The 144,179-nt window shown below is 44.0% G+C and overlaps 1 protein-coding gene across 1 annotated transcript; it reads left to right on the forward strand.

Annotated features, from left to right (window-relative positions):
* Window positions 1–289: 289 nt before the first annotated feature.
* LOC115465779 (flocculation protein FLO11-like) lies at window positions 290–69,629 on the forward strand. Its single transcript, XM_030196503.1, has 4 exons — window positions 290–349; window positions 36,607–36,727; window positions 43,606–43,731; window positions 63,812–69,629. Exons 1-4 carry the CDS (start codon window positions 326–328, stop codon window positions 69,235–69,237), a joined length of 5,697 nt encoding a protein of 1,898 aa, XP_030052363.1. The 5' UTR covers window positions 290–325; the 3' UTR covers window positions 69,238–69,629.
* The last annotated feature ends 74,550 nt before the right edge of the window (window positions 69,630–144,179 follow it).

Genomic DNA, 144,179 nt, shown 5'->3' on the forward strand with positions numbered 1-144,179 from the left:
TCCTCCAAGATTTTGGTTGCTGCTTCACACGATCGTCCCTTGTTCGCTACCGCACAGCACATCTTGCTATTGCAGCAGCCGCCTTCGCCTTTCCTCTTTTTACCAGGCTCAGATCAGAGACGGAGTTTTCACCTTCCCATTCTGCTTTTCTCTCCGCTTGCGCGTCGCCTTCCGCTGCTCCCTAGTTCAGCCGACTCCTCCCCCCGTCTGCGCCAGGCTCCGCCCCTCTCCGGGGGGGAGGAGGAAGGGAGAGAGCGCGAGCCCGAGACAAAGGGGCCGAACTCGGCGGCGGCGGCGCTCGCCAGCAGCAGCCCTGTCAGGCAAGATGTCCGCAGAGGGGCTCCCGCAGGTAGGGCACAGTGGTGGGCTCAAAGGAAAAGGGGTGTGCGGGGAGGTGGCTTTGTGGGGGAGACGTGGCCGCCGCTTCCTGGAAAGCCCTGCAGGCTGCCACTCGCTCCTTACCCCGCTTTCTGCTGCCTGCCAATGGGCTCCCTATACTGGTATAGGGAGAGGCCTGCGGCTCCCTCCTCGCTTTATTTCCCCCCTCCCCCACCCTGTGCTTTCTGGGCACCGAGGGGGAAACAATAACAAACTGCTGGGAGGGGGGGTCTCTTGCTGTGCAGCCGCAGGCCCCAGCTCGAGTCCAGTGGGAGAAAGGGTTTGGAGCAGCCCTGCTGGCAAAAGGATGTGCAGCCGCCTAATTGAGAGGGATGGAGGGGAGGCTTGTCATAGCTGAAGGCAGAGGACCCAACTTTTCAAAATGATGGAATCCCTAGACTCCCCTATGGCCGAGGGAAGGGAGGTTGTGGCTTAAAAAAGTTTCTGATGAGTCTTTGTGAAGCTGCCCTGCTTGTTCCTTATCGGGGAGCCCACTGGGATCTCTGAGGTCAGAGGCAGCCTGCCTGACTCGCCCACCACAGGAATAAGAGGATAAAAGGCTTTAAAAAGCGTAGCCAAGCTAACATCCTGTCAACATAGTTTTTGCAAAAACGTGCAAGAGAAAAAAAGGAGGAAACTAGAATTGAAAATTGGGGAAAAGTATTGCTGTCTGCCTCTTTTGTTCCCTTCCCCTTGCTCTGTCAACTCTTGTGTTCCTGACATGTCTGGGGCTCCTTCTTTCTCTGCAGCTCTCATCTCCAGCTATGTCTTTTGTCTCTTGCTATACTCTCTCTCTTCTTCATCTGTCCCTGAGCTTCCTTATTTTACGCTCCTTTCTTTTCAAACACAGAAAATGTCAAATAAAAACCCTAAGGCTCATCCAGTCTGTCCAATTTAGCTCTTGGTGTAAATGACATGTAGAACATCATTCCAGCTCTGTGTCGATGGTTGAGCTGCCTATGCTGGTGACCTTTTCCAATTATCCATCGCTTGGCATGTGCATTTTTGTTTTGGGTCATTTCAGTTTTCTGTTAGTACTTGCTAAAGTGAAATGAACAGGATAGCATCTTGCCTCCTTCTGTGAAGATTTGTTTTCTGATGTTACACATAAGTCTATTTATTTGGGGCATCATTAGGTGACATCTTGTACCAGAACTTCCAGTAGCTACTTTCAGATAAGTACATAGGACATATTTTTGAGACATGGTTAGAGACTTCAGATTTTTCTAGGTGTTCTTCAAAAACTTTGCTTACTGTGCATTATTTATATCTTTGTAACATAGTAGATGACGGCAGAAAAAGACCTGCACGGTCCATCCAGTCTGCCCAACAAGATAAACTCATATGTGCTACTTTTTGTGTATACCTTACCTTGATTTGTACCTGTCCTTTTCAGGGCACAGACCGTATAAGTCTGCCCAGCACTATCCTTTGTGTATTTGTATATAACATACTGTAGTAATATAGTAAACTAGTAAAAAAGGCCCGTTTCTGACACAAATGAAACGGGCGCTAGCAAGGTTTTCCTCGGAGTGTGTATGTTTGGGAGAGTGTATGTGAGAGTGACTGTTTGAGAGTCGGAGTGAAAGTGTGATTGTGTGAGAGAGAGCGTGAGTCTGGGTGTGAGTGTGTTTGTGAGAGAGTGTGTGTGTGAGAATGAGAGTGTGTGCAAGTGTGTATGTGAGACACAGTGTGAGTGAGAGTGTGTGTGTGTGGGCGAGAGAGAGAGAGTGTGTGTGAGACACAGATTCTCTGTTTGAGTGAGTGTATGAGACCAAGCGAGTGTGTGAGTGACTGTGTGGCACATAGAGAGTGAATGTGATACAGTGTGAGACAGAGTGTGTGAGAGTGAGAAAGACATTGTATATGAGAGAGAGAGTGTGAGCCGTGCCCTCCCAATCCATGGCCATCTGTCCCCTGCCCCCTCCATTCATCCTTTTCCAGCAATTCCCCTCTGTCCCTGAGCCCTGACCTCCCAATCCATGGCCATCCATGTTTGTCTGTCACCTGCCCCCTCCATTCATCCCTATCCAGCATTTCCCCTCTCTGCTTGAGGCCTGCCCTGCAATCCATATCCATCCATGCCCATCTGTCCCCTCCATTCATCCCTATGCAGCAATTCCCCTCTCCCTGAGTCCTGCCCTTCCAATCCATGCCCATCCATGCTCCTCTGTCACCTGGCCCCTCCATTTTTCCCTATCCAGCATTTCCCCTCTCTGCCTGAGGCCTGCTCTGCAATCCATATCCATCCATGCCCATCTGTCCCCTCCATTCATCCCTATCCAGCAATTCCCCTCTCCCTGAGTCCTGCCCTTCCAATCCATGCCCATCCATGCTCCTCTGTCACCTGGCCCCTCCATTTTTCCCTATCCAGCATTTCCCCTCTCTGCCTGAGGCCTGCTCTGTAATCCATATCCATCCATGCCCATCTGTCCCCTCCATTCATCCCTATCCAGCAATTCCCCTCTCCCTGAGTCCTGCCCTTCCAATCCATGCCCATCCATGCTCCTCTGTCACCTGGCCCCTCCATGTTCCCTATCCAGCATTTCCCCTCTCTGCCTGAGGCCTGCTCTGTAATCCATATCCATCCATGCCCATCTGTCCCCTCCATTCATCCCTATCCAGCAATTCCCCTCTCCCTGAGTCCTGCCCTTCCAATCCATGCCCATCCATGCTCATCTGTCACCTGGCCCCTCCATTTTTCCCTATCCAGCATTTCCCCTCTCTGCCTGAGGCCTGCTCTGTAATCCATGCTCCTCTGTCCCCTGCCGCCTCCATTCATCCTTTTCCAGCAAGTCCCCTCTCGCCCTTCCATGACCCCCCCCCCCCTCGCATCCATGCTACGCTCTCTCCCATGTCCCAGCCTGGCCCGCCCTCTTCTTCCCCCCCCCCCCTTCGCATCCATGCCTCGCATCCATGCCCCCCCACCCCTTCGCATCCATGCCCCCCCACCCCTTCGCATCCATGCCCCCCCACCCCTTCGCATCCATGCCCCCCCCTTCGCATCCATGCCTCGCATCCATGCCCCCCCACCCCTTCGCATCCATGCCCCCTCCTTCGCATCCATGCCTCCCTTTTTTTTTTTTTTAATTCTTTTTAACTTTACCTCCGTGGCGGTTCGTGCAGCGAAGCGTCAGGGAAGGAGGCGGCGCTCCCGACGTCTAGCTTTCCCTTCGCTGTGTTCCGCCTTGTTTTGAAGGCGGAACACAGCGAAGGGAAGGCTAGACGTCGGGAGCGCCGCCTCCTTCCCTGACGTTTCGCTTCCGGATTTGTTTGTTTTGTCGCGAGGGCGGGGCAGAGACGGCTGGCTGGCTGGCTTGAAGGGAGGCTTCACACCACGAATCCCCGAACCCTTCAGCCTCAGCCTGGGAGTGACGTCAGATGGCTTCAAGGCTTCAGGCTTCAAGGCTTCAGACTTCCGGCTTCACAGAACGTTGTCTTCAGAACGTTCACGGTGCGTTTTATTATATTAGATGATGCATGGGCCATCCAGTTTTTACCCTATTTTCTTCTGATTCCTAACCGCGGCTAAATGTTTTTAGACCCTTCCTTAAAATATAATGCCTTGGGGATTTTTGTGCAGGTTATATACTCTTTGTATTATGTAAAAACTAGTAATAGTATTCCAGATGAGGTCTCACCAATAACTTGTTTAGAAGCATTATTGTGTCTTTTATTAAATTTTTTTATCTTCTCCCGGTTGAACCCTTCATGTGTTTCTCACCGCTTGTTTTTCCTAAATTCTTTGTTTCCATTGCCTCAAAATCCCCTCCATTACATCACCACCTTTCTCTCTTACCCCAATTCCCCCTTCACCAGTCAAAATCCTCACAGGAGCCACATTTTCATGATCTTTATCAGCTTGTTGACTTGGGGATCCAGGGCATGGAGAGAGCTACCTCCATCTTTGAAAGCTGGTAGTTGTATTTTTCATTTTGTGGCCAGCAGGGGTCCATTCCAGGCTCCTCTTGCCTTAGCGGAAAAGAGAACTGAACCTTCATTTGCTCTTGCGGGCTGTTGCAGGTTGGTTTGGGAGACTGTGACAGTCACGTGATATCATGTTTAGCTTTCAAAGGCTAATAGCCAAAGAAAAGAATCACAAGGAGCCTTCGAGAGTGGGGCAGCCTTAACTTCGCTTTATTGATCAAACCCGACACGGTCTGTGTTTCGGTTGGAAATGCCTTCCTCAGGTGTGTTTAGGTAAATGAACATCAGTCAATAAGCATAAATAGAATAAAACAATTCTAAACATAGAGCTATGAACATGGATTCAATCATGTAAAAGCAGAACATAGAAAATTAGGCAATCGCCACATTACTTAAACATAAATGCATATGAATGTGATATCTTACAAAAATAAACATTAAAAAGTGGCTCACTTACATGCTAAACCAAGAATATAGACAAATGGAAGCAGCATATCTCATACCTAATGATGGTATTTGAATCCAAGGTAAAATTATCCGGTAAGGGTAAACAGCCTTGTCTTGAAAAAGACAAATCTGCTAGAGACGAAAGTGACAAACAGATAAACTTAGGTGATAAAACAAATGAATTGAGAAGATCATTTGTTTCAACCGGCAGTATTGGAAACACTTTTCCATGCTTTTGTAATTAGCAATATGGATTATTGTAATGCCTTAAAAGTAGGGACATCAAGGAGGTTTTGCTGACTGGATCAAAGACCCCATCGAGAGGTGGGAATAGTATTGCAGCAAATGAGCCAAAAAAGAGGAAAATTAGTATGCGAGGCCTATGCAGAGAAGGGCGACGAAAATGATAAAGGAGATGAGGCAACTTCCCTATGAGGAAAGGCTAAAGCGCTAGGGCTCTTCAGCTTGGAGAAAAGGCGGCTGAGGGGAGATATGATAGAGGTCTGAACGGGTAGATGTGAAGCATCTGTTTACGCTTTCCAAAAATACTAGGGCTAGGGGACATGCGATGAAGCTACAAAGTAGTAAATTTAAAACGAATCGGAGAAAATCTTTCTTCACTCAACATGTAGTTAAACTCTGGAATTTGTTGCCCGAGAATGTGGTAAAGGCGGTTAGCTTAGCAGAGTTCAAAAAAGGTTTGGACGGCTTCCTAAAGGAAAAGTCCATAGACCATTATTAAATTGGACTTTGGGAAAATCCACTTTTTCTGGGATAAGCAGCAGAAAATGTATTGAGCTTTTTTGGGATCTTGCCAGGTATTTGTGACCTGGATTGGCCACTGTTGGAAACAGGATGCTGGGCTTGATGGACCTTTGGTCTGTCCCATTATGGCAATACTTATGTACTTACTAGTAAAAAAGGCCCGTTTCTGACCCAAATGGAACGGGCGCTAGCAAGGTTTTCCTCATTGAGCAGTTGCCTGTGAGGTGCGATGCCCCCCCTCCCGGCACCATCCCACCCACGGCGATGCATCCGGCCGCAGCCATCCGACCCACCGTTTGGTTGGTCCCACCGCGTTGGTTTGGCGGCGGGAGACCCGGAACCCCGCCACCACAAGTCCTGTGTGCTGAGTACGGCGTCGGCGTTGGTAGCTGTTCAGGGCGGAGTTCTGTGCGTCTGACGTCATGCACGTGCAGGACTTCAGACGCACAGAACTCCGCCCTGCCTCCACAGGCTAGGCACGCCGAAGATGACGCCGTAGTGAGCAGACAGGGCTTGTGCTGGCTGGGTTTCGGGTCCCCCGCCGGCAAAGCACCGCAAAGGTGGGTGTCTCAGGAGGGGGTTGTTGCGGGGGGGTGCTGGAGGTCCTTGTGTTGAGCTGCAGCTTTAGGGGGGGGGGGTCAACCGTTTGTTTAGGTGATTTTTTTTTTCCTGCCCTCGACGTCATGACGTTTGATGCGAGGGCGGGGCACGGGTCTGTGGGGTGGCTTCACCACCATGAATCCACGAACCGTTCTGGGAGACTGACTGACTTCACTGATGTCAGTGTCCTCAGAACGTTGAGGTTGCTTTTTATTATAGTAGATGTAGGCCAGGAGCAAAATTTTATAAGAAATCTGAGACGCAAGTAGCAACCAGTGTGCATCGCGCTACAACGGAGTGATGTGGTCATATTTCCGTGCTTTGAAGAGGGTAAGTATCCTTTGCCCTTAATCCCTGATAAAGGGCATTACAATAAACCAAATTGCTAATTACAAAAGCACAGAGAGTGTTTCCAGTGCTGCTGGGTGAAACAAATTTAAGTGATCTTGTAAGTTTATCTGTTTGTCACTTTAGTCTCTAGCGGATTTGTCTTTTTCAATACAAGGCTGTTTACCCTTACCTGATCATTTTTTTACCCTGGATTCATATACCATCTTTAGGTATGAGCTATATTCAGCTTCCATTTGTCCATTTTCTTGGTTTAGCATGCAAGTGAGACACCTTTTAATGTTCGTTTTTGTAAGGTATCACTTATTCATATTTATTTATATAATAACAAAGTAGATGACGGCAGAAAAGACCTGCACGGTCCATCCAGTCTGCCCAACAAGATAAACTCACATGTGCTACTTTTTGTGTATACCTTACCTTGATTTGTACCTGTCCTTTTCAGGGCACAGACCGTATAAGTCTGCCCAGCACTATCCCTGCCTCCCAACCACCAGTCCCGCCTCTGGCACAGACCGTATAAGTCTGCCCAGCACCATCCCCGCCTCCCGCCACCGGCTCTGCCACCCAATCTCGGCTAAGCTCCTTAGGATCCATTCCTTCTGAACTTTAAGTAATGTGAATATGGATTTTCTGATTTTGTATGTTCTGTTTTTATATGATTGACATATTATGATTTTATTTATGTACATTTTTCAAGACAGCCACATATCTCTTTATGTTTAGAATTGTTTTATTCTTTTAATGCTTATTGATGTTCATTTACCTAGACCCCTGAGGCAGGCGTTTCCCACGGAAACATAGACCGTGTCGGGTCTGATCAATAAAGTGAAGTCGAGACATCCCCACTCTTGAAGGCTCCTTGTGTTTCTTTTCTTTGGCTGTTTGCTAAAACACTTTGAATTCCCTCTCCTCTGTCTTTAGCTTTCAAAGGCTGCCATCCTCAGGTGTTGATCTGTCAAGTTTGTTTGTTTCATAAACATTTATGATCTATAAAAGTCACAGCAAAGAGATTTATGTTTGCTCTGATTTTAGTATGACTAAAATGTTTTTGGGAAATGCTACGTTTTCTGCAAAACCATGTGTTGTCTTTCTGATATAGACACATATTGAATTGAGGGTGTTACTACTGTGTACGTTAGTGCATATTACCTACTGCCGGGCCGTGGCGGTTTATAATGCATGTTAAATGGCATTAGCACATGGGGTTAGTGCATGACCCTCTAAATGGGAAGCGGACTAACACTTCGTTATCCCAAAACCAGAACATTTAATGCTATTGTATAGATCAGGGCGAGGAACAAAACTAGTGAGAGCCGAAACAGATAAGTTTAATGCTTTTCAAGGCTTTTAACTATTAGGAACCAAACTCCAGCTCTGACTCTGAATGAAGAACTGTAAAACATTATTTTCAGGGCGCATTTTAATCGCAGTTAACTGTGCAATTAATGCATTGATCTTTAGTTGCGATTAATTATTTTGTTGTTGTTGCCTGTCTTCTACAAACATTTCTTCTGCTCTATTCCAGTCCTAACCCCTATCCACATCACAATCTAACAACTTTCCCCCCATCTGCAGTTCAACATCATTCTCCCCCCCCCCCACCCCCATACTTGTCTATCTTAAAGGTGGTCTGCTGTTGATCCTTGCCAGCGGAAGCTTTTCCTCAAACCCATCCTGCCCATGCAGAAACAGGAAAAGATGTCGGAAGAATGCGGGACGGGCCAGAGGGAAAGCTTCGGAGTAGGCCACAGGCAGTATATGTCCAACGCCACCATTTCCAGGGACCAACAAAAGACCACCTTTAAGGTAGACTGGTGGAGGAGGGGGAGTTGAGAGGGGGCAGATGCTGAAACCTAAGTGGGGGGGAGGGGAGCACGTTGCAGACCCACAAGCTGAACTGGCGGAGCCAGTGGTTTAAGCTATGGCCGAGGCAGTAAGCTCCAGCAGTCATGAGAAGAGCTTGGTGCTGCCCACCAGCAAGTTGTGTCACTGATCATGGGGGTGGAGGGGAGGGAGAGGTGCTGGAGAATGGGAGTGAGGAAGGGAAGAGAGATAGAGAGAATGAACCTGAGGAAAGAGGAGAAGGATGGAAGTAAGGCACCCATATATTTAGTAAACAGGACCCTAGGTGCGTTTTATATAGAATAGCACTTATGCCTGGAAATCGTGCATTAAATTTGGCTTTTCCTGCAGTTGGCAAAGTTTGAGTCAGGCGTCATTTTGATAGTTCATTTATCAGCCAAATTATGGAATTTACTATCCTTATAACTTCGTGAAATTATGGATTATACATCTTTTAGGAAGGCTCTGAAAACCGAATTATTTGAGACATTTTTATAATGTTTGATACTGTATTAATGATATATTTTTGTCTTTACTTGCTTTGATTCCTGTGGGATAATAGCGGGTTATATGTTCTTTGCTATCAGAATTTATTTATTTTTTATTTTTTGTTACATTTGTACCCCGCGCTTTCCCACTCATGGCAGGCTCAATGCGGCTTACATGGAGCAATGGAGGGTTAAGTTGCCCAGAGTCACAAGGAGCTGCCTGTGCCGGGAATTGAACTCAGTTCCTCAGTTTCCCAGGACCAAAGTCCACCACCCTAACCACTAGGCCACTCCTCCACTCCTTGTCAGTTCTACTTTTGTTATATTGTGAAGCCACATTGAACTGGAAGCCTATTAGAGATAATATGGGATATAAATGTAGGAAATAGAATGCCTGAACGTGGTGTAAATATACGTGCTTAAATTAGGTGCATATCCCCCATATTCTATAGCAAAGCACATAAATCCTAGGAACACCCCCCATTTTGTCCATGACCTCCCAGTTCTGCATCCCCTTTTTATTTTTTTATAACTTGTGTGTATAATTTAAGTGCGGATTCTGTGCCTAAATTTACACACACAAGTTCCAATTAAATCTAATTGGTGCCAATTATTGACACTAATTAGCTCATTCAAATTACATGCTCAAATTTGTGCACACAATTTTTGTCAACTTTTATGGAATTAGGGGTAAGCGGTTTACAAGAAAAACATATATAAATCATTTAAAAACATAACAAGAAAACCCTGTTAAAATACACTAGAGTTCAGGTTAGAAAATCATGTTTGATTGTAATACTTCTGGGTGCTACATTGGATTCTGAGTGATTCCTGTGCTCTTAATGTTCATTTATTCATTCGTTCATTTCAGTATTCATATACCGCTTTAGACCAAAGCGGTTTACAGTTTCATTCTACAGGTACTGGGTCTGTCCCTAGTAGGCTCATAGTCTAAGCAGTACATTGTAGTACTGTTGTACCTGGGCAATGGAGGGTTAAGTGCTTTGCCCAGGGTCACACGGAGCTGCAGAGGAAATTGAACCTGCTTCCCCAGGATCTCAACCCACTGCCGACCATCAGGCAGCAGCAGGATTTGAACCCAGTTTCCCAGGTCTGCAAACCTATCCATTAGGCCATGGCACTCTAATGTTAATGTTAGTTTTTCAAAGGTGGAGGAGTGGCCTAGTGGTTAGGTTGGTGGACTCTGGTCCTGGGGAACTGAGTTCGATTCACACTTCAGGCACGGGCAGCTCCTTGTGACTCTGGGCAAGTCACTTTACCCTCCATTGCCCCAGGTACGAATAAGTACCTGTATATGTAAGCCACATTGAGCCTGCCATGAGTGGGAAAGCGCGGGGTACAAATATAACAAAATAAAGAAAATTATTCATAATTTACTGCCTTATATTTGTCACAATCTAATTTAGTAACAATTAATGTACAATTGGTGTAGATTGTACAATTAATGTACAATTGATGTAGATTAAAAATGAAACAACTGGTATTCTGCACTATATCCAAAGCACAGCAACCCATATACCCACAGTAGCACTTTGTAAGGTGGTGTTTTTCTGGACTCTTTTTACCACCCCTAAACTATTATATACCAGCCACCCACAATTTGGAGTGATAAAAGACCAGCTATATTTAGTCTTTTACTACTTCTCCAAACTACCCAGGTAAATTCTGCAGATACAATTGATTAGTTTCTCATGGGAGAGCAGCCCTGCTTGCACAAAGGTGCTGGCTGTGACTGTCTCCCATTCAATGATCCAATACCATTACTTTTATACATTTACTCTTGATTAACAGTTCATAGGCAGTTCATATGATAAACAGTTGGTTAATACTTTTTGGAAAACCTAGTCACCTTACTCAAGAATTATCTTGTTCTCCTTTTGGCCATCTGTTTTCCCTAAGTTACACCCCTAAGTTGCTAAACCATTTTATTCTGAGTGGAGGAGTGGCCTAGTGGTTAGGGTGGTGGACTTTGGTCCTGGGGAACTGGGTTTGATTCCCACTGCAGGCACAGGCAGCTCCTTGTGACTCTGGGCAAGTCACTTAACCCTCCATTGCCCCAGGTACAAATAAGTACCTGTATATAATATGTAAGCCGCATTGAGCCTGCCATGAGTGGGAAAGCGTGGAGTACGAATGTAATATAAATAAATGCAACTTTTATCACTTCTTTTTTTTTTTTCCAGGCCTGTTTGCACCCTTGTCCTTCTCCTTTTGTCTGCACGCAAGGGTGTCTGCACATATCATGAGCTCTTGAGTCACACACGACTGTCAGCCTTTTGTCCTTTGGGATCTGTTTCAAGTAGTCCTTTTAATTCTGTTTCAAAGTGCCCTCACCTACATCTCTTCAAGGTGCCTTCATATTCTACAGTGGATGCCTTGGTCTCTACGGTGACTAAAAAGACCACTATCCCTGTCTCAAGGACATGCAGGATCGGTACCTGGAGGCGTCTTTCAAGCGATCTTTTGAAGTTTCTACACTAGCCCTCCGGGCCTCCATCTGCAGCTCATATGCTGCCAGGGCCTGTCTTCGCTGGTTTCAGCAGGCCCTAGAGCAGAGCCCGGATTTGGGATCTGGTTTTGGGGGCTCTTTCTCCCAGATGGAAACAGGGTTTGCTTATTTGGTGGACTCTTTATGACTCAGTGCGGGCCTCAGCTAAACAGATGGCGTTTGCAGTTTCTTCCTGCTGTTTGTTGTGGCTTCGTCATTGGGCTGCAAACATGGCGTCCAAGCAACATCTTAGGCATCTGCCTTTTCAAGGTAAGCTTCTCTTTGGGGAAGACCTAGAGAAGATTGTTAAAGAATTGGGCGACTCTAAGACTTGGAGGCTTCCTGAGATAAACCTAAGTCTTCATCAAGAGGTGCGCCTGTTAGACCTCGCCTTCGGGAGGCTGACTGATACCGGCCTGGCAGGGTGACTGGTTCCTTCCAGCATCTTCGCTTTCAACAGCGCTCTTCCTTTTGAGGTGACAAGTGGTCTGCTGGGCGCACAAATCAGTGATGGGGCACTGGTCTGCTCTTCGGTGCCCAGCATAGGCTGACTCGCTTCTACAAAGAGTGGACCAAAATCATGTCTGACCAGTGGGCCTTAGACGTTGTCCGAGAAGGTTACAAGCTGGAATTCTCTCCTGTGCGTGAGGTGTTTCTGGAATCCCGGTGCGCCACAGACTCAAAATGGACAGCGGTCTGGGACATGTTGCAGATGCTGCTGGATCTGGGAGCTGTCTTTCTGTACCCCCTCCAGAGGTTTGCTCAGGGAGATATTCCATTTACTTTGTGATTCCTCAGAAAGGGGGCTCTTTTCGCCCCATTCTCAATTTATGTAAAGTGAATCAGTGTCTACTACTACAACTTATCATTTCTGTAGGGCTACTAGACATATGCAGTGCTGTACACTGGACATGAAGAGACAGTCCCTGCTAGAAAGAGCTTACAACCTGACTCTGTGCGGCTTTTTTGTATGAAGACTCTCAAGTCCGTCGTAGTGGTGGTCCGGCCGAGAGAGTTCATTACGGCCCTGGACTTCAAGGAGGCCTACTTGCATATCCCTATTTGGCCACCTCATCAGTGACCGTCCGCTTTGCCATCCTGGGATGTTATTTCCAGTTTCGGGCTTTGCCTTTTGGCCTAGCTACTGCTCCACACAGTTTTTCCAAGGTGATAGTGGTGGTGGCGGCAGCATTCCTTCTCAAGGAGGGCATCAAATTTCATCCCTATCTCGACAAATGGCTGATATGAGCACATTCAGAGTTTGAGAATAGCCAGGCCACCGACTTAGTGTTAGTTCTGCTATGATCCTTGGGCTGGGTGGTGAATCTTCCGAAGAGTCACCTCATCCCGACCCAGACCTTGGAATACCTGGGAGTTCGATTCAACATGATTCAGGGCTGTGTGTTTCTGCCGGATGGCAGGAGGGTCATACTCCAGGCACAGGTTTGCAACCTCTTGCAGTTGTCAAGCCCGCGAGCTTGGGATTACGTTCAGGCGTTGGGATCGATGGCTGCTACTTTGGAGGTGGTGCTCTGGGCGCAGGTCCACATTCATCCTTTGCAACACTCTGCTGAGCAGGTGGTCGCCGGTGTCCCGGGAATATCGGTGGCGCCTTCCATGGTTACCCCAGGCGCATCAGAGCATGAGCTGGTAACTTTGTGTGCCCATCCTGTAGAAGGGGATGCCTTTGGCATCACCGCAATGGGTGGTGGTGGTAGTTACAGATGCGAACCTATTGGGGTGGAGTGCCCATTGCCTTCATTTTCTGGTTCAGGAGATGGGGAGGCCCATGAACCGCCTGGAGCTACGGGTGGTGGAGAATGCTTTGCAGAAGTTTCTAGATTTCTTGATGGACAAGGCGGTTTGTGTTCCCTCGGACAACATGACAGTAGTCGCATACAACAATGAGGCGTGTCGGCTCATGCAGTGGGGCAAGGGTCGCGTGCTCACTCTGTCTGTGGCTCATATCGCGGGTCATGCAAATGTGTGGGCGGATTTTCTCAGTCAGCATCTCCTGAATCCAGTGGAATGGGAGCTGTTTGTGGAGGTGTTTTGTGTGAACTTCTGGAAATGGGGGACACTAGAGGTGGATATGATGGCATCCCACCTAAACGCCAAGGTTCCCATCTTCAGTCAACGGCAGGAATTCGGGTCCGCAGACCTGTATGTCCTGCTGCAGCCCTGGCCGGAGACCCCTTTGGCCTCTCATCAGCTGGGTGCTTCACAGAATCGAGTGCCACAGGGGCCGAGTCGTGCTGGTTGCCCTGGACTGGCTGAGATGTCCTTGGTATGTGGATCTCGTATGTCTGTTAGTGGAGCAGCCACTTCGTCTCCCGACCTCTTGCGTCAGGGTCCCGTTGAAATGGAGAATCCCTTCCACTTTGGTTTCATGGTGTGGCTCTTGAGAGGTCATATTTGAAAAAGGGTTATTCGGACGGCGTGATGACTACCCTTCTTAGAGCACATAAGCGATCCACGTCGACCACGTATGCTCGAGTTTGGCAAACCTTTGAGAGATGGTTTGCTTCTCACACTTCATTGCCCTTGCAGGTGTCGATTCCTCAGCTGTTGGCTTTTTTTGCAGGGTTTGGCTCCTGAAGGGTTTGGCTTGTAATTCCCTCTGAGTTCAGGTTGCAGCCTTGGCTTGTTTTCGTGGGTGAGTGTCGGGCGTTTCTCTGACTGCACATCTGGATGTGGTGTGATTTTTGAGAGGAGTTTTACATCTTTGCCCATGGGCTTGTCCACCCTGGAACCTTAATTTGGTTCTCGGAGCGTTGCAGAAGGCTCCTTGCGTAGAGCTTCCGACAAGGATCTTACCCGCAAAGCTGTCTTCTTGGTGGCTATTTCGTCAGTGTGTAGGATTTCGGAGCTTCAGGCCTTCTCATGTCGTGCTCCTTTCTTTGTAGTTTTGTGAGTCTGGGTTTATCTTACGTACAGTTTCCTCGTTTTTGGCCAAGGTGCTTTCAGCCTTTCACCTTGATCAGCCTCTCTATCTTCCTTCCTTTTGGGAGGAGGACTATTCCTCAGATTTTGGGATGCTGTACCTCCTGGATATTTCGACAGGTTCTTCTCCATTACTTGCAAATGTCTAATGAGTTCTGTTCAGATCATCTTTTTGTGTTTCTGGCTGGGCCCCGCAGATAGATGCAGCGTCTCAGGCGACGATCTCTAGGTAGATTAAGGAGACAATTGCTTCTGTGTACATGTTAAGCAGTTGTGTTCTGCTGGGAGAGTTGAGGGCTCATTCTATGAGGCTGCAAGCGGCTATGTGGGCCTCATTGCACATTTTTGATTCATTGTAGACTGGACGTGGCTGCTCAGGCGGATGCTTCCTTTGGAGCGGCAGTTCTGCCTTGGGGAGCGATGGCTTCCCACCCTCTTTAGGAGATTACTTGAGTACATCCCACCAGTTCCTGGATTCATCTGCTGCAGAGGTTAAGGAAGGTAAAATTATGCCTTGTCTGCTGATAGTTTTCTTTCCTTTAGTTGCAGCAGATGAATCCAGGATCCCTCCCATTGTTCGCCCTGCGATTTTTGTCTGATTTCTTCTTCTTGTGGTTAAGAAAACAAAGAAAACTTTCTAAGAAGAGGAGGTACTTCGGTATGGATGTAAATAACGCTTTTTTTCATCAGTTAAATTTACATCTGATTTCTTGGTGAGGAAGGCTTCCGTGATTTGTTTCTTTTTTTTATTACTGCTTTGTGAAGAGACATAATGAAGGAGGAGCTGGCCGTCTAGTATTGCTGCCTTCAATTCATTATCTCTATCTTCACCTGCTGGTAGATGGACACAACCCACCAGTTCCTGGATTTATCTACTGCTACTAAAGTAAAGAATATTATCAGCAGATAAGACATAATTTTACTTTCTTCTTTGCCTAAATGCATTTTCCGATTGGGCCTGTTGACTGTCATCCAAATATACTGCTGTGTATTGATAGTGTTTAAATGTAACGCTTATCCATTACTCACTGAATGTGGCAGGAACTCCGTGCAAGCCAAATAGTAAGTTATTCCTTATCTTTGAAAACAACTGACCCATTTTTAACATCCCTTTCCTAGTAAAACTTATAGTTTACATTCAACTCAAATGAGTGGCTAAATGTCAGTGTAGTTTCAGGCCTGCATATGGAACGGAGACAGTTCTTGCATCCCTGTTTGTTGATCTCCATTATAAACCATAAAGCTGTATGTCTCTGTTGATCACCCCACCCCTCACCTATCCACACCCATCCTGTTAGAATATCAATGATATGCTTTGATGTCCCCATGCATACCTCCGACCCACCCCCATCCTCCCACCCTGTTAGACTGTCATAGTAATGCTTGAATGTTTTCACTTATATACACTGTCAGCTAGCACATTTGCTTATTTCCGATCTGACGAAGAAGGGCAACCTTAGAAAGCTAATCAAGAAATGTATTAAGTTATGTCCAATAAAAAAGGTATCATCTTATCCATGTTTTATTTTGTTTGATTTCTATTGATAACCTTGATCTCCACAGAAATCATGGCAGGGGATTTACCTTGGTACTATTGTTGCTTGATTTCTCAGCAGCCTTCAACACTGTAGATCATAATTAATATGATTACACGACCGGCAGAAACAGATATCGGTGGCACTGTATTTGCATGGTTCAAATCCTATTTGTCCAACAGACAATCGTCAGTTCTGTTCATTAGCAGCACATCATTACCTTGGCACTGAACTGTGGGATTCCATAGGGATCCATATTATTGCCTATTTTATTTAATATCTACCTCAAGCCTTTAGCTGAGTTGCCCCAGTTGTTGGACATAAAATTCTATATGATGTGCAGCTACTTGTACCCACTGAACCAGATCTACTCATAGCTTTGAGTAAACTGACTGCCTGTCTAACAGCAACTTGGATACGATCAGAACAAAATACAAGAACCTTTCACTGAACCCCAGTAAAACTGAATCTGTGGGTTCCTAGCACAAGTGGAATTAAATCTCAGGTCCATGGGATACTGCTGGACTTATCAGTTACTTTGATCTCGTAAATTCAAACAACCTTATAATCGCCTTTGGCAACTGTGAAATTTCTCTCTATATATCGAAAAGTTGAGTCTGATGATAGTGGTCCATGTCATGTCAATGTCTTGCCTGGGCTACTATAAACACCCTATGCATTGGTCAAACCAAAAAATGTGCACCAGATCCAAATAATTCACAGTGCTGGAGCATGACTAATAGAGGGCTGCAAACAGTGTGACCACCTCACACGTTTCTGCAAAAACTGTGCTGGCTATCAGTACCTTACAGGGTCAGATTTAAAATTCTATTTTTGATTTTCATGGTCCTCAGAAATATGGGCCAAACTACTGTAAAAACAAGCTGGCTGTCTATGTGCTTTTGAGGTCTTTAAGATCCTCTCCAGTAACATCACTATGTGTACCCTCATCAAAAGAAATTGCACCATGTGATACCCACCAGTGAGCCTTCTCAGAAGTAGCTCCCACACTGTGGAACTGTGTCCCAGAGACGCTATGCCTAACTCAATACTAGAGAATGACATGGGGACAGGTAACGACGGAGACAGCTCCCACGGGGATGGGGACAGAGCCCGTGAGCCATTATTAAGATGGTCTTGGGAAAATCCACTGTGTATTTCTAGAATAAACAGGATAACATCTGTTTTACTGTTCTGGAATCTCGCCAGGTACTTGTGAACTGGATTGGTAACTGCTGGAAACAGGATACTGGGCATTGAAAGACTGTCACAGTGTGCCAACGCTTATGTTCTAGGATGTGCAGGTGGACTTTCTCAACCAATATTTACTGGACCTGCGGGAATGGAAACTTAAGTCCTCTGGCCTTTCATCTTCTGGTGGACCATTGGCACCCTCAATGCATTGGCTTAATAGTGTCTTAGCTGAATGTGAAATGTCCCTGTTTTTTCAGCTGCAAGGAAGGAAGTGTAGTTGGCAGGGATAGAAGCCCTGTTGCAGCTTTGGCCCAGGCAGGAGCCACTTTGTGTTTTCCTGCCATGGCCTCTCATAGGCCAAAACGTTCAGAATGTGGTGGGTACCCAATCCTGATCATCCTGGTGGCTCTGGATAGGCCTTAAGTTGCTTTGTTTGCAGATTCGGTATTCCTGTGGGCAGGTACCCGGATATTTTGAGAGGCCCAAGCCTCTTGTGGTAGGGTCCAGTAGTCATGGCCCTTGAGGTGCTTCGGATGCAAGGGCTACTCAGTCTCAGTGGTAACTTCAGAAAGGGATAAACACAAAGGATTCCTGTATAGAAGTCAAGCTTAGCAGTGATTTTAGATGGCAACACCAGTAACTGGGAAGCAAAGCCAGTGCTGGGTAGACTTGTACTTCTCATTTTCAGGGCATAGATTGTAGAAATCATGATCAAGTATACATATGTAGTTAACTCTTTGCATAAAGTATGATGTGATCTTGTTGGGCAGACTGGATGGACCATACAGGTCTTTATCTGCCATAATCTACTATGTTGCTATGGTTAAGGCCACAGGACATCTATGTCCCTAGCATATCTGTGTCTGGAGAGTGTTTGAGCATTGGTGCTCGGTTCAATCCTTTATCTCTCCGGCATGGGGATTTGTTGGCCATTTTGGTTTTCCTTCAAAGGGGACTTGAGTGGTAGTTCTGCAACTGAATCTCAGTTTAGTTTTGAGAGCATTGTCTAAGGCCCCTTTTGAACCCTTGCGGCAAGCCTCCTTAGATACACCTCCGCACACCACATAAAGTAGCACATATGAGTTTATCTTGTTGGGCAGACTAGATGGACTGTACAGGTCTTTCTCTGTCATCTACTATGTTACTTATTGCCCATCTCATTCTCTCTTATCATCCCAGCAAAACAGATTTGCTTGTTCCCTCGTTTAGAGAGATTATCCATGACCATTCACAATCCAAGGCCCAGAACATTGGAACATGATGGCACAGCACCTTTCGACTCTACTTCCCAACATCAGTTTAAAATAGACCTGAAGAAATGTGCCATAAATGATCAGATGACCACTGGAGGAATAAAGGAATGACCCCCCCCCACCCCCACCCCGCAAGGATGTGAAAGAAACCTTAGAAGTTATAGCCAGTTTGGAGCAGCAAGCAGGCCCCTGGAGTAGCCTTAGTGGTCGGTGTAGTGCACTGTAGAGAAAAGGACCTGGGGCACATATCCCATTCTTGTTACATTTGTGGTGTAAAGTGTGAGCCCTCAAAAACTCACCCTACTCTACCCACATTTAGGTGACACCTGAAGCCATAAGGGCTATTGTAGTGAAGTACAGTTGGGTACAGCAGGTTTTTGGTGGGTTTTGGAGGGCTCGCCGTACAGTATAAGGGAGCAACGGTGAGATGTGTACCTGGGAGCTTTTATGTGAAGCCCACTGCAGTGCCCCCTAGGGTTCCCTACTGCTCTGCTGGAATGTCTGTGCTGCTTGATTTTGTGCGTTTTTCACATGAACACTTTTTTTTAATGGACCAAAAAGAAAAATGTACAGAGCGCACAAACATCAAACAAGTTGCCATTAAAAAAAAAATTAGATAAGATGCTTTGCCGTTTTGAAAATCACTGTATTCGCCACTTGGATTCTGGACATTTTGAGCAAAATGTCCAAAGTCGGATTTAGACATATCAAAAATGCCCCTAGTAGTTAATTCTCTCATGTGTTGACCGCTCCTCTGTCCTATCAAATATTGTAGTTCTTACCCATCTACCCTCCCCACTCTCTGTATTGTTATATCTATCTTATTCTATCCAGTGTTGACTCTGTAAGCTGCTCCAATAATCATGTTTTGATGCACGGGATAGTAAATCCCGAAGAAACTTGAATCAATTCACATTTTCGACAGCTGGAGTGGAAGAGTAGCCTAGTTGTTAATGCAGCAGACTTTGATCCTAGGGAACTGGGTTTAATTCCCACTGCAGGTCCTTGTGACTCTGGTCAATTCACTTAACCATCCATTGCCCCAGATACAAATAAGTACCTGTATATACTATGTAAACCGCATTGAATGTAGTTGCAAAAGCCACGGAAAGGTGGTACATCAAGTCCCATTCCCTTTCCCTTTTGGGTTTATTCAAGGTTTCTCAAACCTTTTTGTTTTTGTACCCTCTCAAAATTGAGGGTTGGGTTTCTTTGCTGCTTTGCCTCAGACTTTCCACAATTACGTGTTTCCAGCTGTAATCTTTTCATTTTGTTTTTCTGAGGGGGGCGGGGGGTTAAAAGATGGTATATATGGTATATGTGAGACACAGGTTGTTAAAGAATGCTGTGCTCCCAGATAAATTAGTGCCAGGATCACTGCTTTCTTTAAATGAGTAGTTGTCAAATGCAGTTTTGATGGGCTTTGGTGATAGGCTGCTTAAAATCATAGATTTTCCTGTCTTTCTTCTCTATAAACCTTGAAGATGTAATGTCGCAATTTGACAAATTAAAGAGTTGCAAATGTCCTGGACCGGATGGTATTCATCCCTGAGTACTGATAGAATTGAAAAATGAACTTGCAGAACTATTGTTAGTAATATGTAATTTATCTTTAAAATCAAGCGTGGTTCCGGAAGATTGGAGGGTGGCCAATGTAACGCCGATTTTTAAAAAAAGGTTCCAGAGGAGATCTGGGAAATTATAGACCGGTGAGTCTGACGTCGGTGCCGGGCAAAATGGTAGAGACTATTATAAAGAACAAAATTAAAGACCATATTCAAAAGCATGGATTAATGAGACAGAGTCAACATGGATTTAGTGAAGGGAAAACTTGCCTAACTAATCTATTACATTTCTTTGAAGGGGTAAACAAACGTGGATAAAGGTGAGCCGGTCAATATTGTGCATCTGGATTTTCAAAAGGTGTTTGACAAAGTACCTCATGAAAAACTCCAGAGGAAATTGGAAAGTCATGGGATAGGAGGTAGTGTCCTATTGTGGATTAAAAACTGGTTAAAAGATAGAAAGAGAATAGGGTTACATGGTCAGTATTCTCAATGGAGAAAAGTAGTTAGTGGGGTTCCGCAGGGGTCTGTGCAGGGACCGCTGCTTTTTAACATATTTATAAATGATCTAGAGCTGGGAGTAACTAGTGAGGTAATTAAATTTGCTGATAACACAAAGTTATTCAAAGTTGTTAAATTGCAAGAGGATTGTGAAACATTACAAGAGGACCTTACGAGACTGGGCATCTAAATGGTAGATGACATTTAATGTGAGCAAATCCAAAGTGATGCATGTGGGAAAGAGGAACCCGAATTATAGTGATGTAATGCAAGGTTCCACATTAGGAGTCACCGACCGGGATGGGGATCTAGGCGTCATCGTTGATGATACGTTGAAACCCTGTGCTTAGTGTGCAGCGGCCGCTAAGAAAGCAAATAGAATGTTAGGTATTATTAGGAATGGAAAACAAAAATGAGGATGTTATAATGCCTTTGTATTGCTCTATGGTGCAACCGCACCTTGAATATTATGTTCAATGTGGTCATCGCATCTCAAAGATACAGTGAAATTAGAAAAGGTACAGAGAAGGGTGACGAAAATGATAAAGGGGATGGGACGACTTCCCTATGAGGAAAGGCTAAAGCGGCTAGGGCTCTTCAGCTTGGAGAAAAGACGACTAAGGGGAGATATGATAGAGGTCTATAAAATAACGAGTGGAGTGGAATGAGTGTACTTGAATCGCTTGTTTACTCTTTCCAAAAATACTAGGACTAGGAGACACGCAATGAAGCTACAAAGTAGTAAATTTAAAACGAATCAGAGAAAATATTTCTTCACTCAACGTGTAATTAAACTCTGGATTTTATTGCCAGAAAATGTAGTAAAAATGGTTAGCTTAGCAGGGTTTAAAAAAGGTTTGGATGGCTTCCTAAAGGAAAAGTCCATAGACCATTATTAAAATGGACTTGGGGAAAATCCACTGCTTATTTCTTGAATAAGCAGCAAAAAATGTATTGTACTCTTGTGGGATCTTGCCAGGTAGTTGTGACCTGGAGTGGCCACTGTTGGAAACAGGATGCTGGGCTTGATGGACCTTCGGTCTGTCCCAGTATCACAATACTTACGTACTTATAATATATCCCACTGTGTTGGAAAGAAGTATACCCATTGACTGGAGAATCGCCATCTGTCTGGGGACAAAGTTAACTTGGAAAATTTTAAAGGAAAAATAGGACTTAAAAAAAACCAAAACAAACCCTTACAAAATAAGCTCTCTTGAAAAATGTCCCATTTCTATAGGAGAATCAATTGCAGCTGCTGCAGTATAGAAACTTTGATACAGTAAAACATAACAACTGAGTTGGGGATCTACATGTTTGCAGAACATGTAAATCTAACTTTCTTTGATAGGTTAAAATCACATCTTGCTGTTACTATATAACAAAGATAATACAATTTAAGGCTGAGAGAGATGTGGGGGAGACTGAGAGAAGGATTCAGGCATTCATTTTCTTAGAAGGTTGATGCTGATCCTGGCCACTAAGTATAGGTTGGAAACCATGGACAGCTGGGCTTCAGTTTGGAAAAAAAGGGTAAGAGACCGAGCTTGTACATTCTTCTGCATTTTCTTGCCTAGTAATTTTGGTCTTATGGTTGTAAATGGAGGGGTTCCTTGAAGGTGGAGGAAAACAAAACTGCAAACCGTGATCTTAACTATAATAGCTGAGAGCCGTAATCAAGAAGAGCTATAATTACTGAATCATGAACCTAGAGAGATTGTAACCCCTGGTGGTGAGCTCCTCCCAGAAGGGAGGGTTCTCTGAGATTCCAAGGTGACAGTGGCTAAGATGGTGGATGGTGATTTCCTGTGCCCCCCCCCCCCCCCCCCAATATGCTGAGCTCTGGAGAGGGGACATTTGGGGAGCAAGCCATGAAAAGATCTGTGACACACTTGCACTTTCCCCACTTGTTAAGCCTTGACATTATGTTGGCTACCCTCCAATCTTCAGGTACCACAGACTGGATTAGCCTTATTTTTATTTTTTACTTTGAGATTTTATATATCAATTTTCAGTGGTACAACCAAAGCGGTTTACATAGTACATACAAGTACTTATAGGTATTTTCCCTGTCCCAAATGGGCTTCATAATCTAAGGTTTGTACTAGAGAATGACGCGGGGATGGGGCGGGGACAGAGCCCGTGGGGTTAGGGACAAACTTTGTCCCCAACCATGTCATTTTCTACTTTGAAGCCTGTTAATGAATTGGACTGTTCATATTTGAGTGATGCAGTCGATTGATAATTTGAAAAAACAAGCAAACATGCTGGTCACAACTCTCAAAATTTGCATGAAGGAACCAGTACATTCCTGCTACCAGCACATCTTCTAAGAAGACATCTTCTATTGCAGGAAGGACTGGAAGACAGGAGAACTAGACTGAATCCTGGGATTATTGATGATTTAGTCATCCACAGATTAAAAAATCATAACAGTGCTTCATAAAGCATATTTCTCTCCCACTAGGGCATACAGAGCGGGTTGTATTTTGTACCCCTGGACATTTTAACAGGGTGGATTAGGATTCCTTGGGGTAGTAGAAGTCAGCTATTGTTGAAGTTGGAAAGGAGAGGGTGGTGGTGGTGGGGTTATTATAGTTGCTGGATGTTATGTTTCTTTTTTTCTATTTGTGATTTATAAACAGTGGCACAGCATATTGTTCCTTTTTATACTTTAATAAAAAGATTTAAATATAAAATCATAAGTGTTCGAGGCATCTGCAGACGAGGACAGAGCCCACAGGGATGGGATAGGGACGGAAACAGAACCTGCATGGATGGGGTGGGGACAAAGAACCCACGGGGATGGGACGGGGACACACTTTGTCCCCGTGCCATTATCTAGTTTGTACCTGGGGCAGTGAAGGGTTAATTGACTTGCCCAAGGTCGCAAGGAGCTGCCATAGGAATCAAACTTGTTTTTCCCTGTTCTCGGCCCACTTTATTAACCATTAGGCTACTTCTCCAAGAAACACAGAACTTTCTAATGCATTCATTTATTACATAAGAAAAGATGATTCAATTAAACAAGGGTATTATGGTAAAAAATATAATATCTATATTTTCCCTCAACAAGCAGGATTGAATTGGGCATAAAAGTGGGCGATAGTCGGGACCAGGATGAAACAGGTCTCTGAGAGCTCAGAAATTTGTCTTCTCAGCTTATAAGGAACATAAATGTTGCCATATTGTGACACACCGAAGGTCCATCAAACCCAGTATCCTGTTTCTAAACAGTGGCCAATCCAGGTCACAAGTACCTGGCAAGATCCCAGAACAGTAAAACAGATTTTATGCTGCTTATCCTAGAAATAAGAAGTGGATTTCCCAAGTCCATCTTAATAATGGCTGATGGACTTTTCTTTTAGAAAATTATCCAAACCTTTTTTTTTTTTTTTAAAGCTTGCTAAGCTAACTGCTTTTATCACATTCTCTGCCAATGAATTCCAGAGTTTAATTACACACTGAATGAAGGAATATTTTCTTTGGCTTGTTTTAAATTTACTACTTAGCAGCTTCATCTCGTGCCCCCCCTGTCATAGTATTTTTGGAAAGAGTAAACAAGCGATTCACATTTACTCGTTCCACTCCACTCATTTTATTGACTTCTATCATATCTCCCCTTAGCCGACTTTTCTCCAAGCTGAAGAGCCCTAGCCGCTTTAGCCTTTCCTCATAGGGAAGTCATCCCATCCCCTGTATCATTTTTTATCACCCTTCTCTGTACCTCTTCTAATTCTGCAATATCTGTTTTGAGATTTGGTGACCAGAATTGCACACCATATTCAAGATGTGGTCGCACCATGGAGCGATACAAAGGCATTATAACATTCTCATTTTTGATTTCCATTCCTTTCCTATTAGTTCCTAACGCTCTACTTGCTTTTTTAACTGCCGCTGCTCACTGAGCAGAGGGTTTCAACATATCAACAATGACACCTAGATTCCTTTTCCTGATTGGTGACTCCTAATGTGGAACCATGCATCACATTGCTATAGTTTGGGTTCCTGTTTCCCACATGCATCACTTTGCACTTACTCACATTAAACGGCATCTGCCATTTGGATGCCCAGTCTCCCTGTCTCGTAAGGTCCTCTTGCGATTTTTCACAATCCTCATCAGCACATTTAATTACCTCACTAGCTATTCCTATCTTTAGATCATTTATAAATATGTTAAAAAGCAGTGGTCTGAGCACAGACCCCTGGGAACCCCACTATCTACCCTTCTCCATTGAGAATACTGACCATTTAATCCCACTCTGTTTTCTACCTTTTAACTAGTTTTTAATCCACAATAGGACATTACCTCGTATCCCATGACTCTCTAATTTCCTTAGGAGTCTTTCATGAGGTACCTTTTGAAAATCCAGGTACACAATATCGACCGCCTTGCCTTTATTCACCCCCTTGTTGGAAGGACTGGTTGAACCATGCAGGTCTTTATCTTCCATCATTTACTGTGTTACTGTGAATCCTGCCCATCTAAACCTGCTCTGACCCTTATACCATAATAAGGAAGTGCAGAATCCATGAAGAGCCAATTTAGTACAGAGCGCGTAGAACTCAATATCTTTAATTATAATCCAGTAGGTTCCCCAGTGCATGCATGCCTCTATCCACTGTCAATCAGTCGGAGAGAGCGACGGTGGAGAGTGGAATGAGAAGCGAGAATGTAATGTGCAAATTGGAAAAAAAAAAACATTCAGAGATAAGTTTGTTTTTGATTTATTATTATGTTACTAGTCGTTGAGCCCGTGAAATCGAGCTACTTTTGGAATGGGGGGGGGGTTTCCGAGCCTCCCCCGGAGTCACCGCCGCCGCCCCTCCACCCAGCCCGAGCAGCACTGTGAACTTACATCACCACGCAGCAGCAGGCACATCAGCAAAGCTGCCGTCAGGGCGGGCTTCCTTCTCTGCCTGTGTCCTGCCCTCGTGTGACGTAACGTCGGCGAGGGCGGGACAAAGGCAGAGATGGAAGCCCGACTGCAGCTTTGCTGATGTGCCTGCTGCTGCGTGGTGATGTAAGTTCACAGTGCTCGGGCCAGATGGAGGGGCGGCGGCGACTCCGGGGGAGGGGGGAGCGGTTCCGACGTCTGCAGCATGCCAGTAGAGACTTCCCTCTCTGTCCCGCCCCCGTCATCACGTATTGACGCGGGGGCGGGGCAGAGAGGGAAGTCTCTACTGCGCATTTGCGAGTGAGTACGGTCACTCGCCATTTATATGTTTGATGTTATAGCACTATTTTGATGGGCAATAGCACATACACAAATAGAGAGGCCTGATGAAAGAAGTGCTATGCCACTTGGCAAAGAAATGTACTTGCCTAAAACAAGTGGTTTTTGCTGAGGGCACTCTTTAATAAGAAAATAGTAAAAAAAACATAAAAAGTTTTTGGCAGTATTGCTGTTAGCCAATTTTTTTATGTGTAGCAGCAATTAGTCTTGGTTCTAGTTTAATATATTTCTATCCGTTACCAAGGACTGTGGGATTCGCTTTTGTGTACAGACAGCAAATAAACATAAGGGCAACTGAAAAAAAAAATGAGGTTGTAGCAATGTCAGAAACAAAATACCTGGAAAAGTTATACCAGATGCAACAGCTAATCACGCCTAAAGCAGGAAATTGCTACTTACTAATTGTAAAATAGTTAAAAATCTGCCAATCACTGGTGTTCTAAACCACACACAGTATTTTCCTGGGGAATTCTGCACAAGAAAATAAAGCATTCTGCTCAGTGTGTTAAAATTCTGCGTTCTTTATTTTTATTATTTGTATATAATTTCCTCATCATTAAATCCCTGTCCACCCCCCACCCCGACCCCAGCAGTCTCATGCCCCAACTTTTCACCTTCTTCCTTTATGCAATTGCCCTCCCTCTCAACCCCTGGGAGCCTCTGCCCTCTCTTGAGAGTGAGTGCCCTTCATAACTTTGTTCTATTAAAACTTGATATACTGGTAAATCTTTACAATACATAGTGGTTTGCAATTAAAATTAATCCATAATAAAATAACAGAAAAAGAACTCCATAAACCAGATAAGATACATCTTGCATCCAAGACGCATCAAACCAAAACCTATCTTAGAGTCTAAATCTTAAAATCATATTTTGCAGATTTTTCTAGTGTACTCCCTCCCCAACAGCCAGATGAACCTCAAATGCCTGTGTAAAAAAACATAGGTTTTTAATATCTTTTTTTATTGGACTAACTTAATACATTTTTTTGATTAGCTTTCGAAAGTAACCCTTCTTCATCAGATTGGAAATAAGCAAATGTTGAGAAATAACAGAATATATATATCTATTTTTTTTGTTACATTTGTACCCCGTGCTTTCCCACTCATGGCAGGCTCAATGCGGCTTACATGGGGCAATGGAGGGTTAAGTGACTTGCCCAGAGTCACAAGGAGCTGCCTGTGCCTGAAGTGGGAATTGAACTCAGTTCCTCAGTTCCCCAGGACCAAAGTCCACCACCCTAACCACTAGGCCACTCCTCCACTCAACATTTGCTTGTTTCTGATCTGATGAAGAAGGGTTACCTTCGAAACCTGGTCAAAAAATGTATTGTTAGTCCAATAAAAAAAAAGATATTATTATTGAGAGGTTCTAGAGGGGCACTGGGGGGGGGGCACTTGGGTCCCCAACCTATTTTTTGTGGGGGAGGGGTAAAGAGAAGGGGGATGAAGGTGCAGAGTGCCATCAGAGAGATTTGTGGGGGCCTAGAGAAGGGGGGGGGGGGAAGAAGTGGTGTTGGAAAGTGCAGGTGGTGGTTGGGGGTGGGGGGTGACCAGGGCCACAGCATCTTTACATCAGCCCTGTGCTGAGGTAAAGATGCAGCGTTAAAGAGTAATTTTCTAGTGCGACTTATATTCCGCCAGTGTTGCTGTGCTTATATTAGCTCTCATCCCACTGCTGCTCCTTGTGATCTTGGGCAAGTCACTTAACCCTCCATTGCCTCAGGTACAAACTTAAGATTGTGAGCCCTCCTGGTACAGAGAAATATCCAGAGTACCTGAATGTAATTCACCTTGAGCTACTACTGAAAAAGGTGTGAGCAAAATCTAAATAAATAAAATAAATCATGTCATTGACTTCCTATCCATTTCTGCTTACAGTTCAAACTCCTATTATTGACTTGCAAGTGCATTCACTCTGCAGCTCCTCAGTTCCTCTCCATCTTTATCTCTCCCTACACACCTCCCTGGGAACTCCTTTCACTGGGTAAATCTCTCTTATCTGCACCCTTCTCCTCCAATGCTAACTCCAGACTCCATTCCTTTTATGTTGCTGCATCATATGCCTGGAATAGACTTCCTGAGCCAGTACGTCAAGCTCCATCTCTGGTCGTCTTCAAATCTAGGCTAAAAGCCCTACTTTTAACTCCTAACCCTCACTCACTTGTTCAGTACCCTTATTTTATCATTCCCACCTTAGTAATTTCCTTATCCCTTATTTGTCCTGTCTCTTCTAATTAGATTGTAAGCTCTGTCGAGCAGGGACTGTCTCTTCATGTCCAGTGTACAGCGTTGCATATGTCTAGTAGTAGTAGCAGTACGGCTTTTACATTGGAAGCAATTTTGTTATTCAAGCACTTTGTATGCTTTTGCATTCCCACTCTATCTAGTGTAGTGCTTTTACTTGTGATTTTCCCACCCTAGAAATCTTTGCATCAGGAGTAAAACTAGCCTGGGAAAATAGTAAATCACTGTGCTAAAACATAGTAGTCTACTTCATTGGTCCCTAAGGTGTTTTCTATTGTTTAGCAAATCAATTGAATTTTTATGGCTCTTATCTGTATCCACTCCCATTCCCTCTAGTTGTGTTACTGTATTTCTAGGGCACCTTTTTTATCATGTTCACAAAATCATCCACGCAAACGCCCCAACATATATGCTAAACCTCGTGGACCTGCCTCCCAGAAATGCCAAAAGATCATCCCGCAAATTTCTGAATCTACACTTCCCCAGCTGTAAAGGACTAAAATACAAGCTGATGCATTCAACTACCTTCTCTTACATGAGCACGCAGTTGTGGAATGCATTACCTACTACCTTGAAAACTATTGACGAACTAACCAACTTTCGTAAATCTCTGAAGACACATCTCTTCAACAAGGCCTACAAAGAAAACCCACAACCTTACTAAATCACCTCGCCAACCTACCCAGCTATGAACGTCTACTTTCTATACCTATCCACCTAAATCTTCTCTTCTTTCCCTTACTTAATATTTTCACATCACTAATTGTATCTGACATCTTGGAATGACAAAGCCATAACAGGACTCTGTAAGCCACATTGAGCCTGCAAATAGGTGGGAAAATGTGGGATACAAATGCAATAAATAAATAGATGTGAGTAAATCGCATTGCTTTAAAGTTTTCTATGTCTAGCTGGAGCCATTGAGTCTACATTTCTAATGTTCTCTCTTAGTGGCCTATGCTCAAAGATCCAGTACTAAGGCCAACAGTGCAGACCAAATAGTGCAAGATCAGTGCAGAAACTTAGCTCTGCAGTGCTGAAAGCAAATGATATTCAAATTATATGCACCGGGTTCACAAGAGTTTCACGGTAAGCACAGCTCTTGTGCGCCTGCCCAGGCAAGACCGGAACTGCAAGCACACACTGCACCGTTCTTCTAAACCTTTTAAATATAAGATTTTCAAAAATGTTGTTTTCACTTAAAAGGGTCATATTTAAACACAGAAAAACGACTGCTCTGATATGTGCCTGCAGCTTCTTACTATGGTCATTTATAGGTTGCATGGGCTTCTTCCACTTCTTTAAAGGAGAAAAAAAGGCAATTTAAAGGGAGAAATTTTGACGAAAACCTTCAACGTGGTGGTAAGTTTCCAGCTCTAAGGGCAGCATTTGTTCTGTGCTATACTCCGAGTATTGGGAGGGAATACCAAATGACCTCATTTAACATCCATCTGTTTAAGTACATTTAAATACAATTTGTGGCCATCTTTGACTCGCATGTTTCCTGCTCTAGAGCTGTTTGAACATTCGCTACTCCAGCACTAATTGTCTCCAACGCCAGCTTTAGGTTTTGAGCATCAGCCCCTCAGAAGCAGTACTCTGACTTGGGTCAGGCCAAGTCAGGTCTTCTGAATTATAATGTGGGCAGACTGAGCCTTGCTGAGCAGAGGTTTGTCGGCCATTCATTTCTCTCTCTCTCTCACTTTCCTTTTGACATATTTCAATAGGTAATTCCTTGGTTCATCTCCATGTTCCTAGTTCAGTGTACATGATAGTTTTAGTTGTACTAGTCATTCATTCGTCTGTAATTCAGTAAGGCAATTTGGACACAACACCGCATAACGTTTGTAAATTAAAGAAACAGCTACCCAACCAGCATCAGATCAAACCCAGCAAATTATCTTTACCATCCATTGATCAGATTTCCTTCCGCCCAAGTCAATACATTCTTGACTTGTTATATTAAACTTATAGACATTGTTCTTGGACAAAAATTCAACCCAAAGTGCTTTGCAACAGAACAGAGTAGTACAAACACATCCTGATGAACATACCAAATTTATAAATAAAATACAATTCTACATCAAATATATATTTTGCTATAAAATTCTTAATGTAATGTTTTCCCTATGAAATAATCACGGTACCATTTTCTCCCAATAGCCTGCCCTGTCAAGCCTTCATTAAAATCTGCTGCATGGCAACTTCCATAGTCCCTTTTCTTAATGAGTGTGTCTTCTTCCCATGACACTGGCTACCCTTTGGTGCCTCCTCTGTTTAATCTCCTTATTAACCCTTAAAAAAAATAATTTTACTAGCTTTACAGTGTGCCAGTCCCTTGATACTCACCTTTGCCTGTCAACTTCAACTACTTGAGTCTCCCACCTCCTGCCACCCAACCACCATCTTCTTTATGCATTTTCCTAATACTTTTTCCCTCCTCCTTGACTTATTGGTGTTGAGAATGCTGTTTCATTTGCATTCATTTCTCTTGTTGTCTCTTGCCTATTGCCCTCCTCCTTCTCTCTCACCCCTCTCCAATTTTTTTTTTTCATTTCATGTGACTTTGCCACTTCATCTCCACTGTTGATTTCTCAGATTCCCCTTCTTTTGTCTTCTAACATCCCCAGCCACCTATGATTAACTTCTTCTCTGAGCCGCTTCCCCCCCCCCCCCCACCTTCCCCATGAAATTCGTCAGGTTCTGAGAAAACATAAACCCCTGGTAAGTTTCTGTGCAATTATTCTAGTCCAGGGGTGGGAAACCTGTGGTTTACCATTGACTTTTATGCAGCCCCCAAGACCATGGGACATGCACACAGAGTACAGCTCACACAGACCTTATTAACCAGAGTTTTGTTGTCAGTAGAACCGTTGACAGTGTTAGTAACTGTTTTGGAAAGACAGAAGGATATGATAACAGATCATTCTAGTAATAATTTATGTTCATTCAGTTACCACATTGAGTTTTATTGGCAGTGAATTGTATGGCGTATTTCTTAAGTTTCTGTGAGCGGCCCACTAGGGTATACTGAGATTCATTTGGTCTTCAGTGTATAAAGCGTTGCCCACCCCTATTCTAGTCCAGTGTTTTCCAAGACCGGTCCTGGAGTATCCCTTGCCAGTGAGGTTTTCAGGATATCCACAATGAGTATGCATGAAAGATTTGCATATAATGGAGGCAGTGTATGCAAATCAAATTAATGTATATTCGTAGTGGATATCCTGAAAACCTGACTGGCAAGGGATACTTTCAGGACCGGCTTGGGAAACACTACTACTTATCATTTCTAAAGCGCTACTAGACTTACGCAGCGCTGTACACTTGAACATGAAGAGACAGTCCCTGCTCGACAGAGCTTACAATCTGATTAGGACAGACAAACAAGAGATAAGGGAATATTAAAGTGAGGATGATAAAATAAGGGTTTCTGAACAAGTGAAAAAGGGTTAGGAGTTAAAAGCAGCATCAAAAAGGTGTGCTTTTAGCTTAGATTTGAAGACGGCCAGAGATGGAGCTTGACGTACCGGCTCAGGAAGTCTATTCCAGGCATATGGTGCAGCAAGATAAAAGGAACGGAGTCTTGAGTTAGCAGTGGAAGAGAAGGGTGCAGACAAGAGATCTACCCAGTGAACGGAGTTCCTGGGGAGGAATGTAGGGAGAGATGAGAGTGGAGAGGTACTGAGGAGCTGCAGAGTGAATGCACTTATAGGTCAATAAGAGGAGTTTGAACTGTATGCGGAAACGGATAGGAAGCCAGTGAAGTGACTTGAGGAGAGGGCTAATATGAGCATAACGACACTGGCGGAATATTAGTCGTGCAGCAGAATTTTGAACAGATTGAAGAGGAGAGAGATGGCTAAGTGGTAGACCTGTGAGAAGCAAGTTGCAATAATCTAAGCGAGAGGTGATAAGAGTGTGGATGAGGGTTCTGGTAGTGTGCTCAGAAAGGAAAGGGCTAATTTTGCTGATATTATAGAGAGAGAAATTACAGGTTTTAGTAGTCTGCTGAATATGGGCAGAGAAGGAGAGGGAGGAGTCGAAGATGACCCCAAGGTTATGAGCTGATGAGACAGGAAGGATGAGAGTGTTATCCACAGAAATAGAGAATGGGGGAGGAAGAGAGGTGGGTTTAGAGGGAAAGATAAGAAGCTCAGTCTTGGTCATGTTTAGTTTCAGATGGCGCTGAGACATCCAGGCAGCAATGTCAGACAGGCAGGCTGATACTTTGGCCTGGATTTCGGCTGAAATTTCTGGTGTAGAGAGGTAGATCTGGGAGTCATCAGCGTAAAGATGATACTGGAAACCATGGGATGAGATCAGAGTACCAAGGAAAGAAGTATGGATGGAGAAAAGAAGAGGTCCCAGGACAGATCCCTGAGGTACACCAACTGACAGTGGGATAGAAGTAGAGGATCCACTAAAGTATACACTAAAGGTACGCTGGGGAAAGATAAGAAGAAAACCAGGAAAGAACAGAGCCCTGAAATCCAAGTGAGGACAGCGCATCAAGGAGTAGGCTGTGATAAGTGTCAATAGCAGGAGATAGATCGAGAAGGATGAGGATGGAATAGAGACCTTTTGATCTGGCCAGGAACAGATCATTGGAGACTTTAGCAAGCACTGTTTCAGTTGAATGAAGGGGGTGAAAGCCAGATTGAAGTGGATCAAGAATAGCTTGAGATGAAAGAAAGTCAAGGCAACGGCAGTGAACAGCATGTTCAAGTATCTTGGATAGGAAAGGGAGGAGGGAGATGGGGGTGATAGTTGGAAGGACAGGTAGGGTCCAATAAAGGTTTTTTAAGGAGTGGTGTGACTACGGCATGTTTGAAGGCATCAGGAACAGTCGCAGTGGACAGTGAAAGATTGAGGATATGACAGATAAAAGGGATGACAGTAGGAGAAATGGTGTTAAGTTAGATGGGTGGGAATAGGATCAGAGGAACAGGTAGTTAGTTTCGAGGAGGAAATAAGATGTGTAGTTTCCTCTTCAGTGATTTCAGAAAAGGAAGAAAAGGAGGCAGGGGTTGGAGGGTAGAGAGAATGGACTAAGGGAAGGAGAGGTGGAGGTGACCTGGTTGAGAATTCAAGTTTAATCTTGTGAACCTTATCATGAAAGAACTCAGCCAGAGTCTGGGGGGAAAGTGAAGGGGGGGTTGGAGGTGAAGGCACTTTGAGGAGAGAGTTCAGTGTGGCAAAGAGACGTCGAGGGTTTGAGCCAAGAGAATTTGTCAACTGGATGTAATAGTCCTGTTTGGCAAGTAAAAGAGCAGACTGGAAGGAGGTCAGCAAGAATTTGAAATGTATGAAGTCGGCACGGGATTTCAGCCAAAGGCGTTCATCAGAGCGGGCACAGGAATGTAGGTAGCAGATTCTAGAGGCCAGCCAAGGCTGGGGTTTGGTACATTTTACAAAATGGGGAATGGGAGGAGCGAGAGTATCCAGAGCAGAGGAGAGAATAGTATTATAGGAAGAGACAGCCTCATTGACAGACTTGGATAACATAGTGGTAGAGAAGAGATTTGAAACACTGCAGGACAGAGTAGAAGGGTCAATAGCCTGAAAATTCCTAAATGTATTGGTTAAGATTGGACGGGAAGCACCAGGTTATATGTCTGACCTTATAGACCTACCAAAAAGAAACACAATTAGATCATCACGATCATACCTAAATCTTCACCACCCCAGCTGCAAGGGACTCAGGTATAAATCAATCCACGGATCCAGCTTCTCCTATATAAGCACGCAACTATGGAACGCACTACCAAAAGCCATAAAGACAATGCACGACTACCTCAGCTTCCAGAAATAACTGAAAGCCGACCTGTTCGAGAAGGCATACCTTACTGATCCAACTTAAGTGCCCGGACTCAGCAACACAACAGAACCATAACCTGCAATGAACATTATATAACTCTTCTTCTGTTGATTCTATTATGTGTCTGTAACACATACATCTCATTCTCTATCACATCACTCTGTATTTGCTATGTAAGCCACACTGAGCCTGCAAATAGATGGGAAAATATGGGGTACAAATGCAACAAATAAAATAAATAAATAAAGCCAAGTTTCAGTTAGGGCAAGCAGATGGAGAGTAAGAGAGATAAAGAGGTCATGGATGTAGGAAAGTTTGTTACAGACAGAGCGGGCATTCCACAGAGCGCAAGAGAAAGGCAGGGAAGAAGGGGGGAGGAAAGGAACAGAAATTAGATTGGAGTTATCATGGTGTGACCTGCACAAATAGGATGAGATCTGATGTGGAGGACCAGGATTGAGATTAATGTCCCCAGCGGAGAGCAGGAGAAGGAGCAGGAGAGTACGGAGAAGAGTAGGAGAGGTATGACAGCGATGAAGGCGAGATGTACTCGGAAAGGAGATGGATGAATGGAAGGAAGGAAATGTTGAAGGTTGAGAGCTGAGAAAAAGGAAGAGGAAAAAAAGAGATGGTGAGATGATGAATACAGAGAATGGACATTGTGTTCCAGCAGTGTACAGTGGTTTCAGATGGAGAAACAGATTAGGAAGGGACATTACCAAGAAGAAAAAGTGTACTGGAGCCATAAGTAGTAACTGGGAGAAAAATAGCACCTAGAGCGGAGGCCCTGAGTGGATCGGAATGGACCTGGGAGTCACCCCAGAGAATACTGAAGACACTGCTCTAGTCTGTTGTTTTTTCTTAAACATTTGTGTGGCTAAATAAATTCCATTGTCCATGAAAAGGTGCCATGTGCATAAACAGATTCATCACTTTTCTCGCTCTGTCTTGATGACTGACTCTCCCTTCTCACCCCACCAAAATAGAGCTGACATTCACAACTCCCTTTGCTCTGCTTTTCCCTTGGTTTGGTAATGCTTACAATGTTTATCCACTCCTACCCTAGCTGAGATAATATTTAACCATCTCTCTGACCTCATGTGCAACTTTCTTCAAATCAATCACCTTACTTTCTAATTCTTCCTACTTTCTTACTCTACTACTATTAAACAATTCTATAGCGCTACTAGACTTAGGCAGCGCTGTACAAATTAACATGAAAAGACTGTCCCTGCTCAACAGAGCTTACAATCTAAATTGGACAGACGAACAGACAGCTAGGGGTGGGGAAATTGCAGTGGTAGGGGTGATAAGTGAGGGTGTTGAGTAAGAGAGTCATGGTTAGGAGTCGAAAGCAGTAGCAAAGAGGTGGGCTTTAAGCCTAGACTTGAAGACAGCCAGAGACTGAGCCTGACGTACTGGCTCAGGGAGTCTATATGTTACAACTTTGCCTTACCCTTCACTACCAATTATAATGTTCTAGTACATATTGTGTTGTCTTTGCAAGTAGTATACCATGCCATACTTTGTATTGTTGTTTGAATATTTTTACTGCTCTAATTGCCTCCTGCTCATGTTTGATCTATTCTTACTGTACACCGCCTTGAGTGAATTCCTTCAAAAAGGCGGTAAATAAATCCTAATAAATAAATAAATGCATAGAGGAAGGGGTTTATCTAATTTTGTACAGTGCTACTTGCTATAGAATCCATGAAAGACTAGGTATAATAAGATGAGATCTCTCTTGTCTGAGTTGGTGGAATCTGGTGAGCCTGGTAGCAGTGGTTACGCTGTCCTCTGATTAAAGGCTATAGTGGTTCTCTTCCCCCCCCCCCCCCCCCCCCCCCCCCCTGTACATTTTGTGAGTGAAGGATTAGCCTCAGGGTTGAAGCATCAGGTTCAAATCAGTCAGGCGGACTGCTTATGACCTTGGGTAAGTCATATGGCACTCGGTGACCTCACCTATAGATCACAAGCCTTCTGTAATAGAAAAATATCTACTATACTTGAATGTTCACCATTTGGGTAGCTTTAGGGCTTGCAATATATAAGAAATAAAATAAGTGCAAAGTGACTTGAGCTCGAGTTTGGAAAAGTGAGCAATAAAAATCCATATCCGAATTCATTATTTTGAATCAAGAGAACCGTTTTGGGAGTAGATAGTAGTAATGGCCATTTCAGAACGTAAATACCTTTTCTAAATATTCCTTCTTCTGTATTTTATTTCCAATACCCAAGAAGCACAGAAGGCTCAGACTGAAATAGGGTGGGGGAGGGGAAGAGAAACATTCTGTAGTGAAGGATGGGGGCTACTATGAGCTTGCATTTACCCTGTTTCCCCGAAAGTAAGACATCCCCCGAAAATAAGACCTAGTAGAGGTTTTCCTGAATTGGTAGATATAAGGCCTCCCCCGAAAGTAAGACCTAGCAAATTTTTGTTTGAAAGCAGGGCTGCCGAGAGCCGGACAAGGCCACCCCCGGGCCCCCCCCCCCACCCCCACCCGAGGTTGCCGGGCCCACCCTCCATCGCTCCCGGAACTAACCTTAAACGCCTCCTTTCACCTTCGCAGCAAGCAGCAGCAGGGCAGACCTCTCCTTCTTTCCATGCCACGCCCTCGCGGACGTTACGTCAGGCGAGGGCGGGACACGGAAGGAAGGAGTGGCCTGCCCTGCTGCTCCTTGTTGCGAAGGTGAAAGGAGGCGTTTAAGGTTACTTCCGGGAGCGACGGAGGGCGGGCGGGCCAACCCCGATCCAACCCTGATGTTTCCCCGAAAAATAAGACAGCCCCTGAAAATAAGACCTAGTGCATTTTGGGGGGCAAAAATTAATATAAGACAGTGAGGCATATTTTCAAAGCACTTAGCCTTCCAAAGTTCCATAGAAACCTATGGAACTTTGGAAGGATAAGTGCTTTGAAAATATGCCTGAGTGTCTTATTTTCGTGGAAACACGGTAGTTGCAGACTTTAATGGAAGTGCCAGCTGACTGTGTGTGTCTTCTTTTCAGGTGACATTTGACGATGCTGCTATCTATTTCTCAGAGGAGCAGTGGAAGAACTTGGAAGAATGGCAACGGGAAATGTACAAAGAGCTCATGAAGGAAATCTACGAAATAATGATTGCGCTAGGTAAAAATTTACAGGTGCCTGCTACAAAAAGCAGTGGCCAGAAACAATAAAACTAATGAAGTCCTTGTTTTCATTTTTTTTCCCTTCTGATCATTTTGACTGTTTCCTTGGTTTGACTTATTTTGATATATTTATTTTATTTATTGATGTTTGGATTTTGCTCACACCTTTTTTCAGTAGTAGCTCAAGGTGAGTTACATTCAGATACACTGGGTATTTCCCTGTCCCTGGAGGACTCACAATCTGTTTGTACCTGAGGCAATGGAGGGTTAAGTGACTTGCCCAAGATCACATGGAGCAGCACTGGGATTTGAACCAGCCTCACCTCTGGATGTCAAGACCGGTGCTCTAACCATTACATAGTAACATAGTAGATGACGGCAGAAAAAGACCTGCACGGTCCATCCAGTCTGCCCAACAAAATAAACTCATATGTGCTACTTTTTGTGTATACCCTTCTTTGATTTGTACCTGTCCTCTTCAGGGCACAGACCGTGTAAGTCTGCCCAGCACTATCCTCGCCTCCCAACCACCAGTCCCGCCTCCCACCACCAGCTCTGGCACAGACCGTATAAGTCCGCCCAGAACTATCCCCGCCTCCCAACCACCAGCCCCGCCTCCCATTAGGCCTCTACTCCATGATGGTGATATTTTTTGACACAAGGATTGTCTGTCTTCCAGTGCCTTCTATATTCTCCTGTTTGAGCAATTGCATGGTTAAAAGGGAAAGACCTTGCAGCTATATATATATATATATATATATATATGTATATATATATACATTTTTTTTATTTTTATTTTTTACATTTGTTAATTAGTGTTTTGATATTCAGTTCTCTTTTTGTTGACCTTGATTTACTTCTCATCTCCTGCTTACAGGTAGAGCTCCCACTAGCAACTTAGGGGCAATAACTTTTACAGAAGGCGCCCTCCATTTTTGGTACTTTATTTAGTGTTTAAAAATGTTTTTCATGCTGCCTCTTTTGTTGAAACGAGAAGGGCTAGGGTGAATTTTTGTTGATTCCCTCTTATCGCCCCTCGCCCACCCATTACGGTTTCTGCTTTTCTTATGGATTTAGCAACAGAGAGTGCCTGATTCCTGCAGCTTCAGCCAATTAGATAAGACATTTTGGGAAGGAATTGAGTCCCATCCTAGGAGGGCTCATTTCTAAGCTAAATCTCATGTATAATCTACCCTGGGCAAACAAGTACAGTGCCCCCCCCCCCCCCCCCCCCCCATTTTAAAACTCCCTCAAACAGAGCAGCATTCAGTTCTGACTGGAATGGGTTGACGTGAATCATTTGTTTACTCTTTCCAAAAATACTAGGACTAGGGAGCATGTGATGAAGCTACAAAGTAGTAAATTTAATACAAATTGAAGAAAAATTTTCTTCACTCAATGTGTAATTAAACTCTGGAATTCGTTGCCAGAGAATGTGGTAAAGGCGATTAGCTTAGCGGGCTTTAAAAAAAGGTCTGGATGACTTCCTAAAGGAAAAGTCCATAGACCATTATTAAATTGATTTGGGGAAAATCCACTGCTTATTTCTGGGATAAGCAGCTTAAAATGTATTGAACTTTTTCGGGATCTTGCCAGGTATTTGTGACCTGGATTGGCCACTGTTGGAAACAGGATACTGGGCTTGATGGACCTTTGGTCTGTCCCAGTACTTATGACTGCTGCAGAGGAAATCAGCTGAGGAGGAAGCGGAGGGTAAGATGCACTTCTTGCCAGAGCACAAGGAGAATAGACAGTCCTCTACAGGTGGAAGTGGATTCCATCCCTTCATACACTCTTTCTACAGCAGCTGATTACCAGATAAAAACCATCTGCATTGAAAGCCTTTGAATTAGCACATGTAAGAGTACCCCTCATAAATATATGGGCTCTAGGCACATACCTAGTTTTGCCTGTGCCTCCATCCTGCCTTGAATCTGCCTGATTCACTTCGTGCCAGTCATAGGCTTGCTGTTTAACCCAAAGCTTCTAATTTGTTTTACGTCTTTGTGGATTGTCTGTCCGCCATCTTGACTAAGATGAATGAAGCAAGGGCTTATACGTATCTCTGTGAAAAGCTTCATGTGCCTCCTAGCACTATACAAATAACAATCTACCTAAAATAGAGAATTGGAGGAAGACAAATGATAGAATCAACTCTGCCCGTCTATTTTGGCTATTGGAAAGCACACATTTTTTGCGTTCATTCTAAAATCAGATGATCCCATTTGTAAGGTGTTATGGGATCCACCAGTTGTCGGGGTTTTTTTTAAGTTGGGTATGAATTAGTAATACCATGATGATGCTCATTTTACTCTTGGGGGGGGGACTGTGTGCAAAAGTTTTTAAAATTCTGTACATATCTCTTATCTCTTGTTTATATGCTTACTTACATGGGTATGGTGCGACACCCTGTTGAGCATCGGAAGCTGGGATTGACATTGGGTGATGATGTCTGGTCACGTATGGAACATGCGGTTTTGAGAACGTCTGTTTCTGTTCCTTTCAAAGAAAATGCAGTCAAAGTTTTATACCGGTGGTATTTGACTCCTGTTCGTCTGCATCATATGTTTACAGCTGTTTCGCCTTTATGTGGCCAGAGGGGGTACCATGGGCCATCTCTGGTGGACCTGTACTAAAGTACGAGCATTTTGGAAAGCAATTCAATATAGACTTCAGAAATGGCTTTCTAAATCTGTTCAGTGGTCCCCAGAGTTTTTCTTGTACCTGGTCTAAACACATCTCAGGGTATATTGGTTCGACATGCTATGTCAGCTGCTAGAGTTACGCTAGCTGCACATTGGAAGTCTCCTAAAGTTCCTTCTTTGATTGCATGGTTAAATAAGTTATGGTATATCTGTGAAATGGAGAGATTGTGGGCTAAACGTCATCACACTTTGTCTAAGTGGGAAGATATTTGGATACCTTTTGTTACACACTGTTCGTTTTGAGCTATGGGGATTGAATGTGATGAGAGGGTTGTTTTTTTTCCCCCTTCTGTTTTTTCTCTTTCTTTTAGGGGATGGATAAGGGTGTACTTTTAATAAACCTTATGATAAAATATGGAAGTTACAATTTTGGAGTACTTGGACACTTATTAGAGATTATCATTTTGTTCTCTTTTTAAAGATGTTCATTGACAATAGAATACGATGTTTTTAATCTTATTAGAGCAGTCCTGTATTCAATAAATACTTTAAACTGAAAAAAAAAATTCCATACATATTTGAAAATTCTGTTTTCTTTTTTTTTTATTTGTTTGCACAGAATTCCCCCACCATAAAGCCTTACTTCTCTGCCAAGCATGAAATCAGTCCCCCACCCTTTTCCTTCCTCAGATTCCACCTTCCTCACTCTTTCTTAGCTTGAACCCCTTACCCTCCCATGGTAGGTTTGATGACTGTAGAAATCTTTGAGACTCCTTGCCCTTACCTCGGCTCTTGGATTTCAGAGCCCAAGGTGTGTTTGAGGAAAATAAACATTACACAAGTTACAGTTGTAAATAAAGCCAGCTTCAGGAGAGGTTATCACAGCTGCAAAAATTCAGCCTTGTAAGACGTCTGAGTCTCCTGTTTGCTGGGCTGCTTTTATTAGCAAATTTCAGAATCGTGATTCATTCTTTGGCATTATAACATAATTGGCAAGCAGCATTCTTTCTTTTCCCTTTCTCAGGCCCTGTCTGTTCCATCAGCAGGTATATCATATCTTTCTGGCCTACATACTTGTTCGGCTGTGCTACTGACAATTTTCTTATTTTATGTCTAGGTTTCAAGGCCTATTGCCTAGGACATTTGGTTCAACAACTAATAATAACCCCAACTAATCAGTGAATCATGACATAAACATTTCTAACTTTTCTTTATATATTGCTTTATATGAAAAAGAGGGAGGAAAAAGACCCGGTGGCAAAATCTGTGCTTTTTAGCAATACAGTATGCGCACAGTTGAAAAATACCAATCATCGGTCAAGAAACCTCCCCTTTAAAAATTCTCAATGAGTGTAAACAAAACTTCAAACGAAATTCAAACAAAAATCATTAAAAGAGTGCAGTTTAACTAAACATTAACATTTCTTCCACATAATTGTGTCATATAGGCTGAGTCACTTATTATAGAAAATGTCTTGTTCTAGTAAATGGTCACTCAATTTAAACAGGACAAAGAAAAACAGCGAAGGTCCTCATGGGCCTGTTTTGCTCCAAGCTTCCGCTGGAGACCTCACCATGTCCTGGATCAGTGGGTAACTTCTCTGTTGCAATGCGAATGGTCAGTGAGCCAAGCACTACATAAGAGCATAAGAATAGCCATACCGGGTCAGACCAATGGTCCATCTAGACCAGTATCCTGTTTCCAACAGTGGCCAAGCCAGGTCACAAGTATGTGGCAGAAGCCCAAATTGTGGTAACATTCCTTGTTACAAATCCCAGGGCAAGCAGTTGCTTCCCCATGTCTGTCTCAATAGCAGACTACGGACATTTCCTCCAGGAACTTGTCCAAATCATTTTTAAACCCAGATACACAAACTGCTGTTACCACATCCTCCAGCAAAGAGTTCCAAAGCTTAACTATTGAGTGAAAAAATATTTCCTCCTATTTGTTTTGAAAAGTATTTCCATGTAACTTCCTTGAGTGTCTCCTAAACTTGAGTTCATAGCCTTCAAGGCCACTGTAAGCCTCAGAAAAACTGTGTTCATTATATAACTTGTTTCATAGTGAATCTCAGTTTAGCTTATTGTAATGTCCAGTGGTATGCAATATCGCTAGTAGTAGAACTGACCACCAGAAAATCTTCAATAAGAAATTAACATTGCTCACCTCAGCGGTGAAACTCCTTGAAATACTTTTTATCAATTAGATTTGACAGCACCCACCTCCTTGTCGGCAGACCACAGTTAAATATTTTGTATCTTATAATCCCTTAAAGTGAATAATAACTTAGCTTTTATCTTCTTATGAAAAGTGTTAATCTTCTATAGATGATAATGTGCCGGTCAGGTGGTCTGCCGACGAGGAGGTGGGTGCTGTCAAATCTAATTGATAAAAAGTATTTCAATGAGTTTCACTATCCTCCCTTCTCTCTTCTCAAATCCCAGCAAGACTCCCCCCCCCCCCCCCCCCCCACACACACACACACTTCTGTCGGTACCCAAGTTCTCCTCTCAGATGCATTAACTGTAGAGATATAGTACAACTTGAATCCAACCAGAGGGGGCCCAGCTCAATGGCTGGGGCCTAGGAACCTGTTGGAAAATTCAGGTCAAGTACTGAGTGGAATGAAAAAAATATATGTTTTTGTCAGAAAAAGAATTAAGTTTCTATTTCTCACAAGGAGAGTTAGCAGATCAAGAAACGAAACTTAGAATGGAGTAAATAACACATGCAGGTGTAGAACAGGGAAATGCCGGTGGGAACATTTGGCCAAGCCCTTTTCCGGAACATTTTGCGGTTAAATGTACCGTCTTGTATCTTGTAAACAAGTTAATATTGAAGTCTATGGAGGCCCATGTTAATTAATGGGATCGAGAGAATATAAAAAAGCTGACAGCTTTAGCTACAGGGACACACATTCATTCGAGACACCTTGCAGAAAGAGGTCACGCTAGTCGATCCCCAGCACCAGAGAATGTATGCTTTGATGATACTTGTTGTCTGTTTGAGTAAGTATAAAAATAAACGATATCTTCAGAACTAGAAACTGTCCTCCATTCTTCCTTTTACTGCTTTGACAATGGAATCAGATGTCTATGACAAGAAAATTTCCCTAAATCCCATACAACATTAAACAACCAGATTAGGACATGAAACTTCTTGGTTAGTAACTTCCCAATAGTGAAATAGGATTAGATGTTAGGAAACACAATATATAAGTAGGAGTCTAAAGAGGTCTTAAGTAATTGCAGCCTTGGTCTCCTGCACTTCTCTATAAACTGACAGGTCAATCAGAGTTGACTAGTGCAGGTCAGACTAGGATATATCCCTGGTGCCAAAAAAAACATAACCCACTTCCCTTTTCTCATCGTTCCCTCACAAGCACATACTGTCGCACGTCCTTTCTTTGCCTCTTCCCTAATGGCGTACCTAAAACTTTCTCCAGTCCTTCCCTCCCGTGGCACACACTCCCTCCAGCTTTCTCCAGCCCTGTCAAAACTCCACCTAGTTTTCTTCAGCCCCTCTCCCTGATTGTGCAGCAAGAGGTGACCAGTGCATATGGAGCTACTTCCTCCTCCTCTGCTGTATGGAGGCCCATATGGTTCAAAAGGAACAGTTGGGCCCAAGATGGCAGAGGAGAGGAGTACATGACCCAGTGTGCAGCTGTGCACTGGTTCTTCATACTCCATCACAGGAGGGAGGCTAGTTGAGCTGTCGCTGCCATTGCCTGTGCAGAATTCTTCATTGCACAGTTTTGCAGGATGCCCCTAAAAGTATCAATGTGAAATGTTTTCTGTGGTTTTATGCCTCCCTCAACCTTCCCATTTTTAATTGGTAAAGTGGGATCAATTGTGTTTTCTCTACTAGGGCAACGAACAAGACAGTGAGGTAGGTCCGAGGAGGATAACAAAATAGCCTTTATTGGAAACAGCTAAAATACGACCCTACACGGCCGTGTTTCAGCCCGTAGGCCTGCCTCAGGGGTCTGATGAATCTGATGTTAATAGCGGAATGCTTAACAACAAGAGTATAAACAAGGTCCTGGCTGTATAATCCTTGAGTTGTCCTCTGTTTGACAAAAGCACTGAAAAGCAATAGCTGTTATACTGGCAAAAGTCAGTGATGTGAGTGCTACACAGTGTGAAATGTTTTCTGTGGGTTTTATGCTTCCCCCCCCAACCCTCCCATTTTTAATTGGTAAAGTGGGATCACTTGTGTTTTCTCTACTAGGGCATCAGATCCCAAAACCTGACATCTTGTCGCTGATTGAGCGAGGAGAGGAGCCATGTGCCCTTCCTTCCAAACGAAAGAAAACAGAAGAATCTGTCACAGAGACGCCAAAAATCTGCATCCAAGGTAAGAGAAGCATACTACTAAAGGTTTAAAGTATGTTAACTGTGGCACTCAAAACAAAAAAACAAAGTGACAAGAACAGATCTTAGTCCAAAATAGAGAGCTGAGCTGAATGGGGTTAGTGGGAATCCAGTGGTTCCTGCGGGGATCCCCTCCAGGTCCACAGGACTCCCGCGGGGATGGATGCAGGTCCTGCGGGATTTTGACAGAAATGTAGTGCCAGGCCAGCCTACCTATCCTTTCCTTGTGCTTTGGAAATTATTATCCCAAATGTGGTGATAGATATTTCAATAGAGGGGGTATATTAGAACATCATATACATATAACCCAGCTCTTACAAATATCATTAAATTCCATTTTAGTCAAAGGCATTTAGAGATATTTACTATCAAAAATGTAGGATCTTTCAGAATTCATCCAGTAAACACCACACAGGCTTATTGATGTGAGCCAGGCACTTTTATGGTGAACTGGTATTCCTCATTTGATCCATCAATTTAATCAAAGCACCAAAATACTTTTTTTCTTTTTTCTTATATAACTTAAAACATAGGCACTTAGCTCTATCTGTAGCATAGCTCAAAAAACTTCCTTCTTTGAAAAACTTTAAAGAAGTATATTATTCATCCCGGAGATCCTCATACCGACATGAATTCACATTTCGCACAACAGTGCTGTATCAAGGTATATCTCCTCTGATTTTCACGGAGAAAATCCCCCATTGATGAAAGGATTGATGAAAGAATGGGGGATTTTCTCCGTGAAAATCAGAGGAGATATACCTTGATACAGCACTGTTGTGCGAAATGTGAATTCATGTCGGTATGAGGATCTCCGGGATGAATAATATACTTCTTTAAAGTTTTTCAAAGAAGGAAGTTTTTTGAGCTATGCTACAGATAGAGCTAAGTGCCTATGTTTTAAGTTATATAAGAAAAAAGAAAAAAAGTATTTTGGTGCTTTGATTAAATTGATGGATCAAATGAGGAATACCAGTTCACCATAAAAGTGCCTGGCTCACATCAATAAGCCTGTGTGGTGTTTACTGGATGAATTCTGAAAGATCCTACATTTGATAGTAAATATCTCTAAATGCCTTTGACTAAAATGGAATTTAATGATATTTGTAAGAGCTGGGTTATATGTATATGATATTGGAAATTATTATAGCACTAAAAAAAAAAATAATAATGGATATGGTTAATAGCGTTGAAATCTCCATAAGCACTGAGAGGGGATGTTATCAATGTGTGATAAAATAACAGTAGCCCCAAGTCTGTTTTTTTTTTTTTTTTTTTAGCATAGGGAATGGACATGGATGGAGGAGATAACTTGTGGAGATGGGTTAGATCCAGGTGAAATCTATGTCGACCTGCAGCTCTCTAGTCCAAAAGTACTCTCTGAAGAACAGTCTTTAATACTCACAGTACTGGTACAAAATGAACCCATGTAGACAACTTACAAAAATCGTGTGAAAGAGGCGTACAAGGAGAGAAATCTTTGCGTGTATTTACTGTTGCTTCAGGTTGGGGTAACTTGCAAACACAAAAAGCCAGTGTTTCTTTATCCTGCTAAAGTCCAAATGAGTAGGTTGTGTCCCACAACCAGCAGATGGAGACAAAGAACACACAGAAGTTTCAGTGACATCCTAACCTGGATAAAAGGGGGTAGTGCAGCCCTGGAACTTGACAATATTTCTCTGCTTCCAGCAGATGGATGCAAATGAACTGGAGCAACAGAATGATGATTTTTATTGGGCCTCTGGGGCGCAGATTATGGCTTGTAGCCTATGGTTAAGTCCTTGGCCATAGGAGCTTTCAGGGCTTGGTCTTTCCTTTGATTAAGCAAGGGCATGAGAAGTATCTGCCAGCAACAGTACTGGGAGAAGACAGGGCTCTCGGCAGCTCTAGGGATGGTTGTAGTATGAGGATGGGCTGCAGATTGGGCCAGTGGGTGCTCAGAATAGCTGTGAATAGAGCAAGGCTGGTTGGGGCATCTGGCTTATCAAGGTGGTGATGACTCAGCCTTCGGGGTTGATTTTCACAATCTCTGGCCCTGCTGGCAAGTGGCCATCTGTGTACCTACCTGCCTGTGGCAACGGCAAACATTTGGCTCTGCATAAGAGACCTTTTATGCATCCACAGATTTTCAGGGGCAGTGAGCTCTGAGGTGCCCTGACAGGAGTAGCTGCAGGCGATGTAATTTTCCCTTTTCTTCCAGCGATTATGGTAGTACTTGTTTTGAATTTAGTCTGGCTCTCCAGTTTACTTGGGGATCCATAGAGTGCACATGGGGGCCTTTAGGATTCTTTTTCAAATGTCTTCCTCCCTTACTTGGAGAAGTGGACTTTGGCAGGGAGTTTTCATCTTGGTGCTCAATGGCTGTGGCTATCCAGGTTCTTTAGTGGACATATTGGAAGTCTTCTCTCTGGCTGGTTGGACTCTTGTTCACAGGATCTCCCTTATCATTCCTGGCAGGTTTCAGGGACAATGTTATGTGGTTGAGAAGCGATGGCATTTAAGCTCAAGGAAGTCTTTGGATCTCCCTAGTTGGACTCTTGCAGAAGGGCTCCCTTCCTCTGGTCAGGTAGTTCCACATAGAATTAAACAGACATAGTTCTGCTGGCATATGTCCTGGGTCAAGGAGTGGTCCCCCTTCTTCCTAGGATGAATACAGTTATGGAGTATAAACATCAAGGGTATGAGACATTCCTCAAGTAGCAAGTTCTCTAGGGTCCATGGCCTTCTGGATGAGTGTCCCATGTAGGACCTTAGGTTCACACCATGGGTCTTATATAGTCTAGTTAGGTATAACTTGTCTGGAATGTTTTTACGTTTAGGGAGCGTGCCAGGTGCCCTTGACCTGGATTGGCCACTGTCGGTGACAGGATGCTGGGCTAGATGGACCTTTGGTCTTTCCCAGTATGGCACTACTTATGTACTTATGTACTTATGTTGGACCTGAAGTGTCTCCTCCAGTTTATTCTTCCTTTGGTGAGGAGTTGTGCGTGTTTGCCTTTTATTGCTGACCAAGGCATGGTAGCAGCCTGTACCTACTACTACTACTACAACTTATCATTTCTATAGCGCTACTAGACGTACACAGCGCTGTACACTTGAACATGAAGAGACAGTCCCTGCTTGACAGAGCTTACAATCTAATTAGGACAGACAAACAGGACAAACAAGAGAGAAATGTATGTTATTCCCTGGATCGTTGGTTCAGGGACCATGTGCTTGGCAACCTTAATAGGATATTTTGCTGGTTTTCAGTTTGGGGTTATTCCTGGTTTGAACCTTGAAACTTAGTCAAAGGGGTTAGATTGCAGGTGGTGGTCCTGTTCGTGGATTCCTGGCAGAAGAGCTCATTCAAGCCTGGTATGGTAGGTCCTATAGTAACGCTACCAGCACTTTCAGCCTCCCAGGGCCCAGACATGGCTTTGTTCTTCATGTGCTCCATGTCTCTATGGTGGGTCTGCAGCTAAGCCGTGGAGTTGCAGGTAGAGATCTCAACACTAAGTAAGGTTATGCCCTTATATTCCAATTTGGACTGCTCCGCTTGTAGTTTGTGTGGTGGTTGCAGCTCATACTCATGCTGGATCTGCGCTGAAGTGTCAGTCATGCTGCAGCTGAAGTGGGCTTCCTTTCTTTAGCTGGTAGCTACGGTTTCTTTCTCTAGTTGCTGGGAGGTCCAAGTAATTGCAGGTTTTCTTCCCTTGCAATGTTTGGGTCATATGTGGTTGGTTGGTTGGTTGGTTACTTACACTTACACTTTTGCTGTTGTGGCATTCTGTACCTTAGAGTTCATGTGAGACCATGGCCTGTCTCAGGATGGGGTCACTTGGAGGATTTTTCATATGTCCTTTCTCTTTTCCATGATCTTCAGGGTGCAGTGTGTAATGGGGCTTTGGATTGGGCACACCTGGTTGTCATGCCCTGGATTCCCCTCCCTCCCCCCCCTCCCCTGCCACCGACTATAGTTAAGGCAGGGGAGAGTTGCAGATTGGAGGTACAGTGTCACGGGATGGCAGTGTTTTGGAGGTTCTTGTCATTTTCCCACCTTGGGCCTAGAAGCTTTGGTTTGGCTTTCTTGTCTGGACTTAGTAAGATTTTGCTCTTACTTGCTAATTCCATTTTCCTTTAATCCTGTTAGACCAGTTCAGAACCTGCCGGCGAAGACTGCAATTGGATATCTTTCTTTTCAGTATAATCGGTTGACTGAAGGGGCCTCTCAAGTTTAGCTTGATAGTAAGTCCAAAAGAAGATATTTCCACCTTCTGTTCAGCCTTTAATGTTTATAGTTAGTACCTATTCGTAATGATGATCCATAATGATACTCTATATTGTGGATTCAGAGTGTTGGTTTGTAATATTGGCTTATAGTACTAGGCCTTAAGGCGGAAACAGCAGGTTGATCCAGGTTGTCGTTCTGAGAATTAATCCATGCTTTGGCCCTTAATGTTGATTCATAATATGGAACCTGTATGATATTGATGCATAATTTGGCTCCTTAGTGTTATTTCATAATGTTGCTTCATAATGGTATCTCATAAGTCTTTATAATATTGCTTCACTAGTAAAAAAAGGCCCGTTTCTGACACAAATGAAACGGGCGCTAGCAAGGTTTTCCTGGGAGTGTGTATGTTTGAGAGAGAGTGTGTGTGAGAGATGGAGTGTGTGTGTCAGAGAGAGAATGAGAGAGAGACAGAGTGTCTGTGTGTGTGTGTCAGAGAGAGTGTATGTGAGAGACACTGAGTGAGTGAGTGTGGGCCCCCCACCCCACCCCCACCTCTCTGGTCTCAGGACCCCCTCCCCACCTCCCTCTCCCCTGCCTCCCCTCCAGCCATCCATGTCCAGCAACAATAATCTCCTCCTGCCCCCCCCTGAAGCCACCGATGTCCAGCGACCCTCCCCTCCCCCTGCCCCCCTCCAGCCACCCATGTGCAGGGATCTTACCCTCCTCCCCCTTTAGCCACCCGTGTCCAGCGATCCTTCCCCCCTGCCCCCCCCCCCCCCCCCCCGGTGCATCAAACCCCCTCGCCACCTGCAGCTGGCACTGGTAACGCTGTCCGTCCACTGGTGCTTCTCCTGTTGAGCAGTAGCGGACACTACAAAAAGGGGAAAGCATAAATGTTTTTAAAACTCACTTGCGGCACCGCCGACAGCCATCAGACATTGGCTGTAGGTTCTGCAGCTGCTCCTTCTCTCCCCTCTCACGTCGCTGCGCTCCTCCGGGGTCTTCCTCCAGGGGCAGTGACATGGAGGCCAGAGGAGGAGCGGCTGCAGAGGCGACAGCCAATGCCTGATGGCTGTCTGCGGTGCCGCACTTGAGGTATACAAAACGTTAGGGTTTTTTCTTTTTGTAGTGGTCGCTGCTGGTCAACAGGAGAACCAGCAGCGGCCGGACATCGTTTCCATTGGCAGGTGCGGGTGGCGAGGGGGGTTGATGTGGTTGGGGGGAGGGGTTGATGTGCTTCAGGGTTGGGGAGGGTTTTTTTTTGATGCGCTGCTCCCTGCCACTTGCAGCAAGTGTCTGCAAGTGGCGGGGAGCGGCACACACACAGCTGATTCCCAGGCTTCTCCTTGGCTGTGAATCAACTGTGAGTGACGTCAGCCTGTCATCGTTTCCAGTGGTAGTTGCGGGTGGCGAGGGGTAGTTGCGGTTGGCGAGGGCGTGGGGGGGGGGGGTTGATGTGCTTCGGGGTTGGGGAGCTGTGCGGCACACGCACAGCTGATTCCCAGGCAGGGGAAGGAGTTCCCTACTCCTTCTCCTTGCCTGTGAATCTGCTGTGAGTGATGTCACAATGCGGTTGGTGACGTCACTGATCTACACAGTCTAGGCGACCACCTCAGAATGTTGCTTCAAGCCAGGCACAGAATGTTGGAGGTGAGAATTATTATATAGGATGATATTGCTTCACAGAGGGGGGGTGTAAAGTTGCTCCATGAAGGTGGGGCATAACATGAATCCAAAAAATAATGTTTCATAAAAGTGATCTGTTTCCAAGTTTATTCAAGGTTTCTACCCCACTCATCAAATGCATTATCCAGGCAGCTTACATGTCACAAGAAGAATCTGTTGGGGGGGGGGGGGGGGGATAGACAGAGAGGAAAAGGGGTCAAACTACAATAACTGACAAAGCGGGGGGGAGGGAATGCGTAGGACAGGTTCGCTGCTGGTGTACCCATAGCAGGATAGGTGTTCAGCCATAGGCATCGGAGAAAAGAAAAGTCTGAAGTTCTAAGTTAAATTGTTGGAGGAAGGAATATAGTCTGGGTGAGGTAGTCTATTCCAGAGTTCTGGACCTCATACAGAAAAGAGAGCATTGAGTGGTATCATAAGTAAGTATACGGAAAGAGGGAATCGTAAGTAGATTTTGTTGTGATGATCTGAGCAATCTGGAAGGACGATAAGGAGCCAGATGGCGAGAGAAAGAATACACATTCTCCGGACTTGTGAATCTCAAAGACCAGGAGTAGTATCTTGGAGGTTATGTGATGTGATAGTGGCAGCCAGTGTGTGCGGATTTGAGGAGTGGAGTGATGTGATCATATTTTCTACTTCAAGTGGTATACAAAATACAGCCATTAAGTTTGATCTGTAAGTGATGAAGGTCTTTGATTACTAGAGAATGGATAAGGGTGTTGCTGGGGGTGGGGTGTGAAGAAATTTTGAACAGATGAATCAGACTTTGGTCCTGGGGAACTGGGTTCGATTCCCACTGCAGGCACAGGCAGCTCCTTGTGACTCTGGGCAAGTCACTTAACCCTCCATTGCCCCAGGTACAAATAAGTACCTAAGCCGCATTGAGCCTGCCATGAGTGGGAAAGCGCGGGGTACAAATTAAAAAAAAAAAAAAAAAAGGAGTGCTTAACAACATATGCCTGGGAGGAGAAAGTAAGTTAGGTGTCAATGACGCCTAAAATTTTTGTAGCAGTTACGAGTAGAACTGGGGTGAAGCAGAAGAGGATAGGAGTTATCAGCATTTGAACTGCAGTGTCTGTGAAAAGAAGGGATTTGACTTACTGGGGTTTAAAATGAGCTTGTTATCTCGGAGCCAGTTTATTTGTGTCAGCTTGGAATTAACATCATGGATTTGAAGCGGGTCAGAGGGATTAAGGGTGCAAAGGATCTGGATGTCATCAGTGTAGACACATGCTGTGAAGCCTAATGATTTGAAAAAAGTATAGGAGAGGTGCAAGAAAACATTAAATAGCACTGGAGCTAGTATGGAGCCTTGAGGGACTGAAGCCAGCAAAAAATGGTGTAGATTGGTTACCATTATAGTTTAACGAAGTAGCTTACCTTGGAAAGGTAGGAAGAGAACCATGAAAGAACAGTGTTCTTTTAGCCCAATCTGTTGAAGTCTGGTGAGCAGAATGTTATGATCAACCATATCAGAAGCCACGGATAGATCGATAGAGAGAAGGACAGACTTGACATGGTCAGGCGGGGAGTAGAGGTAGATCATGATACCACGGAGGGTTGTCTCTGTACTATTGTGCCTTCAAAAACCGTTCTGATTGGAGTGAATGGCATGTGTGTTGTCAAGGAAGTCCTCCAGTTGAGTGTGGGAAAACCGATTCTTCGACCTTTTTGCTAAAAGGTAGATTTCACAATCAGACAAATTGTTGTGATCAGTAAGTGAAAGGGCAGGGTCTTTGACCTTAAGTCGGATGTTTGCTGTTTTCCAATATTGGGGGGACACAGCTGTCAGATAAACTAGTAGAGGTCATGGATAGAATAAATGGAAAGAGAATGTCTTAAGTGCTTTTTAATTAGAGACAGGAGGGCAGAAGGTCGTGTGGAGAGGTGGTTAGTTTTGCCACAGAGAGGGTGTGAGGGGAAGGGAAGAAAACTCCCAAGCGAACTGCATGGCAAGTGTGTGGGGGGAAGCTGGTACAGTGGGGACTGAAGCAGAGGCAGTCACTAGGTTAGCGAGTAAAGTGTTTATCTTGCTTTCAAAATGTACCGCTAAATCATGGGCTGTAGGCATGGTGACAGTGGACACATGAGAAATGGAAGAAATTAGAGATTTAAGAACTCTAGTGTTGCTGTGTTGGGTACATTAGAGATTAGAAAAGAAGCTTTACAGGGGTGGGCAGTGTGTTTAAAGGTAGACTGGGTTTGCGGAGTGCGCTGGCGCCTCCATTTACACTCTGTCCATCTGAGTTCCTGCTTCGAGTCACAAGTTAGGTGTTAACCAGGGTTTTCTGGTATTCCCAGAATGAGTAGATGATTGTATCTGGATGAGAGAAATAGTGTTAAGAGCAGTGTGAAGTGTTCCACAGGGCTACTCCTGACTCTAAGGGGAGCTCGGGAAAAGTCACTAATATCAAGATCATTGTTTTGTGACATGGATTAATGTGTAATTTTTTGCTAAGGCGCCTAAAAGGTGTGCTTCCTGGATTTGGGGGGGGGGGGGGAGCATGGGTGGGCGGTCGCTGGGTAGTTAAAGGTGATCAATGAATGATCAGTCCAAGGCAAAGGAAGTAGCGAGAAAGTTGTGAAGGGAGTGGGATGTTTATTAGTGAAGGAAAGAACAAAGTCAAGCATGTGGTCATTTATGTGCGTGGGGGTCGAGAATATGTTGTGCGAGATTGAGGTCTGTGATGAACGAAATAGTCATGCGCAAGTGAGGAGGAGGGGGTTATTGTAGTGGACGTTAACGTTGCCCAGTATAATCAGGTGCAAGGAAGTAGTGCAGAAATCTGCTAATTTTGCTTGAGGTTGGGTGGGGGAGAGATCTCTCTCTTCCCCCCCCCCCCCCCCCCCCCCCACAGAATTCCTGCTTGTCTATCTAAATACACGGATTCTAGGAGATATCATGAGAGCATGGTTTGAAATGTGTTATCCGTTAACATTGAGCTCAGTTCTAATTGGACACTCAGTATTATGTAAAAGTCAGATGTACGTCATGTATGGAGATAACGGAATGCAGTTGAGGAATGCAAAAGTCGCAAACTTGGATGAAAATAGGAAACTGTTGCTGCTTTAGGTTTTCTGAGAGATGCAGGTGATGGTTTCAGCAAGTACACAATAGGAATAAAATGCTGTCCTTGAGCCTTCACATACAAAGGCACAATGGCAAAAACTGCAGTGTCACAGATTGTTAATGCTTGCAGTAGAATTTTAGTTTGGTTCTGGCATCATAGACTTACAGTAAGGTTGGTTAGGCATAGTAATTTGCTGGTAAATGTTCAACAATGAGTTCTTTCTACAAACCCCCCCCCCCCCCCAAAAAAAAAAATAAAAAAACCAACAAAAACTGTATATATGAATGTACCATAATAACTTTATTATACATTTTATTGGTACAAAGGATATGTGTAGCAACTAATTTACAAATAATATTAAAACATTTTTTTTACTGTAAATTCCATATGGCCAATTGATTTTCACAGACTTCTTTGGTGTTTTTTTGCCGCACTCTTGTATCTGTAGCCAGCCTATGTTTACTATTCATCCAGGCGTTAACAAATGAAGTTGCATCCCAATGCGCCAACTCCCTTTTTTCCCCCCAATAAATGTATTGACATTAAATGTGATATACTAGACCTGCAAATAAGGGAGAAGAGATGAGCCTTGAGAAGGGACAAGATGACAGGGAGAGTCTTGGAAGTTCTGGGATTCCGGCAGGTCCAGATGGACACACAGAAATTGTTCCAAAAATAAGGATGAGCTTAGAAAAGTTGAGAACGATTTCATACCTACATATAAAGAGAACCAATATTTTTGTCTAAGAACACACCAGTAAAGTGTTCGATTACGAGCCTCTGCTACCACCTACCCACCTACCTGCCCAGAGTCCTCCGAGATCTCTCCTGCTCCCTTCAATAATTCAGCGCACCTGCACTTGTGCTCTGTCCTCACACTGACACAGCACAAGCCAGCTGCATCTGGCGGATGCCAACCGCATGAGTCGGATCAGGTGAACTCTGATGCTGCTGGCCTGGGCATGCATCAGTGTGAGCCTTGCTGCATCGACCTGGGCAGAGAGTAAGTGCAGCTGCACTGAATTATTGAAGGGAGGACTCTGGGCAAGTAGGCGGTCACTGAGAACCTCATACACTCCCGAATCCCACGGACCTGCAGGGGATTCCAGCAGATTTCTGCAAACCTTATTCCCATTTAGCAGTTTGCCAGTAAAATCTTTAGTGGTATCTCACTAAGCCAATACAAAATAATTGTTCTCTCTGGAGCAGGTTGTCACCCAGTAGCCAGACGCACAGACTGCATAACAAAACTGCTCAGCAAAAACTTTCTCAGCTATCACATATATACTGTTGTACGTTTCGTTTCTCCTAAATCATGTGATTTCTCTTAAACCAACTTGTGATCATATATGGATTTTCCTGTTTCCTTCCATCACACAATATAGTAATACACAAAAATGGCAATTTCCTGTATTCTACCATCTTCTCCTACTTGAGTTCACATGCACACTTTGTGGCAATTGGCTAATTCCTTATCAGTTACGCGTGCTCCCAGCGTGCAAATAACCATGTAGCAAGCAAGTAAATATTATAAAACACCTTCAGAAAATGGAGAAGGGAACCGACTGAAGACAATAAGATAAAACATAAAGATTGTCAAGCCAAATGCAAAAAGGAAATAAGGAGGGCTAAGAAGGACTCTGAAAAAAGGTTAGCGTTAGAAGCAAAAACACTTAGCAAAATGTTTTTTTAGGTATATTAAAAGCAGGAAGCCGGCTAAAGAATCGGTTGGACCGCTAGATGACCGAAGAGTAAAAGGGGCGATCAGGGAAGACAAAGCCATGGCGGACAGATTAAATGAATTCTTGGCTTCAGTCTTCACCGAGGAGGATTTGGGAGGGGTGCCGGAAAAGGTATTTGAAGCAGACGAGTCAGAAAGACTAAATGATTTCTCTGTAAACTTGGAGGATGTAACGGGGCAGTTCTGAAAATTGAAAAGTAGTAAATCACCGGGACCGGATGGTATTCTTCCCAGAGTACTGATAGAACTATAAAATGAACTTGCAGAGTTATTGTTAGTAATATGTAATTTACCCTTAAAATCGAGCGTGGTACCGGAAGATTGGAGGGTGGCCAATGTAATGCCGATTTTCTTTTTAAAAGGTTCCAGAGGAGATCTGGGAAATTATAGACCGATGAGCCTGACTTTGGTGCCGGGCAAAATAGTAGAGACTATTATAAAGATCAAAATTACAGAGCATATTCAAAAGCATGGATTAATGAGACAAAGTCAACATGGATTTAGTGAAGGGAAATCTTGCCTCACTAATCTATTACATTTCTTTGAAGGGGTGAACAAACGTGGATAAAGGTGAGCCGGTTGATATTGTGTCTCTGGATTTTCAGAAGGCGTTTGACAGAGTACCTCATGAAAGACTCCAGAGGAAATTGGAGAGTCATGGGATAGGAGGTAGTGTTCTATTGTGGATTAAAAACTGGTTAAAAGATAGAAAACATGGGAAGGGGGAGGGAGATAACTGTATAAGGGAGAAAAATTATATAAACCTTGAAGTTCCAAGGAGTTAATATTTGGTAGTTGAAATTGTTGGATGAAGAACCATTGGATAATTCTGAGTGTTGGTATAAACTATGTAACAGAGAAATGTTATTGTTGTACACAGAGCTATTGTATTGGCATTCTTTTTACTTGAGCAATAAAGACTTCATTCCAATTTTAAAAAAAGATAGAAAACAGAGAATAGGGTTAAATGGTCAGTATTCTCAATGGAGAAGGGTAGATAGTGGGGTTCCCCAGGGGTCTGTGCTGGGACCGCTGCTTTTTAACATAGATTGGGAGTAACTGGTGAGCTAATTAAATTTGCTGAGGACACAAAGCTATTCAAAGTCGTTAATCGCAGGAGGATTGTGAAAAATTACAAGAGGAGCTTACGAGACTGGGAGACTGGGCGTCTAAATGGCAGATGATGTTTAATGTGAGAAAGTGCAAAGTGATGCATGTGGGAAAGAGGAACCCAAATTATAGCTACGTCATGCAAGGTTCCACGTTAGGAGTCACAGACCAAAAAAGAGATCTAGTTGTCGTCATTGATGATACGTTGAAACCTTCTGCTCAGTGTGCTGCTGCGGTTAAGAAAGCAAATAGAATGTTAGGTGTTATTAGGAAAGGAATGTAAAACAAAAATGAGGATGTTATAATGCCTTTGTATCGCACTATGGTGCGACCGCATCTCGAATATTGTGTTTAATTCTGGTTGCCGTAGCTCAAAAAAGATATAGTGGAATTAGAAAAGGTGCAGAGAAGGGCGACGAAAATGATAGAGGGGATGTGATGACTTCCCTATGAGGAAAGGCTAAAGCAGCTAGGGCTATTCAGCTTGGAGAAAAGGCGGCTGAGGGGAGATATGATAGAGGTCTATAAAATGAGTGGAGTGGAATGGGTAGATGTGAAGCGTCTGTTTACACTTTCCAAAAATACTAGGACTAGGGGGCATGCGATGAAGCTACAATGTAGTAAATTTAAAATGAATCAGAGAAAATATTTCTTTACTCAACATGTATTTAAACTCTGGAATTCGTTGCCAGAGAATGTGGTAAAGGCGGTTAGCTTAGCGGAGTTTTAAAAAGGTTTGGACGGCTTCCTAAAGGAAAAGTCCATAGACCATTATTAAATGTATTTGAGGAGAATCCACTATTTCTGGGATTAGCAGTATAGAATGTTTTGTACTTTTTTGGGATCTTGCCAGGTATTTGTGACCTGGATTAGCCACTTTTGGAAACAGGTTGCTGGGCATGATGGACCTTTGGTCTTTCCCAGTATGGCAATACCTATGTACTTATCGATCTGGCACTGCAGGCTTTGGTGTTCTCTACGTGAACAATGCCGGGACAGCCCTTGGTGCTGTTTTGTATTCTCATTGTTGTGTGTACTTTGACCCTCTCTTCTGTTGCTGCTGCAGCGTGAGCCAATGGCAGAACTTCAGTGAGAGCAATTAAAATTGATAGCCAGGCTGGAAGGGACTGTTGGGTATAGATGAGGATCTAGAGAATAGGTCCAGAAGAAATAATGTAAGAATAAAAGCTTTCTTGAAAGAGAAGCTATATAGAAACTGTTCTATGGTGTAAAAATTATGTGGGGCACTGCTGATGGCGGACTGGGAGGGAAAGGAGCTGCCATTAAGTAAAGCAGAGTTGAACCCATAGAAGCTGGAGGCCAAGGAATAGAGGGCAAACTTAGGACATTGTTGCCTATCTGCAACACTTTCTTAAGGAAAAGGAGAAAGTAATAACGCAGGCTATTGGTGAAAGAAAAATACCATGGTGCAGATGTGAGGTGAATCTTCAATGACCTGTCGGCAGTGTCTATAGAGAGGACGTTAGATGAGGGAAGTGATGGCTTTTCTTCAGTAGCAGAAAGTTCACTACGTGGCTGTTCCTGTTTTACAACCTATGGGATTACTTAAAGTAGAAGGCTGAGGCTTGCAAGCACTGGAGGGTATGGGTTTTGACAACTTGCCACAGTCAGAGGCCAATGAGGAATGGCAGTTGATCTCAACAGAGGCTCTAAAATGGCAAAGGGTACCAGTGAAAGGGAAGAGGCTTTGTAGCCTCACTGTAAGGCACTGAGTTTAGAGTGGCTCAAGCTTGCAAGGAGAGGACCGGATAGTCACACATTGTGGGCCAGTACTGAAGAAGGGGAAGGATAATGCCTATTATAATCTCAAAAATGGATGTGGGTGTGAGAGTGGAGGGGGGTATAGGAAAGCATGTCTGAAGGGAGGACTTGGGAGGAAGTTTTGGGGAGGTGGGTCTGGAGAAGTGTATAGAGTCAAGTGTGCAATGGGCATGAGATATCTGTCCCAGCAGAAGAACAGAGCAGGCAAGGGGTTCTGTGTGTTTGGTAGGATGGGGAAGCTGGGGAGGGACAGGTAAATTAGGCAAGGATGAGAGGGGAAGAAGGCCATATGATGAAGGATAACCGTTAGGTGGAGTCGCAGAATATGAATGGATTGAACAGTCCCCGGAAGAAGAGTATGATGATGAAGCTCAATAGGTTAGGGTTGGCATATCGACTCAAAAATGACTTTTTAACAACTTTCAATTTCAAGAAATTACATGTCAACTGCAAATGATCTTGTAGTAAAACCCTGCTCCAGTCAATTCTTAAGACTGAACAGGGCATTCCAAAAAATTGCATATCATCAGCATACAACTAGGTATCAAAACCAAGAGACCTAATCACTTTCACCAGTGGTTGAATACACACATTAAATAGTACGGGTGGGTGTGGGGATCCTTGAGGCACTCCCTCCTGTAACAGAAGTAGCTGTGCCTCCTCTTTCTCCACCCAAACCTCAAACTCTCCCTCCATCAAATAAGAGACCAACCATTGCAGTACAAACCCTCTCTGACACCAACCTCCTCCAGTCTCCTCAGCAGTCTACCATGATCTAATATGTTGAAGGCAGCTGTGAAATCCTGCAAAATCCAAAGTCCTGTACCCTTCTGATCCAGACATCTACGCATGCCCTCCAGATGGGCAACCAACACTGTTTCCATACTATAGCCAGGGGCGAAAGCCTGACTTCTCCATATCCAAACCCTGTGCTCCTTCCAAAAGGTCCTGTAGTTGTGATGCATTCACCCACCATTTTAGGTACCATTAGCAAATTTGTAATAGATCTGTAATTATTCACATCATCCAAAAGCTGTGACAGTTGCTTTGGAACTGACCTAACAAAAGCCTGCTTCCATAAAACCAGAATCGCCCCTAAACTCAGAGTTTGTAATCACGGTTTTTATAAAAACCCAGCTCTGTGCTGCTGGTAATTTTAACAGCCATGCAGGGCAGGGATCAACCCTACTAGTACCTGTAGCAAACCTATCTTAACACCTTTTTCAACACCACATCAGTGGGTACAAAAAACTTATCCATTACTGGACTCTTTCCTTTCGGACTCTCACCCCCAGGAACCCCAGAGTCTTTAAAAGATACCATAGAGCGAACCAGCCCCTTCCCTCATATTCTAATTCTGTCAACAAAAAAAACAGTTCAAGGGCCTCTGCCAGTGGGCTAGAATGTTCAAATCCAGATGTATTTGATTCCCCCCCCTCCCCCCCCCCCACACACACACACACTCCCCCACCCTCTCTACCAAGTTCTCTTACAATTTGAAAAAGTTCCTGAGTAGAATTAGGGGCCAACTAAAATGCAAATAGAGAAATATTTTTTTCTTTTAAGCCCTCCCTTCTTTCTCATTTCTCTTAACATGTACCATTGAGCTTTTATAATGCCATCATCATCCATTCATCTCCATTTACATTCCAACCATCTTAATTCCTTCCTGACTTTGCCAGTATCATCAGAAAATGGGAGACTGTGCTTCTGTTTACTAGGAACTGACTTCCAGGAAGAATTAAAATAGGTGATTTATTTGTTGGGGTTGGTATGTTATGACTGTAAACCGTGTGGAGGAGGGAGGGAATTGGGATAAGGTGGAATGGTGGATTTGAATAGTTGACTCTATACTGTTTTGATGGAAATGAAAATAGCAGTGAATATAACTGACTGATTCTAAGGGTCCTGTTTACTAAGCCGCGTTATAGGTGTGCTAACATTTTTAGCGCATGCTAACGTTAGAGACACCTATAGGAATATATGGGTGTCTCTAACATTAGCTTGCACAAATTTTTAGCGCACACTAAAAACGCTAGTGCACTTTAGTAAACAGGACCATAAGTGTTATTACATTGATGTAATTTTGGGAGGGGGAGAGTGGGTGGGAGACTGTACATTTTATTGCACTTGCCATGTATTTGTTTTGTGCAAACTTAAATTATTTTTTTTATTAAGTTTAAAAAAAAAAAAAAAAACCTAGTGAAAACCCCAAGAAACCAGACAGTGAGCTGTGCAACACTGAAGAAAATGCATTTCATCGTCTACTATACAAAAAACTATAAGACATGCATATTCCTAAAGCTCACATGTTCCAAAAGCTAAAATCTTTAAAAAAAAAAAAAAAAAATTTTTTTTTTTTTTTTGGTTTGTTCCTTTTATAGCATCTGACCATTTTATTTTTCCAGTTGGGTTGTTTCTGGTCTCTCTTTTTTTCCATTTGGCAGTCCTCATATGTCCTTTCCCAGGGTCTCTTCCATTTTGGTTCTTTTCTCTCCCCATTCTTTTCTACTTCTATATCTAAGATGATTTTTTTTCCTTTCATCTTTTTTTTTTTTTCTTCTCCATTTCTCATTTCAGCCTCTTTACACCAGGGGTTCTCATCTTAGTCCTCAGGACACAACTATCCAGTTTTGTTTTCAGGATAACCATGATAATGCATGAGAGAGATTTGTATATGATGAATGCAGCGCATGCAAATCTATTTCATGCATAGTCATCATGGATATCCTGAAAACCAGGTTGTTTCGTGGACTGAGTTGAGAATCTCCACTTTACACCCATAGTTGAATTTTATTCCTACTCCTCTGACCCACCAATCTTTAATCTCCCTCTTTCACTTCTCCCCTACCTTCCTGGTTTACATCTCTCACTTTTGCCTCCACATATCTCCCCTTCCTCCCTCTCATTCATTCCTTTCCAAGACTTCTGTAAGCCCCTCCCCCTTGTTAGTCCCTAATTTCTACTCTGCCTCAACTTCCTCTAACCCTCGTCTACTTTTTTATTTCTATCCCCGCTTACACTGCCTCCTATTCCCCTTTTCACCTCCTCTATTTCTACCTTCCCGCCTCTTTCAAAAACTTGCCCCTTTTTCTGTCTCTTCCCCTCCACAGTTCCTGTCCTGTTCTTCTTCCTCACACCTTGCAGCCCCATCAAACCCACCCCTAGTATAACCCTCTGGACCCAATCACTTAGGCCCTGCTGTTCTTTTAATACCCAAGTCCTTCTCAAACTCAATATCTGCTTTTCATCCATCCAAGCCACAAGTCCCCATTCTGTCTAACCTATCGAATACCCAATCTAAAGAGAGAGCTCAATTGGATATCTAAATACATCAATGGTACACATAACAAAAAAAATGAAACCCTTTAATAATCCTGATGAATTTTTTAATAGGAGGAAAAAAACCTCAAATTATAAGGGAACACTCCTTCCCCATCAATCCATTCAAAATCCTGTTCCATGTTATTTTCCTCCAGTGTTGCTGCGCTCATATTAGCCCTCTCCTCACGTCAGTTCATTGCAGGGATGGACTGAGGGTGGACTGGGCCCCCTGCCTGCTGCCTGACCACCACCACCCCACTGCCTCGGTCCTAACTGAGGGGTCCTGGTGGTCTCTGCGGGGGGGGGGGGGGGGGGGGGGGGAATGTCCTTTTCTGCCTGCTATGCTGCCACTATTCCCCCGCCTGCCAGCACCACCATGTTTTCAAAATGGCGGCTGAGACGTCCTTTATTAGTCTTGCAGGTTTCGACAGTATCATGAGACTTCAGCAGGGTCTCGGCCGCTATTTTTAAAATAAGGTGGTGCTGGGTGGGGGAGGGGCAGGAAAGAACATGTCTTCCCCCCCCCCCCCTGCAGGAGGCCACTAGATCACCAGCGGTGTGCTGGGCATCCAGGCAGAGCCTTTGGGCACTGCCAGGTTGCCCAAACGGTCAGTCCGCCCCTGCTTCATTTGCTCCTTATCCGTTTCTGTATATAGTTCAAATGCCTCTTATTGATTAACAAGTGCATTTGCTCTGTAGCTCCTCAGTACCTCTTGTCAGGAGTGCTGGAAGTCAAAATTATTGCTGGACATACTTAATATGAAAGCAGCTTGACAATATTAAACCAGCTTCTGACCTCTGAGAACCACCCCCTCCCTCAGGAATCAGAGGATAGCAAAATGGTTCTCAGGGCCTGCTAACCCTGTTTTCTTAATTGCTCCTGATTAACATACCTTTTGACCAGAGCTCTGAGAACTAAGGAAGCCAGATAGTGAGGTTCCATGACTAGTAACTTCAAACAGGACAACCTGTGAAAGTTGTCACCTTTCCTGACTTCAGAAAGTATCTGGAGTTCTGTAAAGGAAATAACTGGGAAGGAGAGAAGTTTTTGATCTCTCTCTGCTCCTGTTCCCGTGCTCTGTTCTTAGTAGGTATAAAGCAGAGCACAGGGGGGGCACTTCTGGCTTGGTCTCTGAGCCCGCAAGGCACAGGACTCTGCTGGGCTGCCTTTGTTTCTTCTTCTTCTTATTTCTCTGCACACCTCCATCTTTAGCCACCAGAACACAGAGCTCTGGTGGCTGGCAGCTTCTCTCTCTTCCTTTCCCTCTGCCCACATATATACCTCTTGCAGCACAACCCCAAGGCTTCTCCCTTCCTCTGAACAAACACCCTATCCTTTCTTTCTCCCTCTAAACACACACCCAGAGACAGCCTGTACCAGTTACCTGCACTAAATGCTGTGAACCTATACATATCTGCAAATATAATATACTTTATATACCCAAACCCGTGTGGATTGTGCATTCTTTGAGAACCCACTGCCTCTGCGAACTGGACCCGGGACCAACCCTAGACAATGATTGCTGACACCTCTCCACTCTTATCTCTCCCTACACTTCTCCCTGGGAACTTTCTTATCTGTACCCTTCTCCTCCCCTGCCCACTCCATTCCTTTTATCTTGCTTTACCATATGCCTGGAATAGACTTCCTGAATCAGTACCTCAAGGTCGAGCTCAAACTCTGGTCATCTTCAAATCTGGGCTAAAAGCCCACCTTTTTGAGTCTGCTTTTAACTCCTAACCACTTGTTCAGTACCCCCTTTTTTTTTTTTTTCTTCATTCCCACCTTAAATATTTCCCTTATTCCTTATTTGTCCTGTTTGTCTTTCTTGGTTAGAGTGTAAGCTCTGTTGAGCAGATACAGTCTCTTACATGTTTAGTGAACAGTGCTGTGTATGTCTCATAGCGCTATAGAAATAAGTAGTAGTAGTAGTAATTTTATTTGCTATACCACTTATAAAGTTAAAATCTAAGGGAGTTACAAAGAGTTTAAAATATAATGGGGGAAGGATGATCAATATATCCACACATACATAAAAAATTAAAAGGAGACATGGGCACAGAACAAAGCAAAGGGTTAGGTATGGTTGCAAGCTTATTAAAGGAGAGTATAATGGAAGGAAAACACATGAGGAACATAAAACAATTTCTGAATCATTCAGTTGCAGGACAAAGCCAGCCCTGGGGGGTGGAGCAAGAGTGTCAGTCACACAGAGCAGTGCTGCTGTTGAAAAGGCATGAACTAACTCCAGATTCCAACAGCGTGCTTCAGCAAGAAGAAAATGGACGTCTTTGAGTGGCCCAGTTATAGTCTAGCCTTGGCTCCAATAGAAAATCTAACACTTGAAAACTGCGCTCCATAGATCAGTGTTTCCCAAGTCTAGCCCTGGAGTACCCCTTGCTAGTCAGGGTTTTCAGGATTTCCACAGTGATATCCATGAAAGAGATTTGCATATAATGGAGGCAGTGTATGCAAATCAAGTTCATGCATATTTAGCGTGGCTATCCTGAAAACCTGACTGGCAAGAGTTACTCCGGGCCTGGACTTGCGGAACACTGTCATAGATGATCTCTAGCCAACCTGAAGGAAGAAATGGCAAACACTGCAAAGTTGGTTGATGCTTAACCTAAATGACTTAAGGCCATTATTGCAGCAGAAGAAGCCTTTCACTACATACTGAGGCAAGGGCTGTGAAAACCTGTGCATTCAAGAATTTTGGTTTCTTATTCTTAATTGCCTTTTAAATATTTCTCTAATTGATTTTTCAGATTGAAAAATCCTGATTCTGTTCCATTCATCATAGGGGGGGGGGGGGAACTTCAATGCTTTTTGAAATGTGTTTTAGACAGCAGAATGTGCAAAAATGTATTAGATTATGATGACGTTTGCAAGGCACTGTAGCTATTTTGCTGTTCAGAGACTGAGAAGACTCATTTATATTACTGTTTTCAATATTAAAATATAATTTGCTTGGCTGGCTGCATTAAGTAGACAGCAATTTAGGAGTCCTTGTTTAAAGATGTCGCGTACAATAGGCAGTGCTCCTCTTAAATTGTTCTGCTGTTGAGGATTTTTGCTTGAAGAATACTCTGTTCATCAGATTCAGCTGTATACTTGCTTGTTTTTCAGATTCTGAGCGCACCGAGGCTGAAAAGGATAAATTACTTCTAGAAAGTTTCTACTACTATCTGCAGCCGCAGGAAAGAAAAGAATATGGTCTTCGATGCTTAGAGTGTGGCCAATACTGTGATGGTGAATGCGGACTTAGTGTTGCAAATTGCCAGTGGATGGCACAGAATGTGCAGCAGCCAGCACCCGTTCCTGTTTTTGGGCAACCACATTTAAAGTATGCAGCTTCCCACCCTTCTGTCGATGGGCATTCAGAATACAGGCATGCTACATCAACCGCAGCCAAGGATGGGACTCCATATGCTGAGCATTCCACTGCCCATTCCTCTTTTGAGGAGAATTTGGATCTGAGGCAGATAACCCCTCCTGTTTCTGTGTATGGGAACCTGGGAATACGACAGTCAGCACCCCCTGTAACTGTGTATGGGAGTGCAGGAATGAGGCAGGCAACTCCCCCCAAAACCGTATATGGAAGCCTGGGCATGAGGCAGGAAATTCCTCCAGTTACTGGGTACGGGCATATGGGCCTGAGAGAGACTGCACCACCTGTTGCTCAGCATGGTAGTGTGCAAATGAGTCAGGAATCGCTCTCTGTTACTGGTTATGAGACTGTAGGAATGATGCAGTCAGTTCCTCCTGTTACTATGTATGGGGGTCTAGGAACAAGGCAGATGGCTCCCCCTATTACTGTATGTGGGAATCTAGGTGTGAAGCAGACCGATCCCCTCAATACTGTGTATAAGAGTCCAGGAACAGGACAGCCTACGCCCTCTGTTACTGTTTATGGTAGTCTGGGAGCAAGGCAGACAGTTCCCCCTGTTACCATGCATGGGAGTTTGGGAATGAGGCAGGTACCTCCCCTTCCATTGGTGCATGGAAATATGGGCTTGAGGCAGGCACCTCCCCCTGTTACGCTACATGGGAGTCTGAACATGAGGCAGGCACCTTCCCTCACCACCATGCATGGGAGTCTGGGCATGAGGCAGGTACCTAACCCAGCTACCCTGCATGGGAATGTGGGAATGAGGCAAGTACCTCTCCCTGCTAATGTGCATGAGAGTCTGACAGTGAGGCAGGCACCACCCCCTGCTATGGTGCATGGGAGTCTAGGCATGAGGCAGGAACCAGCCCCTTCTACAGTACATGGGAGTTTGGGAGTGAGGCAGGCAACAGCCCCTGCTACAGTACATGGGAGTTTCGGAGTGAGGCAGGCAACAGCCCCTGCTACAGTACATGGGAGTTTGGGAGTGAGGCAGGCAGTGCCCTCTGCTGTAGTGCATGGGGCTCTGGGAGTCAGGCATGCATCACCCCCGGCTATGGTGCATGGAAGTCTGGGAATGAGGCAGGCACCGCCCCCTGCTGCAGTACATGGTAGTCTGGGAATGAGGCAGGTGCTTCCCCCTGCTATGGTGCATGGGGTTCTGGGAATGAGGCAAGCAGCACTGCCCCCTACTACGATGCATGGGGGTCCAGCAATGAGACAAGCACTGCCCCCTGTTACAGTGCATGGGAATCTGGGAATGAGGCATGCACCGCCTCCTGCTGCAGTGCATGGTGGTCTAGGAATGAAGCAGGCAGCTCCCCCTGAGTATGGAACTTCAGGCATAAGGCATGCAACAGTCCCTGTTTCTGTGTATGAGAGTCCAGGAAGGAGACAACTATCCCCCTCTGTTACTGAAAATAGCTGTGGTAAACCAGCTACAGTTGATATTTCAAGAGTTAAGACTGAACCTCCCTGTAGTTCAGAATATGAACAGAGAACTCCCCCCGTTGCTATTAATGGGAGTTCAGGTTGTCGCCAATCAACTCCTATCAAATTTGAGAAGTCAGAACATATGCATCAATCAACCCCCTTTGCTATTAGTGGAAGCTCTGGAAGTGGACAACCAACCCCCCCTGTTACTATTAGTGGGCACTCTGGTTACGGGCAGCCAACACCCCCTGTTTTTATTAGTGGCTCTGTACGAGGGCAAGCAACCCCCCCTGTTACTATTAGTGGGCACTCTGGTTACGGGCAGCCAACACCCCCTGTTTTTATTAGTGGGAGCTCTGTACGAGGGCAACCAACCCCCTCTGTTACTATTAGTGGGCACTCTGGTCATGGGCAGCCAGCACCCCCTATTTTTATTAGTGGGAGCTCTGTACGAGGGCAACCAACCCCCTCTGTTACTATTAGTGGACACTCTGGTCACGGGCAGCCAACACCCCCTGTTTTTATTAGTGGGAGCTCTGTACGAGGGCAACCAACCCCCTCTGTTACTATTAGTGGGCACTCTGGTCATGGGCAGCCAGCACCCCCTACTTTTATTAGTGGGAGCTCTGTACGAGGGCAACCAACCCCCTCTGTTACTATTAGTGGACACTCTGGTCACGGGCAGCCAACACCCCCTGTTTTTATTAGTGGGAGCTCTGTACGAGGGCAACCAACACCCCCTGTTTTTATTAGTGGGAGTGCTGGACGAGGGCAACCACCATCCCCTGCTACTATTAGCGGGAACTCTGGACGAGGGCAACCACCATCCCCTGCTACTATTAGTGGGAACTCTGGAGGAGGGCAACCACCATCCCCTGTTACTATTAGTGGGAACTTTGGACGAGTTCAACCAACACCTCCCATTACTATTAGTGGGAGCTCTGGACGAGTGCAACCACCATCCCCTGCTACTATTAGTGGGAGCTCTGGACGAGTGCAACCACCATCCCCTGCTACTATTAGTGGGAACGCTGCACGAGTGCAACCAACATCCCCTGTTACTGTTAGTGGGAGCTCTGGACGAGGGCAGCCAACATCCCCCATTACTATTAGTGGGAGCTCTGGGCGAGGGCAGCCAACATCCCCCGTTACTATTAGTGGGAGCTCTGGGCGAGGGCAGCCAACATCCCCCGTTACTATTAGTGGGAGCTCTGGACGAGGGCAACCAGCACCTCCTGTTACTATTAGTGGGAGCTGTGGACGAGAGCAGCCAACATCCCCCGTTACTATTAGTGGGAGCTCTGGACAAGGGCAGCCAACACCCCCCGTTGCTATTAATGGAAACTGTGGACAAGGGCAGCCAACATCCCCCGTTGCTATTAATGGAAACTCTGGACGAGGGCAACCAACACCTTCCATTGCTATTAGTGGAAACTCTGCACGAGGGCAACCAGCACTTTCCGTTGTTATTAGTGGAAACTCTGCACAAGGGCAACCAACACCCCCCGTTACTATTAGTGGGAACACTGGAGGAGGGCAACCAACACCTTCCATTACTATTAGTGAGAGCTCGGGACAAGGGCAACCAACCCCTCCCGTTTCTGTTAGTGAGACCTCAGGACGAGGGCAATCAACACCTCCCGTTACTATTAGTGAGAGCTTGGGACGTGGGCAGCCAACACCTCCAGTTACTGTTAGCGCAAACCTTGGACGTGGGCAGCCAACACCCCCAGTTACTGTTAATGGGAGCTCTGGACGTGGGCAGCCAACATCCCCACTTAATGTTAGTGGGAGCTCTGGACGTGGGCAGCCAGTAGCCCCTGTTGCTTTTAGTGGGAGTTCTGGGCAAGGGCAAGCAACTCACTTTGTTGATGGGAGTCAGGGAATGGTGTTTGCAGTTCCTGCTACAGTAGACAGAAGTCCAGAAATTGTGCTTGGAGCTCCTCTAGCCATTGATAAAAACCATGGGATTAAGCAAACAAGCCCATCTCCTGTCCATGTGAGTTCTGGAATTATACAAGCCTCACTTGCTCCCGTAACTTCTGGAATTCAGCAGATCACTGGAGCTAAGCCGATTTCAGTTGTTCCTGTGAGTCTAGGAATCCAGCCAGCTACCCCTGGTTTTGTCCATGTGAATTCTGGAACTAAGCAAACCTCCATGGTTCCTATCAGCTCTGGAACTCAACAAATCAGCTCTGTTTCTGTCCATGTGAACTCTGGAACTAAGCAAACCTCCATGATGCCTATTGGTTCTGGAACTCAGCAAATCAGCCCTGTTTCTCTCCATGTGAATTCTGAAATTAAGCAGGCATCCGTTACTCTGGTAAATTCTGGAATCCAACAAACCTCCATTGTTCCTGATCATATGACTTCTGAAAGTAAACAAGCCTCTCTTGCTCCTGCGAGTTCTGGAATACAGCAGACAACCTCCATGTCTGTCTGTGTGAATTCTGGAACTAAGCAAGCCTCTTTTGTTCCTGTAAGATCTACAGTCCAGCAAGCTACCCCTCCTGTCCATATAAATGCTGGCATTAAGCGTGTCTCCATTGTTCCTGTGAGTTGTGGAGTCAAGCAAACTTCGCCAAACGCTGGTGATAGTAACACTAGAATTAAGCAAGGTGCTATTGTTCCTGTGAATTCCAAAATTCAGCAAGCCACCCCTGTTCCTGTGCATATGGGTTCAAGCATTGTACAAGCTACTCTTGTTCCTGTAAGTTCTGATGTTGGCCAAGCCACTCTGGTCCCGATTAACGTGAGTTCAGGGCTTGGGCAGGCCACACCTGTTGCTGTAAGTGGGAGTCAAGTGGTTGGGCAAGCCACACCTATCACCATTGATGGAAGCTCAAGTATTATCCTTACAGCCTCCCCAATTAGTATCGATTGCACGCAAGGGCTTGGCCATATCACTCCATCTACTATCAGTGGTGGTTTGGGACTTGGGAATGCTACTCTTGTTACTGTTAGTGGAGGCTTGGGGATTGCAAATGGCACTCCTATTTCCCTTAATGGGACTTTAGGACTTGGGAATACAGCACCTGTTCAAGGAGGCTTGGGCGTAGGGAATTCTACTGTTTTTACTGTTAATGGCAATCCTGTTACTTTGAGTGGAGGTTTGGGGCTTGGGAATGCTACTGTTGTCGCTGTTAATGGAGGTTTAGGTATTGGGAATGGTACTCCTGTTGCTCTCAATGGGAATTTGGGGCTTGGACATGCCATTCCTGTGGCTATGAGTGGAGGTTTGACCCTGACACACGCTACTCCTCTCACCTTCAATAGCAGTTCTGGAATTGTACATACAGCTCCGATTACTGTTAGCGGTGCTTGTGAATCTTTGCCTCAGGACTCTGCACTGCCGATGGGCCCCAGCATAGAGCAGCTGAACCCCGCTGAAGAGGGACCGTATAAATGTACAGAGTGTGATAAAAGCTTCAGTAGCCCTAGGAGCTTAGGGTCCCATCAGAGAATTCACATAGAAGAAAAGCCATCTACATATTCAGATACCAGAAAGCTGCCACAGGATTTGTGCCACAAAGACTCTTCCCAGACTGTAGATCTCACAGACTCACCCAGTGTGACGGAGAGTTCAGCAGGTTCTCCGGTACCAACTCTCCTGTACACAAGGCAAGGTGCGGAAGCAGGCACTATGTATGTGGTCTCACTTCAGAGGCCCCCTGAGTCTGACAGCCAAGCAAATTCAGCAGGTGCGATAGGTAAAAGTTTCTACACATGCTGAAGGATACTGTGTTCTTAGGTTCCTAACTGAGCTTGTGCAACAGAAGAGGACATCAAATCAGTGTTTACTCTTGCCCATATTAATTATTAGAGCTACTTCTAACCTAAATTCTATGTTCACTGTCCACAAATTTTCCACCCAAGGAACATTCCTTTTTTTTTTGTCACCAATGGCTGTGGACTTGTGTGAAGAACCTGATGAGACAAAATCCTGAGAGCTACAGCACAGTTCATCCCCGATTGGACTGTGGTGACAGAGTACTGTAACAAGGGTCATCCGCCTTGACTGTATATGGAACTGGTCCGGAGGAGCTATATTGAGGATGAGCAATAGATGACATGAATATGTTTGGTGCATATGACTTTGTCTCTGATTTGTAGCTAAAGATCTGTGTGGGGGTTTTTTCTTTTGGGGGGGGGGGGAGGGGTAGCCTGGGAAAGCAGATGTTTACATTTCAGTGTTAACATGAACCTTCTTTAATTAGATAATTATTACCACCACCTTTATGGAAATAGTTGAAGGGGATGCTATACCAAGCATTTACAAGTTGACCTACTTAAAGAACAGATACCATGGGTACATAATGGAAACGGTTCTTTCATACCGGTTGGGGGGGGGGGGGGGGTAAGCAGTTCTCTGGCACTCTTATCCTGAATGTTGGGTTCCTACAGCAGTTTGGCATGTCCATTTTCTTCCAGAGGCAGCTAATTCTAACAATACCTCCTTCTGCCCTCGTGACAAGGGAGGAAATTATATCACAGCCTGGCGTGCAGCCACTGGCACAAACTTGATGCTTCAAACAGTTATAGGAGTCTGCTAGTCAGGGCAAGATTGCAGGAGCCTTGCTTGGCCCCAGATCTCACTGACCAGGCAGGTGGGAATTTTTAACAGAACTGCAGCCTCTATGTTCTTTTAGCCTTGGTTGTTATCCTTTCTAGGTTAATATTAGATCACAATACAACATTTCAGACTTTGATGTGTTTTTGTTTTACTTTAAATCCTATTCTTTTATGTGCCCAGAGGGTTTTCTTTTCATTCAGGTGGGCTCAATGAACATTACTTCAGATTCCCCAAGAACTGGTTTCTAAAAAGGCAACTTTCAAAGCATTGAATCAGGTAGACTGTGTAAAATTTGTCCTTCAGTACGACTAAAAATAAATTCAGGTGGCACTATCTAAACAGCATACCATCAGGCCTTTAAATTGCGGTATTTATCACAGACTCTGCTTTAGGACATGTACATTAAGGGGCCGTTTTACCAAGCTACGGTAAAAAGGGCCATGTGGTAGCAGCTGCGGCCGTTTTTGCCACGCACTTAGACCCTTTTTACCGCAATGGGTAAAAAGGCTGCAAAGATATATGGCCATGCGGTAAAATTGCTGTTACCACATGGCCATGCGGAAGGGAGCACTTCCACCACCCATTGAGGGCTCATGTGCTAACCCGGTGGTAACTGGGTAGCACACGGCGCTGCCCGATTACTGCCGGGTAACCGCTGCTCAATAAATCAAACCCTGATTTCCTCAGCACAGGAAATGGCATGCACTGGGGCTGGAACTACCGCCGGTGCCTGTGTTGGGCCAGCGGTAGCTCCAAATTGGCACATGGGCTTATCACAGTTTTGTAAAAGGACCCCTAAGTGTGTTAGTAAATGACCCCCCTCCCCCTATATTCAGTCAAATTAAGGTCAGTGTTCCTGAGGTGGAGGGGGGGCAGGCATGATCAGAAAATAATACCCATAGATTGTATTTTTAAATCAATGCATGTCATTTTTGTGAAGAAAATCCACCTGTGCAAAAAAAAGCAACTGACGTCCTTGATTACTTCTTACCTATTGTGTGTTTCAAAGTGAATGTAAGTTTGCATTTTCTCTTTGAAACTTGGTGCAAACTTGTCCTGAGTAAAAAGTACCCCTGTGGAATTTGTTCCAGTGCAGTGTTGAAAATCGCCCTGTGAAGGTTTTTCTTGGGGTGGGAGAACTGTGTCCGTTGTCGGTATGCAAAGCAAGCATTATAATTTCCCCAGTGGTGGTTTGATGTCATATGTGCTCTTCAGTTACTTGAAAAAGACACAGATGCCCTCCTAACATTCCATGGAGCATAACAACAAAATCAAAGGCAAGTTTTGCTTATCTTTATTTTTAGCTGGTACTGATAGGAGTACTCTGGCAATAAGTCACTCAGTGCAAACTAAACTTTTGCGTTTTCAGGGTGTTTTTACTGCTGAAGAAGGAGTTTTCCTAAAACACTGCACAACTTGAAAGTTGTTCTCTTGCAACACGATGTTACTGTAAATGAAGAATGGTAGTGAAACAATTTTGCGTGCTCTTTACAACACGTCTGAAAAGTGGCTGTGTATGATCATTCTGTTTTTGCCAGAGGAATGATAATTTTTGTTAAACTGGATTGAACAGGTTCAGTCTTTGTATCGGGCCAAATTGTGGTCCTGGACTTTTATACTAAAATTTCAAAATTCAGCACTGTCCAATCAGTGACCATTGCAAAATATTCTATAGGTTTTTGTGGATCATTTTACTTATGCCTTTCCATCCCAGTGTTGTGTTAAAGACCAAAGTGAAGAACATTGCAGAATTCGTGCCTGGGCATAATTGTGACTCCCTTCATCTTTTTTGTTATAGATCCTGGCTAATGCTGTCTTCAACACTGCATACAGCAACAGAGTGCATAGAGCTTATGTCATCTGATGGGGGGGGGGGCAACATAGCATGTACCATTATAGGGTGTTAATAATGCATCCATCATTTTATATTCCATGGCCACTGAATTGGCAATGAAGAAAAATAAAAGCTAGATGGGAGAAAGGGGGATTAAACAAACCATGCAGCAGAGACTAGGAAGTGATAAAGCAAACATATTACACAAACATGTTTTTTACTGGAGGAAATCTTTGCAGTATGGTTTTTACTGGAGGAAATCTTTGCAGTATGGTTATGTTGGATTGGGGAAGGGTGTGGTATTTTCCTCTGAGAAGCAAGGTCAGATTGTCTGTAAACGTATTTGAGTATCTCTTTGGTTCTAAAATTATGTTGTCAACTTACAAACTGCATTGAGAATCAAATAACCCTAGTCCTGAGCATCAAAATGGAACAGGATCTGTAGCTGTTGACATCATTGCTTGACTGTAAGAATGCACAGAACTAAAGAAAGCCTGAAAAATTAAGGATGTATTGGCATACTCATTTACCAGTGTTTCTGTCCATACTTTGGACCATTGTCACAGTTGCATCTTCCCAACATCAACTGCCTTATAGTCTGACCCTTTCTGTAAGACACACAAATGATTTTTCACCTCCAAAGGACTCCTCCAGCATGTCCTGAAATTGAGCAAAAATCTATTGAGCAAATATTCAGCCAACAGCGGCATTATTCCCAGATATTCAAGTCTAGGCCATATCTGGGCTTCGGCATTGAGTATCTGGGTATTTGGAGCCGGCTTGGCAGTCACAGGAGTGGAAGAACACCAAGCATCAGGATGATGTGAAACAAAAGTAGGTTTATTCTCCATCCAGCAAACTAGATATCTTCACAGGAAGAATATATATTGTGCTAAAAACCTTTTGCTCGTCGCCAGTTGAAACTACTTTGCTTAAACTACCGGCGTTCCCGTCAACTTAAACAAGTAACAAAGGTTTTTAGCACAATATACTTCTTTTGAAGATATCTTGTTTTGAGACAGCTCAGCAGTATACTTCTGATGAAGGCTGTAAAGCTGAAACATGGCCTGTGTTGAGGTCACTTGTCCGGGACTTGTACTTGCTGGATGAAGATGAAACTTACTTTTGTTTCACAACATCCTGATACTTGGTGTTCTTCCACTCCTGTGATTGTCGTGTTGGATTATCCTGTGGAAGTCTTTGGTTTTCTTGTGTTTTGGAACTATGTGGAGCTGGCTAACACATAGCTGATTAAGTTGATATTCAGAAGTGGGTGATTAAGTGCTGCCTGCCCCCCCCCCCCCCCCCCCCCACACACACACACAAAGAGCTGGTTTTCACTTAGGCACTAACCATTAATTTTCAGCAGCTATGTGCCACTGAAAATTAGTGGCTAGCCCCGAACAAGCGATTTAACTGGTCAGTGGCCATTTCTGGCCGGTTAAATCGTTTTGAATACCAACCACTAAAATACCGTACTGTAAATAAAGATTACAACTATCAAATTGGATATCTATCAATTTGTGATCTCATTTGCAATGCTTTATATGTTATAATCAACCCTAGTTTAGGGGAATTGTAACCGTCATAATCAGATTGCTTTCTGTATGTCGCATGTTTTACTGTTCTGGGATCTTATCAGGTACTTGTGACGTGGATTGGACACTGTTGGAAACAGGATATTGGGCTTGATGGACCTTTGGTCTGGCCCAGTATGGGCAGTGCTTATGTTCTTATGCATTTAGAGGTTTTTCCCTTTTAAGCTGCAACCACAGCTATCATTTTTTATGACAGTAGTAACAAATGACGGCAGATAAAGACCTCAATGGTCCAACTAGTTTGCCCAACAGTCACATTCATTATCAACGCAAGATTAAATCAACAATGCATGTGGTACTTGATCACGGCCTTTCTTTGGTGTTTCTGGGATATAGACTGTAGAAGTCCTTATGTTCCAACTACTGGAGTTGCCATCAAAGCCCACTCCAGCCTACCCAAATCCATCTTATCATTTGCAGGACACAGACCGTAAAAGTCCACCTGGAACATTCCTCATGTTCCAGATTACTGGAGTTTCTGTTGAAGCTCTCTTCAGGGCACAACCAAAATACAGAAGAACAGCAGCCCATCCTACAACCAGATTGCTATACACAGGACTCGGACAGTACAAGCCAGCCAAGCACTGGCCTTAGTTGATACAGCCAGAGTTGCCTTCAAGTACCACTTGACATGCAAACACATATGCAACCCTTTAAGTTTTGTTTTTTATACCGTTCATTTTCTAATTAGAGATTCTCTGTGTTCATCCCATGCCTTTTTGAATTCCGCTACAGTTTTTACTCCACCACCTCCCTTGGGAGGGCATTCCAGGCATCAACCACCCTTTCTGTGACATTACTCCTGAATCTACTACCCCATAACCTCAATTCATGTCCTCCAGTTTTACCATTTTCCCTGCTCTGGAAAATATTTGTTTCAATATTAATACCTTTTCAATTTAAACATCCATCATATCTCTCCTGTCCCTCCTTTCCTCTAGGGTATACATATTCAGGTCTTCCAGTCTCTTCTCATACGTCTTTTGGCGCAAGCCCCGTATCATTTTTGGCACCTTCCTCTGGACCAATTGAAGTCTTCTTACATCTTTAGCAAGATATGGCCTCAAAAACTGAATACATTACTCCAGGTGGGGCCTCACCAATGACTTGTACAGGGGCATCAACACCTCCTTTCTTCTGCTGGTTACACCTCTTCCTATAAGCTTAACATCCTTCTGGCTACGGCCACTGCCTTGTCACACTGTTTCGTCGCCTTCAGATCCTCAGATACTATCACCCAAAGATCCCTCTCACTGTGCATATCAGCCTCTCACCGCCTAACACATACATCTGCCTTGGATTTCTACTCCCTAAGTTCATCACTCCGCATTGCTTTGCATTGAATTTTAATTGCCAAACAGACCATTCTTCTAACTTTTGCAGATCCTTTTTCATGTTTTCCATTCCCTCCGGGGTGTCCACTCTGTTACAAATCTTGGTATCATCCGCAAATAGGCAAACCTTACCTTCTAACCCTTCGGCAATGTCACTCACAAATATATTGAACCCCAGCATTAATCCTTGAAACACTCCACTGCTCACCGTTCGTTCCTCCGGGTGAATTCCATTAACCATCACCCTCTGGCATTTGTCTGTTAACCAGTTCCTAATCCAGTTCACCACTTTGGGTCCTAACTTCAGCCTGGCAAGTTTATTCATGAGCCTCTTATGAGAAATTGTTTCAAAGACTTTGCTGAAATCTAAATAGAGTACATCTAGAGCACGTCCTCGATCCAATTATCTGGCCACCCAGTCAAAGAATTCAATCAGATTCATTTGGCATGATTTACCTTCAGTAAAACCATGTTGTCTCTGATCTTATAACCTATTGGATTTCAAGAAATTCACTATCCTTTCCTTCAGCATCGCTTCCATTACTTTTTCAATAACCGAAGTGAGGCTTACCGGCCTGTAGTTTCCAGCTTCTTCTCTGTCACCACTTTTGTGAAGAGGGACTACATCCTCTCTTCTCCAATTCCATGGAACCTCCCCCGTCTCCAAGGATTTATTAAACAAATCTTTAAGATGGGCCCACCAGAAACTCTCTCAGCTGTCTCAATATCCTGGGATGGATCCTGTCCAATGACATAGCTTTGTCCACCTTCAAATTTAATTTTCAAATTGTTCATAAATACTTTCTTCTGTGAATGGTGCTATATCTGCTCCTTTCTCATAAGTACCTTTGCCAGTCAATTGTGGTCCTTAATACAGAGCAGAAGTATTTGTTTGGCATGTTTGCTTTTTCCTCTTCATTATCCAAAATATTTTGTCACCCCCCTCCTTACATTTTTAGTCAGGTATTCCTCTCTTTGTTCCTCTTCCGTTTTTCTGTATTTCATGAACATCAGTTCTTAGCCACTTGCTTGGAGAACCATATTGGTTTCCTTTTTCTCTTGCTTTTATTTACTCTCCTTCCATAAAGGTTATTAGCCATATTTATAGCTCTTTTCAGCCTGGACCACTGCCTTTCCACTTCTCGTATGTCCTCCCAGCCCATCAGCTCTTTCTTCAGGTAATCCTCTAATTTTCTAAAGTCAGCATGTTTGAATCCAGGACCATGAGTTTTGAGTGACTGCCTTCCACTTTAGCTGTTATATCAAGCCAAACCGTTTGATGATCACTGCTGCCCAGGTGGGCATCCACTTGGACAATAGACACACTTTCACCATTTGTGAGCAAAAGATCCAGCATCACTCCTTCCCTCATGGGTTCCATCCTTATTTGCCTGTGCAGACTATTTTGAAGGGCATCCATGATCTCTCTACTTCTTTCTGATGCCGCAGATGGAACATTCCAATCCGCATCCAGCAAGTTGAAATCTTCCAGTAACAGCACCTCTCTTTTCTTTCCTAACTTTTGGATATCTGTTACCAGATCTTTATCTAGTTCCTATGCTTGTGTTGGAAGTCTGTAGACAACACCCATGTGGTCAGAGGTTCTATTATCTCTTTTTCAAGATGATCTATATCGCTTCTTCCTTTCCCCAGGCACTTGGCATTTCAGTCACTGTGATATTGTTTCTCTCATACAGAGCCAATCTCTGTCCTTCCTAAATAGATTGTAGTCTGGTAGGTTTGCATCCTATTCATGGGAATCATTGAACCATGTCTCCATGATAGCAACAATGTCTGAGTTCTGCCTCTACATTAGGGCTTGCAGATCATGAACTTTTGTTACTTACACTGTGAGCATTTGTGCCATTGCTTTCCAGCTACATTTCAGTGGCAGTCTTATCTTCCATTTAGTTTTTTCTTTAGTCTCACTTTCGGCTGTGTTGGTAAGAAGTGGTTTTCTAAGATGGTTGTTTCCACTGTTTACTACTGTCGCATCTTCTCTTGAGCTGGGGTTGACCACTGGAAATGACCTGCCTCCATGTGCCACCCCTGCCTTCTAGTTTAAACGCCTAGAAACATATTGTCTGAATTTCTCACCAAGGATTTATTTTTTCCTTCCACAGTGGGGGATTCATCCTCTCAGTTTTATCACGTTACAGTGAACCCAAGTCAACAAGGCCCAATTATCATAATCCAAAATCCTGTTCACTTGGCAATTGCCATCACTGGGATCCTGCATTGTCACCACACAAGAATGAGACAGAACTGATTCATTACCACAACAGCAAATGATTGCTCGTTTGTTGGCCAAGGTAGTTCTGGGCCAAAGCTAGAGTCCTGCCTGCCCCAGTAGTTTTCCAAACGAGCTATTCAATACAAGCAGGCAGTTGTCCTTTGCACTAATGGAAGCATAGGGTCAGTCATCAAAAAAAAAAAGAAAGTCAATTAGTAGCAAATAATTTATGAAAAATATCCTGCAACAGATGCTGCTTTTGTATGTAATGCAAAGAGAACGGGTGCAAAACCTTACTTTCAAATATTTTTATTAACAAAAGTATTCCACAGCGTAACAGGGCTGGATGCACGGCAAACCATGTTTTTCTTACCTTTGTCCAACTTCCAAGCGATCCACAGTTCACAATCACAAATATCAGTCCAAACCAGAATTAACAAGCCTGTAAGTCAAATCTTTCAAAGTATGCGGAGCATATTGGTTACATACAAACAATGTTTCTCAGTATTGTGCACAGCATGTTTCCTTAATGATCAAAATTGTGGTCCAAAACTTTGGTAAATGGGTATGGGTGTTTCCTTTCAGTGCTAAGGCTTTCTTTCCTTCTGCTTTTGTTTTCTGTTTGGGCGTAGCATTTGCCTTACAGTGTGAGAGCGTCAGTTTGTTTACTTAAAAAAAAAAATGACCTGCTGATACTGTTCCAATATCAGTCATGTTGACTGTGTGTATAGTTGCATTCCCCGTCATGACTATAGTGAATCCAGTGCTAAAACTCATCATTCCAGCAGTAATGTGGTTTGCTATCTCAAAATAATGATTTATGGGTTTGTTTCCCTTTTAAAGGTTCCCCCTGAACATTTACATTTTTATCGTTGTACAGTTTTTACCAATCGTTCTGTGGCCATGACCCATTTTTGTGGCCATAGACAAACACGTGACCCCCCCCCCCCCCAGGTCTCACCTGTCAATCAGTGCTGCTGTTCCTGGCCCTCCTACAGCATCAGCTTGGTCATCCCCTGCCTTCTGTGCAGCCCAAAAAGCACAAAGGCAAGCAATCTGCAAGATCCAAAATAGCAGAAAACAAAAGCAGACCCACGTGCTAAAATAAAACAAAATATATTCAATGCAGATACATAAAATCAGCATATAACTTTTCTCTAACTGCATACCAGGGCCATGTTTCGCGCTGTCAAGGGCTGCATCAGGGCGTTTAACATGAAACCATCAGGAACAGTCTAATGCTTTCCCTGTCTAGTTAGCATAGTGTGCTGCAAAGAATAAAGCTCCCAATCAGTGAACCGTTTTTCTCAAACATGGGTCATGGCGTAAACTTGCATTAGCGCTGCACACAGATGGCTGAACACACAGCCTTGATGCAATAATCAATGAGTATGTAGATTAATGCAGCGTTGAAAAGTGTGTTCTGTCAGACAAACAGGTCAAGCTGCTGCAGTATAGTGTACATGTCATTGCTAAAATGCCCCCCTTCCTGACAATTTGTAAGCAGGGATTGGCTCACAAACTGAGAAGAAGGGGGACACTAAAAAAAAAAATATTCTGCCAATCTGCCTCCTCTCTCCTTTCTTTCCCCTCACCCCTGAGATCCCTAAATTATCCCTGATAATCTAGTGAACCTCCCTACTTCGCCCTGAACCTGACCTGACCCAACCCCTCTGCCCCTGACTAACTAGTAAACGTCCCTTCACTCCCATCCCCAACCTGACCTAACCTGATATACAAAAAATCCTAGTAGTCCAGTGGACACTTTCCCAATCCAACCCACCCTGCTGCTGACATAAAAAATAAATCCCTGGTGGTACTAGCCTGAGGGTTAGTGCAGTGGCCTGAAAACCAGAGAGGTTCAGTTCCTACTACCTTGTGTCTGTGAGCAAGTCACTTAACCCTCTATTGCCCCAGGTACAAAATAAGTACCTGTATATTGATTTGTAACCACAGAAGGGCCTTTCCCTTCACCCACCTCAAAGAGTGGAAAGGCAGGAAGGATGCCCACTTGCTTTTGCTTCTAGTGCCACTGTAATCTAAAATGGTGGGTGCTTGCCCCCCTTGTGGTGTGTCCTGATGCAATATTTGCCTTATTTGGTAGACAGACCCCTAGTAGGGCATGATGCTTATTTGGTAGGATGTACCACTAGGGATCAAACACTGCCTTTCCACTCTGAAAAAGGGGGGGGGGGGGTCCAGTAGTCTATCTTGGGCTTATCTTTTATGTCAGGAGTCAGGGTCCACTAAACTATCCAGGCATTTTGTATGTCAGGAATAATGGGGTTGGGTCAGTCCATCAGACTACCAGGGCTTACTTGGAAGTCAGGTTGGGTGAAGGGAAGGGAGTTCACTACTAAGGCTTTTGAGTTTGGGGCAAGGGGGTTGATCCACTTGACCACCAGAGTACTTGGTCATTTGAGATGAAGTGTCATGTTTCACCTCAGATGATCCTCAGGGCTTGGTGCAGCAGAGTGCAAGGCAGGCTGTATGCCACCTTAGGCTTAGCATTATAGCTCTGCCATTGTGCTCAGCCTGTCAGTCTTCTGTGCACATTTCTGCATTGGTACAGGTTAGCTAATCAATCACGTTGTATGTGTTGAACTCGAAATTGAGGCTTTGTGCAGGGTTAGCTGCCCTGCAAAAACGTCTTTCTGCCATCATAACCCTGTGCAACGCTTTGATGTCATCACCATGTAATGATTTTAATTACTTACCTTTCCAAATAGAAGCTCAAGGTAAGTTACAATTCAGGTACTCTAGTTATTTTTCCCCTATCCAAGAGAGTGCATAGCCAAAGGTTTACCCGAGGCAATGGAAGGTAAAGTTACTTTCATGAAATCACAGGAATGTATGAGTTAGTATTCCAACATGGACATTTCATAAAATACTGTTAATTGTTTCTCTTAACATATATACAGCCGCACATCACCAAATGTATTCACCATCCTGTTCAGTTATCTTCAGAGGTCACTTCGCTTCACATGTGGGATGCCAACCCAGTGGCTCATCTTAATCATCCAAGGTTTCACTAATTTAAAGCAACAAGTGTTGCTTTAAAGGGGAAACATGATAGAGGTATATAAAATAATGAGTGGAGTGGAACAGGTGGATGTGAAGCATCTGTTCACGCTTTCCAAAAATACTAGGACTAGGGGGCATGCAATGAAACTACAGTGTAGTAAATTTAAAACAAATCGGAGAAAATTTTTCTTCACCCAACGTGTAATTAAACTCTGAAATTCGTTGCCGGAGAAAGTGGTGAAGGCGGTTAGCTTAGCAGAGTTTAAAAAGAGGTTGGACGGTTTCCTAAAGGACAAGTCCATAAACCGCTACTAAATGGACTGGGGAAAAATCCACAATTCCAGGAATAACATGTATAGAATGTTTGTACGTTTGGGAAGCTTGCCAGGTGCCCTTGGCCTGGATTGGCCGCTGTCGTGGACAGGATGCTGGGCTCGATGGACCCTTGGTCTTTTCCCAGTATGGCATTACTTATCTTTGCTATATGTGGAAGCAGGAGAAGTATTTCTATAATATAGGACCCAGCCCTGATGCAGTTTTTCATCGGAGTGAAACATGACCCATGTCAGCACTAGTCCTCTTTTTACAAGTTAAGTCAAACAAATTCTCCCCAAAAATGTTTTTGCTATAATAATAAATTGTTGCTTTAAATAAGTGAAACCTATGATGATTAAGGTGAGCTACCTGGTTGCCATCCCATGTGGTAAACAAGTCACCTCTGAGGTTGGGATAAGTGAATATAATGATGAATACATTTGTTGATATGCATGTGTATATATGTTAAGAAAAACAATTAACAGTACTTTATGAAATGTCCAACTTGTGATACTAGCTCATACCTTTGATACGACCCCTACACAAATAGCAGTTGTTTATTTTGAAATCGCAGAAATGTCAGTGGGAGAAGCTGGATTTGAATCCTGGCTCATGGCCTGCTGCTCTAACCACTCCTCCACCAGCTGTACGGAATGGTTCCAATATTTAGGCAAATACTGAGCTCCTAATTTTGTATCCTATTTTCAGCCAAATTTAGGAGCATAAGTTTTCAGCTGAAAATTCATCTTAATTTAGTAGCTGAAAAGTTAGGCTCATAAATTGAGGCCTGGCCTTTGTCCAGATTTATGAGCCTAGTACTGAAAATCAGTGCTAAGCTCCTAACCCTAAATACCCCCCCTATTATCACCCACTTTATAAACTCCTGAATTTAAGAGTTTAGTGAAATTTTGAGTAAAAATTTATGCATACAGTCCAAATATATAGTCGGAGGCCAATCCAGCAGCATAAACTCTCAAAGGAGCATAAATCCTTTGCATATCAGGCTTAATATATTTCCAGCTTCATGCTTCTTTTGTAGGGTGAGAGTTAAATTTAGGTGACCCACTCTCAGTTGAAGCAGGCTGAGCCAGTCTCCTGCGAATTTCCACTCTTGCTTTTTCTTGAGCTGCAATGGGGATTAAAACCACAACTGGCTCATTCTGTCTGTTATGCTATGGAACACCTACTAACTTCAATTGAGCGTCAGTTAGGATCACCTTACTAATGTACTATCTTAATCAAATCCTAACAATAAACTTTGCATATATTATGTGCTGACATGGAGGAAAATGCCTCAACAGACTCCTACTTTTGGGAGGAGTGGCCTACTGGTTAGGGTGGTGGACTTTGGTCCTAGGGAACTGAGTTTGATTCCCACTTCAGGCACAGGCAGCTCCTTGTGACTCTGGGCAAGTCACTTAACCCTCCATTGCCCCATGTAAGCCGCATTGAGCCTGCCATGAGTGGGAAAGCGAGGGGTACAAATGTAATAAAATAGATACTATTGGAGATTCTACATGGAATGTTGCTACTATTGGAGATTCTACATGGAATGTTGCTATTCCACTAGCAACATTCCATGTAGAAGGCTGCGTAGGGTTCTGCTTCTGTGAGTCTGACGTCCTGCACATACGTGCAGGACGTCAGACTCACAGAAACAGAAGCCTGCGCGGCCACATTGGTGATCTGCAAGGGCCGACTTCTACATGGAATGTTGGTAGTGGAATAGCCACATTCCATGTATATTAGCAACAGTGGCGGAGTGGCCTAGTGGTTAGGGTGGTGGACTTTGGTCCTGAGGAACTGAGTTCAATTCCCACTTCAGGCACAGGCAGCTCCTTTTGACTCTGGGCAAGTCACTTAACCCTCCATTGCCCCATGTAAGTCGCATTTAGCCTGCCATGAGTGGGAAAGCGCAGGGTACAAATGTAACAAAACAAAAAAAGCTATTGTTGGAGTTCTTGCTGTCATCATAGGCAAAAAACCTCCTTTATAGTCTTTATCAAGAACTTAATATTAAATGGTAAATCACCACTTAGCTTAGTTTTAGGACTGGCGTCGCTTAATCTGTCCTTGCCACGGCTGACATTGGCCAAGGTTTTGGAATTTTCGGAATTACTCTCGTCCTGCTTCAGAGTCCATGGTATCACCGACTTTTTTAATTAGCGAGTCTGTAAAAACAGCAGCCGAATTAAACTGATAGCCTTTCTCATACATATAAAATACGCATAGTACCTTCTGCGTCCCTCACTTCATTGCAATCTGGTCTTTACTCCGGAAGCGGCTCTTCGCTTCCTGCTCTCCATTTATACGCATTGATGTCTGACGTCATATACCCTCTTGACAGGCCTCACAGGCATTCTTTCAGAAAAAATGGACCCATTCTATTCTCGTGTTTAACCCCATAGGGTGCACAGTTCGTAAATGAAAGATCCATTGCTGTTCTTGTTGTATTAACACTAATTTCTTATCTCCTCCTCTCATGTTAAACTAAACCCGTTGCAGAACAACACAACGGAGGGATTCAAACTCATGACCGTTTTCCACACAGTGTGCTGCCAGGGGTGCTGTCAATTTTTTGATATGTATGTTGCTCTTATGCTCTCCCAGGCGTGTCATCAATTTCCTTGTGGTTTGCCCCACGAATAATTTATCACACAGGCATTATAAACAGTAAACCACAAAATCCGAGGCACAAGATGTGTTTGATCTTAGCTTGTATTCTTGTCCTGATTGTGGATCCTTAAACTTTGTTGTTTCAAGCATTATCCTGCACATGCGACAAGACCTACATTTCGTGTGCCCTATCTCTCTTTCTACCTGCCAGTCTAAGGGTCTTAAACCCGATGGAACAATATTTCTTTTAAGTTTCTATCCCTGCTGTATGCCATTCTCACTTTCACATCATTAAAAACAGGTAATGTTTGCACTACGTGCCAATGTTTGTTGATTATTGATGCTACTTTTGCTGCCATTGTGTTATACTTCCAGACACATGTTGCAGTCTTCATCTTTGTCGTGTCTTCCCAACTTCTCGGTGTTAGCAATAAATCGCGTTGATTAAATCTTGCCCTTTTATATGTACTTCGGACTATGTGTTTTGGGTATCCCCTCTCACATAATCTTTTACTCAATTCTCTGGCTTTATCTTTGAAGTCATCCTCCTCTGAACAGATTCTTCTATACCTTAAAAATTGGGATAGTGACAGGCTTTCAACTTTTTTGGATGGCAACTTGAGTATTCTAGGAAAGTGTTCCTATCTGTGCTTTCCCTAAACACTGTTGTTGTTAATCTTCTGCCATTTTTATTAATCAGTACATCCAGATGGGAAATACTCATCTGGCTAGCCTCCAAAGTGAATCTCGATGTTGGATGTCCCTGGAGCCAACTGGTCATCTTTAAGGTAAAATGAGCAAATCTAAGCTGGAAGCCATGGAACCAAGAAAATAAAGGCAACTGACGGGTTTTGGGTTACCGCACAAGGGAAGTAATTCTATAACTGTAGACCTATAATTAGGTGCCAGTTCTATCAAGGAAACTAGGTGTTTCCTTTATAGAATACTAAAGATATGCACCTATAAATTAGGTCCAAACACTTCCAGCAGCCGTAGAACTGGCATAAGGATTCATGCCCAAGTGCCGGAGATATGCACATAACTTATAGCATTGAATAAGTTACACATTCAAGTGTGAGTCCTGCCTATGCTCTACCCAGACTCCATCTATATGTATGCTTGCTTGTAAAATACCCGACTTGTAAGATATGCACAGCGTTTAGGTGGACTTTTGAGGTGTTTAAGCACATAGACATATGTTTGCCTTTATTCTAATGATTTGTGTGCATCAATCGCTGCATAATTTATAGAATTAACCCCCACATTCTATGAGTTGAGCACTGTCCAAATATACTCACGTTTGACTCTCCTGCGCAGAAAGAGAACAGCTGCCGATAGATGTTCTAATGTGCCATGGGGGGGGGGGGGAGGGGTGTAAAAATGGGTTTATTTATTTCCTCCTGCATACCATAAAACAAAACATGACTGTACCATTTGTTTGTATTGCAGGACCATCACTTGATCTATTTGTAGGATAGAATTCCTACCTCAGTGAGACGTGCACTGTATATAAGTGCAATTAAATTGAGGGAGGTCTTTTTTTTGCATTATTTTATAAGTCAATAAACTGTTTATAGTTATTAAAAATGTCTGCTAGTGTTTTCAGTTCATAAAGCACTGAAGCTGGATCTTGTTGTTAGCAAGAGATGTCCCTTAAATGTGTGTGTGGTTATTTTTTTTTAATATGTGGTCGCCTAAGAGGAAAGGCAGAGGTGTCGGATAAAACTCAAGGTTTTGGACTTCAAGACTATTAGCTTTATTAAGATGGGCTGGTTCAGTGACATCGATGTGCATTGGCACCGTGCAAAAGATTTCGACGTTGACTATGTGTAATGTGGAGGCAGCATTCATAGTTTTCTGGTGGGAGGAAATTGTCATTTCTTAAGGGTGACTGACTCCTAGTGCAGGATCCTTGATCGCAGTGTTCTTGAAAGAGGCCTGGTGCATGGATTCTGGCACAGGACTGTTATTTATTTCACTTATATCCTGTCTAAAATCGAAGCAGGTTCCAATCTGAGTGGAGGAGTAGCCTAATGGTTAGTACAGTGGACTTTGATCCTGGGGAACTGGGTTTAATTCTCACTGCAGCTCCTGGTGACTCTGGGCAAGTGACTTGGGGGTCCTTTTACTAAGATGTGCCTGCGCTGGTGTAGATGTGTGTATTGGATGCGCACAGGTCCATTTTTCAGCGCGCCTGCAGAAAAAGCTTTTTAAAATTTTGGCCGAAAATGGACATGTGGCAAAATAAAAATTGGTAAACCAACTAAATCAAAATATCCCAAACACTTGTTTTAGTAAGTATGCAAACTATAATTATTTATGTTTCAAAGCATACTACTGGAGCTGCAGTAGTGGAAAGATTGATCTATTACGGTTCTGGGTGATAACTCCAATTTTATATAGAGATGTCCTCAGAGATAATAAACTCACCCAAGCAAGGCACTTAGAAGAAGCACCATTAAGGGTGGACAGGTTTCTCAATCATAGGGCTTCTCTCGTGTATTTTTTCATATTAAAAAAAAAATTTCAAAAACTGAACACCCAAGTGTTAACATCTATCTATTAATAAACATTCACAAATCTCAGAACCGAATAAATCAGTCTTAACACTAACTCCTATAAAAACCTCATGCATATCAACATGTTATCGATATGCTCTAAATTCAAAAACTAATATTTTAATGAATGTGCTAATCTATATGATATATCTTCTAATAATGCACTACTAGGTGCTCTTCACACAATCATCAATTAGAAAAATCAAAAGTCAAAAAATTTGTCAAAAAAATAGGCACTTAGCGTATATATAGTAGTCAAGTCAATCCTCAGTGGGCAAAGTCCACATAAAACTTCCACCTTCCTCTGGTAACAGCGAAAAGATCCTTGTGGGTTTCCTTCAGATCAGCTGTAACATCTTCTGAGCTGATTATCTCCCACAAACAATTAAGCAGAAACTCTCCAAGAGGTCTCAACGGACCTTTCATTCATTAAAATATTTGAAATAATTGAAATGCAAAAAAATTGATGTCTTCATCCTTTTGGGTCAATAGTTTTTGGAAGCACCTTTATCTTTTTTTATTTTTTTTAATCATTTATAATTTGTCATTTTACAAGGGTCACTTGCAAACAGTAATACAGAGATGACTGTACATTAATACAATATTAGAGGAAAACAATCTCAACTAGATAAATGGATTATATACAATCTTTCTCTTTCTTAGACCACAAAATAAATAGGGAGAGTGAAACAAGACAAGGAGATCAATTAAACAACAGTAAACAAAGAAAACGCGGTATTAACCTGATTATCCCCAGTTATTATTTATCTGAATCATTATTCCACATTGATCATCTGGTTGGCTTCTTTCAAACCCAAGATGGTGTATAGTCCATCAATTTCGTTGGAAACATACTTATTGTCCAATATTATGGAAATAATACACCTGATTCATTTTTTTTTCTCTTTTAAAACCAGAAATTATTAACAATACAAACACTTGAATCTCTAATCCAATTGCCACTGATTAAGGTAATCCCAGTTTCACAGACTTCACTCCTTTTGAATTAATATACTAAGAGGAATCATTTCAGAGGAAAAAACTTTAGGAGTCATACCCAGAACTCTGGGAAAACAACAATCTCGATATTAATCATCTGTAATAATATTCATTTTGTTCAAATTTGTCTGGTCTATTATCATTTTCAAAATCTTACCCATTTCCTACTCCTGTAGAACTTCCATTTGCTGTATCAATTTTCATTCTCAAAGGATTTGATTTGATTATCAATGTGGCTCACTAATAAGATTATATCTGAAGCAAAATTAGTTACTACCACCGTTAGGTCCTGGAGCGCCTTCCAGATGATATTCAATGTAACCTCCACGGGAGTCAAAAACTCGAAGCTGATAGCTCTTACAGGTTTAGGAGTGGCACCGCCGACACGGGTTCAGCTGTAAATGACTTCCATTTCAGCATACACTCCTAACTCACTCCTCCACTCCTTTGGACATGGTGGTTAAATGACTCGGGAGCAATGAAGTTGTTTCCAGGTCCAAGAGCATCGACGCTCCTTCGCCGGCGCTAATCAAAGGACTCATCAACCCAGTCATCTGTGAGCAGCTTGTCATGCAGCGGTCCCACACTTGCTGCACAGGGGACAAAACGCTGGTCATCGGCGGCTGACCTCCCATTGTCCCCTTCCTCTCAGTTAAGGTGACTGCAAATGCAGAGAGGAAATTTCAAGTAAACAAAGACAGAACTTCAGAGGACAGCTGGGCCGTTGAGTGTACAAGCTTCAGGTCACCATCTTTCCACTCTCCCTATTTTGGGACACTCTTTGGTTTCTCCTCAGAGGCCTGTCTGATATGGGTAACCCTTCAGCATAGCCCTCTGAGTCATTGAAACACAGAAGCTCCTCCACCATTACAAGGTAGTGTCCCTTCAGAGGGGGTCTTTTTTATTTTTTAAATAAATTTTCTTAGTATGTTACAGGAACATTAGGATGCACCTTTGTTTAGCAATTATAGCTTTGAGGCTTTTGGGAGAGGTCTCCATCAATTTTGCATTCCTAGCATTAATGGTATTAGACCATTCTTCATTACAAAAATATTCAAGCTTTGTCAGGTTCCTTGGGGAATACGGATGGATAGCAATCTTCAAATCATGCCACCAAATTTTACTTGGATTGAGGTTGGTATTCTGGACTTGTTTCTATTTATTTCTTGATATACCTCTATTTTCTGTTTGATCTCAGTGGACTGCCAAAACAACTTCAGTGAAGTATCCACTTCAGTATTTACTGAAGTTGTTGTGGCAGTCCATTGAGATTTCCTCTCCTACTTTGGATTAGATTGATATCTTTTATATAGAGAGTTTTGATAAGAATATCTTTTTCCATAACCAGCCATATATATAAGACTCCTGAGGCAGGCGCTTAGGCGCCAAAAAACAGCTGCTGTGTCAAGTCGATTTTGATATTTTGCAACACTCACTGTAAACTAGATACCTGTCCCAACTACCTAATGAAATCCGCCCCTGACCACTTCATAGCAGACCTCACATCCCACCTAAACTACATGCTTCAGCAAGGTCTCTTCCCTAAGGAAAATGGCAATATCCTACTCACTCCAATACCAAAAGACACCAAGAAAAAAAAACAAATGAAATCACTAACTACTGTCCAGTAGCATCCGTTCCATTGTCAGTCAAACTGATGGAAAGCATGGTGGTCAAACAACTTACATGTTATATAAACAAATTCTCAATATTACACAAATCACAGTCAGGTTTTCACCCCCTCCACAGCACAGAAACAGTACTACTCACTCTCCTAGCCAAATTCAAGCAGGAAATAGCAATAGGCAAAAACATCCTCCTCCTCAAATTCGACATGTCTAGTGCATTCGACATGGTAAACCATAATATAGTAATAAAATTACTAGATAAGTTCGGGATTGGTGGAAACAAGAACATATCAAGTAAAATCAAACTCAAACATATCATCACCATGGAAAACAGACTGTGAAGTACCACAAGGATCACCACTATCACCGATCCTCTTCAACCTAATGATGAACCCACTAGCCAAGTCCTTAGCCAGCCAAGGCCTTAACCCTTTCATCTATGCAGACGATGTCACAATATTCATTCCTTACAAATCTAAACTGACAGAAATCACCAACAAAATCAAGATCAGCTTGAACATCAAGGACTCTTGGGCAAATGCATTTCAACTAAAACTAAACAAAGAAAAAACACACTGTCTCATCCTCTCATCCCCACACAGCGTGGATAACCCCGCTATTATCAACACCCCAGATTACACCCTCCCTATCTTAAACAGCCTGAAAATCCTCGACATTACAATGGACCACAACTTAACACTAGAGAGTCAAGGGACATCCACAACAAAGAAAATGTTCCACTCAACGTGGAAACTCAAACGCGTGAAACAATTCTTCCCGAGGGGAACATTTCGCAACCTGATACAATCAATGGTACTAAGCCATGTAGACTACTGCAATGGAATTTATGTGGGATGCAAAGAATAAACCTTAAAGAAACTCCAGACTGCTCAAAACACGGCAACTAGGCTTATCTTCGGAAAAACGCGATTTGAAAGTGCAAAACCCCTTTGCGAAAAACTACACTGGCTCCCAATCAAAGAACACCTTGCTTTCAAAATCTGCACTATGGTTCACAAAATTATCTACGGTGAAGCTCCGGGATACATGACAGACTTGATCAACCTACCAACTAGAAACACATCTGAATCAACATGAACTTACCTAAATCTGCACTACCCAAGCTGCAAAGGACTCAAATACCAATCAACTTACGTGTCCAGTTTTTCCTACATAAGCACACAACTGTGGAACGCATTACCAAAAGCCTTGAAAACTACGAAGGACCACCTAAACTTCCGGAAAACACTAAAAACTAACCTGTTTAAAAAGGCATACCCTACCGACCCAACATAAATGCCTGATCTTTGCAACACAACAAAACTAAAGAACATAATGGACATAACACAACTCTTCTGTTACATAGTAACATAGCAGATGACGGCAGAAAAAGACCTGCACGGTCCATCCAGTCTGCCCCACAAGATAAACTCACATGTGCTACTTTTTGTATATACCTTACCTTAATTTGTACCTGTCCTTTTCAGGGCACAGACCGTATAAGTCTGCCCAGCACTATCCCCGCCTCCAAACCACCAGTCTCGCCTCCCACCACCGGCTCTGGCACAGACCGTATAAGTCTGCCCAGCACCATCTCCGTCTCCCGCCACTGGCTTTGCCACCCAATCTCGTCTAAGCTCTTTAGGATCCATTCCTTCTGAGCAGGATTCCTTTATGTTTATCCCACGCATGTTTGAATTCCGTTACCGTTTTCGTTTCCACCACCTCCCATGGGCATTCCAAGCATCCACCACCCTCTCCGTGAAAAAATACTTCCTGACATTTTTCTTGAGTCTGCCCCCCTTCAATCTCATTTCATGTCTTCTCGTTGTACGATTTCCTAGTGTGGCTGTGCCACATGAACTTTATCTTACCACAACATCACTTTGTATTTGTTTACACCGGAGTCTGTAAGCCACATTGAGCCTACAAATAGGTGGGGAAATGTGGGATATAAATGTAACAAATAAATAAAGACTTTTATCCATCTATACATCTCCGTTGTTTGAGAAGAGCCAACTCTCCCTACTTCTTGTCTTCTGTGACCCTCTTCATGTAGGGAATCAGCGCACCTCCACCTTTACGTGGTTTTTTTCTTGGACTCAATGCAAGCCCCAGCATTATGGCTCTGTAGTTGTTTTTTTTTCCCCCGATGTGCATCATTTTGCACTTGTTCACATTAAATTTAATCTGCCATTTAGAGGCCTGCCTCCTAGTCTCCCAAGATCTTCAGCAAATCTTTGCATTCCTCTGTCATTTTTAAGATTTTGCATATTTTATTAAAATTTAGCATATACATTTTTCAGTAGTTGCTCAAGTTGTGTTACATTCAGATATGGAACCCTGATCTTGCCACAAGTTCTGGGCACCAGCTAGCTCTTTGAGTCAGGTACCCAAAACCAGGGTTAACCACAAATAATAGTTCTACTTCATTGAGCTGGGTGCAGGCCAGGGCCAGGCTTGATCATAGTAGGCTGTAGGGTTTTAAGCTATGCTCTTTGTTATTTTTTTTTTTTTTTTTTACCAGTCTATCAGTAAATTGGCTTCACTCACACTCCCAAGAAACTCTCTTACACCTGGTTTTATGTTAAAGGCAAAACACAACTTTACTGGAACACTGCAACGGGCAGATATTCAGACTTCATACTTTTTCATAACAAGCAGGTCACTTTGCTGAAAAAAGATTTTTGTGTTAATCCTAGACTTTTGGTGTAAGTTGCAGCTATTAAATTAATGGTCTCTTTATAAATCCTAGGGCATTTCCATATTTATAGTATCCACCAGTCATCCAATACCCATCCTTTCTGGCAGAACAATCCAAGGCTGTGGCTTCATGTGCTTTCTGTGGCAAGATGTCCCACTGGGCTTTTACCCAACCGCTGGACCCACTCAGGATCATCAGACATCCCTTTCTGCCCTTTCCTCCAGAGCAGCTGCCTCTGGCATCAAACAGGCTCTTCCTGCTCTGCTCCTGAGGGTGGGGGGGGGGGGTTAACCCTTTCTACCCACTCACAACTCTCCTCACAGTTACTGCTTTTATTAACAGCAACTACCTCTTTGGTCAGCCTTAGGTTATTGGGCCTGATCAGGATACCCCTTATGGGTTCTGGCGGGGATGAAGGCAGATTTGCAAAATGGTGGAAAATTTTCCATTAGGAAAATGCACTAGATATTTCCCTGTCCCCAATTTGTGGCCAAAAGCAGCCCAAAATATAGCCCAATATTAATAAGATTGACATGAATATTGTAATCATCATAACCAGCAGCATAATCAGCAGCATAATATTATTATTAATATTTTCAAACTATCTTCATTTTTCTTTTTTCATAAAAAGTAGACTTTAACATTAATTTGTGTTAGCAGTCCACAAGTAAAGTCAGAAACAACACCGTCTATACTTAATTGTGCAACCACCCTTAGGATTATTAACAAGCAAAACCATGTGCATATAAGGACTGGATAAACGAATTAAAACAAGTAAAGTCAGAAACACAGTTTATACCTATTTGTGCAGCCACCCTTAGGACTCACCTTTGGGTTTAAAAAGCATAGCCATGTGCATGTAAGGACTGGAAAAATGAATTAAAATAAAGTTCAAAGCAAATGCGCTTAATATTTTGTTTTAACAGCCCCTCTCGGCCCTCCCTCCACAGCAAGCATAAGCATTTTGTAATATCTCCCTCCCCTACACAGCCCCACAGCAAGCATTTTTTAACGGCTCCTTCCCTACCTCCACCCACCACAGCAAACTTTTTTTCTTTACAGCCCTGAGCCCTGGTCCTCTCCCTCCCTGGCTGGACCCTGCTCCCTCTCCCTCCCCCCCCCCCCCCCCGAGCACCTACAGCATACTCCTATAGTGGAGCCGATCTTCACCGAAGCCTTGCAGAGTGCATCCCCAGAAGCAGATGTGAGTAAAGTTATAATCGCATTCCAGCACACCAGAAAGGTACACAGAGCTGCCTTCTGCTTGCTCAGCCCCTGGCCCAGGCCCAACACCTGTGCCAGGGAGAAGTGTAGTGAATCGGCATTCATGAAGGCACGTCTTCCATACAACACACCCAGCTGAGCTGGGTCCATTGTTTGGAAGCCACGCAGTACACCTGGAGCTCCCATGCCCAGCAATGGGCAGCATCAGATGCATGGCTGGGGTGGCACAAATCTTCTTGCCACTGCCAGGCGTCCTGCTGGGAGGAGGTCCTCAAAAGCGAGAGCTTTAAAACTGCAGCGAGTTCCTTCCATCCGGGGTGGGGGAGGCCATCTTTGCTGGGTGGTGAGCAGAGAAGTCCTAGTCCTATCCTACCTTGTTCCTACCTCCCGCTACCTAAAACAGGCCTCTTACCATTGGGAGGTGCGGACTGCAACCTGAAGCAGGAGGAGGGTGAGAGAGTAGAAGCCAAAGATTGTGAAACTTAGTGCATATGCTGCCAGCTATGCGCTGGACAAGGGAATCCTTGGTAGCCCCAACAGCTCAAGACTGTTCAGCACAGCAAGCATAAGTCCTTCATTTTAAAATCTGTGACATCGCTTTTCTGCTCCTGTATTTTATATCCCTTGCCATTCTGCCTTAATCGGGACCTCTTCATATATCCAGTCCGGACTGAGTCTGAGTCCCGCTTCTATGGAATGGCAGCGCCAAGCATTTAAAGCGGGCTGGATCCCACCTCCCTCACCATCCTATTAGTCAAATTTGACCAGTAGGATGGCGAGGGGAAAACCCACCAACCCCCGGGCTCTGGTGGTAAAAACTGCCCAAAAAGCCACTACCTGTCCAATTCTCTGGTTTTACCACAGACATGGCAACTTTGGGTGAAGGCAACCAAAGACCATGTGCTCACTACTTCTTTCACTTTTATAACCTGCCAACTCCACCCCAACTATGACACCCGTTGTCACTTTCTTACACCTCCCTCTGGGCTGGGCTCTTCACCCTCCCACTCATGCTGTACCCCCTCCCCCCCCCCCCCCCCCCAGTAATCTAGAAAGTTCTACACTATTTTTTTTTTGTTACATTTGTACCCTGCGCTTTCCCACTCATGGCAGGCTCAATGCGGCTTACATGGGGCAATGGAGGGTTAAGTGACTTGCCCAGAGTCACAAGGAGCTGCCTGTGCCTGAAGTTCCCCAGGACCAAAGTCCACCACCCTAACCACTAGGCTACTCCTCCACTGGCAACATTCCATGTAGAAGCCTGCCCTTGCAGCCGCACAGGCTTCTGTTTCTGTGAGTCTGATGTCCTGCACGTACATGCAGAACGTCAGACTCACAGAAACAGAAGCCTGCGCGGCTGCAAGGGCAGGCTTCTACATGGAATGTTGCCAGTGGAGGAGTAGCCTAGTGGTTAGGGCAGGCTTCTACATGGAATGTTGCTAGTGGAATAGCAACATTAACATTCCATGTAGAATCTCAAATAGTAGCAACAGAATCTCAATAGTAGCAACATTCCATGTAGAATCTCCAATAGTATCTATTTTATTTTTGTTACATTTGTACCCCGCGCTTTCCCACTCATGGCAGGCTCAATGCGGCTTACATGGGGCAATGGAGGGTTAAGTGACTTGCCCAGAGTCACAAGGAGCTGCCTGTGCCTGAAGTGGGAATCAAACTCAGTTCCTGAGGACCAAAGTCCACCACCCTAACCACTAGGCCACTCCTCCACTAGTTCTAGTAATCCCCTGGGGAAATTCTCAAATCCAATTTACCAGAGGATTATACACTAGGTATTTCCCTGTCCCTAGTTAAGTGACTTCCCCAAGATCACAAGGAGCAGGAGTGGGAATTGTACCTGGCTTTTGCTAGTTGTCAGCCTGGTGCTCTAATCACTAAGCTACTCCCCTTCCCCTCTAAGTCCTACTTTGTTTCCTGCCTTCTAGATTTAGCCAGTTTTCAGTTCAAAACACGGCACTGCCTTCTTTTCTATTTCTCTTTAATTTTTTAATAGGTCTTTTATGAGGGACTGCGTCAAATGCGTTCTAAAAATCCAAATCCACTATCCTGCTTATAATCGAAAGACAAAAACGCCTATATTGCGACCTAAATCGGGAGATAGGCGTTTATCTCCCAAAAATGAATAACACGGTATAATCGAAAGCCGAACTTGGACGTTTTCAACTGCACTCCATCGCGGAAGCATACAAAGTTGACAGGGGCGTGTCGAAGGCGGAACTGGGGCGTGGTTATCGGCCGATCAGAGATGGGCGCCTTTCGCTGATAATGGGAAAAAAAATATGCGTTTGTAGCTAGAATTTAGGGCACTTTTCCTGGACCCTGTTTTTTCACGAATAAGGCCCCAAAAAGTGCCCTAAATGACCAGATTACTACCAGAAGGAATCGGGGATGACCTCCCCTGACTCCCCCAGTGGTCACTAACCCCCTCCCACCACAAAACATGATGTTTCACAACTTTTTATTTTCACCCTCAAATGTCATACCCACCTCCCTGGCAGCAGTATGCAGGTCCCTGGAGCAGTTGTTAGGGGGTGCAGTGGACTTCAGGCAGGTGGACCCAGGCCCATCCCCTCCCTACCTGTTACAATTGTACTGCTTAATGCTTAGTCGTCCAACCCCCCCAAACCCACTGTACCCACATGTAGGTGCCCCCCTTCACCCCTTAGGGCTAGAGTAATGGTGTAGACTTGTGGGCAGTGGGTTTTGAGGGGGATTTGGGGGGCTCAACACACAAGGGAAGGGTGCTATGCACCTGGGAGCTCTTTAACCTTTTTTTTTTTTTTTTGTAAAAGTGCCCCCTAGGGTGCCCGGTTGGTGTCCTGGCATGTGAGGGGAACCAGTGCACTACGACTCCTGGCCCCTCCCATGAACAAATGCCTTGGATTTATTCGTTTTTTGAGCTGGGCGCTTTCATTTTCCATTATCGCTGAAAAACAAAAACGCCCAGCTCACAAATTGTCGAATAAAACATGGACGTCTATTTTTTTCGAAAATACGGTTCATTCCGCCCCTTCACGGACCCGTTCTCGGAGATAAACGCCCATGGAGATAGACATTTTTGTTCAATTATGCCCCTCCACATCAACTAGCTTACCATGTCACACTTATTTATGCACAGCTTTTTCTTAGTTTTTGTTTTGTTTTTTTGAGTTGTCAGTGTGTAGTCCAGACATGTCTGGAACGAGGACTTGCACATTTAAAAGCTGTCTTACATTTCTTTCATGTGACCTACTTCCCTTTACAATACAGCTTTTAAAAAAATTTGACCTGGCTGCAGAAAGGGGTGGGTGAGGGACAGTGAGGGTGCTGCATATCAGCCTGTTTGACTTCACACAGACAAGAACAGATTGACACAGTTTAAAACCAGTGTGATTTAAGAGGAGGAAGAGGTGAGATGAAAGCAGGCAGTCTCTGTGTATGAGAGCTTGCTAGCTGACCAGCTGCATGGGAGAGGAGAGGGAAAGTGAATGTAAAATCAGTAGGCTTGTTTTACAGGATGGGAGGGTATGGGCTGTGCTTCTGATGGAGAGGCAACTGCTGAGAAACACAGTTTGATTAAACAAAAAGCTTTTTAAAAGACAGGGCATGCCCTTACGCTCCTGAGATTTCATGCTGTGAAGTTCTCAAAGCACTGCTTAAAAAAGCCTTTTTAGATGGTCACACAAACCTTTTGCTGGCACAAATACAGTTGTTCTACTTCTTTCACAAGAGAGAAGTCCCTTTTGTTCCTGAGAGAAAAGCAGATTGCCGATCATACACAGAAAAAATAAATTAAAATTAAAAAATTAGCACCCTGTGTTTGAAAAAAATACATTTAAAAAACAGTTTAAGGGTTGGGAACAATAAACTGTGCACACTCCTCCCAGGCTGCAGGGGGAGGTGTCTGATGAGTGATGTCACAATCAACATCACTTCCCATCACATGACCCATCCAAGATGGTGGCAAGTAGTGTGAGATGAGAGTTGCTTACCTGTAATGGTAGTTCTCCATGGACAGAAGATCAGATAGTCACAAAGATGAATAGACGTCACGGTGACGTGGCCAACCCGGTCCTTCTACAAGCTGCAAATAAAAAAAACATTAAATACTACAGTGCACATGTCCATAACTTCCCGCTCCTGTCACTTAGTATAACTTGCCCATAACTACGCCTCCCCGTCAGTTTCATGAATAGCAATCGACAACTATGGGAGGGAGGGGCTGTGTGGCTATGTGATCTTCTGTCCACGGAGAACTACCGTTACAGGTAAGCAACTCTCATTTCTCCATGGAACAGAAGATCAGATAGCCACAAAGATGAATACTCCCTAGCTATACACAGGTAAAAGACTGAAAAGCATATAGTATACAATATGTATAATAAATAATAAAGAAGTCTGGTACCTGTGTCTGGAGGAGGAGGCAAGTTGTTGACTGAAATACCCGCCTCCAAAACTTTTTGTCTGAATCTGGAATTGGCAGCTGAAGCTACATCTAGGCAGTAGTGGTGTGTAAAGGTATGCACTGATGACCATGTTGCTGCTCTACAAATATCTGTTTACCATGCTTGATGTACATGTGCCACAGAAGTTGCCATGGTTTGCAATTTGTGTGTTGTAACATGTGGGATTTTTTCCACTGAAGAAAAAGATGAATTTTTGTAACAAAATTTAACACAGTTCGCAATCCAGTGAGATATAGTACGTTTAGACACTGAATGAGAATGATCCTGATCAATGGACAAAAATAACTGAGATAGCTGATGACTAGAAATAGTACGGCTCAAACACAATCCAACTTATGCAATTCCCTGTGCCTCAGTGAAGAATGAGGTGGAGGATAAAAAGCTGGCAAAATAATTGACTGATTTATATGAAATGGAGACATTGCCTTTGGAAGAAATTTGGATGTGAATGTAGAATAACCTTATCATGTAAAATCTGGGTATATGGAGGATAATATACCAAAGCTTGAATTTCTCCAATACGGCGTGCAGACATGATGGTAATGAGAAAAGCTGTTTTCCAAGTCATAAATTTAAAATCCATTGTATGCATAAGTTCAAAGGGTGGATGCATAATTGGATTAAGCACTCTTTTAAGATCCCAAACAACTGGTGGATATTGAATAGGTGGGTATAAATTTAATAATCCTTTCATGAATCTTTTAGTTATAGGATGTCTGAATAATGTAGTATCATGAATAGGATCATGAAAAATTCAGTGCTGCTAAATTTACTCTGACTGAAGAACTCGATAATCCACTGTTGGAAAGATGAAAAAGATAATCTAAGACTTTTGAAATGGAACACGTGAATGGATCCACCTGTTTAGAAGCACACCAAATAACAAATCAATGCCATTTTGAAACATAAGACGTTCTCATGGAGATTTTCCTGGAAGCTAATAAGACATTTATGACTGGTTTGGAAAATATAGGAGATGTCATTCCGTGAAGTGAAGACGCCAAGCTGCTAAATGAAGTCTGTTTATCCAGATGCAGAAGAGTACTATTGCGCTGTGTTAGCAGATCCTGACACTGCGAAGCATTAGAGGAGGCAGTGAAACCAGACTGATTAGAATGGGAAACTATGGTTGTCTTGGCCAATATGGCACTATCAATATCATAGATGCCTTGTCCTGAATTGATTTTCTCAACGTTCTTGAAATGAGTGGAAATGGAGGGAATGCGTATAATAGATGGGATGTCCATGGAATGGAGAATGCATCCTCTGCTATTCGCTTCTGACTGAGTCACCTTGGACAAAATTTGGGGCACTTGTTCATCGGGGATGTGAATAGATCTATGTCCGTGGTACCCCACTGAGCAAATATTTCTTGCGTAACTGTGGTCTTGAGAGACCATTTGTGAGGCTGAAGTTTCCTGCTTAAGAAATCTGCTAGAACATTGTCTATCCCCGGAAGATAAGAAGCTTGGATTGTTGAGTGGAGAGCTAGTACTAACTTCCAAACTTGGACTGCTTCGGAACAAAGTGTTCGAGATCCTATCCCTCCATGCTTGTTGATGTAAAACATTGCCACTTGATTGTCCATGCGAACGTGAATTACCTGATGGGAGAGGTGTTGATGAAAAGTTTGAATTGCTAACTTTATTGCTCTTAACTTGAGCAAATTGATTGAAAGTTGAGATTCCTGATGCATCCATACTCCCTGAGTTGATAATTGATCCATATGAGCTCCCCATCCTATCTTGGATGCATCAGTTGTCAAAACTTTGATAGGAGTTAAGAGTTTGAAATGGTGTTCCCAGAAGTAAGTTGACTGGATCTGACCACCATGTCAACGAGTTTTTGATTCCCTGAGTTAGAAAGATCTTTGCCGACAGCGGATGTAGGCACTGAATCCATCTGTCTTTTAAATACCATTGTAGAGGTCTCATGTAAAGACAAGCTAATGGAATGGCAGTCAATGTAGATGCTATGTGACCTAAAAGAACTAATAGAGTTCTGGCTGTGGTCACTGCAACTGATTGAACGTGATGAACAAGCTGTATTATGGCTTCCGATCTCAGTGACTAGTGGTAAACAGACTAGTGGAATCAATGAAATTAAATCTACTCCTAAAAACTGAAGGTTTTGCATTGGAATCAAATGTGATTTCTTGTAATTTACTAGAAAACCTAACTTGGAAAGGAGGTGACTTGTAAGATTCAACGCTGCAAGGTTTAATTGTGGAGTTTTTGCTACAATTAGTCAATCGTCTAGATAAGGATGCAACATTATCCCTTGTTGATGAAGGTAGGCTACTGGTGCCACTGCACATTTGGTGAATACCCTGGGAGCTGAAGTGAGACCGAACGGAAGGACTTTGTATTGATAATGTTGATGATCTACTACAAAACATAGGAAACATCTGGATCAAGGATGGATAGGTATATGTACGTATGCATCCTGAAGATCTATTGATGTCATCCATACATCTTGTTGAAGAAAAGGAATGATCGCTGCCAGTGTAGTCATTCGACATTTCTCTTTTCTTATATATTTGTTCAACTTCCACAGGTCTAAAATCACTCTGATTCCTCCTCCTTTCTTCTGAATGAGGAAGTACTTCAAATAAAATCCTTTGTTCCTCTGCGCCTGGGGTACTAACTCTATTGCTTGAGCCAAAAGTAACCTGTGTACCTCCTGGGTTAACAGAATATGTGAGTGTGGGGTTACCCGATAATGTATTGGAGACCTGATAGGTGGTCGGGTGAGAAAATGTAATTGATAACCCTGATGAATTATTCTTAGAATCCATTTATATGTAGTTATTTGTGACCATGCATCGATGAACCTTTGAAATCTGCCTCCTACTGGTATGTTAGAATACTGGGGAGGGTCAAAAAGTAGGTGGCTGTTTCTGCTGGATCGTAAAAAACAGCCTTTTGAGTGCGTTTGTCTCTTGGTGTTCTAGACCGGTAAGATATACGCTGGCGTCCTAATTTCTGTGTGTAGGATGAACGTGAATTTGAGTATTGTTTTCTTTGCTGAAAATGAGACTTAGATTTTATTTATTTATTTTTGTTACATTTGTACCCCGCGCTTTCCCACTCATGGCAGGCTCAATGCGGCAGGCAATGGAGGGTTAAGTGACTTGCCCAGAGTCACAAGGAGCTGCCTGTGCCGGGAATCACACTCACTTCCTCAGTTCTCCAGGACCAAAGTCCACCACCCTAACCACTAGGCCACTCCTCCACAAATAAGGTAATTTTTTATAATTTGCCCCGTGTAGCTGTTGTTTTTCTGTCTCCAATGTGTCCAAGTACATAAGTACATAATCAATTCCTTAATCTTATCACCAAAGAGGGAATCGCCTACACAGGGGGCATCTCCTACCTTTTCAAAAATGTCTTCACTGAAAGCTGAAGATCTTAACCATACTAATCTACGAGATGCTATGGCTGAAGCTGCACCTCTAACAGAGGTGTCATAATTGCCATGAGCTGCCCTAATCATATGCTTGGAGCATTCCTCCAAGTTAGCCATGATCTTTTGAAAAGCAGGGATATTATCCTGAGGTAATGCCTCTCCAAGTTTACTAATATCTTCCATAATAGTGTATAGATACTCTATATGATGGAAAGTATGAACTGATACTTTTGCAGACAGCATAGCTGATTGATAAAATCTGCGAGACATTATATCCATAACCCTTAGATCTTTTGGTGGAGGATGATTTGTGAAATCTTTTTGTGTCTTATTCTTCCTCATAGCTGATTTGACCACTAATGAGGTAGTTGTTGTTTGTTGAAACCTAAAACATCATCTGCTTTTATATTTATTTTCTAATGCTCTTTGCACTGAGCGAGTGGAGTAAGGAGTTAGCCAGAGCTTTTGATGATACTCCTTTAGAACTGGTGCCACAGGGAGCGCTATTGTTTCTTTAGTAATATTCAAGTATTTAGTAACAGTTGGTTTGTCAGAAATTTGATCTGAGTGTGAAGGAATATTAATGTCAGGCTCGCCCAGTGGAGATGTGAGCCCTTGTGCCCGATGGAGGAGGATTCCTCACCGGGCTGTCGGCCAAACCCCGAGTTCCCCCTGTGCCCCCCTCTGTTCCCCAGGGGTTGAGCCCCCAGGTGCGGGAAGCAAACAGCAGAGAGAACTGAGTCCAGAACAAAGTCCACGGGGCACGGCCAAACAATGGGCAAAAGCAGGACCAGGAGCAAACAGTGGTCCGTGCCAGGCAGCAAGCAGTAGCAGGTCCAGGAACAGGCAAAGATCAATACCAGGCAGCAAACAGTAGCAAGTCCAGAATCAGGCAGGGGTCAATACCAGGCAGCAAATAGTAGCAAATCCAGAATCAGGCAGAGGTCAGTACCAGGCAGCAAACAGTAGCAAGTCCAGGATCAGGCAGAGGTCAATACCAGGCAGCAAACAGTAGCAAGTCCAGGATCAGGCAGAGGTCAAAACTAGGCAGCAAATAGTAGCAAAACCAGAAGCACTGCAGCTACCCAGAAAACTGAATAGAAGCTGAAGCGTGGAAGGACTGGAGGCAGGGCTTTAAATAGGCCAGGAATTAAGCCCAAACATGCACAGCTGTCTTCAAGATGGCTGCCCCCACCGAAGATGCCCTTAAGCCCAAAATATGGGCTTCCTTCCTGAGGCTGTCCAGCTCCAAGATGGCCGCCCCATCCCAAGGCGCCCACCTCTGAGATGGCCGCCATATCCTCAGATGCCCATACCTTGCGTAAACAGGGAACATGACAATTAATACTAAGGGATTCTGCTAACTTTAAAAGAAACTTTGAATAAGAAATTTATTCTAAAGTGATAGGTGCATCCTTGCACGGTGAATGATGATTGGAAGCTGGTTTGGAATCATTATCAGGCTGATCCTGCTTAGGTGATTAATGTGGAGATAAATTCTGATGGTCTGGTGATGAAATTGGAGTTCACTATAGTAAACTTGGGTTCAAAATAATTTATCTTTTTTTATATATGTATATGTATGCACTTAAAAAAATGCTAAAGTGTTTTAAATGTTTTAAATGTGCTCAGACCATACCGTTTACACCCATTATATCCCCAAGAGGAATATGTGGTGGTGTCACAATGGAACCATCACTGCCCATATGATGTTCCACCTCCTAATATTTGTGTATGTACATACAGCTGCGCCCAAGTAGATCTTACTCACCAATGTATGCGTATATCTATAATGCATATGTATAAGTCATGGACTATTCACATTAAATATTGTTAGACTTGAGCTCAAACCTCCGCCCATATTTTATGGTACATTCCATATAACCTTCTGATATATGGATAATAAAACATACAGTTCAGCGTTTGTTTAAACCTAAAGGAGGAATATGTTAATTCATGACACCCTGATTTCTCTTCCCCCACATATCTTACACAAACCAACCCACAATGCGATATACACACATATTCACATAATTATTTCACTTCCCTTGGGGTATATTGTGCTCGTGCTTGTGCTTCATTAAAATCACATATCATTCATCCATTCCAATCTTGCCATCAAAATAACTGCTCCCTTTAACTCTGGCCGAGTTTCAAAAGTCTTCATCAGAAAGGGAAACTAAAAATAAAAATAAAAACACACTCTTTTACAAACAACCCACACTTACAGGGTAAAGTATACACTCACAATACTTCAAACAAACTCAATATATTAAAACAAAATAACTCACAATACTAATCTTTTAAACCAATTTGCAGGCATCATAAATCCCCCGGGTGGGATCGCCTCTGGAGTCCTTCCTCACTCCTAGGAGAGCATCTGAAGTCACGCTCCCATGCTCCTTAAGTACCTGAATTAATGAAGCTCTGGCCTTAACATTTACCAGCTGGAAACAGCTTCCCTTAAAGTGACAGCAACTTTCTTAAAACTTTCTTAAACCCTCCCAAGCCTGCAGCCCTTAAACATGATACCAAACCACAGAAACAGTTGTAAAACCACAGAGGATCAAATTAACACCAGTCAGAGCCACTCCACCTCCCTGTTCAATCCAGAAGGGTGAACAGTGTTCCAAGAGAATATCAGACGCTGCTCCTTTTGGGCTGAAAATTCACTTAAATTGCCCCCTCTGGTCAATTCAATGTGAAGCAGCACTGTGTAACATAAATCCTGAATATGATGATTATACTCCTGCCAGTGTCCAGATAAAGGAGCCTCAGGCTTACATATACGGATGTTACTAACATGTTCTCCAATCCGAATCTTGATTTTTCTAGTTGTATGACCAATATAAAAAAGCCCACATGGACACCATATACAGTATACAACCCCCTGAGAATTACAGTCTGTTCTCTTTTGCATGTGAAATACCTGTTTATTATGAGGGGGCTTAATTGTATCCCCCTCCTGCACATATCTACAGTACAAACACCCCCCACATTTATAATGTCCCGGATGTTCCTGAGATTCTTCCCTAGGTCTGGAGAGGATTTCCCCCAAATTTTGTGCCCTGCTATATGCAAAACAGGGAAATTCTTGAAAGGGTGCATGCACTTGCAGAATGTGCCAATGCCTATAAATCAACTCCCTAATGTTATTAGACATCCTAGAAAAAGGTAAAACACATACTAGAGATTTTTTCTCCTGAACACTAGGACGAAGAAGCCACTGGCGGTCCGCATTAGATGCTCTCTTACAGTGGGGGAAATAAGTATTTGATCCCTTGCTGATTTTGTAAGTTTGCCCACTGACAAAGACATGAGCAGCCCATAATTGAAGGGTAGGTTATTGGTAACAGTGAGAGATAGCACATCACAAATTAAATCCGGAAAATCACATTGTGGAAAGTATATGAATTTATTTGCATTCTGCAGAGGGAAATAAGTATTTAATCCCTCTGGCAAACAAGACCTAATACTTGGTGGCAAAACCCTTGTTGGCAAGCACAGCGGTCAGACGTCTTCTGTAGTTGATGATGAGGTTTGCACACATGTCAGGAGGAATTTTGGTCCACTCCTCTTTGCAGATCATCTCTAAATCATTAAGAGTTCTGGGCTGTCGCTTGGCAACTCGCAGCTTCAGCTCCCTCCATAAGTTTTCAATGGGATTAAGGTCTGGTGACTGGCTAGGCCACTCCATGACCCTAATGTGCTTCTTCCTGAGCCACTCCTTTGTTGCCTTGGCTGTATGTTTTGGGTCATTGTCGTGCTGGAAGACCCAGCCACGACCCATTTTTAAGGCCCTGGCGGAGGGAAGGAGGTTGTCACTCAGAATTGTACGGTACATGGCCCCATCCATTCTCCCATTGATGCGGTGAAGTAGTCCTGTGCCCTTAGCAGAGAAACACCCCCAAAACATAACATTTCCACCTCCATGCTTGACAGTGGGGACGGTGTTCTTTGGGTCATAGGCAGCATTTCTCTTCCTCCAAACACGGCGAGTTGAGTTCATGCCAAAGAGCTCAATTTTTGTCTCATCTGACCACAGCACTTTCTCCCAATCACTCTCGGCATCATCCAGGTGTTCACTGGCAAACTTCAGACGGGCCGTCACATGTGCCTTCCGGAGCAGGGGGACCTTGCGGGCACTGCAGGATTGCAATCCGTTATGTCGTAATGTGTTACCAATGGTTTTCGTGGTGACAGTGGTCCCAGCTGCCTTGAGATCATTGACAAGTTCCCCCCTTGTAGTTGTAGGCTGATTTCTAACCTTCCTCATGATCAAGGATACCCCACGAGGTGAGATTTTGCGTGGAGCCCCAGATCTTTGTCGATTGACAGTCATTTTGTACTTCTTCCATTTTCTTACTATGGCACCAACAGTTGTCTCCTTCTCGCCCAGCGTCTTACTGATGGTTTTGTAGCCCATTCCAGCCTTGTGCAGGTGTATGATCTTGTCCCTGACATCCTTAGACAGCTCCTTGCTCTTGGCCATTTTGTAGAGGTTAGAGTCTGACTGATTCACTGAGTCTGTGGACAGGTGTCTTTCATACAGGTGACCATTGCCGACAGCTGTCTGTCATGCAGGTAACGAGTTGATTTGGAGCATCTACCTGGTCTGTAGGGGCCAGATCTCTTACTGGTTGGTGGGGGATCAAATACTTATTTCCCTCTGCAGAATGCAAATAAATTCATATACTTTCCAAAATGTGATTTTCCGGATTTAATTTGTGATGTGCTATCTCTCACTGTTACCAATAACCTACCCTTCAATTATGGGCTGCTCATGTCTTTGTCAGTGGGCAAACTTACAAAATCAGCAAGGGATCAAATACTTATTTCCCCCACTGTATATGCTGTGCGGACAACTTGGTCAGGATACCCCCGTCGATTAAACCGCTGACACATATCTGCCGCTTGTCTACTGAAATCCACTTTCTCAGAACATATCCGCTTCAGCCGCAACATTTGACCTGCTGGAATATTATTGCGCAAATGTCTAGGGTGGAAGCTAGAATAATGGAGCACCATATTACAATCTGTTTCTTTTCTGTAGATCGAAGTACCTATCCTTCCTCCTTCTATCTTGATGGAGACATCCAAAAAGTTTATGGTGTTATAATTCCAGGACACAGTAAAGCTCATATGTCCATCAGCATTATTAATATAAGCTACAAATTGTTGTAACTCCTCTACTGTACCATCCCAAATAAGGAGAATATCGTCAATGTATCTCTTCCACAAAAGCGTTTTTCTCATCCAAGGGGAAGAATAGATGAACCTATTTTCAAATCTGGTCATGTAAAGACACGCCACAGAGGGGGCAACAGTTGCCCCCATCGCTACCCCTTTAATCTGGTGAAAGTACCGACCTTCAAACATGAAATAATTGTTCTTGATGACCAACTCACTCATATGATTAAGCAACTGTATTTTTTCTCCTGAGATACATAGTGGAGACAAATACTCAGCAATGATCTTTAATGCTGGAGGATGGAAGGGTCCAATTTGAATAAGGCACAGCGTGAGGCACTGGCTGCTTTGCGGGCAGACACCACCCTTGTCATCAAGCGTGCTGACAAGGGTGGTGCTGTTGTCGTGCAGGATAAATGTCTATACCTTCAGGAGGCATTTGAGCAGTTATCTAACACATCTCATTATCAACTATTGCCCAGTGATCCTACTCTACAAATAAAATCTAAAATTATGAGACTGTTATTTGAAGCTAATTCAGCTGGGACCATCTCTCATAAGGAATATAGGTATTTGTATAGGGAGCACCCCCGTGTTCCTTATATTTATTTCCTCCCGAAGATACATAAGTCCCTAACACGACCGCCTGGCCGCCCAATTGTTTCTGGGTGTGGATCCTTGTTGGAGCCGCTGTCTGAATATGTGGATCACTACATTAATCCACGGGTGGAGGAAGCTAGCTCATATGTTAAAGACACTACCCATTTGTTGAAGATTTAGAGGATGTTTGTATTCCATCGGATAGACCAATACTTCTTGCCACCTTGGATGTGGTGGCGTTATATACTAATATTCCTCAGGATAAAGCATTAAAGATCATTGCTGAGTATTTGTCTCCACTATGTATCTCAGGAGAAAAAATACAGTTGCTTAATCATATGAGTGAGTTGGTCATCAAGAACAATTATTTCATGTTTGAAGGTCGGTACTTTCACCAGATTAAAGGGGTAGCGATGGGGGCAACTGTTGCCCCCTCTGTGGCATGTCTTTACATGACCAGATTTGAAAATAGGTTCATCTATTCTTCCCCTTGGATGAGAAAAACGCTTTTGTGGAAGAGATACATTGACGATATTCTCCTTATTTGGGATGGTACAGTAGAGGAGTTACAACAATTTGTAGCTTATATTAATAATGCTGATGGACATATGAGCTTTACTGTGTCCTGGAATTATAACACCATAAACTTTTTGGATGTCTCCATCAAGATAGAAGGAGGAAGGATAGGTACTTCGATCTACAGAAAAGAAACAGATTGTAATATGGTGCTCCATTATTCTAGCTTCCACCCTAGACATTTGCGCAATAATATTCCAGCAGGTCAAATGTTGCGGCTGAAGCGGATATGTTCTGAGAAAGTGGATTTCAGTAGACAAGCGGCAGATATGTGTCAGCGGTTTAATCGACGGGGGTATCCTGACCAAGTTGTCCGCACAGCATATAAGAGAGCATCTAATGCGGACCGCCAGTGGCTTCTTCGTCCTAGTGTTCAGGAGAAAAAATCTCTAGTATGTGTTTTACCTTTTTCTAGGATGTCTAATAACATTAGGGAGTTGATTTATAGGCATTGGCACATTCTGCAAGTGCATGCACCCTTTCAAGAATTTCCCTGTTTTGCATATAGCAGGGCACAAAATTTGGGGGAAATCCTCTCCAGACCTAGGGAAGAACCTCAGGAACATCCGGGACATTATAAATGTGGGGGGTGTTTGTACTGTAGATATGTGCAGGAGGGGGATACAATTAAGCCCCCTCATAATAAACAGGTATTTCACATGCAAAAGAGAACAGACTGTAATTCTCAGGGGGTTGTATACTGTATATGGTGTCCATGTGGGCTTTTTTATATTGGTCATACAACTAGAAAAATCAAGATTCGGATTGGAGAACATGTTAGTAACATCCGTATATGTAAGCCTGAGGCTCCTTTATCTGGACACTGGCAGGAGTATAATCATCATATTCAGGATTTACGTTACACAGTGCTGCTTCACATTGAATTGACCAGAGGGGGCAATTTAAGTGAATTTTTAGCCCAAAAGGAGCAGCGTCTGATATTCTCCTGGAACACTGTTCACCCTTCTGGATTGAACAGGGAGGTGGAGTGGCTCTGACTGGTGTTAATTTGATCCTCTGTGGTTTTACAACTGTTTCTGTGGTTTGGTATCATGTTTAAGGGCTGCAGGCTTGGGAGGGTTTAAGAAAGTTTTAAGAAAGTTGCTGTCACTTTAAGGGAAGCTGTTTCCAGCTGGTAAATGTTAAGGCCAGAGCTTCATTAATTCAGGTACTTAAGGAGCATGGGAGCGTGACTTCAGATGCTCTCCTAGGAGTGAGGAAGGACTCCAGAGGCGATCCCACCCGGGGGATTTATGATGCCTGCAAATTGGTTTAAAAGATTAGTATTGTGAGTTATTTTGTTTTAATATATTGAGTTTGTTTGAAGTATTGTGAGTGTATACTTTACCCTGTAAGTGTGGGTTGTTTGTAAAAGAGTGTGTTTTTATTTTTATTTTTAGTTTCCCTTTCTGATGAAGACTTTTGAAACTCGGCCAGAGTTAAAGGGAGCAGTTATTTTGATGGCAAGATTGGAATGGATGAATGATATGTGATTTTAATGAAGCACAAGCACGAGCACAATATACCCCAAGGGAAGTGAAATAATTATGTGAATATGTGTGTATATCGCATTGTGGGTTGGTTTGTGTAAGATATGTGGGGGAAGAGAAATCAGGGTGTCATGAATTAACATATTCCTCCTTTAGGTTTAAACAAACGCTGAACTGTATGTTTTATTATCCATATATCAGAAGGTTATATGGAATGTACCATAAAATATGGGCGGAGGTTTGAGCTCAAGTCTAACAATATTTAATGTGAATAGTCCATGACTTATACATATGCATTATAGATATACGCATACATTGGTGAGTAAGATCTACTTGGGCGCAGCTGTATGTACATACACAAATATTAGGAGGTGGAACATCATATGTGCAATGATGGTTCCATTGTGACACCACCACATATTCCTCTTGGGGATATAATGGGTGTAAACGGTATGGTCTGAGCACATTTAAAACATTTAAAACACTTTAGCATTTTTTTAAGTGCATACATATACATATATAAAAAAAGATAAATTATTTTGAACCCAAGTTTACTATAGTGAATTTAAGGTTTAACTTGGTTGGTTGGATTTGATCTTCCTGATTTTTTGTAATTGATGAAATTGGAGTGCCAGGAAGAGAATCCTGCTGTCTGGAAACAGAAGAAGAAACAGACCATTCCCTTTGTCTGTCTGAATTCTGTTTATGGTACTGAGGATTAACTTGTGCTGTATTAGAGGTAGCAGTAGCAGTACTGTGCAGTCTATTTAAATCCTGTTTCAAAAAGCGAGCGAGTACATTTAACAAATCTGTTGGAATCTGAGATACAGATTCTTGAGGAGTGGAATCTGTGTATCTACAAGATAGTACTGAATGACCAGAACTTGACGGCATCGTAGATGGTGTATGATGCTGATGAGATTTAAAATGCCTGCCTGCTGAGTGATGAGAGGAATGATAAGACACTGACAGACGCCTATGATACTTTGAATGGTGTCTTCTGTGACTTCAAGTATGGGAAGAAGAAGAAGAAGAACTCACCCGACATCCATGCTTAGGTGCCAGTGAGTTAGACACTGATACTCTACCTGACATAATTGCTAAATTAGTGCAGGGCTTTTTTTGAGGGGGTACTTGGGGATACTGAGTACCGGTCATTTTCCAGTCATTTGCTAAAATTGGCCCATGGACCCCAAGTTGTAATGAAAGAGCATAGGCTCTACACACTGTCTTGTCATAGATTCTGTGACTGGTTGCAGGGTGCCTGGCTATTGTGGAGTGGATCCCTCAGTGATCACCCCACCCCTGAAGGATGGCCTAGCATTTGAGTACCGGCACCTTTTTTGCTAGAAAAAACTAACTGAATTAGTGTCAGGGTTTCAGCTAAGTGGTGCTGCTATTCGGCATCTAAGAAATTTGATGCGGCTGTCAGCTCCTGCACTATCTCCCTGCCGAGAAACCAGAAAGAGAAGTACAAGGAGGACAGACAGAAGAAGAAAGAAAAGAAGAAAAGGGAGAATTTGTCTGGTTCTACTGGAAGGGTAGCTGAAAAGAAGACCAGCGAGACCTGAAGTGGTCCACAACCTTGTGAACTGACCATCTGAAGAAAGTACCTGTTGGTTCAGCTCTACCGGCCAGAGAGACTGTAATCCTGCATGCTGCAGAGAGCCTGTGTTGTTTCCTAAGACGGGGACTCGCTGTGGAAAACAGCTGGAGTCTAAAAGGAAAAACCTGTGTCCACTTCATCTGAGAGACCACCTAGAGTCGGCTCGGTGAGGATTACAGAGATTTATTTCCTATAGTCGGGGATTAGCTAGTGGGTTCTTACCTCAGCAAAGGCGGGTTAGTCAGAACTTTGTGATCAGGAAGATGTGCTGCTAACTGTATTACTTCATGACCTAGTCAGTATTACTAATCAGGATTGTGTAATAACCTAGTAACTAGTGATATCAGTGTTTTAGTTAGACAATACATTCTACAGTTGCTTATCAGCATAAGGGAGCTACAATTGTACAGCTGAGCTGTAGTGTAGGGTGTATTATTCTATTTTCTTACATATATAATAAATTAATATATTTCACAGCAGTGACTTTACTTTTATTCCAGTTCTCTCTAACAGAAGAAAAGTTCTGGTGTAGGCCCAGAACAGCCAGGTTCCTTTATAATATATATAATATATAACCCCTGGACAGAGCTAGGAAGTTGGTTTAGCCAGACTCCTGTAAACGGAACCTGGGAATTGCTCATTGGGTAGCTTTGCCCAGCAGAGTTATTCATCCTATAAATGCTTACACCCTGGCAGGTGTTCCAAGAGGGAGGCAGCCTGCCAATAGTAGGCAAACTTACCTCAACATCAGGAAAAGACTCTCCTACCAGAAATCCAAAAGGGTCATCTTTAGACACAACAACTTCATCTGATTGCAGATTGGTGACTAAACAACCCAAAGGGATGTAATCCTTAGGAACATGGAGGAATTACATCCACACCTTGTGAACCAACTTAAAGAGGACCTACATAACATCCAAGGAGAAAAACAATACATTGCTATCCGCAAAAAGGAAATAAAGCTATATTCTCTTCTTCAAAATCAAAGAGAAAGAAACTGCTTATCCTTGAATAGCTACAGCTCTGCAGAACCAACATCCCCAGACACCTTAGAGACACTTGGATACACATCTGAGGCATGTGAAAATCAGAGCCCAAACAAACCAGGAAATACTGATCACACCTTTACAGATGCAAACCAAATGGGGATAATAAACCTCTCGAACCATCAATTATCACAACATGAGGTCTCTGTGCTCTCAAAAGGGCTTTCATTCTGCCCATCTAGTAAACTAGATGAACTCCAACTATACTCAGACCTAGAAGAATTCTTTAGAAAAATGCGCCTTAAAACACATTTCTATAATAAAGGGACACCAAACAGACCGGAGTACAGTCTTAAACAAAAGAACACTTATTTCACCCCACAGGAGGGACAAAACTACAAGCTGGATAATTACATAGAAAGTTTCGGACATAGGGTGACATCCCAACTTTCCAACAAACAAAAGAGAATCCTGTACAATCTTACCCCACCAGAAAGAGCGGCCATAAGAACCCTACAAACTAACGAACGCATTATCATCAAACCCGCAGACAAAGGAGGCGCAGTGGTAATTATGGACATACAAAAATACATTGAAGAGGGGCACAGACAGCTCTCAGACAATAAATACTACAGGAAACTAACTGAGGACCTTACACAGGATTACACAAAACAGCTGAAAGACCTTATCAAAACATTTCCTACACAAGCGCAACCTCACCTGAAGAAACTCATACCAAATCAACCTTCCGTGGGCACATTTTACATGCTACCCAAGATCCACAAACTGGGAAACCCTGGCAGACCAATCATATCAGGTATTGGCACACTCACGGAAGAAATATCTGGATTCATAGAGGGAATTCTGAAACCTCTCGTACATAAAACTAACAGCTTCATACAAGACACCACAGACTTTCTGAATAAATTGAAAAATATCAAGCAACTACCACCTAACACCCTTCTGGTCACGATGGATGTAGAATCACTATACAGCAACATTCCACATGCGGATGGCATAGCTGCATGTGGAAGACTCCTAAAAAAATCCACACTGGACCATCAATACTCACCAGAAACTATTACAAAATTAATCAAATTCATTTTAACTCACAACTACTTCCGCTTTAACAATTATATCTATCTGCAAATAATGGGCACTGTGATGGGCACCAGGACAGCACCCCAATATGCCAACCTTTTATGGCTGAGCTGGAAGAGACATTTCTGAATACACACCAGACCAAACCTCTAAAATACTACCGATACATCGATGACATTTTTATGATTTGGACGGAGGGTGAAGAAACTCTGAAACAATTTTATTCTGCCTTCAATACATACCATCCTACAATCAGATTCAAAATTGACTACTCCCCAGAAAAAGGTCAATTTTTTGGACACCATGGTCTCAATCAGTGATGGCTGTATACAAACATCTATATACACGAAACCCACAGACAGATGCAGCTACCTCCACAACTCCAGCTTCCATCCTTCACATACAAAAGATCCATCATTTACAGCCAGCCACAAGATACCACCGTATCTGCTCTGACCCAGGGGACAGAGACAGACACCTTAAAAGCCTGAGTGCATCCTTCAAAAACAGAAAGGCTACAACCCCAAAATAATCTCCAAGAATATTGCCTCCTCCCTCAAAACACCCAGGGAGAATCTGCTACAGTACAAGGAGAAAAAATCCACAGACAGAATTTCCCTTGTAGTGACATACAATCCAGAGCTGGAAAAACTGAGGAAAATCATAAGAGATCTACAACCTATACTCCAGGAGGATGAATTACTGAAAGAGATTTTCCCATCCCCACCAGTACTGGCCTTCCGACAACCACCCAACTTAAAACACAAGCTAATCAGAAGTAAACTTCCATCACAGACTGAAAAGGAACAGAAGGGCACACATCCCTGTAATTCATCCAGTTGCAACCTGTGCCAAAATATTTCACAGGACCCCACAGTTACCCACAAAGGAAAGATATTCAACATAAAGGGATCTTTCACTTGCTCATCTTCCAATGTGGTATATATCATTCAGTGTAAAAAATGTAACGAAGGATGCTATATTGGAGAAACAGGCCAGATGCTTAAGACAAGATTCAATTTACATAGACATCACATGAACAATACAGCAAGTAGGGCCCCCACCCCGGTGGGACAGCACTTCACAGAACCAGGACACTGTACCAGTGATTTCACAGTGAGAATACTAAAAGGTAACTTTAAAACATACAAGAACGTAAGACCTTTGAAGTCAGAATGATTGAATATTTTAACACCCAACAGAAAGGACTTAACAAGGACCTGGGGTTCCTAGCCCATTATAAACCATAAAGCTGTATGTCTCTGTTGATCACCCCACCCCTCACCTATCCACACCCATCCTGTTAGAATATCAATGATATGCTTTGATGTCCCCATGCATACCTCCGACCCACCCCTATCCTCCCACCCTGTTAGACTGTCATAGTAATGCTTGAATGTTTTCACTTATATACACTGTCAGCTAGCACATTTGCTTATTTCCGATCTGACGAAGAGGGCAACCTTCGAAAGCTAATCAAGAAATGTATTAAGTTATGTCCAATAAAAAAGGTATCATCTTATTTTCTTTTCCATGTTTTATTTTGTTTGATTTCTATTGATAACCTTAAGAGTGGACTAACAGGGCTACCACACTTCTGCCAGTGTAAATGCTATAGTCTGATCCCCAGGCACAGAGGCAGGGGGGGGGGGGGGAGAGCAGACTGTTCAGAAACCTGATCCCAGGGCATATTAACAAGGGAGAGAGCAGGTGTAGTGTAGACCATGTCTTGATGTTAATTGGATTTGATAGCACTGTAGCAGATGAACGCTTTGATGTTTGACATTTCTTCTCTGAACTAGTAGTTGAATTTTCTGACCTAGACTCTCTGAGAGATACTGATTTTAATTTCAACGCTCTTATGTCAAGAGTTTTCTGAGACATACTAAGACAGTTGTCACAGTTCTTTACGTCATGGTCCTGACCTAAACATCTCAAACATAAAATGTGAGGGTCTGTGACAGAAAGCTTTCTTGTACACTTAGTACAAGCTTTGAAACCTGGTTTAGAATAAGACATATTAAGAATTTTTGAAGCTAGATCGAACTCCGTGTTAAATAAATATAAATATAATCGCGTTAGGGACAATAGATGACTTGGGTCGTTCTGTGACAGCAGACAGAAAGAAACTGATGGGGGGGGGGGGGTTATGGGCTATTTCTACTAAGTGATAGGAGTGGGAAGTTAGGGACATGTGCACTGTAGGGTTTAATGTTTTTTTTTATTTGCAGCTTGTAGAAGGGCCGGGTCGTCGGCCACGTCACTGTGACGTCTATTCATCTGTGTAGCTATCTGATCTTGTGTTCCATGGAGAAACAGAAAGTGCTGTGGGACATCCACTACTCACTGCCATCTTGACAAAAGGTGTGGCCTGGGCAGAATTATGACATTACTGCCTGTGATGTCACCAAAGAGGGTGGTGCTTAAGGTGGAACTTTGTAAAAAAGAGTGGGGTTTGGGACAGGGTTATTATGCAAACAAGGTGGGGTTTGGCGTGGAGTTATGCAAAAGGGGTGGGGCATAGACCAAGCTATAACATCACATCCAGTGACATCAAGAAGGGCAGGGTGGGGAGTGGCTGGGCCTGGCTTTGGGCAGAGTGGGTTTTCTTGGGTGCATCCTTGATTCTGATTGGCTGATGCAGGTGAAAGTGGGCATGGGCACGCCTTACTTTTGTCTTTTTTTTTTTTTGCTTTAACATTGCCTGTCTTTCCCGCGCAATCTTTTTTGCTTGTATAAACTGATTGATAGTCTTATTTCATTCCATGAGCATTGTATACACTTTTTACCCCAAGCATATAAACTCTTGTAAATGTTTACCTACTTTACTTTTGACACTGTTTTCCACTGGCATATATAGTGAGAGTCACGTTTTGCTATTTTCTTAAACACTGCTGTTTGAACAATCCTGCAGTTCGGCATCTTTGTAGATGTTATTGTTAGAATTACAGCCGGACACAGTACCATTTTACACTTACAAAACTAGCGTGTTTTATTTCTCACCATCTCTTAATCGTTAGTATCGTCATTCCAGAATACTTATTTATTGGCACTTTTACAGATACCATCAATGTCACTGTAGGACATTACCTTGGTCCATTTTATTAATAGTCTTTTTAAAGGTAAGAGTCGCACTCATTTCGTCATGTTTACATCACGTCAGCACTAAGATACATTTAGTTCATATTGGCCATAGCACTTTTCTCATTTTCACATGTCTTTAGAGAAGTCAATTTTGACTTTGTGTCAGCTTTACACAGCATTCTCATGTGCACTCGTTCAACACTGTTTTTCCGATCCTGTTATATACACGTTTCAAATAATCACTACACTTTATAATTAGCACATTCTTTTTATTATATATTTTTATCATGTCCCTCTAGAATTATGTTCCTTATTTTTTGATTTTTTATCCTTTATGGAACTTTCACTTTTGTTCCCTCCTTTCTACACGATACATCCGCATTTTTCCTTTTCCTTTTTCAGTAATACTTGGTGTGTTTTGTAGTTTGAATTTATATTGTTCGTGTTCTCATCTCTATATGCATACCATCTGATAGATATAAAATCATATTCATTAGTAGTTTAATGTACGTCTCCAGTTTCCAACTTTTTTTCTTTCTATTATAAACTGATTTATGTGTAGTACCCTTTTTGAATCAGCCACTATTACATTGGGTACGGTAACAAAATACAGGTTAGTTCTCTTTCTATTCATAAATATTATGTATAAACTTTTTAATTACATATATGTATATTATATGTAATGTATATATTTTCATTTATATGTTAACTTTGTTTAGTTTTGAATTTAATATAATTTGACTATTTCTTTTGCTCCTTTTTGGAAAGTTTTATATATTTTTAATCTATGAATGAAACATTTTTTAAAATTTATTTATTGCATTTACATTTGTGTACATATATATATATATATATATATATATATATATATACATATATATATATGTTGATATGCTTGTTTGTAAATTTTAGACTCCTGAGGCAGGCGCTATTGCCGAAACATGGTGTCATGTCGAGTCCATTCATCTACAAGTGAAATAAAGACATTTAAACTTTCTTCGTCTCCTGGGCTTTATTGGAAGAGTTCTGTTGGTCACACTACTTCCTTTTTGACCTTATCCTGCTCGTAGCTGATCTGGTATCTCCACTTTGGTGGTTGATTTGCATGGCCACCTGTCAAATATGCAAATAACTTTGAAACAAATGGTATGTAAGTTATACTACTGTCAGTAATTTTGTTCTGTTTTGTTTTTGAGTCAAAAGTTCTTTATTTACATTTTTCATTTATAAATACAAAAAGTTAACATTAAATAATAACATTATGATAAAAATAACAGAGAATAAAAAAGATGATAATGTGGACAGTCAAGAAGTACAGTTAATACGTGATGGCAGTAGAGACTATTTATCCTTAAACTTAGACATACATTGGAAATTTTAGCAATGTACGCTCAAATCTACTGGCAGTACACCACCAAGCTTTAAAAGGAGAAACAGGGGTGATATGATACAGACGTTCAAATATTTGAAAGGTATTAATCCGCAAACAAACCTTTTTCATGCAGAGAGTGGTGGATGCTTGGAATGCCCTCCTGCGGGAGGTGGTGATGAAAACGGTAACAGAATTCAAACATGCGTGGGATAAACATAAAGGAATCCTGCGTGGAAGAAAGGGATCCCCAGAAGCTTAGCCAAGATTGGGAGGCAGAGCCGGTGGTGGGAGGCGGGGCTGGTGGTTGGGAGGCGGGGCTAGTGCTGGGCAGACTTATACAGTCTGTGCCCTGACAATGGCAGATACAAATCAAGGTAAGGTATACACAAAAAGTAGCTCACGTGAAATTATCTTGTTGGGCAGACTGGATGGACCATGCAGGTCTTTTTCTGCTGTCATCTACTATGTTACTATGTAAAATAACATTAGTTAAATTTCTCCAAGGCAATAGCCAGAAGAATATTTAAAAGGTAGCATGGATCAGGTCCTCCTGAAAGCAAATAGAATACAAAATTATAAATCTGAATTGAATATCAGGAGGTGTTGATAGAAATTTACAAATATGAGCTCATACCTTAATCCAAAAAGGATGGCTATTAGACAATCATATGACTTGTGTTTAAAAGAACCAAGTTCATTCTGACATGACGAATATATAGGAAAATGAATGGGGTTAATGCGATATGCTGTAATGGGTGTCCAGTAAGACCCGTGCGCTAACATGAATAGATATTGAGTAATACTGACAGATCTAGACGAGGAAAAAAATATTAGCCCAAAATTAGTTCCCATTCTTCCCTTGGAATTCATATCTTCTTGCTACATTTTTTTCAATCCTAAGAGGGGGTTTGTTTTATTTTTAGCATAGTTTTTAATTATTTTGCCCAGCACTGAATTCAGGTTCACTGGTATATAGTCTTTGGAACATCCTTAGTGCCCTTTTCAAGAAGTCATTTTACAGTGGCCACTCTCCAGACCTCCAGGCCATTTGAAATGATAGGTAATACTGCTGCGTACATCTAGTAGTGCTATAGACATGATAAGTAGTAGTAGTCAGTGTTGCCAGGTGGAAAATTTTTTTCCCACCCAATCTAGCACAAAAACCGCCCAAACCCGCCCAAACTCAAACCCCGCCCCTGACACCCCCACCCCCCGCGTCATCACCCCCCGCCCCCGCCGTCATCACCCCGCCCCCGCTGTCACCGGCCCCGCCTCCTCTGTCATCGGCCCCGCCTCCCACGTCATCGGCCCCGCCTCCCGCCGTCACCGGCCCCGCCTCCCACGTCATCGGCCCCGCCTCCTACATCACTAACCCCGCCCAAAAACGTCACTAACCCCGCCCCCCGCGGCCAAAAAAGCCGCACAAAAAACCGCCCTGAAGCCCAAAAAATAGCCCAAAAAAACGCAACCCGCCGTGGGCAAAAATTTCCCGCGGCGGGTCGCGGAAAACCGCCCAATTGGCCGTAAAAACCGCCCACCTGGCAACACTGGTAGTAGTGGTTACTAGAAAGAAGGTAGAAATTTCATGTTTGAGCTCTCTCAGGACTCTGGGTGGACACCGTTGGGTATTTCGAAAAGATTTTGAAAAATATCCTTTTTTAATCATTCTGTTTTTATTGAACATTTGTAACAGCCACTTACAAATACAATAATCAACTTCATTTATTTACAATTTAACAACAGTAAATGATCGCAATATATACAGAGACCCTCCCCCTCCCCTCATCTCAGTATATCCCTTCCCTCCCACCCAGAATTCCACTCAAGAGATTCAAATGAACATGAATCATTATATCATTCTGGTTGACCACAGGGAGAACACCGACCATGAACTGGTTGCACAAAGCTATGCCGCTTACTACCCAACCCTTTGCCAACAGAACATAACCGGAAACACACATTGGTTACAGGGGTGTCGACCATAGTAGAAACATGGGGGCTGCTACATACCATGCCTGCTGGGGGTCTACTGAGACATGTTGTCAGGGCCTGCAAGGGGGAGACAGGGAAAGAGCATTAGAGTCGGTCGCAGCAATCACACAGATGGGATAAGAAGGAGAAATGCGAAACCACACTTACCAAGCAACATGGGAGTTTGGGGCAATAAACCAGGTAAAGAGTAGCTTGGAAAGGGCACAACGGTCCTGCCTCCCTGGGGACTTGCGCAACACAAAAAAATAATTTGGGGTGCATGCTGACAGTAGGGAAGAAGAGATTGGGAGGGAAAGGGACCACAACTCACTGAGAAAGCATGGACTGTTGCGGGGAATTAGGCACATGATGTCCACCATCCTCTGCGTCTCTGTGACCATTTCCCTTATCCCATCACACATCTTGGTTGCCATGTCCTTTATCCTGTCATTCAGGGCCTGCCTCATGTCCCTCACCTCAGACAACAGCTTATTCACAGAACGGCAGGCAAGACGCATCTCCTGCAACATGCCCCTGAACAATCTCTGGGTGCCGCGGTTCCACTCTGCCTGCCTTTCATAGACCTCATCCAAAGACAGGAAAGGGTCTTTTCCTGCAATGACATAGGGCGAAGCTTCACCACTGGCATTTACCTGTGTTTCCCCCACAGCATGCAACCTACATGCAGGGGGCTCCATGGCACCAGACTGACGTGCAAGGGATTCCCCACTGCCACTGGGCTGTGTTCTCCCCTGAGAGCTCAGGGGTCAATGTCAGCATCAACAGGTGTGTCCTGGACCTAGGAGAGGCGGTTTGGGTCACCCATTCCTCTCCTCACACCTCTTCATCAGGTTCAACAGTGGGAGTTGCCTCCTTTGGACATGACACTCTAGAAAAGTAAGGAATTTAATAGAATACATAAACATCGTACCCCTCTAACCTGCCCACTATATTGGATGAACACGTCCTGCAAACAGTTGACTCACCATCTTCTGGCACCTAAAACGTGTCGATCCACCCTGGCACCTCTACCATGGACTCCAGGAGCAGGGTGGCGTTCACCAGCCTTTCTGTGGGTGTCAGCTCAGCCAGATGTCTGTCGACAGTCTGCCACCCTTCTGCCATGTGACGTTCAGATTGTCAATGCTTTGTCTTTCACCTTGCTGCACATATCACGCCAATGGTACTTTACCTGCTCCGCGGTGCATTTTGCCACTCCCGGCACACTCCCTTCCACCACTATTTGCACCCACACTCTCTTTTTGGCAGACACTGTGGGAGTGGGAATAAAGTGAGCAGACCGTGATTTTTGCCCTGCCTATAAGACGGTGGCATGGACTCCTGGCTGCTATCCTCTATGCCTACTTTAGATAAAAATAAAGAAAAGGGTTAGAATAACACACCAAAACTAACATAGCACTAACATACATACTTTTTAAAACTCACCTTGACGCCAATGCTATATTGCTGGGTAAGAAGCCAAATGGCAGCCAAACGCTATAGTACAGAAAGAGAAAGAAGTAGGGACTACAACCACACACCACCAAGCCATAAAAGCATTTTTATGTGAAAATCTGTTTATTATAAAGTAATATAACAAAGACCATTACAGTGTACGTATTTTGTTATAACCACAAAATTGCCATCAACAATACAAACCCCCAACTCTCCCACCCCACCCTCCTCTTAACCGTTATATGAGCAACTCCGTTTACCCCAATGTTTAGAATGAACATAATTCAACAGTTTAAGAAGTGACTGCGAGCCCTTGGAGAAAGGGTGTGCCAGAATGGTTCCCAAGTCTCTTGAAACTGCTTGCTGGCTCTACTGCCCAGAGAAGAAAAGCCCTGCCTCTCCAACCGCACTTGTGTAAGGAGTAAAGACCTCCAAGTCTGTATATTAGGGCCACGTGCCTCTAGTCAATTCAATAATAAGGATTTGATGCCAAAAGTTATTGCAAGGTTAACAAAGTGTTTGAAATCCACCGGTACGGGAGCTGTGTATGTACAGCATCCAAATAGAATTAGCGGGTTTCTTGTAATAGTACATTTCCAATATGCTTCTATTTTGGCCAAAATTAGTTGCCAGAAGCGCTCTATCTTTCCACAGTGCCAAAACATATATCCAAGGGTTGCCGTCTACCAATGGCACTTTTTGCAGGCTGCACTCTGTGTGATGGAGGCATATGCTCGAGACGGGGATATGTGCATCCTTAAGGCAAATTTGTTTATGTCTCTTTCAATGTTTCAGCTTTATAACATTTATACTGTATATTCCTTGAACAAAGCGTTCCAGCTGTTGCGCAGTCAAGGAACAGCTGAGATCTGCCGCCCAGAGCGCTGACAATCGTCTGTAATCCAAATCTGGTGTTGTTTCTTTCAGATATTGGTGGTGAAATGTAAAAAGTACTGAGAGTTGTGCTCCATGTGTATAGGCCTCCGAAATTGTGTCTTGTACGTCTTCTGCTAAGTCGTCCAAGTAAGAGAGGCAATATTAAAAGCATTTTTTTAGGGCCACCCTTTTCACTTACCTGTATATGGTTGGAAAACCATAGGTTATTCAAGGAATAAAACCTTCTGCAAGCTGACCAGCAAGAAAGAAGTGCCCTTGGCAAAGAAAAAAGTCTAAAAGGAAGAAAGAAAGGTTAGTAAACATTTACAAACCATCTTGTACATCTACCACTTGTTGGTTCAAAAGCACAGGGTAGTTGAGGGACAAATGCCAAAGCAACCTATCAAGCAAGTAAGGACAAAAGCCTAAAAACCGAAAATAAAATTACTTGGAACCCTTCGCCACAAGTGCTGGATTACACACAAACATACACGTCTCCTTATCCACTCACCTCTACTAGATCAAAGAACGTACAAGCCCAATGCAACCACGCAGAACGCCAATGTGAAAATGCAAAGACAAGACCTGCATGCAGAAACTACAGGCCTTTAAATCAGTGGCATAGCCAAGGGTGGGTCCGGGTGGGCCCAGGCCCACCACTTTGGCTTAGGCCCACCCAGTAGCAGCACACCTATGATGTGCTGACAGGGATCCCTAAGCCCCACCAGCCGAAAACTCCCAACTATCCCTCCTGTATACCTTGTAAATAGCAGATCTTCGCCTGCAGCGAGCAGCAACTGATACATACTGCTCACACCAGCCTTCCTTCTGATGTATTCCCACCTATGCGGAAACAGGAAGCTACAACAGAGGGAAAGCTGTGGGGGCCACATGACCAGTGTGTATTAGGTTGCTGCTCGCTGCCGGTGAAAGTCTGCTATTTAAAAGGGTAGGGGGATGTCTGAGAGACCATATGGTATAAGGGCGAGAGAGGGAGAGACCAAAGCACTTGTGGGATAGGGCAGAGTTCTTCTGCCCACCCATCTTGGCCCAGGCCCACCCAAAATTGGGTGTCTGCGTACGCCCCTGCTTTAAATAGCCTCTGTATTTTACAGCACGCTGAAGTGCTGTAGCACACGATGGATGTGCAACGCCCACTGCATATGCGCGGAGTAGAGAATTGTGTTTGTTCTGGACTTGTGTCAGCACATGAGAAGAAGTGCTCATGTATTCTGGATGATTTGCATATTGATTAATGCAGTTTGGGGGAATTAGAGCTGTTACAAATGCACATAGATTGGAATATCATAGTTCTGTGCATTGTGCTCTGTGTGTTCTGCACTAGTTCGGGAATTATTCTCTAACATTGTCTGATGTTCTCCTCTTAATCCCCTCCATCACGTCCTTCGTAACTGTCGACAAAGCGGTCTCTGCTTACAATACCGCTCTCTCCTCTGCTTTGGACACCCTCGCGCCATCCATCTCCCGTCCCACAAAGCGCACCAATCCCCAGCACTGGCTGACTCCTTGCATCCGTTACCTTCGCTCCTGCACCCGATCCGCTGAGCGCCTCTGGAGGAAATCTCGTAACCTTTCAGACTTCCTCCACTACAAATTCATGCTATCCTCCCTCCCTCCTCCCTATTCCGTGCAAAACAGGACTATTACACCCAATTGAGCAATTCTCTCAGCTCCAACCCTCGTCGTCTCTTCACCACCCTCCTAAAAGTGCCCCCCGCTCCTACTCCCCCTTCTCTCTCTCCTCAATCACTGGCCGACTATTTCCGCGACAAAGTGCAAAAGATCAACCTTGAGTTCACGACCCAAACCACCACCTCCCCTTCACCCTTTAACCCTCTCCCTCAACTAACCTACCCAGGTCTCCTTTTCCTCCTTTCCTGAGATCACCGAGGATGAAACTTCCTGCCTTCTTTCCTCCTCGAAATGCACCACCTGTTCCTCTGATCCCATCCCCACCAACCTACTCAACACCATCTCCCATACTGTCACCCCCGCCATCTGTCGCATCCTCAACCTCTCTCTCTCCACTGCAACTGTCCCTGACACCTCAAGCATGCCATTGTCACACCTCTCCTCAAAACCTTCACTTGACCCTACCTGCCCCTCCAACTACCGCCCCATCTCTCTTTTACCCTTCCTTTCCAATTACTTGAGTGCGCCGTTCACAGCCGGCCTTGATTTTCTCTCCTCTCATGACTCCTCGATCCACTTCAATCCGGTTTTCGCCCTCTGCACTCGACAGAAACAGCACTCTCTAAGTTTGCAATGACCTGCTTCCTGGCCAAATCCAGAGTCATTACCCATACCTCCTCCTCCTCGATCTTTCCGCCGCGTTTGACACTGTCAACCATGATTTACTTCCTGCCACGCTATCCTCTTTGGGTTCCAAGGCCCTGTCCTCTCCTGGTTCTCCCTCTTATCTCTCCCACCGCACCTTCAGGTACACTCCCATGGATCTTCCCACTCCCATCCCACTATCTGGGGAGTTCCCCAGGGATCTTCCTTGGACCCCTTCTCTTCTCAATCTACACCTCTTCCCTGGGCTCGCTGATCTCGTCTCATGGTTTTCAGTATCATCTTTATGCTGATGACACCCAGCTATACCTCTCCACACCTGACATCACCGCGGTGACCCAGGCCAAGGTATCGGCCTGTTTATCTGACATCGCAGCATGGATGTCCAACCGCCACCTGAAGCTGAACATGTCCAAGACCGAGCTCCTCGTCTTTCCTCCCAAACCCACTTCTCCTCTTCCTCCACTCTCTATCTCTGTTGATAACACCCTCATCTGCCCGCAACCTCGGAGTCATCTTCGACTCCTCCCTCTCCTTCGCTGCGCATATCCAACAGACTGCCAAGACCTGTCGCTTCTTCCTCTTCAACATCAGCAAAATTCGCCCTTTTCTCTCTGAGCACACCACCAGAACTCTCATCCACGCTCTCATTACCTCTTGCCTTGATTACTGCAACTTACTCCTCCCCGGCCTCCCACTCAGCCATCTATCCCCCCTTCAATCAGTTCAGAACGCTGCGGCACGTCTTATATTCCGCCAAAACCAATATACTCATATCACCCCTCTCCTCAAATCACTTCATTGGCTTCCGATCAGATATCGCATACAATTCAAGCTCCTCCTCCTTACCTACAAGTGCACTCAGTCTGCGGCTCCTCACTACCTCTCCACCCTCATCTCCCCCTATGTTCCCGCCCGTAACCTCCGCTCACAGGACAAAGCCCTTCTCTCAGTACCCTTCTCCACCACTGCCAACTCCAGGCTCCGCTCATTCTGCCTTGCTTCACCCTATGCCTGGAACAATCTTTCTTTACCCATACGCCATGCCCCCTCCCTACCCATCTTCAAATCTCTGCTTAAAACTCACCTCTTCAATGCTGCCTTCGGCGCCTAACCGCTCGAGATAGATAGAATGCCCCAATCTATCCACCCTATCAGATTAACTGTTCACTCGTCCTCTAGATTGTTCACTTGTCTTTTAGATTGTAAGCTCTTTGAGCAGGGACCGTCCCTCTATGTTTAAATTGTACAGCGCTGCGTAACCCTAGTAGCGCTTTAGAAATGCTAGTTAGTAGTAGTAGTAGTAAATTAACCAAGTCTTTAAGCATAGTCATTTGTAATATCTGCATCTGTGAGGAGTCTTTTCCTGTTTAACAAGATCTATTTTAAGTGATTTCACATCATTTTCAATTTCCTTTACTTTCCCATCTAATATCACAACTTCATTTATTTTCCTCATCTGGGGACATAAAGTTTTCCCTAGTTCGGCAATCAGCAGCCACAAATTATCTAATGTCACTTCTTTTGGTTTTTGAAAAAGTTTTGCAAGTGCTGTATTCTCAATTGCTTCATGTGAAACATGTATCTCACCTTCCGCTGTCTCTCGTTTCTCCTCCTGAGATTTTTCCGCTGTGTGTGCAGGCAGGGAGGGAGTTAAACCTCCTCCCGGCTTCTCCGCTATAGCTACAACTGCTTCCCGTCCAGGCCCACCCTGTAACGCTTCGGTGTTAGGGCGGTGGACGCTGCCAACGGAGAACTGCTTCCACACGGCTGAGAAGCCCTTCCGTCGGGGCTTAGAGAAACTTCCAGTTCAGGGTGCAGCTCATGGTCTCCAGTCCTGGGCTGCTCCAGCGAACCGCTCACCAACGGTAGTAACGAACTCTGGGCTCTCTGCAGGTACGAATCTATCAAGCCAGAAGAGATTGGAGGTCTTTGCTGCTGGGCTGCAGGAGCAGCAGCTCTGCCCCTTCTCTTCGGCATTTTCAAGAGGTAAATCGTAAGTAAAAGAAAGACCGCAGGAGCTCTGAAACACATCTGTCTCAGTCGGCGGCCATCTTGGACTCCATCTTTCCCTATAGTTTTAAACAGAAACTTTCTTTAGAGGTAGAAACTTAGCAAGAGTATAAAAAGGATAGTGGCAAGGTTTAAACTGTCCTAGAAGAAAGTTCCCCATAGTTTTAAAACTTGAATTTTCTGCCACAGCATCAACAGATAGGAGTCATCGAATAGGAGAGGGATCTAGGTGTCATCATTGATGATACGCTGAAACCCTCTGTTCAGTGTGCTGCAGCAGCTAAGAAAGCAAATAGAATGTTAGGTATCATTAGGACAGGAATGGAAAACAAAATGAGGACATTATAATGCCTTTGTATTGCTCCATGGTGCAACCGCACCTCAAATATTGTGTGCAATTCTGGTCACCGCATCTCAAAAATGATATAGTGAAATTAGAAAAGGTACATAGAAGGGCAACAAAAATGATAAAGGGGATGGGACGACTTTCCTGTGAGGAAAGGCTAAAGTGGCTAGGGCTCTTCAGTTGGAGAAGAGATGGCTGAGGGGAGATAGGATAGTTGTCTATAAAATAATGAGTGGAATGGAACGAGTAGACGGTTTCACTTTGAAGAGCAGTGAAGCATTTGAATCTTATGCTTATCAGCCTGACTGGTGATCACTTGGGTTGTTTTTCAATGACTGACCCGTTGTAACAGATAATTTTGATATGGATCGAGTTGGATAACATATTGGTGCCATCAGCAAGCTGCTTTTTGTCTCGTTTTCTGAGAGACATTGGTTTGTAATGAGACATTATTATATCCAGGAGGTTTTTTTTATAAGAACTATACCTTCTTGGCCATAGAAGAAAGACAGCAAGAGCGGTGTTGGTCTGATCTTTTTCCTGATGGGTAAACTTTTTCTAATAAGTTAAAGAACTGCACATTATGTTTGATAATATGAATGCAACAGTGTGACCACTATGTCAGGGTGTTAGTAGTATGAATGTGAGCTTGTGTGTGATAGGAGTGATATTTTTGTTACATTTGTACCCCCCGCTTTCCCACTCATGGCAGGCTCAATGCGGCTTACATGGGGCAATGGAGGGTTAAGTGACATGCCCAGAGTCACAAGGAGCTGCCTGTGCCTGAAGTGGGAATCAAACTCAGTCCCCAGGACCAAAGTCCACCACCCTAACCACTAGGCCACTCCTCCACTGTTGCTACTATTTGAGATTCTACATGGAATGTTGCTATTCCACTAGCAACATTCCATGTAGAAGTTGGCCCTTGCAGATCACCAATGTGGCCGCGCAGCCTTCTACATGGAATGTTGCTAGTGGAATAGCAACATTCCATGTAGAATCTCCAATAGTATCTATTTATTAGATTTGTACCCCACTTATTAGATTTGTACTCCGCGCTTTCCCACTCATGGCAGGCTCAATCCAGCTTACATGGGGCAATGGAGGGTTAAGTGACTTGCCCAGAGTCACAAGGAGCTTCCTGTGCCTGAAGTGGGAATCAAACTCAGTTCCCCAGGACCAAAGTCCACCACCTTAACCACTAGGCCACTCTCCACTGATATTATTTTTATACTATCTCATGTAATAAATATTTTTGAGACAGTTTTAAAAGGTTTGGAGTTTCTTGCTTGATTGAATATCTGGTTAATGCCAGGGTGGTCAAGGGGCAGAGCTGGGGTGGAGTCATAGGCGTAGACTGGGGGGGGCGAGGGGGGGCAATGCCCCCCCCAAACGACGATGACGTGGACTGGCGCTAGAATGAAAAAAAAAACAAAAAACAAGCAGGCACGCGCTCGTCTCGTCTGCTTCGCTGCTTCCCTGCCCTCTCTGTCTGCGTCCCGCCCGCAAGGAAATGACATCAGAGGAAGGCGGGACGCAGGACAGAGGAGGGCAGGGAAGCAGCGAAGCAGACGGAGACGAGCGTTTGTCTATCTACCCCCTCTCTTCTACCCTCCCGTGTTGCCAGGTGGGCGGTTTTACCGCCCAATTGGGCGGTTTTCCGCGACCCGCCGCGGGAATTTTTGCCCGCGGCGGGTTGCGGTTTTTTGGGCTCCTTTTTGGCTTCGGGGCGGTTTTTTTCGCCGGCTTTTTTCGGCCGCGGTGGGCGGGGTTAATGACGTTTCTGGGCGGGGTTAGTGACGTGGGAGGCGGGGTTAGTGACGGGGGCGGGGTTAATGACGGGGGAGGCGGGGCCGATGACGGCGGGGGCGGGGTTGATGACGGCGGGGGCGGGGGTGATGACGCGGGGGCGGGGTGTCAGGGGCGGGGGGTTTTGAGTTTGGGCAGGTTTTGGGCTGGATTTTGGGCTCCTTTGGGCTGGAAAAAAATTTTCCACCTGGCAACCCTGTACCCTCCGGTGCAGGCAGCACCAATCTTCTCTAAGCCTTTCTTGTTCCTGGCAGCGGTAGCGACGTACACGCTGCCTTCAGCTCTGCCCCGAAGCCTTCTCTTCAAGTTCCTGTTCCCGCATAGGTGGGAACAGGAACTTGAAGAGAAGGCTTCCGGGGCAGACCGAAGGCAGCGTGTACGTCGCTACCGCTGCCAGGAACCAAGAAAGGCTGAAGAAGACTGCTGCCTGCACCGGAGGGAGGGAGAGGAAGAGAGGGGGTAACGGAGTCCACGATCCTGGACCTCGAGGGGGGGGGGCAGCCAGCAGGAAGATGAATGGGGACTGGGAGGGTGGAGAGCAGAGGGAAGGAGCAAGAGATGGATGGGACTGGACTGGGAAAGGAGGTCAGAGGGAAGGAGCAGGAGATGGAGGGGACGGGCGGGGTGGGAAGCAGAGGGAAGGAGCAAGAGATGGATGGGACTGGGAGGGGTGGGAAGCAGAGGGAAGGAGCAGGAGATGGATGGGACTGGGAGGGGGGAGCCACAGTGGGAAGGAGCAGGAGGATGGATGGGGATGGGAGGGGTGGTAAGCGAGAGGGCAGGAGCAAGAGATGGATGGGACTGGGGGGGGGAAGCAGAGGGAAGGAGCAGGAGGTGGATGGGACTGGGAGGGTGGGAAGCAGTGGGAAGGAGCAGGAGATGGATGGGACTGGGAGGGGTGGGAAGCAGAGGGAAGGAGCAAGAGATGGATGGGACTGGAGGGGTGGGAAGCAGAGGGAAGGAGCAGGAGATGGATGGGACTGGGAGGGTGGGAAGCAGAGGGAAGGAGCAAGAGTATGGATGGGACTGGGAGTGGGTGGGTGGGAGCAGAGGGAAGGGAGTAAGAGATGGAATGGGACTGGAGGGGGGGTGGGGAGCAGAGGGAAGGACCAGGAATTGGATTGGACTGGGGAAAGGAGGTGAGCAGAGGGAAGGAGCAAGAGATGGATGGGACTGCGAGGGGTGGGGAGCAGAGGGATCGGACCAGGAGAGGATGGGATTTGGAGAGTCAGGCACAGCAGAGGGAAGGAGCAGAGATGGATGGGATGGAGGGATGGTGAGCAGAGGGAAGGAACAGAAGATGGATGGGACTGCGAGGGGTGGGAGCAGAGGGATGGACCAGGAGAATGGATGGGATTTGGAGAGGTCAGGCACAGCAGAGGGAAGGAGCAAGAGATGGATGGGATGGAGGGATGGTGAGCAGAGGGAAGGAACAGAAGATGGATGGGACTGGGAGGGGTGGGGAGCAGCGGGAAGGAGCAAGAGATGGTTGGGGACTGGGAGGGGTGGGGAGGCAGAGGGAAGGAGCAAGAGATGGATGGGACTGGGAGGGTGGGGAAGCAGAGGGAAGCCTACTGGAAAGAAGACACTGCATAAACAGAAGACACTGGGATCAAAGCAAATAGAAAAACTAACTGATCAGACAACAAAGGTAAATAAAAGTTTATTTTATTCATAATTTATTAATTGACATGTGTCAGCTTTTTGAAATGTGCATCTGTGATATTTTGCCTGTAAAAGTTCATTTCCGTCCTCATATTAGCATATTCATTTGCATATGTATATATGCAATGATATGCTAATATGCTCCGCCCATTCTTGCCCCCCCCCAAATGAAACCAGTCAACTACGCCTATGGGTGGAGTATATACTGCCCACACCCGTTTGTATGCATAAGGTCTGCATTAACCTAACTAAAGCCTATGAGCCAAACTCTGACTGCAACATAATCATCCTGTCATGGCTACCACAAGACTTCCTTTATGCTCTGGTCAGACTGACATTCCAAGGAACATCTATGTTTTCTCTCTGGTGTGAAACATCCATAGTGAGATTTAATGACATAGGAATGTGGTAACCCTCATTAAGGGCACCAGCAGTACAAGCTCTGATAAGGAGGGCCATCTGCAAGGCCAGGGTCCTCATTATATCATCTGAAGGACAGCCATCCTGGACTATACTGATAACAGTCACCATCTAGCTACTTCAGCACTCCTAATTAGCCAAGGCCTTACTTCATCCACTGTCCACATGCACACCTGTCCAATCAGAGAACTGTTCTATGCGTGATATGATGTCCTCTACGTAATCCCCTGTTAGGTTGGGGATTACATGCACTCTTGCTGGATGAGAGGAGAGGGGAGAGAGAGAACCGGTTCTTTTGCTTTACCCTGTGTGCCTGATACTGTGCTTACATTGGCTGTTCTCCCTCCAAGGATTTGCCAGCCCTCATTATATTTCACTTACTGCTTTGCCAATGATCCCGAGCCCAGTTTAGTCACGTGATAAGAAATTTTGCCATTAGATTTCAACTTACTGCTCTGCCTCTGATCCCGAGTCATCTAGTTACGTAATGTCACACCCATCACCTGTTCTCCGCTGTCTCCAGCAGCATTCTGTTCCAAGAAGGATCTGTTAACTTCCGGAAAACCCAGCACTTACTTTATAGCTCTGCAAGAGGGCACTGGCTGATGTCACCACTTTTTGTTTGGTAGTATTTAAGGAAGTTCCTGTCTCCCAGCTAGGTCTCCTAGAGTTGTGTAGTGTGTGTTGCAGCCTTGTTGCAATTTGTCTCCTGTTCCTGCCCGTCTTCTTCTAGCCCTGCCCCATGTTCCAGCCTTGTTCCTGTCCTGCTTCCTGTCTTCCAGCTCCAGCTCTGTCTACAAAATCCAGTCCTGTCTACAAGCTCCAGCCTTGTATTCAGTCAGCCTTGCCCAGCTGTCTCACTCACCACCAGTTGGGGCCTAGCCGGTTGGGTCAACTCAGATGCAGTCCAAAGGCTCACCCCCGGGTCATGATGCGTAATAAGAAGTAAGCTGAACCTGAAATTTGTGACCTCTTACTAAACAAACTGCTTGAGGTGTTTTAGTTCTTTTGCTTTTCCCTGTGTGCCCAATACTGTGTTTACATTGGCTATTCTCTCTCCACAGACTTGCGACCCTCATTAGATTTCACTTACTGCTCTGCCTCTGTGTCAGACCTGTGAGTTCTTGTACCAAGTAGAGCGCTGCTGACCCCGGTACTCAGACCAGGTTCTGCTTGGTGGCTGGACAACTCCAGGTTTCACCTGCGCTGACCACCGTTCCCCAGAGGTTGAGCCCCTAGGTGCGGGTGGCCTGCAGGGCTTATGAGATGGAGCAGGAAGCGGGGTGATGAACGTGATGGCCAGACAGGCAGCAAGCAAGAGAGTGATCCAGGTACAGGCAGAGTCAGTAGGCAGGCAGCAGAGTAATCCAGGTACAGGCAAGACCAGGAGGCAGGCAGTAGACATGAGAGTAATCCAGGTACAGGCAGAGTCAGTAATGAAGAACAAAGTAGAGGAGAAGCACACTACTGAGCAAGTAACACCTACCAAAGTAGAAGCCGAAGCAAGGAGTCTAGGGAGAGCTCAGCTGATAATTGCTGGCGTCTGACATCAGCAGGGAGAAGGGGCACAGCCATAGGACAAGAGCAGGGGAAGGAGGAACCGGAAGACCAATAGGAGAGAAGCAAGGGAAGCCAGGCAGAGGAAGAGCAGACCCAGGTGGGTGGAAGCAAAGCAATCAAGGAGCCTGCAGCCAGAGAAGAACCACACACACATGGCTCAGGGCTGTGTCAGTCAAGTGTGCGTGTTGACAGGACCATGGGCAGCCCGAGGATGCCGCTTGCGTTGAAGTAGGGGACAAGACACTCTGATCCCGAGCCAGTCTAGTCATGTGATAAAAGTAAGCTGCACCCAGAAGTTGTGACTGCTTACTGAAACAAACTGCTTGCGGCGTTCCGTGCCGAGCAGCTTGCTTAAGGAGCAGGTCATGCTCCATGGGGCAAACTCCAGGGGCAAAACACCAATAACCTTCTCTTTCACCTTATTCTACTTGTTTCTCTTTCTTTTTCGGTCTCCAATATGGCTGCACTTGAGTGGTTACTGCTGAGCCCCTCAGGAGCTCCAATTCCGGTGCACTGGGGAAATCAAATTCCCAGGTATGATTCTTCATGTCCCCTCTCCCAACCTAGGTATGTTCTCAGGACTTTAACTACCTACTCTATTCAAATCCCATTATCTTCTATTCATCTTGGCTTGCTGAACTGCTGCTCGGAAGAAATCTTCTCTTAATTACTGCTTCTCTACTTACTTACCACCCTCACATACTTTGTCTAGTCAAGATGTGGCTCACAGATAGTGAGGAATCCTAACATAGTAACATAGAGATGACGGCAGAAAAAGTCCTACATGGTCCATCCAGTCTGCCCAACAAGATAAACTCATATGTGTATACCTTACCTTGATTTGTACCTGCCTTTTTCAGGGCACAGACCGTACAAGTCTGCCAGCAGTATTTCCCGCCTCCCAACCACCAGTCCCGCCTCCTATCACCGGCTCTGGCACAGACCGTGTAAGTTCTGCCCTCCACTATCCTCACCTCCCAACCACCAACCTCTCTTCCCCCACCTGCTCCGCCACCCAATTTTGGCTAAGCTTCTGAGGATCCATTCCTACTAGCACAGGATTCCTTTATGCATATCCCACGCATGTTTGATTCCGTTACCGTTTTCATCTCCACCACCTCCCGCGGGAGGGCATTCCAAGCATCCACTACTCTCTCCGTGAAAAAATACTTCCTGACATCTTTTTTGAGTCTGCCCCCCTTCAATCTCATTTCATGTTCCTCTCGTTCTACCGCCTTCCATCTCCGGAAAAGATTTTTTTGCAGATTAATACCTTTCAAGTATTTGAAACATCTATATCATATCACCCCGTTCCTCCTTTCCTCCAGGGTATACATGTTCAGGTCAGCAAGTCTTTGCTCATACGTCTTGAAATGCAAATCCCATACCATTCTCGTAGCTTTTCTTTGCACCGCTTCCATTTTTTTAACATCCTTCGCAAGGTACAGCCTCCAAAACTGAACACAATACTCCAGGTGGGGCCTCACCAACGACTTGTACAGGGGCATCAACACTTCCTTTCTTCTGCTGATCACACCTCTCTCTATACAGCCTAGCAACCTTCTCGCTACGGCCACCGCCTTGTCACACTATTTCGTCGCCTTCAGATCCTCGGATACTATCACCCCAAGATCCCTCTCCCCCTCAGTACCTATCAGACTCTCACCGCCTAACACATAAGTCTCTCGTGGGTTTCTACTCCCTAAATGCATCACTTTGCATTTCTTCGCATGAATTTTAATTGCCAAACCTTAGACCATTCTTCTAGCTTCCTCAGATCCCTTTTCATGCTTTCCACTCCCTCCCGGGTGTCCACTCTGTTGCAAATCTTAGTATCATCCGCAAATAGGCAAACTTTACCTTCTAACCCTTCGGCAATGTCACTCACAAATATATTGAACAGAATCGCCCCAGCACCGATCCCTGAGGCACTCCACTACTCACCTTTCCCCCTCCGAGCGAACTCCATTCACCACCACCCTCTGGCATCTGTCCGTCAACCAGTTCCTAATCCAGTTCACCACTTCGGGACCTATCTTCAGCCCATCTAGTTTATTTAAGAGCCTCCTGTGGGGAACCGTGTCAAAAGCTTTCCTAAAATCTAAGTAGATTACGTCTATAGCATGTTGATGATTCAATTCTTCAGTTACCCAATCAAAGAATTCAATGAGATTCGTTGGCACGATTTCCCTCTGGTAAAACCATGTTGTCTCGGATCTTGCAACTTGTTGGCTTCTAGGAAATTCACTATCCTTTCCTTCAGCATGGCTTCCATTACTTTTCCAATAACCGAAGTGAGGCTTACCGGCCTGTAGTTTCCAGCTTCTTTCCCTATCACACTTTTGTGAAGAGGTACCACCTCCGCCGTTCTCCAGTCCCTCGAACCTCTCCCGTCTCCATGGATTTATTAAACAAATCTTTAAGAGGACCCGCCAGAACCTCTCTGAGCTCCCTCAATATTCTGGGATGGATCCCATCCGGTCCATGGCTTTGTCCACCTTTAGCTTTCCAAGTTTTTGATACACACTCTCTTCCGTGAACGGTGCTATATCCATTCCATTCTCAGGTGTACTTTTGCCAGTCCCTCGCGGTCCTTCTCCAGGACTTTCTTCAGTGAAAACTGAACAAAAGTATCTATTTAGCAAATTGGCTTTTTCTTCATCATTATCTACATAGCGGTTCGCTGTATCTTTTAGTCTCACAATTCCCTTTTTAGTTCTTCTTCTTTCACTAATATACCTGAAGAAATTTTTGTCGCCACTCCTTACATTTCTAGCCATTTGTTCTTCCGCTTGCGCCTTCGCCAGACGTACCTCTCTCTTGGCTTCTTTCAGTTTCATCCGGTATTCCTCCCCGTGTTCCTCTTCTTGAGATTTCTATATTTCTGGAACGCTAACTCTTAGCCTTTATTTTCTCAGCCACTTGCTTGGAGAAGCATATCGGTTTCCTTTTTCTCTTGCTTTTATTTACTCTCCTTACATAAAGGTTCGTGGCCCTATTTATTACTTCTTTCAGCCTGGACCACTGCCCTTCCACTTCATATTCGTCCTCCCAGCCCATCATCTCCTGCCTCAGGTATTCCCCCATTTTACTAAAGTCAGCACGCTTGAAATCCAGGACTTTGAGTTTAGAGTGGCCGCCCTCCACTTCAGCTGTTATATCAAACCAAACCGTTTGATGGTCACTGCTTCCCAGGTGTGCACCCACTCAGACATTTGACACACTATCCCCATTTGTGAGCACCAGATCCAGCATCGCTCCCTCCCTCGTGGGTTCCGTCACCATCTGTCTGAGCAGAGCACTTTGGAAAGCATCCACGATCTCTCTACTTCTTTCCGATTTGGCAGACGGAACCTTCCAATCTACATCCGGCAGATTGAAATCTCCCATCAACAGAACCTCTTTTTTCTTTCCTAATTTTTGAATATCTGCGATCAGATCTTTATCTAGTTCCTCTAATTGTGTCGGGGGTCTGTAGACAACACCCACGTGGACAGAGGTTCTATCCTCTCTATTTAAGGTGATCCATATCGCTTCTTCTTTTCCCCAGGTCCCTGTCATTTCAGTTGCCAAAATATCATTCCTCAAATACAGAGCTACTCCTCCACCTTTACGACCCTCTCTATCCTTCCTAAATAGATTATAGCCTGGTATACTTGCATCCCATTCGTGGGAACCGTTGAGCCATGTCTCTGTGATTGCAGCAACATCTAAGTCTGCCTCCAACATCAGGGCTTGAAGGTCATGAACTTTATTGCTTAGACTACGAGCATTTGTGGCCATCGCTTTCCATCTATATTCTTGGTATGTGTTTCAACATTAGTGATTTGGGGGTGTCTTTTCACTTTGGGTACCTTCATGTCTTTTTGTTCCAACTCTATTGCTTTTTCCTCTGCCTCAGTTCTATTTTCAGGAGCATTACAGTGCTGTAATGGAGCAAAAGAATTCTTTAGTGGCAACACTTGTGCGGGCGGATGCTTCTGTGTCACATGACGAAGTCTGCCTGAGCCTACTGTGAACCATCTGTTCTTGTGTGGTTTTATTCTTTGAGGGAGTGGTGAGAAGCTATTTTTCTGTGCAGTCTTAGAAGCTGCTTTAATTGTATCCAATTCTTGCATTACTTTACTGAGCTCTTGTTTAAAACTAGATAGCTGAAGACAGATAGGGCAAGCTTTAAGTCTCCAGATGATTGGCCTTGAAACTAAAGTACCACAATTATTGCAGAGAATAAAAGTCATCCTGATTGGTTGAAATGGGTATGAACAGATGTACTTAGTTGGGGTTAACTGATTATATAGCTTATTGTTCCACCCGCAGTTCAAAGAAGGGGAGTGGTTTAGCGATCTGCCTCCCATCACATTTTTCTGTGTCTGAGATGTCATCTTCAGAGTTCCTTTACCTTGAAACTCTTGCTCTTTGGATTTCTGCTCCTTTTTCTTTCACTATTCTTGCTTGTTATTTTGCTTCCTCTCATTCCCAAATGGCATGGGAAGCCATTACAATCCCTAACCAATGCCTCTATCCACTACTGTGATTTAGTAGTGGTTGGGGATTTTAATGAAACAAGGAGCAACCACAAGATGTGGAGGAACACAATCCCTATGAACGTCAACCAAGTGAATCCAGGAGTAGGGTAGGCTGGCTCTTCCAAAAAACAGCAAGAGAGATGCGTGTACAAAGTATAAGTCTTTATTAAAAATCACCAAATGACTTGACACAGCTGCCATGTTTCAGCACCAAAGTGCCTGCTTCAGGAGTCTGTAAAACATATGAATGCTAGTAAGAACATATAAAACATAATATCATACGATGAATAAAAAACAGAAGCTTTGCAAGATGTAACATAAGATGATAAAAATAATTCTATTTATAATTAAAATAGAAAATACTCATATCTCATGTTCCATGGTTGACATATCACTAACACATTGTATCTTGTTTCTAAAGCACACTTTATTTCTTCAGAAACACATTTCTTTGTGTGTTTTTTTTTACATGCATATCATATCCCTTGCTGTTTTTTGGAAGAGCCAGCCTACCCTAATCCTGGATTCACTTGGGGATTTTAATGTTCATGTGGATACCTCCACTCATCTCTATGTTTCAGCTTTCTTTTCTTTTTTGAATGATACGAACCTCTCTCAATTTGTTCAATTTCCCACCCACACTACAGGCCATACTCTGGATTTAATCACACTCCAGCAACATACATCTCTTTCTATTATGCACCTTCAATCAACACCTCTGCTGTGGACCAATCATTGTCTTGTCAATGCTTCATTTACTGTTCCACCAGCTCAGCCTGCTTCCAAGGTGACATCGTCTACCAATTACTTTCCTCCGCATCATCTTCATCACAACCTCACAACATACCATCCCTGTCGAACTGGCTCACTCACCACAAACTGGTAATCCGTCCAAAACTACAGCCTGTTGGATTTCTGGTTCACTTCCCATCCCTTCCATGCTACTCATTCTCTTTGATATTCCAGTCTCTCCGGTTTATTATTTTTGTTATCTTGGTGTACTCATTGATTCCATACTTTCTTTCGAACAGGACTGGTTTCTATTGGATTCGCCATACGTTCTATCAGTAAATTTCTTGACTTTTCCTCTCTTCATACATTGAGCCATGCTTTTGTAATCTCCTGTATCGATTATTGTAATACAGAATTTCTTCTCATTTGTTCCATCCCCTCCAAACTCTTAATAACCCGATGATATTCTGCAAGAGCACTGCTCTATACAACTTAAAATTGTAACCTATATATCTTAGCAATCGCTATGCATCAATGTAATCTCCCATAACTGCTAAATGTAAGCCACATTGAACTGAAAACCATTTTTGGACAATTGTGGGATATAAGCATGAATAAAAATAAATAAACTACTTGAGCTATTCTGAATTCTAAGGGACTCGCTGATCATTGTGAGCTGAATATTGGGGAGTACAATCAGAAAAAACTAAGGGATCTGTTTACTAAGCTGTGCTATCGGCTTCCTCGTGGCATGGCCAACACAGCCCCTTCAAAGTGAATGGGCTGTGTCGGCACTAGCGTGGCTTAAACCCCAGCGTAAAATAATAAATACATCCGAATAATATTACAAAACATTTAAAACAGCAAAAACAGCACTTGTTTTAATAATCAACAGTCCGAAAAGCCTGCAAAAAATAAGAGGGCTTAACAATGAAGTCACAAATTAATAAAGTTTCATCAGCAGTCTTTTTAAATTTAAGGTTACTACATAGATTGAAATTGTTGTTGGACCCAGCTGATTTTTGAAATGAATCCAAATGATGATTTTTCTGGGCTTAAACTATTGTAAGAATATTTATCTTGGCTTGTTTGAGATACTTACTAGGATCTTACAGCTTTCTCAGAATGCAGCTACTTGATTTCTAACAGAATGTTCACATTATGTACACATTACTGCAAGCATTATATTGGCTCTCAATTTTCTTTCTGGTACTTTTAAAGCTCTTATGATTGGTTTTTAAGGTTTGGAAAAATGCTTCTAGTCTTGCACTCAGTTTTCTGAAAAGGGCTATGTGTCCATCCCAGTTTGGTTGTAGAATGCTTTACTGGTGAAATCGAGGAATTCTTTGAAGATAATCCAAGTGATAGTCACCCATGGTGGGTAGCGGTTTTAAAGCCACTGACCAACATGGACCATGTCTGGACACTGATATTGAATAGCTGAGTCATCGGCAGACCCGGACATTACACAGATTCCAGCTGAATATCTACTCCAATCACTGTTCCCTCTAAGCTGAGCAGGAGTCCTCCAACTGGATTGGGGCGGTGCTTCAATATTGTGTTTTGAATTGCTAGGGAAAGGCAGGTTCCCTGAAGTCCTGCAGAGCTCGCCTGTCCCTCACTATTGAAATATCACCCCCCACTGGCAGGTCTATAGGTGGAGGACTCCCACTCAGCTTACCACTCAGCTTAGATGGAACACGGGTCTTATCAGGTTAAAGAAGCTAATACATTTCCTTTACCTGGGGACACCACAATGCAGTGTCCCACATGGATCCCCGTTTTCTCTTATTTACCCCTCTGTTTGCAAAGCTGTGCCAGTGGCTGGTGGCAATGCCAACATAGTGCATTCAAAGTGAATGGGCTGTGTCGGCATTGCCACGCAGCTTTGTAAACAGGGGGGGTTAATGTTTTAATGTCACAATTAGCAAACCAGGTCTCTTTAGCTGACTTTCATACATACATTTATGCAGATGATGTCACAATAATTATTTTTAATATATTATTATTATTTATATTTATTATATATTCTCTCAGGCACTTCTTTGCATGGTAATTTCATTTGGGTAATATTTCATCACATATGTCTCTTGTTTTAGCACATTCATTTTCTGTATAAATTGCTTTGGTCACATTTTTTGCACATCTTCCATCTTTTGGAACATTTTTTTATGTGCTTTATACCTTTTTCATCTTTTACTTTTCTTATGTGATTATATGTAATTCATGTTGTTTTTATTTTTTACTTATTATTATTATTTCTCATATTTTTAATGAGGACCCCTGATAAAGGCATACGTGCCAAAACATTGCCAGTGTTGGGTATTTGTTTTCCAGCGTATCCTGCATTCTGCATTTGAAGACTGTATTACGAATATGCATTTTGGATTTAAAGAATAAATTGAGCCTTTGGCCATCCTGGTACTTTGTCTTGGTGCCTTCCGCTTTTTTCGTTTGACTGTTGACTGTTTGTGGAAGGGTCGTTTTCCTTAAAGAAATGGACCAGACTTCTTGATGAACAGGATCTCCCCAATATATGTCTTCAAAGTCACCAAGGTCCTCCCAAGGAATACCCCTAACCATACCTTCTCCAAAGGAAAAAAATTGATATGGCACTTACCAATGAGCTTTCTCCAGAGTAGCCCCCACACTCTGGAATGCACTCCCTGAAAGGCTTCGTTCACAAGACTATCTCGACTTCAGGGAGCAGATGAAAGCTTGGCTCCTCCCGAACCTTTAATGGAGAAAGCAACTAACTAACTAGCTAGTTACATACAAGGACTAACACCGGCTGCACGTATGGTAGCAAGACTTGCTTATCTGTTCCTACCCTAACTGAGATCATATCCATGCACCTTTTCTGACTCATAGTAACATGGTAACATAGTAGATGACAACAGAGAAAGACCTGCACGGTCCATCCAGTCTGCCCAACAAGATAAACTCATATGTGCTACTTTTTGTGTATACCTGACCTTGATTTGTATCTGCCATTTTTAGGGCACAGACCGTAGAAGTCTGCCCAGCACTAGCCCCGCCTTCCAACCACCAGCCCCGCCTCCCACCACTGGCTCTGCCACCCAATCTCCGCTAAGCTTCTGAGACTCCATGTGGAATTTTCCTTAAGTTAGTCCCCTTATTTTCTATCTAACCCCTGTTACTCTCTCTTATCTGTCTAATGTAAATTCCACTCTGCTTACACTCTATGTTGCCTATTAAGATATTTTAGTGTGCACAGTGTGGACATTGTCAGTAGTGTATTATGGAGAAGTGGCCTAGTGGTTAGGGTGGTGGACTTTAGTCCTGGGAAACTGAGGAACTGAGTTTGATTCCCACTTCAGGCACAGGCAGCTCCTTGTGACTCTGGGCAAGTCACTTAACCCTCCATTGCCCCATGTAAGCCGCATTGAGCCTGCCATGAGTGGGAAAGCGCAGGGTACAAATGTAATAAAAATAATGTGTAGAGAGCGGTGACGTCACGCTGAGCGATGGCTGTGTGAGAGAACAGCTCCACACGCCAGTAACGAAGATCAATAATATATAACTACAGGTGGCGAAATCGGAGCACACGATCGGACTTAGTGAGCATTAGAGGAGCTGCGGAGCACGGGGATGGCAGGCAAAGAGGCGTCTGGACCCCGCAAATCTTTAAAAGACTTTTCTTACCGGCCGCTGCAGATGGTGGACAAGATGGCGCCCGCGGAAGAAAGCGGGAAAGCAGACAAGGCCCGACGCGATAGATCTCCAGTAGATATTGCGGTGGAGGGGGAACTCTCTGCAAAAGACTTCTGGGCACTGCTGGAGGTGATTCGAGCGGATATTAAAGGGGTCCGCGAAGATTTCGCGACCCTAGCAGCTGAGCTCCGGGGCGAGGTCTCCGAGATGGGACACCGCGTGGAGGAGCTGGATGAACAAATGGAGAGCCAGCAGGAAGCCCTGAGCTCCGTCGAACTGACGCTGGAAGCGCAACAGGCCATGTGCAGGTCCCTGAGTGAGAAGGTGGAAGACCTAGAAAATCGAGGGAGGAGAGCTAATTTACGTTTCAGAGGCATACCGGAGCAAGCTGAATATGTGAACTGCGAACAGACCATACAGCAAATTGCGAGTATGCTGCTATCAGAAGAGGGGCAAGAAATGACGCCCTCCATGATCAAAATAGACAGAGCGCATAGAATGCTGGCACGCACGAAAGCTAACGTGCCCCGGGACATTATTGCATGCTTCACGGAATACAAAACAAAGGAAGCTATCCTCCGTAAGGCACGGAAATTGGAAGTAGTGCATTGGGAATCCCTCCCTATTGAAATATATCAAGACCTTGCCCCTGCCACTTTAAAACGACGGGCGGAGCTGCGGAACTATACCAGATACTTGCGAGATAAAGGAATACCTTACAGATGGCAGCACCCTTTTGCTTTGACATATAACCAAGATGGAAAATGGCACAGGGTTACTACTGCGGAGGAAGCTCGGGATAAATGGCCAGAAGTAGAGGCACCCCGGAGGCCCCCGGAGGAACAGACCAGAGTGGAAGGGGATGCACGCCCGATAAGACAACGCTGGACGCGAGTGGCGAGAGGCAAGGGACGCCTCACTAGACAACAATCTGAGAAGCAGCTGACATCAGCACGATTTAATATAACTTGACTGCTGTATTATGAACATTGAGGCTCAAGGTTTGGTTGATGTGATGTGTGTGCTCACGAGTTGATATGTATGGGGAAAGTAAGGGAGATAAGAATGTAGTTATAAACAAGGATATGGGATACTGGGATATCTACTGGCGAATGGGTAGTCACCGTTCTCACAATTTTGGAGGTGGGATACAGTTTTCCCATCGGTTAAAGAAGGAGAGGGGAAGGGAGGAGGGAGGGGGATGGGTTTCGGGGCTCTCTCAGGAAACTGATATCACTACACATTGTTTAGATAAGTTGCAACGGATCAGGAGGAAGGCTGATAGACTTATAGATAAGGCCCCACCATGATTGGGTTTACATGCTTATCATTTAATGTACGAGGTCTTAACTCTCCTCTAAAACGTAGGAGGCTTTTTCGAGAGGCACAAAGGGTGAAGGCAGAAGTGCTCTTTATACAGGAAACACACCTGTTACCCCGACACGAACATCTGCTACAGCACTCTAGATACCCTCACCAATTCCTGGCATCTAATAGGCAACCAGCAAAAACAGCGGGTGTGGGGATACTATTTAAACAAGGGCACCAATGGGAAATACAAATGGTCAAGAGAGATGTGGGGGGCAGGTTTGTGATTGTGGTGGGGAGCCTCGGGGGTCATACCTACACCTTAGTTAACATTTATGCCCCGAACCACGCGCAAGGAGCCTTTTTTGAGACACTGAGCGCTCAGCTGTCACGCAGTGTGCAAGGGGAGCTTTTGCTGGGAGGGGACTTTAATTTGACGATGGACCCCTCTTTAGACAACTCTAGTGGGACAGCGAATTATGCACAATCAGATCGGGATAACTTGCTTCAGTTCTTAAATCAATGGGGCCTGGTGGATATGTGGAGGGTGTTACATGGGGGAGAGAGGGACTATACATGCTTCTCGGCTCCCCATGATTCCTATTCAAGAATAGATATGTGGATGGGGAGCGCGGGTGTGACTATGCAAGTGGAATCTTCAGAAATACATACAAGAACATGGTCGGATCACGCCCCTCTCTCTATAACACTCCGGGGATTCCCAGTAAAAGATAGACAGGTGAGGTGGCAGCTCCCCGATAGAGTATTAGACGATCCAAAAACTGTTCAGAAAATCGCAGGAGAGATCAGGGAGTTTTTGCAATTTAATGATATTCCGGGCATAGCACCAGAGATTTTATGGGAAAGCCTGAAGGTAGTGATTAGGGGGTCCTTGATCTCTATACAAGCCTTTATTCAGAAAGACCATAAGGAAAAAGAAACAATCCTGAGACAAACAATACATCGGTTAGACCCATTGGCCAAACAGAATCAGGCCTCCCCGAGCCAGCAAGAGGAACTGCACAGAGCTAGGGTGCAATTGCTGGACTTGGACCTCAAAGTTATTAAAGAGCAGATGCAGAAGACACAACAGGAATTCTATGAATTCAATAACAAAGCTAGTAAATTACTAGCATATAAATTAAGACAGTTAAGGCAAAGGAATGTCATTAGTAGAGTGAGAACAGAGGATGGGCGGCTTTGGGATCAACCGGCAGAGATTAAGAGACTCTTTGTGGAATACTATCAGAGACTCTATAGCCCAGAGGAGGGGATGGAGGAGGAGGCCATTCGGGCCTATCTGAGTAACATAGATATGCCAACTCTTAGGGGGAATGATTATGAGATGCTATCTGCCCCTATAGAGCTAGAAGAGGTGACATCAGCAATCAAGGGTCTGCCTAGTGGAAAAGCTCCAGGAGCAGATGGGTATAATAACCGATTCTATAAATGTTTTAACTCGTTATTGGCACCAATTCTACTTAGAGTATTTAATACTATACAGGCTGACACCGGGCTCCCAAGATCTTGGCGCCTAGCTGAGGTGGTTTTATTATTAAAGCCACATAAAGATCCGCAAAGTTGTGGCTCATATAGGCCTATTTCCCTGCTGGGGACTGACTATAAAATATTGACCACCATCTTGGCTGCCCGGCTGCAGAAAGTACTCCCATATCTGGTTCACGAGGACCAAGCCGGGTTCATAGCAAATAGACAGACCTTTGACAATACTAGGCGAGCACAATATCTATTGGATAGAATTAAACAATTGGGACATCCGGCAGTGTTTGTGTCACTGGATGCCGAGAAGGCGTTTGATAGAGTGCTGTGGCCCTTCCTGTTTGAACTGCTACGGAAGGTTGGAATTGGCGGGCAATACTTAAGCTGGGTCACGGCGCTCTACCAACGGCCGATGAGTCGGCTGCGAATTAATGACACGACAACAGAGCCTTTTGAACTGTTTAGAGGTACAAGACAGGGATGTGCCCTCTCCCCATTACTGTTCGCACTAGCCATGGAACCACTAGCAATCTTGATCCGAGCAGAAGTTACAGTACAAGGCATTAGAATTGGGAGGCATGAAACCAAACTACTGCTTTATGCAGATGATATACTGCTGACACTGTCGCAACCTGAGATATCGTTGCAAGCTGTAATGCAGATAATTCAGGGATACGGTCAGGTGGCTGGTCTCAAAATTAATATGCAGAAGTCTGAGATCATGCCCATACAGTGCTCGAATGAGCTACAGGAACAGCTACAAACCTCCTTCCATCTTCTCTGGTCGCCTCAGTATATTAGATACTTGGGGGTTAATTTAACGCCAGACACTGGGGACCTATTTCGAGAGAACTTTTTACCTAAACTACGCGAACTTTTGCAAGAATTGGACAGATGGGGAGGGTTACACATGTCATGGATGGGTAGAATAGCAGCGGTTAAGATGACACTGCTCCCCAAACTCCTGTATCTGTTTATGGCAGTGCCAGTTCATATACCATACACATTTTTTCACACTCTTCATAAGAAAGTGTTCGCCTTTATCTGGCGTAGAAGACCTCCTCGAGTGGCTCGTAGTGTCCTCTTTCAACTACGGAAAGATGGGGGTATGGGAGTGCCCAACTTTAGCCTATATTATAGAGCTGCCCTATTTCAGATGCTATCCACAGTACAGAGAGGCCCGAATAAGCGGTGGACCTACGATGCGCAATGGGGCTTAAAAGGGGTGCCAATATGGGCAGTAGCGTGGCTCCCCTTGCCGCTCATACGAGACCTTATTTCGGAAATACGGGGTCCGATGGGGGTGATCCTGGGGGAATGGGTTAGATGTAGAGCGGCATGGTTCCCTGGGCGTAAATATCATGTGATGACCCCTATCATTTTTGCAACCGACTTCACTCCAGGTCGGACAGATGGGGTATATAGACATTGGTCTGCAGCCTCGTTGCGCTTACTGGGCCAAATATGGGAAGATGGGAAATGTCATTCATTTCACACACTCCAGGAGGAATTTGGGTTAGGGGACAAAGACTACTTCTCGTACATGCAGATTAGAGACTTTATACAGAGAAAAGCGAGAGAGGACTTATCCCTTGCAGACACAGAGCTTGAGTTAGCCATCAGATCAGGGGAAGGTAAAGGGGGGATATCCCGCATTTACAGAGCTCTGTTGCATAAGACCCAACCACTGGGCAAATACATTAAGAAGTGGGAGACGACACTGGGTGCCACATATGATCCACAGGTCTGGAAAAGAATATTTAAACGTTTATTGGCATTTTCAGTAGCTACTCCTTTATTGGAAAATGGGTATAAGATGTTGTATCAATGGTATATGACCCCGAGCCGACTTTTCCGCATTTTTAAAAATGGATCGGCACTCTGCTGGCGTAGGTGCGGGGCAGAAGGTACATTTTGGCATATCTGGTGGGATTGCCCAATGATACAGCAGTTCTGGCAGGACTTACAGTCCAGACTGCAGAGCGGG

This window comes from Microcaecilia unicolor, chromosome 1, assembly GCF_901765095.1.
Source record: "Microcaecilia unicolor chromosome 1, aMicUni1.1, whole genome shotgun sequence".
NCBI classification, from domain to species: Eukaryota; Metazoa; Chordata; class Amphibia; order Gymnophiona; family Siphonopidae; genus Microcaecilia; species Microcaecilia unicolor.

Bases quoted from the DNA above. Each gene is read 5' to 3' on its own strand.
- LOC115465779 (XM_030196503.1), top strand. From the start codon at position 326: ATGTCCGCAGAGGGGCTCCCGCAG. The intron at 350-36,606 runs GTAGGGCACAGT...TCTTCTTTTCAG, and splicing joins CCGCAGAGGGGCTCCCGCAG to GTGACATTTGACGATGCTGC. The intron at 43,732-63,811 runs GTAAGAGAAGCA...CTTGTTTTTCAG, and splicing joins GCCAAAAATCTGCATCCAAG to ATTCTGAGCGCACCGAGGCT.